Below are 136,173 nucleotides of genomic sequence, written 5' to 3'. Positions count from 1 at the left end.
ATTATTACTAAATGTTAATGTTACATTTTCATTTGTCATTTTTTTTATCATTGTAAGGAGGGAATGGCTGTAGGGAGGGGTTATAATTACAAACCCAGTCTTCCAAGGCTATAAGAATAACATAATTCGTACCTTACATTTGGTTGCATTTGCTTTAAAGCATCCCACATGATAAATCATAAATGCAGCTTCAGCCTCTCTCACAATATGACTGGCTGAGACATAAGAAGGGCATCCCGATAATAAGAAATATCCTCAGTGGAACACCTTTGATGAAATAAAAGATTGTTGTTCATAGTTAACGTCGTCCTCTTCACTTAGCTTAAGCCATTTTGTATTTCAAAGTGATTCTTTGTTATAATCAGAATCAATCCCTCTCATACTGGATCCCCATTAATCCTGAATCTGTCTATAAAATCAAAGAAGAGGCAGTTAGCTGTTACAGAGTATTGGATTGTGATCTGTGTTGGTTATTGATTTACCCAATCCGATGGGTTACGTTCATCGACAGCCCTGTGGGTTATTTAAACAGACTAGCAGAGGGAAAAGTGAGAGGCAGCATGGGGAGGCAGAGAAGGCGACTCTTTGCTCCATGCATGTTCCCTTCTTTGATGGCTTTGTTTACTTAACCCTCAGCGCAACCCTCATTTATAAATGTCAGGAATGACTGATTTCCATGGACCGTGAAGAAACCCAAAGGCTACGCAGGCCTTTCAGTAGTGCTCAGTGTAGGCTGCGTGTGCTGCCTGCATAGCCACATAATCGCTGGTCAGCAACTACCATTTCAAACCCAAAACACTCCATTACAGAATGAGAGATGCATTTCAGCTTTCGTGCCACATCTGTCATCGCTCAACACTCACCGCACGCCTCCTCTCCTCTCCCTCAAGACATGCCAGCAAACAGACAAAGTCTGTCATAACACTTGACTTGTGGTTTAACAGACTGTGGCGATACTGGAAGGTGGTAAATGAGATTGCTTTCTTCATTTGTTTTTCTGTCCTTACAAATAAATCTAAGCTGAAGCATGCACGGTGCACAGCTACACGGTGGTAAAGAGTTGGACAAAATAAAAATATTTGTTGTCATATTGTTATTTTGTAAAAAGATAGCTGGTTAAACTTAGAATTCTGCTGGACATAACACATCTACACTTGCAGTGCCTCAGGCGAACGTATATGGTTTCAAGCGTGCTATAGAAGAAAGCTGAGGAGGATGAGGGCAGTGACATCGTGCTTGTCAGCGGGACCGGATCTGTGCACAGGCATGCCTAGGGCCTAATACATATTTTCATCATACATTCTGGAAGGTTTTAAAAATATAAAATCCAATCTAAAACTTTTTTTTCACCAGAACGGGGTTTTACACAAGTTTCTCTCGGGCCCAGGAGTTTTTGAGGCCCAGAAGCCAGCCTCAGTTACCAACTGCACGACCCGCCCTGCTGGCAGCTGAGAAAGGATTTACCACTCCCTGGATTTTGATGACATCATCAAGGACTTCACCTCATTGTAAGTCAGGAGAAAGCATCTGTAAATGTAAATGTTTGATTTAAATACCTGAATTTGAATAAGTAAGCATTCCAATTACAATTCAGTGTAACTGTATTTAAATGAAAAGTATAATAAGGAGCTATACTTTCCACTACATATAAATGACTGGCAAATTATGTATTGCTATGATGTTGTGTGTGGTTGCTAAGTGGTTGCTATGGTGTTGTGGGTGGTTGCTAAGGTGTTGCTAGGCACTTACCATGGTGTTCTGGATAATTGCTAGGTGGTTGCTATGGTGTTGGGGGTGGTTGCTAGGGTGTTGCTAGGTGGTTGCCATGGCTTCCTAGATGGTTGCTAGGCAGTTGCTGTGGTGTTGTGGATAGTTTTTAGGGTGTTGATAGGTGGCTGCCATGGCTTCCTAGATGGTTGCTAGGCAGTTGCTATGGTGTTGTGGATGGTTTTTAGGGTGTTGATAGGTGGCTGCGGTGGTATGCATATAGAAATATAAATAGATAAGACAAAAGATATATCTAACTAAACTAACGGGCATAATAAACATGTGGCAGTTCAAAGTCATGTTGTTTGTTTACTGAATATCAAAATGTGTGTGTAGGGGGGCCCAAAAAACACAGTCTGCCACGTGTAATCTATCCATTTAATCCGGCTCGGCCTGTCAGTCACAGGGAGGCGGGGAGAGGGCTGTTGTCAGACCACTTGTCAGGCTGTCATGTTGCAAAAGACAGGGAAACTCAATCAAAAGCCAATTATTATGTAAGTAAATCACCACCTGTCAGTCATGTCAATTAAACACATTATCATCACACCTAATATATGTCATGTTTGATATTTGACTCGCCAAATCAATATAATTCATGTTATTTCTGGGCCGTGCTGTAAACCACAGTACATCAGAAAGTTTCGACTGTCATAATCTGAAATGAGGACTATTCAAATTTTGTCTTGCTTTTGTACTTGGTGATTATATTAAATGATGGTAGTGTACATTTTGTGCCAAATTCACAGCAAGATCACATGCAGCCATACTGACAAGATATCTCGGCGTATAACGTTCCCAATTCTAAAATGTAAGGGTCATGAATTCATCCAAGGGTCATGAATAATCCAGCATACCTTCCCTTTAGTTTGTGATGACAAAGTACTCTACTTAGGAAGTTAGATTGAAATGTCTGGGGTCTAATTTATCTCTCCGGGATGAATACATGAATGTGAAGTAGTGCCATAATTCACACTCCCCCGCCCCTCGTGGAATATGATTACCGCTGCCCCAGAAAGTTGTGGAGAAACCGTTTTTCACCTGAACAAGCATTGCGGTGTCATGTTGAACATTATTCACCACGTGCGGAGCGCTCTGACACCTCGTGAAATATTTCCCCGGCTGACCTGAGATTCTGCTGAACTGGGACAGTTTCCCCCCTCGGCTCCAAATATTCAGAGCAACTTGAGAAGGTGCAACGATGTCATGATTTTTTTTTTTTTCGACAAATCATAATTAATCATTAACGGTTTGCACATTACTTTCTTTTGAGCTACAAATTATAGTCGTTTATAATCAATAGTTTTTTTGTTTTTGTTTTTCCTAAGTGTTGGCCTCCTGTTATTTCACTCTCATTTCCTTTGTTACTCATATCTGTAGGTGATGTTGACTCAGTTTTTTCTTTCCACCGTGTGCCAGTGTAACTCAATTCGTTGGCAGCAGCACTGATAAGCCATAACCAGCGCTGCAGAGCCACATCTGCTATAAAGATTATACTGTAGGTGTTATTTAGTGGGTGAAAGTGCAAGATTTCTCTTTAGCTCCTGAGCAGGGCTGCTGTAAATTACTCAAGACATGGGAAGATAAAGGCAGTGTATTTGTCTGTGTACTTTTCTGTGTATAACGTATATATGTGCATGTGTGTGTGTTTGTTAGCTGATGTTGGAGTGGGTTACAAGGGAGTTGTTGCAAGGCTCGAACTAAAAGCAGTTTCCTCTATTGTCATCCGTGATGAATGGGTTTCACAACAACACAGAGCATATATTATATCACCGGTAATGTGTACACATTTCTGGGGCCATAACTCTCCATCTTTAGCAGAAAAAAATGAAATATGGCATTGTATATTTCTACCCTCGACACTTTTACGAGTCCTCCCTGTGGTATAAACTCGGTGATTGCTATTTCAAAGTACCTTGTCAGACCAAGTGCTGAGCGCTGCCAGCTGCCTCGGCTACCTTAAGAGACAGTGGGAGTAGCTGAGAGAGAGAGAGAGAGAGAGAGAGAAAGAATGACAGACACAGAAAAGCAAAGCAAGAGAAAGAGAGAGCGAGAGTTATGGCCCTGGCAAAGTTGAGCGCCTATTAAAAAACTCTCTCTTGCGACTGTAAATTTATAGTGTTTGTGCTTACTGCTATTAAAATCAAAACTGCAGCCTGGCCAGGGCCGATCATTCCACTGAAGCACTTGGGGAGAATTTGTGCCTAATAAACAGCCCCTGTCCCGGAAAACAGTGGTCCGATAGGAAAAAAAAAAAAAAGGATGATATATTAGATTAAGGCAATTATTCTGTGTTAACATGAACATATCAGATTAACCGTGAAGAGAAAATCTTATATATCAGGATTTTATGACATCAACAAAGAGCAGCCACCATCAAACTCGTGTGTTCACTTTTTGACCCGCATGTGGCTCTCCTCTTTCTCTCTCTCTCTCTCTCTCACACACACACACACACTCTGTGTCATGTGTGTGTCACTCTCTCGCTATGTCCCAGTCATTTGCAATAGTACTCTTGCCACCGGCGTACCTTTCACTGACGCATGAGCCAGGGAGAATTTATTGTTGTGCAAATGCTGGCAGTTTGCGAGGAGCACATCAGTGAGACAGTGTAGTCACAGTTTCACAGTTCTTCACACACTGACGTGTGCTCGAGAGGGGAGCGGCAAACACACACACACACACACACACGCTGTCATTCTCAAATGGGTAGAAGAGAGGGAGGGAAGTTGCATCTGTGATTCTAACTCTTTCCACTTCATAACTCCTTGCCTTTGTTCCTTCATGACCTCAGGTTCTGCTTATTATCTATTCCAGTGTAGTTTTTGGGCCGCCTTGCTTATCAAACCACTACAATCTTATCATCTTTTTTGCCATGTTCACCAGACAATATGAACACACAGCGGATAATGTGCATCATACTACAGAAACAGTCACCATTTGTCCTCTGTGAATGTTATCTTGTAGCTGGGTAGATCAGAAGAGGAGGGGATACAAGTCTTCCAGCATAACATGTAAATGGCTGAAATCATCAAATGAAGTTTTTAAATTAGGCTGCCACCCCGAGCACAGAGAGGAATATTATTTTGACACTTTGTCACCCTCAGGGGGGGAATGGACCTTTTTGATGTGTGATCCGCCAAGGCTCGCATTGGCTGGCAGATTTTATCAGTAAACACGACAGGCAAGCGGAGCGCAGACTAAATAAAAAAAGGGGGGGGTGAATGATAAAAATGTCAAGGATTATCTTCACTTTGCGGGGCGCTGTGATGTCGTATCAAAAAGGATTTGGGGGAAATGATTTGGCAGGAGGAGAGACGATGATGGGAGGGGGGTAGTCAAGATACAACAGGGGTGTGCAGTGCGTGTGTGTGTGTTCCATTTGGCTGTTTAGACTGATCCTTGCCTGTGTGGTTGTTTGGTCTTTTTTTTCTTCCATGTGCACTAACCTTCGACCCATGTGCAATAGCTTTGACCTATACTGTTTTTCTTAACATATTTTTTTTTTTTTTATTATGTACATATTTCTCTAGTACTACTTATTTATTGTTTCTAATGTCTTCCCTACCAAGCAGAGTTGCAGACCTCAAATTTCGTTGTGCAACTTGTACAATGACAATAAAGGCTATCTGATTTGATTTGATTTAATTAAAAGAGAAGTGTGAGGCAAAGGGAAAAAAAGAGGAATACAGGTCCTCATTTAGTGGTGAGATGCATCTACTGACACCGGAGCCCTCTTTTAATTTTTTTATTCTTATGAATCTAAATTCCTCGAATCTAATGAGCAGAGGATAAACAGAAGTCCGTTGTTTGGTTATTTCTCTAACAGAGGCACCATTTGTTTTTAGACTGTTGCATCCAGGGATCTAGCCTGCTTTATATCCCCACCAGCACCGGCACCACAGCCATCTTTTTGACAGAGTGACAAATGGGGGTGTTGCCTCTGGCACATCAGTGCATGTAGAGAATACACAAGGTATTAGGGAGCCGTGACTCCCAGCACCAGTACTTACTGGAATCATTAGAGGTTTTATCATTCCCAGTTGGCCTCTGGTTCCAGGAAATGACTCACAGTTGGGTAAGAACAACAGCGATCCCTAAAATAGGCTTCTTGAAGACTGAACTGAAAACAAAGAGTGGCTTATTTTGTGACAATGAGATGATTTATCAATCTGTACATGTATTTTGGGATTCCCGTTCAAAACAGCTGTCCATTTGAAGGGTTTGCATGTGAAAAACCCTCAAGTCCGAGCTCGGTGGACACATAAAGCCATGCACGCAAACACACGCATGAACCGAATTTCTTCAGAGAAAGCACACAAAGGGCACTGAGGCAAAACCAAACCAGCGGATGCGGTGACGGAAGATCATAACATGTCCAGATAAGAAACAACACTGAATTAGGGAGAGATTTCTTTCATTTCGGCGAGTCGGACTCCATTCATACACGAGTGAGATGCTGCCAAACCGAGGAGTGAAGGGCTGAAGGGATTGTGTGATTATTGTTTTGCGTCTGCTGTGTGTTGCCTAAGGACTGTCATTTTGCTGTCACCCTGCCACTTAACACTGAACGCTACTTCCCCCTCCCTCCATCTGTCCATCATGTTGTCACAAAGTCTGACAGGGAGGATTAGAGTTGTAGACAGTCAGATTTGTGTGCATGCGAGTGTGTGCGTTTGTGTGAGTGTAAGTGTGTGTGTGTGTGATTACAGACTTTGTAGTCTTCACCCATGACCCACATTTCTTCACTGCAGGCCTGAGGCAAATGAGCGGGTCTCAGGTAATGTGTGCCAGTCGGTGTCAGTGTGTCACTCCAGCCTTGTCGGCTATGCCTCACCAATCCACACCGCCTGTGGATTATCACTGTCATCACCTGAGAGGAACGCAACACACTCTCATTCTGTCAGGCTCGCTGTTTTAATCTTTGAAGTAAGACCGTAACACCAACAAGGCTGGACTGTTTAAAGCTATTCCTCAACAATTTGGGTAAAATAGACTTTTTCGGACTAAGCCAAGTTGTTTAACATCGGTTTCACCTCTGTACATGCAGCAGTTCGGTTCCTTTTCTCAGCATAAAGACTTGAAGCCGTTGCTATAAGGTTTATTTTTTGACTTTGACAGAGCTAGGCTAATGCCTCCCATAGACCTCAAGCTTTTATGCTAAGCTCATATGAAATTTTATGAACTGAACCAGTGGATGTGCAGAGGTGAAAATGGCATTGAACATCTTGTTTGGGGAGTTTGGAAAAGGGGTATTTTGCCTCAAATTGTTTTTTTTTTGTTGTGAAAGTGGAAGCTGTAATAAAAGGTGACATTTTTACCCCCCTCATTCTGCTTTTCTTTGTTTCACTCTCCTCTGATGACTATCCCTCTTCCTGTCCCTCTTGCTCAATCTCCCATCCTGAGGCAGTGGAGTGACACGGTGCAAGCCCTGACAAAAGAGGGAGAGGCAGGCGCAGCGGACAAGTTCACGAAATGAAAATATTGAGCAAAGAGGAGAACTTGTTGACACATTGAGTGGAGCTGGAACGCACGCCTGTGAGTGATGTCTTTGAAGTGGAGAGGATGAGAGGAAGACGTGTGTGTGTTAAGTCACACCTTTTATTCACTGGGGCAAATGAAACATGCTGGGCTTCCGTTGCTTTTACAAGAAGACACATAAACGTCTCCAGCGCTCTCGTTGTATTTTTTAGGCAACACAAGGAGAGAGAGGAGGACTGACCCTGTTCACACCTGGCGTTAACATACATCTTGGGTGATCCGATCACATGTGCACAGCTGTAAGTACATCAGTCACACCTGGCATTGAAATCAGCCTCCACATGCGTCTCAAGTGACCACTTCTGATCAGATCTCATTTCCCAGCTCCATATGCATATAAGCACGTACATCATTTCCATTTGCAAAGGAGTGTTTCGTTTGTACTCCATCCATGAGAATCCACTTTGCCTCTTGTCATTGCTTGTTGTTGTTGTTTCACACTTTAATGTGATGTCACTGTGCGAATGAGTTCATACTTCTGCTTATGCGGCGGATGTGAAATGAGTAAGTCCTTCAGTACGGCCCAGGACACATTCGCGTACACACTGCCAAAAGCATGTGGCCATATGCAGCCCAGACCCCCTCCGAATGTAGTCTGAGCAACCAGATCTCAATGCGTCCTCTATAGCCCCCTTTCCACCATCGTGCTCAGAAGAAGCACAATGACCACTGAAGAAAGGAATACACTGTTCGAGTTCTATGGCTGCTTAACTTTGTCCCGTTCTTTCTCTTTCTTCTCTCTTCCTGTGGCTTTCTTTTTTTCCTTACATGTTATCAAACTAATTTCTGTCACCATCTCACTCTTCACTCTGCCCCCTATCCTCTCCCATCTCCCTCCCCTGTGCTGCTCTGCCATGCTGTCCAGGCAGTGCTTCAGTAAACAAAGCCCAGGGAGCAAAGTGCTTTTGAATGGGTGCATCCTGCTGGCAGGATCTGAGCAGGCTGTTTATAGAGGGGCTTGTCAGCTGTTACCACTGGGATGCTCCAGAGTGTGGAAACAGTAGGGAGAATTGGCCTTTGATGCCTCCCCCTCTTCGTTCCCCTTCCCTGCTCCTCTGTTCTGCTTTCTTCTCTTTGATGCAGCGCTGTGAAGTGTTCTCCAACAACAGGAGGCCGACATATCAACACCCACAGATCAGAGAAGGGAAGAACACACACGCGCCGTACATTCCTAATCACCCACACACATTGCAGGGAACACCTGTTTAACCCTCATGGTACACCAGAATCTCCTCAAGATATTTTTCCTCTTGATGGGGCGGACATTGCTTTTCAACAGCCTTTAGACAGAGGGGCACCAAAAAAGAAAGTGCTTTAGGAATGACAGTGACTCCAGCCATTCTTCATTTGGATAGTCCAATGTTAGAGGACCATACCAGGGATTTTGCTTGTTAGCGTAATATCTATAAAATGACTATACTTCACAGTTCTGCTAATCTTTGACCATTGTTTTCCATTCATTCCACCATGATACGAAAATGGACTTTCAGAGACTTCAAAATTTCATCACATCAGTACTCCATCACCATAATAAAGTCGTCCACATTAGTTTTCCTAAAAGCAGCAGCAATGTTGTGATTTGATGACCTTAAATTGGGCGGATAATCGAAAAACAGTCACAAGGCAAACATTTGCTTTCCACAGCAAATTATCAGTTCTGTGGTTTATGAATGGAGATGACTTTGTTAGCCGCCGAAGCAGAACATTGTAAGGTGGCTGTTTCAACCAAAAATTCAAATTTGAAATTTGATTTGTATGTTGTGAAATCTTTAGTAGGCTACTGCCACATTATTTGCAAAATGGTTTGTTGCAATCTAAAATTGGAGTAAATGGCCCAAACATTGAAAATCACTAGTCTGGTCCATTAATACTCAACTGGTGATTATAATTAAGAGATTGAAATGTGTCAGTACAAAGTCTACTGACATACAAGTGACACTCACAAGTGCAGAAATTAATCTATGGATGTTCAGTGTCATGGATTATCATTTGGATTATTCCTAGTTTCCGGTTTAGTTATAAAAAACTTAGTTAGGATTAGAGTTATACAGCAGTGATGCGTGAACTGATCCATGACCCACAAGTCCCATAGGTACACATGAGGGTCAGGGTCAGCTATAGGTCAGCAAAACAGAAAGAAAAGGCTGAAAAGATTAGAACAACAATGTAAAACACAATATCTTACATATAGTATATTCTTTACTATACTGACTAATTTCCCACCATACTTCACCCTTCGTGGCACTGTGCAATTTCATGCAAGCAGGGTCATGAGGATGTGGGTTTGTGTTTCGTGTAGGGCGGTAATGGTCGGGTGACTTGCTAATGCAGTTGGATTTCAATGATCTTGCAGCTAACCCACTCAACACTATTACACAGTCTTTCTCGTTTTTTGGTGCCGCTGGGCACTAAAAACGGCATTAAACACTCAAGTGTGGAGATTTCACTTCATAGAAAGCTAAGTGTCAACACTGGACCACCCAAATAAATTGTTATGGTGGCGCCTCTTTCCAGAGTACCACCTTTTCAGCGGTAGATGACACTGTGTGCCAGGGATTTTCAAACCTTTTCATGTTCTGGATCCCCATGTTGACTTTCATTGAGCTGCAGAGGCACATCTGAAATGATTTTGCCTCGGGGACCAATCTTGAACACTGACAAAGATTCAAAGAGGTGAGATTATAACGTCATGTCAAAATAACCACTCACTTACTTAATTACTCACTCACTCACTCACTCACTAAAATTTGACTTAATTTATGACTATAACTTTATTTATAGTAAATATAACAATTTGAAAATGATGTATTTATGGGGCGCCCTGGGTTTGAGTCTGAGCCCTGGGCCCTTGCTACATGCCATCCCGTCTCTCTCCCCCGCCTTTCCTGTTTCACTGAAATGCATCTATCAAATAAAAACAGAAATGAGAAAAAAATCATATATTGAAAGGTCAGATCGGTGATGGTGTATTGACAACAGATTTCTTGTGTTTCATTTAGACTATTCCTCATTTTGCTGAGGACCCCCTGGGAGTCTCTCAAGGACCCCTGGGGCTTCCCGGGCCCCCCTTTGAAAACCACTGCTTTATGCCACCACTATGCAACAGCTATAGAGACCTACAACCAGCAAACAAGTATAATAATGAAATACTGGCCAACCATCAATACTGCCTATGAGAGCAGTTATTTGCTACACATGTTAGTGTAATGATGCAGAGTGCACTTAGCAATCAAACATACATACACATAGTCCAAAATCCACAACCTCACACTGTGGCGGCTGCTGTGATGAACAGCAGATGAGACATGGCAGACGGAGCTGCACCACAAGACAAGGTGCACTGCAGAGCAAACACAAGTGTCAAAATGCTGACGACAGGAAGTCTCATGGACAAAAATTCAGTTACTATTTGGGCCGCCATTCATGAATAACGTCTTTCAGTAAGCCTCTTATTATCAAATCATGAGCTATGGCAATTATGATTATTGATTTAACCAATGAAAAGAAATCAGCATTGATGAAATTGATGCTATAAAGTGCAATAATGGTGTGTTCAGAATTGGCCATTTGCTTTGTGTGTGTGTAGGGAGTTCAGCATCATGAAGAAAAGGAAAGGACGGGGGGAATGCGCACAAAGGAGGACCATTCCCCCCTCCAGTTCCAGGTCAAAATTGCTCTGTCAACAACAATGCTGATTTAATTTACCGTGTTTATTGATGCAAGCTGCCAGTGGCAACAGCCCAGGTCAAACAGAGAGCAGCCTGGGATCCCACCATATGTTCTCAGTTTTGTAGAGTCCATAACTTCAGCTCCTCTCATAAAACATTTAATTGGGCTTCGAAAGGAGTGCTGCTGAGTGTGTTTATGAACGAGTGGACAGTCATGTTTTTTTCCCTCCCTTGTAAACTTGAGTGTGTGAGAGAGACAGCCTTGTTGAGCGGCAGGAGCACACGCGTCTTCATCTACATTCTCATGACTCTTCAGCGATAGAGGACATTTCAGCTGACACCACTCAGATGAATGCTGGGAAAATGCCAAAACACCTCTGTATGTGTAACTGGGAACACAATTTAGTTAAAGAGCGAGCATTTTAAAAACAGTTCACTTAATGTTACGCCGATGACTGGTCGTTATCTGTGTCTCAATTTGCAAACATAAACATGTCTTTACTTGTCTGATTCAAGAAAACTGAGATTCTCTTCAGGACATCCCAGAGAAGATAAATCCTAGAGCGGCTGCTTCGACAATAACGGCAGACCAAGTATGTCAGATGCGGTGGCCAGGGACATTTACATAAATTATGGGTATATTTTCTAGTTCATAACTGTTAGTACATTCGTGAACCAGACACCTCAGGACATCCAAAGTTACTTGGATGCAAAAAAAATGTATGAGTCCATCATCTACAACTCATTGTCATAAAGGATGCTACACAATTTGTCATAATCATAACATCATCATAACTTTTATTTCAACAGGAAAGGCCTTAAGAGCCTTTTCTATATACAAACTATATAAAACAAAAAAGCACATGAAGATCGCAAGACATTTTAAAGTATAAAACATAAATGTAAAAACAAATCTAAAATAAAAAAAAATTCAAAAGATAATAAAAGTACAATAGTTAGAGCAACATCAGTTCAAAAAGGCACCACTTAAACACTGACTGAAAAATCTAATTTCACAAAATAAATCAAGTTCTTAAAAAGTGAGCCCTACTGTTAGAGAATGATTGATAGCAATAAGTACATTAATTAAATAACCTGCTAGTTATTAACTCTTGGGTTAATAGTAGGTGGGTTGCTAGTTTGTTGGTAAGAATACCTGTTATCCACTTGTTAAATACATTTTATACAGCTGGAAACACAGTTTAGGTAAAGAGCAAGCAAGTTCATGTATGTTATGCTGATGATTCTGGACATTATCTGTGCTTCAGTTTGCAAACATAAACACGATTTTCTTGAAGACATCCCGGATAAGATAAACCTTAGAGCTGCTGCTTCAACAATGATGCAAGAATATATTTTTTAGAAATGCTGAAAAGTGGACATGAGGTAATGTTGCCTTCCCAAATGGACTGATAACATTTTGGAAATCAACTTGTTGCTTACAGAGAAGCAGCGAGTGAAGCTCGGCTCCAGGAGCGGCGGTCCAATCTGGCAGATGAACACAGAGCAAGGTCATGGTTTGTGTTGGGAAACCAATGAGTCTGAAAGCACTTAGATCTAAACACTTTGCTGCTGTCATGTTTTTGCAAGGACATAGACGTAAACTGGTGAAAATATAAAAAATTTCCCAAATTATTTATACTAACTGTTAAGCATGTTATTATTTCCACGCCATAAATGTTTTTCTTAAGTGGACAGGCTCAGGATGATTGAACTTCAAACATCCTGACTGAAAAATGAGCGTAATCATCAACTTAGCAAGTGTGTAATCACTGTATTGACAAAGTCTACACAAGGAGAAATCATTAAAGAAAGTTGCCTCGCTCTTTTGTGCTCTCTTCACTGAATCACCTAAACAGGCAGATACCGAGAAAAGGAAGATGAGGAGATAAAGGGAGATACAGAGACAGTCCTGACTAAACCATTAGGACAGCGCTACGCCAGGCAACCCTTGAAGCATTGTGTGATGAGAGCAGAGCTCAACACCTGACAGAGCAAGAGGGAGAGACAGATGATTTACTTCAGATTAAAGAACAACAGACGCATTGTTCTCTCATCTCTCTCCCTCTTTTCTCTCGCCCCGTTTATCCCCCTCAGCGAATCATTGATGCCATTCATGGCCCTGAAATGGTACGCCGTTGTGATTTTCCTCCACTTCTTCTCCTTTGTTTCTTGTTTCTCTTTTTTCCCAACCCCAAGCGTTCCTGGGGCACTCAAGGCCCTCCTTTTAAGATTTTCTTTCCGCTGAGATTAAGTGTGACAGATTGGCAAAAGGAGCACATGACAGGAGTTCAGATGGCAGACAAGAATAAGATCAGACATGTGATGCGATATTAAGAGGTCACAAGGGCTGGCATGTAGACGCACACACACACACACACACATACACACATACACACACAAACCCTTTCTTTCCACACATCAGCAGACATTGATTTTAACCATATGATCCATAGCCACATTATTAAGTAGCACACCCTCCCCATACATAGTCTCATTGAGATGTTATCTCTCTTTTGTCACAATGAAAATATCTGAATGGGAGAGAGAAGGTCCGTGAACCATCACTGGCGAGAGGTTGAAATTTAAAGTGAAGGTTTGACGTACGCTATAACGGCTATAATTTGATTAGACTTGGGTGACATTCTTTCACACAACTCAAAAAGGGAGAGCAGCATCTGCTACTGCCAAATGCATTAACTTCTGTGAACTCCAGAAACAGGAAGAGTGAAGTATTGTTTGATTCCCCTCTCTTTTCCATTTGGTAAAACAACAGGCATTTTAATGCTTTCAAGGCACTCATGACAGCTCTGCCGACGATTTATAATGTTAAAGAATTGTGAACACATGTAACTGTGGATAATATTACCCAGAGGAGACAAATGTGTAACAAGAGCCTTAATAGTGAATATGCAGGGGATTGATGAATGCACTGGCTCATTTATTTGTCTATGACATTTTTGGTAATTTGGCTTTTTAAATTGTGCATTTTGCTGCTACAAGTTGCACACTCTCTCTTTCAAGCAAGCACTGAGAAACAGAAAGGGACATTATTAAAATAAAGTGAACAATCATCATCAGCGAAAGGAATAGGTATGTGAGAAAAATGGAAAGAAAGCAAGAGTGAAAACAGAAAAGCAAGCAAGCAAGAAAGAAAGACGGACAGAAAGGGGAGAAAGAAGGAAAGTAAGACAGAAAGAAAGAAATCCAAAGTGAGTTTAAGAGGGAAAGAATGGTGATAGAGAGGCCTGGAAAAAATAGCCCCAGCAGCAGGGTCCAGCAGGAAATTCAATAAAAATTCTTCAAAAAGGCCGGCCCTGACATTGAAAAATAGTGAAATTATAAAATACAGCGGGGTAACGAAAGAGAGGAGTTATTGTATTTGGCACGGAATAGGGAAGAGAGAGCCCAGGGCTGCCACGTCAAATGAGCCGTCACTGACGGGGAGAGTTAAGCCTTGTGGTGATTAAATATGGGCCTCAAACCTGCTGCCTGCCAGGCAGGCAGACAGCAGAGAGACATGTTTGTGCACAGGCAGCAAAATGAACAGAAAACAAAGAGAGAGAAAGGGAGGGAGGAAAAAGAATCTGAAGAGGTGAAGTTGCTTAAGACCACAGCAAAGGACAACATTTTGACAGAGCGCTAACATTGAGACTAAGACAGAGGAACACTGTACAGTTGTGCTTGACGTATGGAGAAGTATTTATAGATAAGGGTGAGAGGACAAGGGAGACGGTATGGAAGCCAGGACGTCCTGGGTGTAGATGGATGAATGTCAGAGTGAGCAGAGCCTGAGGTGTCCACTCCAGAGAAATAGGAGTGATTCCTCAAAGTTGTTTAGGGATCTGACAGGGAAAGGTCGGGTTTGTGCCTTTTTTTTTTTTTTTTTTTTTACCATTTCATCACATTGTTGCACTTTCTAGTTTCCACATCCTACTTTATTTGCTGAAAGCTTCACCTTTAGCCATAAATGATTTCCAGCACAGGTCATGTATACATTGCAGAAACTGACCAATTCGAATGAAAAACCTGCAACAAACAACCTGAAATCCAAAAACAGAAAACAACAGGCGGTCATATTTAGCAGCTAAACAGTAGACTCCACTGCAATCCTTACATACAGCAATAGGAATTTAGTGTTATGTAAAAAGAAGAAAAAAAAAGAAAGAAAGGCTGACACTACAAGGTTTACAGGCAGCGTTACATACTGTGATGCTGCACAGATATTAATAAAAATCATATATTCCCCACATGTAAAAGTATTTGTTGCCTCCATAACAAATAGCCTGTTACATGACAGCAGCTCCACAGATTATTATCCAGGTATATTGCATATTGCCATGAACAATCCCCTCTCTCCTTTCTCCCTGTCTTTCTGTCTGTCTCGCTCCGTGTTTTTCTTTCTCTCTGTCACTCCAGCTCGAGGATACTGGATACTGTGTCAGAGTCACTTCTCTAAGCCCTACCTGACAAGGCATTGCTCCAAGCCACAGAGCTAATGTTACAGTATTGCTTCAGCGCCAGGCGGTGAGGAGAAAATGAAAATAATGAAAGCTCACACTTGGCGTTTGACATTAAAGATGACATCTTACTTATTTTCTTTCTCCTTCCATCACTCATCACATCTCTTGTGTCCTTGATATTAAAGCACTGGCAGGCTACCTGTTGCTGAAGGTTGGTCTTACAGTCCACAGCCTGTGGCAGACTTCTCAACGGCGAGAAAAAGGGGGGAAAAGATATAAAATGAGACAGGCATGCAGTATTATGCAAGAAATCTGCCTCAACACCAGTTTGGGTTCATAGCTCAAAGCGAAAGTATGACATTGTCAACACAGTACGTGTTTGACAAATCTTTGAGAGACGGGGGGACAGGGAGAGAGAGAGAGAGAGAGAGAGACAGAGAAATGGATGAATGCGGAGAAGCCTATTGTGCTTTGAAAGCCTCTTTCATCACAAGCCTCTCTCATCAAAGCCCTTCAAATCTATTTCATCCTCCTCTCCTCTCTGATTCCTGCCTTGGAATTTCAGTTGATAACCTTTGAAGAGGAGCTCAATGGAGAGGAAAACAAGGAGAAACATCTCCCCGTCAGCACTCTGCCTTGACGTGAAAGGCATTAAGCATACCCGGCGTTTTACAGATGCCTGTAGCGTAATTAATTCTGAGTCTTCTTATCTGCTGGACTATAAAGAGGGATAACGCATATAGTGACTGTCCTTGATCGCATTGTCAGGGCTTGTGCGTGTGTGTGCTCGTGTTTGTGTATCTCTGTCTGTCTGCCAGACCGTCTGTCTCTTCTCCCTGTCTGTAGCATGTCTGGGCCAACGTGTCTATCTGTCTGTCTCTGAGTACTGAACCGTGATTGTGTGCCTGATTTGAGCCAGATGATCATCATTTTCACACTCGATCCTCTATACGAACATGCCCCGGGGTGTGGGAGCAATTTAAAGACTATCGCCTGTCCCTCAACTCGAGTGAGGCTTCACATGACATGCCAAGGCCGCTATCACCGAGTGAGAGGTGAAAATGTTAGCAGCATCACATGTCTAATTTAGCAACTTCAGTCACGTACAAAATGTCAGTCGGAGTTGACACTTTGTACTCTTTATGCCAAGTCAATTTGTTGGTGAAAGGGCTCAGGGTATTGCCAAAAAGCCAGTGAAAAATATTTGAAGTCTGGCTAATTCTAGCTCTGTTCTAGGGAGTCAGTTAGCACATCAGTGTTGCCAACCTGGCGACTTCAGCGAATTTTCAGACCCCCCTGGCGTCTTTATTCCTTAAAAGCGACTAATGACAAATCTATATATACATATATAAATCTATATAATTCTAGGTTAATTCTAACAAACAGATTGGGCTTCCTTTCCAGTGCTCTGCCTTGAGTGCTTTTAGTTTTAATTTAACAATGTCGATAGCTGCATCTCTAACTTTATCATCCATTTTCTCGTGATGACAGCGCATGTTATCTAAGTTGCTATATTCTCTCTTGTGCTGACACAGCTTTCCTGGCATTCGAACCATCCCGGGAGCTGGGAAGTGCCTTGACACCTCCCAGTTCCCACGGGGCGCATTCGAGAGCTCCACTTTTAAGCATAATTTTTAGCATGTTCATTGCTCAGTGTAATGAGCATTCAGTTAAAAAAAAAAAAAAAAAAAAAGTTGGTGGTGCAGAAAATGAAATGGCACAATGAAGTATTAAAACAAAATATTGTGGTCTGGAGCCATGCAGGTGAGGAAAAGACCCCATCATGCTTAAATGCATTCATTTTGGACAAAGCCAAATTCTCAGGAACAATAGACTTGTTTTATTAGCCTAAAAAATAATGTGGAACTACATCAGAGAAGAGTCTCAACTAATTTCTGGTGGTGAGTATGTTGCTGGCAGGAAATGCCCAGTGGCTCAGCTGGAAGAGTTTAAGAGGGAAAGAATGGTGATAGAAAGGTACTTAAGGCTATTCCTTCTAGCAGCGGCCTATAGGTTCAATTCTGGCTTTAGCCCTTTGCTGCATTTCATCCCCCCTCTCTCTCTCTCTGTAAAGTCTTTCCTGTCTCTCTCTACCATCACTGTCCAAAAACACAGAAAGGCCTAATAAAATAACCTTGGGGAAAAAAAAGTGAAATACAAAAATTGCTTTTTTTGCCCTTGGCTCACAAAAAGCTGAACTCGTCAGAGATAGCTGAATGTGAATTAATATGACTTCTTTGTTGTTCTAGTCAAAAGTGGGAGGCAAAGAAATCTCATGAGAAACCAGTCATCAGCTGTCGTAGTAGTGCAAATGAAGCCCTTGTGTGACCTCTGAAATCTTCTGAGTCAGAGCCCCAGGGTGTCTTGGTCTACCACTCCAATATCAAAGGCAGCATCTCTCTCTCTGTGTCTCTGTCTCTCTCTCTCTCTCACTCACTCACTCACTCTCTCGCTCTGATCTGACCGCCTCTCGGTCAAAGGGAGGGACTGCCAAACAAAATGGATACGCTTTGGCATGGCAGCCTGTTGGTGGCAGCTGGGGTGAAGAGTTCACCAGGTAAAAGAGAGCACAGGCATATATATGCAGCGGCACCTCGGCAGCATAATAAAGAAACATCTGCATGTTTGACAGTTTGCAAATCACAGGAGCAGATGTCGAAAGACTTATATAAACTGGTAACTGTGGCACAAGCAGGTCTATTCAAAGCCTTGAAAAATCAAGTGCGGTTATTCAACCAAACTTCTTTTATTTAGAGCCCTAACCCATTGCATTGAACCTACTGTCTCATATTATATATAAGCACACTAAGAGAATGTCTTTTGACAAGGGTGAACAGGACTAAAGCTGGGGATGACCTGGGGCTGGGGTGGCAGCGGAGAGGAGACAGGGTGTTGGGGCCCTGTAGGCATGCGCTGTGGGTCTATGACAGCAGAGGGGCCGGGGGGAAAGAACAGAGTGAAGCTGCAAAGTGCGCGGGTGTGATAATGGATTCCCACATTAGGTCCATCAAGGCCTGATGAAAAAATGGGATATGGCAGCAGCTTGGCACAAGAAGTAGAAAATCTGGTTTGAAGCAAGGCGTGGAGTGGGCTGGTGAATCTATGTCGGGTGGCAGGCGCTCGGGGCTTGTGCTGGGGATTTTGGAGGCTTCCCTTCTTCTATGCAGAGTGGAAACACATGGTTTCAATGTGTCTCTCGTCTCCGATCGTCGCGTGTGGTGGTGTCTGAGATCTTGCATTTATAACTTGGGAATTGCTTGAGGATAGTGAGGAAATAGCAAAAAAAAAAAAAAAAAAAAAAAAAAAAAAGTTGATTTGTGTGTGTGTGTGTGTGTGTGTGTTTGAAACCCCCCAAAATGCTCCCTATGTCTGTGGGAGTGTGTGTTGAATTCCTGCGGAGGGTGAGGTTGGCTGTGTGTCTATAGGTTGGGAAAGACAATAAATTACCTAAGAGGGGCATTACCAGCAATGACACCAACTCGACTAAGCACTTCAGCCCAGCCACACACACACACACACACACACAGACACACACACACCCCAAAGGAAATTCTCATGTTCAGTGATTGTGTGTGTTTTCCAATGTAATGTACCCGGCCTGTAATTGCTTTACATAAAAATAACTGCCACATTTACAACATGACACATGTTTGCAGGCCAATTTGTGCTGAGGCCTAACTTATTTGGCTGATGGCAGGAATTTTTTCAAGCTATTTATTGCCTGATGTTTCTAAAGACTAATTGTTCCTATGGGTTTGCCCCGAGCTTACATTCACCACACATATACGCAAACGCACATAATCGCTCACTCACATATACACATGCTAAAGGGTGCACACACACATGCACACTCCTAGTGTGTGCATGTGTATGTGCTCGCTCAAGCACGTGCACGCAAAGTGGACAATGAGATCCAGGTGTGTTAGCGTTGTTACTCTTTTTTGCTCCCAGCAGGGTGATGTGGGAGTTGGAAAGGTGAAAACGTGGATCAGCGCTCTCCACACACATCACATCTACACACACACACATATACACACACCTTGGGCGTAGATCAGAGAGAGTGGTGACCTGTGTTTTTTGGTGTAGACCCGGGTATGAACCTCAGGGCCCCGGGTGAGCTAGGAATTAAAGCTGGGGACAAAGGTCGCCAAGATCGGCCATGGAGCTACTGAGGGGTTAAAGAGGGGTTTAAAAGGGGTAACAAAGAGGCAGCACTCTTTTAATTGCCCCATAACACCAGTTTTCTCTCACTGCACCACTGTGATATTTAAAACCATCAGCAGTCACTACTGGGCTGACTGAAACATTAAACTAAAGTAAACGCACAAATTGCTTGATGCTTCAGATATATCACATGTATATACGGGCTTCTCTCACACAAACTGAACATTTTTCCATGCACAATGGACACAAACTTATGTGTCTTTGAACACAAATTTTCCTTTTTGTGCATATGCATGTGAATTTAATTCATGTCATGAACATGAAATTTCTTTCACTTCCGGAAGTGGATGAATTCCAGTAGCTTTAGCAAGCAAAACAACTTGGTCATGTTAAGGTCATCTTGACAGGTCATCTTACAGTTAGAGAAAGGTGATGGTTAAAGTTAGAGAATGATAATAGTTAAGGTTAGAAAAAGGGAAAGGCTAGAGAAAGGTAATGGTTAAAGTTAGAGAAAGGTCATGGTTAAGGTCAGAGAAAGGTCATGGTTAAGGTTAGAAAAAGGTCACGGTTAAGCCTAAAAAGGTCATGGTTAAGGTTAGAAAAAGGTCATGGTTAAGCTTCAAAAGGTCATGGTTAAAGTTAGAGAAAGGTCATGGCTAAGGTTAGAAAAAGGTCATGGTTAAGCATCAAAAGGTCCCTGTTAAGTTTAGAAAAGGGTCATGGTTAAGGTTAGAAAAAAGTAATGGTTAGGGTTTGAAAATGTCATGGTTAAGGGTTAAAAAAGGTAATAGTTCATTTTTAAAAAATGTCATGGTTAAGGTTAGGCTTAGGTCATGTTAAAGTTAGAAAAAGGTAATGGTTAAGGTTAGAGAAAGGCAGCAGTTAAGATTGGGAAAAGGTCTTAATTAAGGTTAGAGACAGACACAATTAATAATGTAATGGGAAATGAACAGCGGACTCGTCCTCGTCCTAACATGGACTTTCTAGCTCTCCGTACTACCTCATGGTACGTGGTACAGGCATGAGGCATCCTTCCATTTGAAATACATTACTTTGTAAGTTGTACTGACTGTCTGACTGTATATGTTAGGGTTACAACAGCAGAACACAGTGCAGGAATTCATTGTGTCCTTATGGTTCTGAAGAGATACGTTAAACATATGAAACATGTTAGATTAGAGTACTTAAGTTTTTGAAGGGATAATTGCTCCTGAAAAAACTCTCTCAGATGTGTTGACTACATAGTTTGTTCCAAAACATTTCCACCGTGTTACATTTACTTGAAAAACATACCATCTACTCTGAATGACTTGCCTAAAAGTAAAAATAGCAATGGAATATTTTATTGAAACTTTATTAATTATTAGGCAGTTATTTGCTTAAACAAAAACAATAATCATAAAGAGAATGGGAGCACATGCATTTTAGAAACAGTGAGTCATGCATTTTAAATGTTTTTTTCTCCCTCAAAACGGATAAAAAGTGGTTTGCAATGAGAGCCTTTAAACTGTACGCCCTTCTATATTGAATTCTGCATGCTGTGCATTGATGTGGAAACTGGCTCACTGCATGCCTCATGGAGTCCCACTGAATGAGATGAGTCAATATACGGCCTCAACAAGGTCCTCACATCACACACCCATAATTCTCCTTTATGACAGATTAGGGAGAGAAATGGCTTTTCCAGCTGTTTACCCATAAATATAGCAACACGCTCAGCTGGTTTGTGCCTCAGTCTGTACATGATGGAATGGGTGCACTGATGTTTATAGCTGTCAAGGACCAGCAGTGAATATGTATCCTACTGGCTATAGTCCATGCTTAACTTCAAAGAAATAAGAGAATAGGCCCACTCAGTGTTCTTGGATGGGTGCTGAAAGTAATAGAATAGCAAAACAGCGGCCTGTGATATGATTTAGTTTTGTCCCCTCCTCTGGAAAAAAACAAAAAAAACAAATAAGCATTAGGGAAGTAATGATTCCCACAGTTTTAAAATTTCATATGAAACAAATTTTAAACGAACCATAGTGCGTATGGAAAAAAGTAACAGAGTGTGTAGACAGCGAGTGAGAAAGGCAAGTGCCTGTGTGAGACAGAGAGCAGGTTAGAGAGGGAGCTGGGCGAGCCGTCAGATTTGATGTAGGCGTTTTTTCTGACAGCTGTAATTCCGCAGCCTACAGAATTTCATCAACAGCAGTTGTGTTTAAGCTGGGCTGCAGGGCACCGGCCCTTTCAAGTCTCCCTCCTCTGACAGGTAGATTTACGAGTCCTGAAATTTGTACAGATCACATGCCACTCATGGCAAACTGTCAGAGTGTCACAGGGGCCTTCTGGCTTTCTTAAGGTGGATCTGCCCGGAAGAGGCTGTCCCGTCACCTCTCTCCCTCTTACCCCACCCTCACTTACTCAATCATACTGACTCATTTTAAACACGGGAGAAAAATACTCGCTGAGAGCACAGGAAGGGGCATGGAGAAGACATGAAATCTGTTTCAAAGTGAAGACTAATTTGAACCGAGCAAGTAGGACAGGAAGCCTGTCATTTTGACTGATAACACTAATGGAGGATAGGAAAAAGGGCTGGGCAGTATTACAACATAAGTGAAGGCAAACACACTTAATCATACCAGCAAGCTACCACATCAAAACTACCAGCTGTGTTGATTTGTTATTTTAGGCAATGCAATGTTTACACTGACTTACAACACCCTGTCATATTATCAGCAGAATTATAGTTCAAAGTTGAGAAAAGGAGAAAGAAAGGAAGGGAAATCACAAGCAACAGTTAGAGAAAGAAAGCGCAAAACACGGAGAGGGAGAGGGAGAGGGAGAAAGAGAGACAGAGACAAAGAGAGAGAGAGAGAGCGGGAGAGAGCCCTCTGAGGTCTGTCTTTCAGTTCCACATCTGGCCCTGATATTTCAGAGTTAATTAGTCATGCTGGGGTTGTGTGTAGATAAATCTATCATCCCATGGAGCACAAACCATTTGAGAAATGAAAGGAAGTGAGGAGATATACACAGGCCCAGCTCCTTCATAAATCACTAGCTCAGATTAAAAACAGACTCCGCCATGATGAGAAGGAGGGACCAGGAGGAGGTTGGCCCTGGACTTTCTCTCACACACACATACACTGACACACACACCTAAGCACACACAGGCACATGCACACACACACACACACACACACACAGAGATCTGCCTGCACTGCAACTTCTCTTTACATGACATCTTCTACAGAATTATAAAAATGTTTTTTTTTTTTTTTTATGTCCCTCTCATAAAAGCACCCTGGTTTCTTATCGCGATACATGGTGTTTTTCACCATGTTGTTGCTGTCATTAGTAAGAGGAACTGTTGAATGTTTACACAGTAAAACAAACTTACTCAGCAGTGGAGGAATCATAAACTTACTGCAGCCACACCATCTGCTCCCTGTCTCGAGCTCACTCGGCAGAGGAAGGAGTGGGAGGAGAGGAGTGATAAGAGGGAAGGACAAGGAGCTGAAAGAATGACAATAAGGACATGCAAAAGAAGAAAGAGTGAAAGAAAAGAGAGAGAGAGAGAGAGAGATAAGGGGAGGTCACGAGGAAAGGGAAAAGGAGTTGGAGGGAGAAGAAAAGCAGAAAAGCCACTCTGACAGTGTCTGTGTTACTCTTTGGTAGACAGTTCCAGTCAAGCCTGGGGGGCACACTTTGGTCTCCTCTGATTCTGACAGGGTTTCATTAAGAGCTGTTCACCCAAGGCCCAGAACAAGAGGGGTTTGTGTGTGTGTGTCTGCGTGTGCGTGTGCATGTGTGTGCGTTTGCATTTCTGTACTTATGAGGGCCAAATATCCGCAAAATGACAGAAAGATGGGGAAAATTGTGCAGTGAAATGATTGTACCACACCTTATTTCTTAATATTTGGGTTTAAGGTTAAATAAGAGGTTTTAAGGCCCGGACACACTGATCTGACATCGAAGAACTAGCAACGACAAAGGTGGACCGTTGTGTCACCTCACATTGCCTGTGTAGGGGCTATAAAGTTGCATTTGAACATACCGCAAAAGACTACAGCCAATGACACACTAACACGTACGTTCTGTGCCTGCGTGAGAGGAAATAATTCTCCATACCAGCAGGTGGCGGTAGCAGTGCAATTTATTCAAAAAAGGGAAACTGGAAGACCAAGGAATGCGGATATACACATCGTAAACAAAGCAACGCTTACTTACCATTTTATTCTCACCACAGATGGTTTTGTAATACAGCTCCTCGAGAATACGTCTGATGAGAAACTGCAAATGGCACTGTCGTTGTCAGCCCTCGGTCTTTTGGTTGTGGCACAAGAAAGAAAGAGGCAGAGTGGAAAATAATGCTGTTTCTCTTCTTGTGCAATGATTCGCTAAGCTGAACAACCAATCATAGTGATCTCTCACCGACGACATGCTCAATGGGCTGCTGACAGGGGTCCGACTAGTGCCAACTATACAGGACACACCACAAAAACTAGGCCCATAGACGCTCACTGTTCATCCGTTTAACGTGTCACGGACTTTAGGTTGAGATAATATTTGTGGTTAAGTTCTGGGTTCAAGACTTGAGTTTATACCAATCATCTGGGTTCTTTGTTTCCATTATTCCTGATTACATCTGAACTGATTCAGGGCACAAATTAAGTATGGTGACCTTGCACCAGTCAACTAAGTAATTTTGCCTTTTTCCCCCTTGATATATGAAGGCTCTGCCCGAAATGTTGATCATAAATAAACCTAAGCAAAGGGAAGGGGTCTCTACTGGCAAGGTAAGGTGGAATAGCGTGATGGGCGGAGTCTCCCAAGGTTTAATCCTCAGGCCCCTTTTATTCAATCTCTACAAGGCTCTGTTAGGCCAAATTATACAAAACAGCAAAACTGCATCAAAATGGGAAGGGGAATGGGAAGTGTCAATGCAATTCATGTAGTGCAGTGCATGCTTGTGTATCAAAAATTGTCTTTGTGCCTCTACCTACAAGATCAAGTCTCGTTAGATTGTGTTGACTCAAATTGGCATCCTGTGCTATCTTTGTTGTTTTAGCTGTCATGTAGACCTCCCTCTCCAAAATGACAAAACCTGATTTATGTACATTAAGATTAATGTTACATACACATCAAAAACATAATTTTAATGTGAGAAATGCAATGATGCAAATGAAGCCCTATGTGATGATCTTGATTTTTTATAAACGTCTGTTATTCACAGCTGCTTGTGGGGTGTGTGATGCCTTCCCTTTTGGTTGATTAAATCCTTGCAGCCTTGTCAAGACAGCAGGACTAGTATCGTCCCATCTTCAGCCTTTAATTAGAGGGGTGTGGTAAGCGTTATGCAATAATCTACACGTCATCCAAAGTGGAAACTCTTGCAACAAAGGCACGGGAATTTTTGTGTTTTTGTCCCCACTGGTTGGCTATAACCAAGTTTATACAGTTCAGATGATCAGGACTACAAGAGCAGGAACTGACTACAAGAACAGCACCCTCAGAGAAGTTGGAGACATTAGGGCTGTTCTCCTGTCTTGAGTTAGAAACCGTTTGCTGTCATTCATTGTAACTTGCAGGTCTGAAATTGACCTGAACTTGATAATCCATCACAGAAAACAAGGAGCCTTAATTTGTTTTTGTCAAAGTTTCTGTTTTATTGTTAATTCGCTGTGCCTGACGTCAGTGTTTCCAGTGCATACATTATGTTACTCTCTGCTTACAGTCAATCACCTGACACTCACAGGAAGAAAGGATTGTCCCTACCAGGTGCCTTACAATGTTTATTTTCACATCCTTGTCATCTTATTTAGGGGATTTTGGTTAGCTGAGACAGCACCGTATTTTGTTTTTACTCAGGACGATTTAGCAGACTGACCCCTGATGACCTCAGATGCCTACAGTATTTTTATCCTAAAAGGAAGCCAGGAATGTATTTTAGTCATATCCAATCACTCCCACGCCAAGTCTATGGGAACATCGTCAGTGGGTGAGAGAACGATGTAGATTTGACAGTGATCTGCATAATATGATAAGCAATTTTGTTGCATAATTTGGCCTCACAGGACCATGTAGCAGTTGGATAAAAGAAGCCTCAGGATTGAACCTTGGGTGATTCCACCAGCCATGCTAGTCCACTAGTTCACACGGCAAAGACAAAATAGTCCCTGACTTGTAGACCTGAGCCAGTTTAGGACAGTTCGAAGTTAGTTAGAAGCTAGTCAGAACCAAATGAACGCCACACACTCCAACCCCTTTACTTAGGTTTAATTATTTATTCAATTTTAATCATGTATAGATGCAGTAAGCATATAGTCAGTAAGTTACTTTCATGAGATAAAATGCAGGGTGAATACATTAAAAAAAAAGTTAACTACATAAATAGAAAAGCTCATCATTTATAATTATATCAAGCATGAATCAACAGAAAAAAAAAACAGAAAATAGAAAGGAAGAAAGGAGGAAGAAAATGAAAAAAATTTAAAGACAGCGACAATAAGGAGCTAGAAACTATTACTATTAGGGCCTACTGCCACGATTCCTATAACATCCAATTACATGCGAAGCCTTCAATCCTAATCTCCATCTAGAACAAGAGGACTTTTGAGCCAAAAATCCAATATGCTTCCCTCTTCAAGTCCCCTCCTCCTCTAGAGGGGAACTTTTTCAACACTTGTATACCTGAGTGAGCAAAAACCATTCAGTGATTTGCAAGCAAAGTGATTCAGTGAACCACAGTGGGGGAATTTTCTTTACAGAGAATGCTATTACAATGTTCACAGTTGTGAAGCTGACAATTTGTCTGACTGACATAACCTTTCCCACAACAACAGGTTATTAGATAAATGACCCCTTTTGCACCCTTTTGCCTTTTCCAGAGTATGAGTATTGCAAATATTTACTTTTCATGGGCCTGTTGCACTGTGCACATGAATCACACTTATAGTTGCCATTTTGAACTGTCATATGAGTTTGGAGAAGCTTTGGTGATAAATCAGATCCTATACGCACATCAACCAAATTTCGCCCATATTTAAACACAACCAAGAGGAGTTCTTGAAATAAATGTCCAACATGTTTATCGAACTTCAAAATGAACCCTTAGTTATTCACAAACACTTTTAAAACCTTCAGAGAGTTTTCCTAACTATATCATGCAGATGTAAGTTCTAGCTGTGGCAGTAAATAGGGTTACTTGCGACATGCCATAGCCAAGCATGTTTTATGATTCGTAAAGTTCATGTGAAAATTAAAACCTCAAACACATATAATTTGTGGGGTAACACTTTTCTAAATCATTTCCAGTGAAGCATCTCACATTCAGTTTCTTGATGAGGCCAAAAGTAGAGCCTCCATCTTGGTTTAGCTTGTTAAGAGACTGAGTTCAAAGACCGAGCTGGCTAAAATCAACACCAACATCTGAATTTTATTTTCTGTTTTGATTGACCTTTAATACTCCACTGGGCATATCTGTGTCGTTAAAATGACGTTACTTGTCATGCGGTGAGTCCTGCTGATGGCCTTCAGAGAAGTGGTAAACATGCTGGTACGTGTCTGACTGCTGAGTCCTGCAGGAACAGGGCAGATACGTAAGGCTGCTGATGGCCATCTAACAGGGAAACACTAAATCACAGATGAAACAGCTGTGGGGAAGCTGTAAATCACACATTACAAAGAACGCGGTGAAAGCACAGGAACATTGCACCGCCATGACATCTTCACTCATAGTCTCTCTTCAAAGCCCACTCAGACAGGAAGCACTCATTCCCATTTCCTGTCTGAGCTACCCAGGAGAGACAGTAAAAATGAGGTGTGAGGGAAAATCACATTTTTTTCATGTTTGGATATATTCTTCCTCCCAAGGACATGTGAATCCATTGTGATTGTGCTTATGACTATTTCTCCAAGCTGATGAAAAGAGATTACAAGGGAAAAGAACAGGGAATGCACAGGAATCACATTTATATGAATGTGAACTCTGACCGCGATGAGGCTGTTGTCGTGGAAACTCTGATGATGGGTTTGTTGGTGTCAGGGCTCGTTTGGTTGAAAGTTGAACAAAGGGACACAAAATTCTCTTTTGCACATGGTAGAAGTGCCGCTTTTCATCACTCTATGTGTGTGTGTGCATGCATGTGTGTAAATGTGTATGTGCTTTTATTTGAATCTATGACTGGATGTGCTCATGCGCATAATAGATTGTGTATACGTACATGTGTGCACGTGTGTATTTGCGTGCATATACAGTATGTCTTGGTTTCCGTTGCTCCATCTGTCACTCAGCAGTTACCATGGTGAGCCAGCTGCCACGTTCGAACATAGTCTGACACTGTTGATGCCCATGCTTCTGGGTTCACCCGTCACCCAAAGCGGCCTCTGTGCCTGTCAACCTCTGTCCTCACAGGCCAAAGGAAGAGAGCAGGTTCACAGAGAGCCAGCGTGAATCTGCAAACGCCGAAATGTAGTAAACAGTGTAGCATTATCATTCCATCTATTACGCTCACCTTCTGGGACAGTATAAGCGACTATTGTCGTTCCAGAGAGCCAGCACCCTGCCCAGAACATGATGATGATACTCATTTGGGCGCGTTTGATTTGTCACATTGCTGAGATGCAGTTAGTGAACCCTATTAGCCCTGGATCACCAGACTTGTTAGCAGCAGCACCTTCTGTAATAATTTACAGCCCTTTCATCTCAACAGAACGTGTTTCTTGTAGAGTGTAATGGAAGCAATCCATTCTCCCTGTCAGCACTGGAAAACACTTTATTTTCAGTACAAGTTGTGTTTGGGTGGAAGATGAGGGCTGGTGGTAGTAGTGGTGGGGGTTGTCCCTGTACAATTTGCAATGAGTACATCTCTTAGATCCAGTTTTTTGGAGGAGAGGAATGTTTCTCTCTTTGTGCATGTTGGGTATACAAGCCAAAATATTATGTGTCGTTGAAGTATTCTGCTTCATTTAGAGCTGTGGAAGGGAAATGCTTAATTATCTTTAATGCAATCACTCAAGGATGTTTGTATTTACATACAGGTTAAAATATAATTTCCCTTTAAATGAGCATCTTGCTCAGCAGTGTTGCGTTTTGTCACATTAGTACAGCAGATATGGCTATGTTTATTGATATCTGTCTGAGGCAAGACTGGAAATGTACAGAAAATGATGCATTACTTCAGTTAAGGGTAGAGGGTCTTTCATGTATTAGTATTTTTTGCTATGCCTGTCTTTCTGTTCATTACAAATTATTCATGACATAATAATTTGATGATTACCATCCTTAATCCATTGTCAGCTCAATAATTTCTGGGAGTTTTTGGTTGCATGATTTGGAGAAATAGCGACAGCTGGACCAATAATGTGAACAATCTCTTCCTTTTACAAGAGCTCCATTAAACATTGTATTTATAAATCAGGCTAATAAGAAATCTATATTCTAGATAGATTGAGATTATGGATTGGTGTACGTCCACTGCTATCGTTCATCATTGCACCCCTAAACACTGATCCATCCCTCATCCTCTACTATCTATCTACTTTCCTTCTCATCCTTCCTCTTCTCTTCATCCCTACATCCACCTTTTGCCTCCCTTATTCCTCTTGTACTGTATCTCCCACAGTCCCCACAGTCCCCTCCATAAATCCTGCAACAGCAGTGCTTTAATGGATAATTAATTGATGCTGCTGCAGCACTGTAATAAGACAATAAATTACGACATAGGCCAGTGTGCTGTGTCAGTGTGTGTTGCTAATGGTCCTTCAGGGCTGGGGCAGGAGACTAATAAATGAGACAGGTATTAACTGTTGTGTGCTAAGTAGCCCTCCACTGCTTACTGCTATGAGAGGAAAGAATAAGATGATCACCGATGGAGCAATGCTAATAATGTTTGAAAAAGTGACGAATTTGATACTTAGAATATATAGAGGCAATCAGTGTTATCACTTACACCGTGGGGTATTGCCATCAGAATACATGTATGGGTCATAGAGTCCTTCAGTATTGTAAAATACACTTTGCATGCAGCGATGAGAATAAAGTGTTCCTGCTTTTTTACCAGCAGCAGGCTACCTGATACACGGCACAGTCTCCAGATTTAGATATGTGCTTCATGGGGAAGACACTGGATTTCAGCATGTGGTTTCAATGGTCTGAAGCTCTCATCATGTCAAGTGTAAGGGATTGTGTCGCTTTCTGAAGAGGAAAATCACAGCTTAGTAAACAAGGACAAAATCTCCCACTTGGAAACGTAGAATTTCAGCAGATAGTCTCTAATCCCATTTTAATGGTTGTCTGATTAAGAGGTGAGGATTAGTGTGCATATGTGTGTGTATGTGCATGTGTGTGTGTGTGTGTGTGTGTGTGTGTGTGATGGGGGGGTTAATGTGTGCTGTGTGTTTGTATGTGTAAGTATGTTGTATGTGTGTAAGCAATGTGAAATTTGTTGTATATGTGCATAGTAGAAAGATTGCTGTTGAAAAATCAAAAAGGAAAATTGGGGGGAGAAAAGTTGTGTACATGCAACAAAGAGAAACAAAAAAAATGCAGAGATTAGAAATGAGCAGCAGGAGAAAAATAGCTGCTCAGTTATGTCGTTCCAATTAAAAATGCTGCAAATCTCTCATCTCCTAATGTTACCCTAACGAGCGGGGCTTAGTGGCAGTTATGCAGATAAAAACTCTTCCTGATTGATTCCAATGGCCTGCTGAAATTTGCTTCGCTCCACCTTATTGATTATCCTCTGCTGGTTGAAAAATGCTAATTAATAATGATAACAAAAGTGTCGGAGCTCATTAAAACGGGGCTTAACTCATTCCCTTTTGCCCTCTCCAACGCCTTCTCGGTCTCTCTGTCTGTCTCGCTCTCTCTCTCCCTTTTTCGCTCTTGCCTCGCCTCACACGTCCCATGTCGTCTCTGTCTGCTGTTCTGGCTGTTGGGAGGTTGACTTGTTTTAAATGCATTGGTTAAAAAGCAAAAAAAAATAAAAAATAAAAAATTACATCAGATGGAGTGAAATTTTTTGCACTGGTCTTGGCTATCCCAAATGGCTTATGTAACCAAATAAATATTCATTATATCAGTTAGTGGTTAGGGAATATTAGATTACTGTTATAGACTTATCAGATTAATACACTGATAATATCTCAATTCTAATCTTTTTGCCATTCTGCTGCTGTCACACTCAGCACCAAGGATAATGATGGTGGTTTCTCTACTACTACTACTACTACTACTACTACTACTATTACCACTAGTACTACTGCTACTATTACCATTACTATTGCTATTTGTCTCTTTTGTGTTACTGTGTTACTAATTCACTTTGATGCTGGCACATAAGTGTCCTCCCACACACACTCCTTAATCCATAGTGTGAGAACCCCGACATTGCATGCTATGTTCATAACCATTCCATATGTTTACCATGTTCATTTTTTTTTTTTTTTTTTTTTTTATTAACACATGGGCCTTTTTATGATGAAGGTGCAGGGGGATGAGGAGGTAGGAGCGGTAGCACTGGCAGCGGTGGCAGCGGTGACTGTGGATGAAGATAAAGCTGTTTGGCCGTGTCACCACAGCCTTGCTACCCCGCTCGGGAGAGAAGTGGAGCGCTTAATATATTATCACTGGGCACGACTGACAACACCAAAGACAGAGTGCCCAGTACGGCACTCTCGCAGCCCGGGCCCTGAACATTCCACCATATTTTTTGTTGGCTGTCAGGTCGTCTAATAAAGCGGGGCAAAATGGAGGGATGGGGTAGGGGCTGAGAGCGGGGGTGGTGGGCTGGGGGTGGATGAAGTATCTAGCACTGATGTAATATGGCTCATAAATCTAATTTAATTACCCAGTGTGGGGACAGGCTGTAGAAGCCATGACTGGATTTATTGTGTCTTAACTTGGCATCTTAACGACTTTGTGCTTTTAATATCATTACCCTGTAATTTATTCTTTTTCCTGCACACATATAAGTTTGCTTGCATACATTCACAAACGCACACATTCACACGTACACACAGATGTCTAAGCATGCATACACACACACACACACACACACACACAGTGTCCCATCTTTTTCATAGGGGACTTCTCAGGTCACAGGACTCCTCAGTTGTGGCAGGTATTGATCCTTAAAGTCCATTTTTTCTACTCATTCTGTGCTGTTCCTATATAATTATGGTAGCACGGCTGACATGGCACTCACTTTAGACTTAACATTTACATTTAATCAATGTTAAGCTCAGTGTATCCTGTGTTTAGGGCTGGTTAAACTGAACCTCTTGCCTATTTAATACTGGCCTTAGCTATTAGGAGGCTGTATGCCCACACCCATGTCACAAAAAGGGCCAATACATTCTTACTATAACGTAACTCATTAATTTGCCACATGAATATGCAAGCAGTGCTAAGACATCTATGGAAGTGTTTCACATCACTTCTTCTGCTTCTTCTTGTTCTTGTTCTTGTTCTTCCTCTTCAACACACCCTGCTGCTAGTATTTATCTCATTTTATCTATATTCACCCACCTTTTCCCTCTTTTGCCCTTCCAAGATGTCCTGTTCAGTCTGCTGGCTTAAATAAACAAGACAAAAGGAGGCAAAAGGGATGGAAAGAATGAAGAAGAGAAAGAAAATGAAGGATGGCGGAGTGAGGATGGCTCCACTCCTCTACTCTTTTTTCCCTCCACCTCCTGCCATGTCAGGCAGATAGTTTCCAGAGGCCCCTGTCCCACATTAGCTTAGCCTGCTATTCAGTGGAGCCATCGACTTAATGCAATCTCCCAAATGCCTGCTGCATGGCCCCATTAACAGTGACATATTAGTTTTGCAGCCTTCTGTAATCTGATATCTGCAAGTTTGCTACCATACTAAAAAATTGATTAATGCGTCTCCATTTGAGTCCCATAATTGGCTGCAACTGGGCTGGCAAACAAGTACAGAGTCTTTCCTGTCCACCCCGGCTGGTGCAGTGAGAGCATCCTAATGAGCCAAAGGCTTGATTTATCTGCAGTCACCAAAGGCAACAGTTTGAGATAAGTCCGACAACAAACCATCACTCACCTAAAGGACATTCAGCTCACTTCACACTCTCATACACCTCATAAAACCTACCTTTATACAAAACGAGGGAGAATTAGAGTGGCTGGAGCAGATAAAAAGAAGAGGGTTGAGGAGAGAGGTATGTAGACACAGGTGTTAAAAAGATGCGGTTCGTTTCTCTGGATTTATCCGGGGCAGAGGAAGGTTAGCGAAGTGTACTTGCACAGTTACACACAGTAACACCTTCAGGCCTCTATTGCGTGTCAACTACATTGCTCATGGAAACAATGATGGTGGTTATTGAGGAGCACCATCCAGATTTGAAACACAAAATTCCCCAACCCATTCGGCTACAGTCACTCATGTTGGGACAATTATTTTGCGTTTTGCTACGCCTCTGGGTAGTCACTGTGTGCCCATGCATTACATTTTTCAAAAAATACTCTAAAAACTAGAGATCACAGCATGTATCTTTGCTGCTGTTGTGGTGAAATGCGTGAACACAGATGTGAGGGAGGAGGAGGGTAAGGAAACTCAATTCTATAATGAGATTTGACCTCATGCTCTCCTCCGGCCCCTGACCTGACCCGACCGGTTCACATGTGGTCCAAGACTGTTGGAAGAGACGTCAAGAGGGGAATCCATGACCCACATTATTACAGACAGAGACAAAAACAAAATGATCACCGAGTGCAGAAACAAAACACACATGCCAAAAACACACATTAATCCCCACATAATCACACACGTTGTTTAAGTGCAAATATATTATCACATGCTGCATGGTTTATGAGGTTCTATCTTAAGACCCAAGGGCCCAGAAGACATTTATAATACATTGTGTACAGTTATGCTCTGTTTGTTCTTCGGGCTTTTTGCTACTTTTTAATAGTGGGAAAATAGAGATGTCCTAGTTTTTCAGCCTCTGTGCTCACTTCCATTTTGACTCTCCATTTAAGGCTTTCTTGTGACCATCTCACACGTGCTGTGCGTGCAGGACCACTGACCATGGGCGCAGATTTAATTAGAAAGCCTCCCCTAGGAGAAAACCAAACAATGTAAGACAAAAGTGTGCCATGTGATGTCATGGTGCAAAACTTAAATCAGTACTGTAAAAGTTCAGCTAGTAGCCAAGGCTTCTATTTCCTGTAATCATCAAAAGCAACTGGCCTGTATTTGGGACCAGTATTGATAATTATATTATTGGATCATAAGCTACTATTTGAACTATTTCCGACAGTAAGATATGTTACTAACAGTAGCAGTGGGTTCATGGGTTACTTATTATAAGCTAACTAACTAGTGATATATGAACCATATATATGAATAAGACTGTGATTACATGAGCAAATTAATACTTTTTTCTTTAACCCTATAAAGCCTGAACTATGAAAGAATTGGCAGAAAATTCCAATTTTTTGAAACTGAACCCTTCATTTAGTCCTATAACAAAATGGTAATGGTATGGTCCAGGGTGAACAGGAGAAGTGTTCAAAGGTATACAACAGTGTTTTGGTCAAGTATTGATTAAACTGAAAACGAAAAATGGAATTGAAAATGTGTATCATATATGATACAAATGACTTTATAGGGTTAAATTGATATTTAGCCTTATAGTTTTCTCACCTCCTCAGTCTTCAAGCGTGCAACACACTTCCCTCTCTCCCGTCATTCCCTTCTGTTTGCAATATTCGAGCCTCTGACTAATCCATATTCTGAATAACATGTTAGGACAGCTAATGTGATTGTCTTAAGTTTTACATTCTAGCTTCTGACTCGTCTGTCATTCTGAATGACAGCTAATGGAAATGTATTTTCATGCATCTTTCATTTCTTGATGTTGGTGGAAAAAAAAAATAAAAATGGTCGGCATATTTCATTCTTCCTGAAAACTAATAAGATAAGAGCATACACGTAATGTTGCAGCAGCAGTCACATTCTCATTTTCCCACTGTACAGAGTTGTTGATTCTACATAAGGCCGAGGTTAAGACCCGAGTGCTAGCAATGATTTATGTCCTGTGTTTGCAGTAAACACAACAAGTGAGTGAAACCATACTGGGTGCATACCGGTCGTGTCACATTGTACACCGTTGCAACACCAGCTGTTGTTGCACTGTCTGCTCTCCCTACACATAATAGGACTATTCACTACAGCTCTTAAGAGTTGCAGAGAGAGGGAACTACTGTTTACTGTAGGGTATATGGAGTTTTAGCACAGATGAACAGATATGGTCTTACACATGATTTCACAGTACTAATATATAGAAGAATAATATCAGCATATGTGATATCCACTTTGTAGAACAAGTCCTTTCCTTAATGTACAAAAATACACACCCTAAGGAAATATGAGGAGCGTATGATGTGTGTTTTGGGAGCAGCCTCGGAGTTGCATCTGTGTGTCTGTGTGTGTGTATGTGTGTGTGTGTGTTTGGTGGGTGGCGGGGGTGGCGTGTGGGGGAGCACTCGGGACAACAATAACAAGAACATCCTCCAGTGAAAACACGAGGGCAGCCACTCCCCAACCTGCCCTGCAGCCGTGGTCAGTGTGTGGCCCGCTGTCAAAACAAGGGCCTTCATGGCATGCGTGTCAGCGCCGAGGTCAGGGCTGGGCGAAGAGGAACTGGCACTCTCATCCCTCTCCAGGAGGGGGGAGGAAAGTGGGAGGTTTGTGACTGACAGAGCCCACAGAGAGAGGCCAGGAACCCACAGCCAATCACTCACAGACTGGACGGCCTTGGCCACAGAGAGACAGAGGGAAAGAACACCCTGGCCACAGCGCAGCCAACTAAGTATTACCGTACTATGAGCGGAAAATCCAAAGGTTAGAGGAATATTTGCCTCGCTCCCTTTTTTTCCCCTCAATGTGAGCTCTTTTCAAACGGTGAACAGAAATAGAGATATGACCCAAAGCAAAGGCAAGTGTGGTAAAAACAAAAACTGTAGTGGATTTACTGACTCAAAAAAGTCAGAAAGAAAGAAAGAAAGAAAGAAAGAAAGAAAGAAAGAAAGAAAGAAAGAAAGAAAGAAAAGCTTACTGAAGACAGAGGGTCAGACACCCAGATGGCCATGATAAAAAAGAGAGAGAGAGAGAGAGAGAAATGACAAGAAGAAGAGGGAGTGTGTATCTGAGGCTCATTCGCTGAAATAAGCTGTAGGAGATGTATGTTTTTTCACGTGCTTATTTGTTTCTACACGTGTGTGTGGCCATGGATGTGTGCGTATGCGGCAGTGTGCGAGTGTGTATGCGGGCGTTCGTGCGTGTGTGTGTGTGTGTGTGTGTGTGGCATGTATGTGTGTGCTGCCAAGTGATTTATGGGGCCTGTCTTCCTCTGCCAGCAGTTTGTCTCCTCTAGCATGGAGGATGAATGGCCCACTGTCAGCCCTGCCTGAACCCCCTCTACTGCTCTCTCTCTCTCTTTCTCTCTCTCTCTCTCTCTCTCTCTCTCTCTCTCTCTCTCTCTCTCTCTCCTCCACTTCCTCCTCAAATTACCTTTCTCTTCTCCCTCCTCCCCTCTCTTCACCTCTATGCTATCTTATCTCCCCACATGCTCTTCCTTTGCACCTTGTCATCCCCAGTTCCCTTCATCCCCACCCCCCCTCCTCTCCTCTGTTCACTTACTTGATTCGATACTTATTTCCCCCCCTCCTCTCCTCGCTGCCTTCCTCTGTCTGTCACAGTGGATAGCGGTCTCCTGTGCGGCTGCTGATCTGGGATGTGCTTCAACCGAATCCTGACCTCTAATCTGATCTCTGATTTCAGGGACACTTCATTCAAATCCTGTACATCCGCCGAGTCTGTCCCTCTCTCCTATTGTCCCTCCTCTGTTGTTATTGTGGTTTGGTGTAGACTTTGCTTTGGGCGAGCCTCCTCACAGAGGCTAGAGCAAACAGGCCATTGTTAAAGGATCATTTTGCTTACTGTGTCGTTGCCATTGTGACAATTACTTCATCACTTACTTCACTATGGAGCTTTTGTGTGGCTGTATTTTGCGGCTCTCCGGTGAATGCACGGAAGGTCAACGTAACATCCAGCAGTCTAACCCAAAAAGCAGCTTCAGCATAATAAAACGCACCCTGCCGTTGCACCTCTTTAAATAGCCGTGACTGAACAGTTATCACATGAGATTTCAGTAAATAATCCATCTGATCCGTTTTGGCTTTTCTCACACACTTCCTGCTAGCTGCCAGTCGTCTGCTATGTTCATGTTACATGGAGGAACAAAACTTCACTGTTTCAGCTTGTGCTCGTCCCGCTCATCTCCCTGCTGTTTAACCCCTGGGAACCTAAATGCACAGCTGCAACCTAAAATTCCCGGTAATTCCCTTAAAAGATTCTTTAAAAATTGTTTCTCTCAACTATGAGGATGCCGACTTAAAATACCTTTCCTTACACTGCAGCATCAGTCGTTATGTGTTATGATGTGTTGAAAATGACCTGAATAATACTGGAACAGCAATGTGGCCTGCTGATATACAGGCAAACAAATAATCTCCATGTGGCCTGTCAAAACTCAGACTCGACGATCCCGCTGAGATCTGAGTTTGGATTGTGCAGCAGGTGCAGAAGAGATCAGAGCACGTGAACATAAACTCCGTTCCAAGGAATATTTTAAAGGTTTATGGGTCAGACTGTTAGAGGTAAACACAGTCACTGACGGAGTGATTCATGCTCAGCTCGCTGCCTGTTCCCGCTCCTCAGGCATCAGAGCCAGGAGATCTGGTTTCAGCCCTAATGTATTTGACTAAGACTGGCCAATTTAATTGAGAGAGCATGCAGTTTTGGCAGTTTTTCACTCCGGTTGCCCAAAAAAACTGCTTTTGATTAATCTCAGTTCGATTGTTTTTTTTTCCTAGAAACAGGGCCTGTTTGGAGAACGGTTACAGTTGCAATCTTAATCAACATAATTTCATGTCACAGAGAAAGACAGAAGGGTAAAGGTGGAGCAGGCAGAATAAAATATTAGGTGAGGAGAGGGAGAAGGGTCAACTGAGAACTGACCAATGGTGAAGCGCAGAGGGGAAAACAAAGCTTCAGGGTGTGTTAACACTAAAAAAAAAAAAATTAACTCAGACAGAGAAAATTATAAGGAAAATGTGCAGAGGAGATTAGAAGAAATGAGTAAAGAAAAAGGAGAAGGGGATTGGGGTACAGAGGAGAAGAAAGGCAATGAGCACAGAGTGATGAAGACCACCCAAAAACTGCAAAATACACACATTTCAGTTTGTCACATGACTGTATATCTCCTATGCATTGAGCAGACTGTGCATCAGTGTATAGCACCCCAGATGTAGATAGCCAGCCTTGGTGCTCTGCTCTCTAATTTTGGGAGTAAGCTGTTTATGTTTAAGTACAGATGTGCTCGTCCCGGGAAGAAATAGCACTACAGCTGCACTGCTATGGAGCTAACATACTGCACACCCACTGTTCACGGCTTTTATGTGGTAAAAAACCTATTGAACAATGTCTCACAATGTCATTAACGGTGCCGTCATTAGCATTAATCCAGCACCTTACTCCCATCTCTCCACCTTTATCCCTTCATTTGCCATTAAGTCAGAGCAAGATCAGGTAACCGAAATCCAGCAATGGCCTCTCTATCAATCTCTCTATCAATTTCGAACACATTAGATGGAAAACACTTTTTCTTACACTCTTCTCCTCTTCCTTTTGGCCCTGCCCCCCTCTCTGAGCAAACGGTAGATATACAGTGGCAGCGTAATGATCTGGCCACGGCTGCAGAGCACAGGCCGTATTGATCACCGGCTGATTTATTGCAGGTTACACTTGATTATTGGATCATTAATCAGTCTAGGATTACCCTATCAATAAAACTGCTTGCGTTTGTTTGTAAAGTGCTCGCCAGGGCGCAGGGAAGGGCAGTGCAGGAAACACGAGGAAAGAGAGAGAGAGCGATAGAGGGAAAGAAGGTGGTTGATGTCCAAGCCCCACAAATACAACACTAAAAAAATTAGCCATTCAAATGTTATTATTGCCACGTTTTCCGAATGTTTTCCTGGATTGACTGGGGTGCATGCACCGAATCAGAAATGATTTTGCTTTGGATTAAACTGATTATTTGAAAGAGACCCAGCAAGTTTACACTGAGCTCAGACAATCAGCTTTGTTTGCTTTGTCTCAAATCAACCCCTTTGTTATTATCAACAAATACTAAAAAGGCAATGAATTGAATGCAATTCATAACCTTAATCTCCTTCCTTAAATTAGCAGCCGGATAAAAAGTTATTGCCTCTGTCGCTCTGCCAACAGCTTTATAGCGTGCTATAAAGAGGGAGGGTGGGGTATATTGGGGTGTTGCTCAACCCACCAGAACCCACAACCACTACCTGGAATACAACTTTCACAACCACTAGCAAATTGAGAATACTGATTTTCCTATAAAAGCCCTCAGGAACAGGGGGAGCTGGGGCCTGGAGAGTGTAATGAGAAGGTTTGATATGTACCCTGTCAAACTGAGTGACTTCCCCTGCCAAAAGCTTTGTTTTTTCTTTCTTTTATTTTTTGAGCGTGCTTTAGTAACTGATTAAATATCACAAAACCTCTTGGACGTGCTGCCAGCAGTCCCCTGTCTCCGTGCGCCACGGCTGTAAAACCTGACTTGACAGTGGTCTCGTAAAGTAGACATAATGCTGTCATAAACATGTCACGACACCTGTCATAAACATTAATGAGTGTTTATGAATGAGGATGATGAATTGGGCTGTGCTGGCCGGGGATACTGCTGGGCAGGCCGTGGCTGCAGAAACACTGAGCTGTGTCATGATCTGCTAGGGATTCAGAGCAACGCTGCGTATAACACTGCTCACAGTCTACAGAGAGTCAAAGCAAAGTCATCACACATAGGAACAAGTTAGTATCTGATCTGTGCTCAGGTGTTTATCATGAAATACTGACCTGCATATTTTTATTTCTTAAAAAAAAAAAATAATAATAATATATATATATATATATATATATATATATATATATATATATATAACATTTCTTTTTTGCTTTCTTTATTTCCTTTTTTGTGGTAGTTTTATGGTAATTTTTCTTGTAATATAATATTAAATATATATTTCTAATAATTACATATACAGTTTTATGTTTACTTTTACTAGTTTTTTTTTTAATTGTTTTCTGCTAACTTAATTTAATTTAATTTAATTAATTCTGGAAATTTTTGTAATTATGTTTTTTGTTTTGTTTTTTTTATTATTTGTTTATTTATTTTGCCATTTTTCCATTATGTTTTTCCCGATGTTTTTGAAAGAAATCAATTGAATATAAAATATATAATGTAAAATGATATAAATACACTATAAACAACACAAAACAAGAAGAGGTATGTATGCTATAGTTACATGTACATTGTTTTGTCTGCTTGCCATTGTCTGCTGATTGGGCCTTTTATGTGTTACTGTGTCTCCTGAGTTACTCATGTAGTTCTTTATCTCTGTAACACGTGCAATTACATTTTTGCAATTTTAGGATGCCTTTTAAAGTTCTGGCCAGTGACAGCAGATGAAAACTAGCCTTTCTGGCTAACTCTGCCTCACTTACAATTTAGCTGTTGATTAGTGAGTACTGTCCCTGAAAAATAAAACACTAAGTAAATAAATGAATAAACCTGAATTTAAACATTAGCTCAGTGGTACTGGATCAATGTCGATCTCTTGTGTTTGAATACTTGTGAAACCAAACATTTAAACACAAGTATTTAAAAACTAAAAACCAAACAAAAAAATTCAGATTTTCAGTGGGGGGGCGCTACACTCAGGAAGGCGGAACGCTATAGGCACTGCGTCTGAACCGCCTCGTGGGCCCGACAGCTATCCGGTTACAGGGATTTCAGAATCATCTCTTTATCCAGTCACATGACCAGTTGTTTTGCAAGGTTTGTGGTCTCTGCATAACAAAGTGGAAGACAGCATGTGTGTGTGCGGTTGATGGAAGTGTGTATTTTGGAAAAGACTGCTAAATCACAGCCGTGCTGCATAGCACCCCATAGAGGACCAGATAACTGTAATCCCATTCTCCCACCAGGCGGTCCACCATGCCTGTCTGTGGTACTTAGAGATAAACATCACCGTGCACTTTGTGTGACCCGGCACACACCTGCTGGGACAGACTTTGTTATATATACACACACACACACACACTCACATGCACATGCAGGTGCAAAAATAGCATAGACATAAAGACTGCTTTGTGTGTTTTGTCAGGCTATGTATTATGGCACATGTCCTGACAGTTTGTAGTTAAGTGATGTCAGCACATCCAACAGGACCACGTTGCACAGATGTATGGAAGCTTTCTATACTTTGTGTGCTGTCACACATGCATCTCCCCGGCCCTAAGGGGACAGTCTGAGACAAATGCATTAGTAATTTACAACTGCGCTTAAATACTCATTACTCTTACCTCTCCCTGCTCTCCCAGCATCTACTGGGACTCCATTTATCATCAGAGGCGCACACACACACACACTCTCTCTCTCTCTCTTTCTCTCACACACACATATGCATGCACAAAGCTTACAGAGATGAGGAGTGGTGCCAGATCTGCCGCTGTTTGGAGTGTGTCGGCGCAGAAGCTGCAAACGAAACAGAGCTGCCAGCACCACCTTCACTCCATCCAGTCATCGTTTCTCGCATCGCTTCAATCTTCCAAACTTTTATGTAACACTCACCGCTGCCAAGCGAGCGTCCCCTTGTTGGCTGAGAGTTACAGTGGCATTCAGTGCTGTTCACATTGCTCAGTAGGCAGTGAGCACGATGACATGCATGGTGGCATGACAATGTGGAGGCAAAAGACAGTGACAAAAACACTCGTTGGCACATCAGTCCACGCAGAGTCTATGTAGCAAGGTTGCAGTAAATCATACAGCGACTGCTTGCTCCCTTGGACAGTTTTACAGGAAGAGTGGGAATTCAATTTCCTGACAAAGGTAATGCTAATACAATGCAGAAGACAGACACACTCACACACACACACACACACACGTACGCACCCACATATTCCCACATACACACTGACCGGAGTTTGTTTTTTCTCTGGTCTCACACTCTTCATGCTGTTCAGAGAGATTACATTTCAAAAATACCATAGACAAGACAGACAGGATAATCAATCACGTGGGCAGTGCAAAGCACACGTACACACGCGCATGCTCGTGTGGTGTCTGCTGGCTGTGTCTGTTTGTAGGAATAAGAGTCATAAATCAATGCTGGGTTGTCAGAGGGGCTAACATGAGGGGAGCTGGAGAGAGAAATAGAGCAGGGGCAGTGGCACAGCCTCCACGCTATTCCACGCTCTGCTGCTCCCTCTCTCTCTCTCTCTTTGGGTTTGTATGGATGCCAGGCCCGGTGACAGAGGACAGATAATGCTGGGAGCTCGTGTGTGCATGTGTGTGTGTGTGTGTGTGTGTGTGTGTGTGTGTGAGTCCTTGATCCCTGGACACATCGGCGGACAGCAACCTCATTAATGTAACACAGTGGAATTGGCTCCCTGGTGACCTCATCATTCTCTTTCCCCCCATCTCACAGATAAGAAAGCCTTGTCTGCATTTGCCCTGCATTCAAAATGTGTCCGTGTGTGTGTGTGTAGGGTGGTTTTTCAGTCATGAATCAGTGCTTCCCAGCGTCACTGCTAAAGCTCTGGTGTTATGATAGCGGTGCTCTCCTGTTTAGCTTGGTAATTACAGCGCCCGCTCTCATATTACTTCAGTAAATCTCTCATAAAAATTCCACTGAATGAGCGTCACAGCTCCGGGAAAACACAGGTAAACAAGGAGCGACAGAAGGAAGACTCTTATGATGTAGGAACCGCATGAGAAATGAATATTTACCTACATTTCTCCCTTAATATTTCTCTCTGTATACGTCCCACTTCTTTCCTGCACATATTTAAGAGCACGAAGTGAAAGAGGCAACATATTTTGAGCGTTTTGCATGGAGCTCTCCGGGTAAGTGAATGTTTGGGCTGTCAGGGTTGTGATGTGGACAGCTGAGAGCTGTTGTAAGAGGATCCGCCGCTGATGATGGTGATGATAGTGTGGCTTATTGGCCTGTAACTCTACTGTCTGCTGTAATAGTAGTGTTGACAGCTTCAGACCACCCACTTTCCTCTGGCCAGAACACATTCATCATACTCCCAACTTTTTCCACTCCAGTGTCTGAACTCACGGCACGATGGGCTATATACAGAACATGCATGTTCTGCTTTCTAAGTGCAGGGATGTTATAGATTTGCAGGATGGCCAGAAAAATAAAGCATCGTGATTTGAAGTATCTGGTTCGTATTGAGGGGCCGACCACAGAGCTGCAGTCCAGAATGGTGGTATGAAAGCACGGGCAATGGAGAAGAGTTAGTGTCACGCAAATTCCCCATTTGTCCCCTCCCTTTTGCGCATCTCAATTTGTATCTCTCTGATCTCCCAGTCTGACTTTGATGTTGTTACATCTCCATAGAAAGGCAGGAATCTCATAAGTTCACATATGTACATAATAAGCCGGATTTCCCACTGGGTCGACAATGCATCACAGTCTGCACATTTTGGTAGCCCAGCTGTGTTGTTTGTGTGAGACTTGTGGGGCTTTTGGGATATGAAGACAGTACATATCCCATGTGTTTGTCACTCTGTGTGTGATGTGTTCCCGTCCCCACCCTGTCATCAGGACAGTCCTGCTCAGTGACTCAGAGCCCAGGGCTTCGGCTGAGGAGGATGTGATGTCACAGGCCCATATCAGCAACAAAGAGAAGGCCGTTGAATAGGCTGATTCATCTCATCTCTGGAGAGGGATTCCTGCCATATCTGCTGCTCTCTCTCTCTCTCTCTCTCTCTCTCTCTCTCTCTCTCTTTTCTGACAGTGATTAATGACCCTCAGCTGCCGTGTGCTTCCTCGCTGACACTCCCATCTTTCTATGTCTCCTCTTTGCACTCTTTCTCTCTGGAAGAAGGATTAAAGTGGGAGAATCTGGCCAAAAAAGGATTGATGCCACATGTTCACGGTGAGAAAAGGTGGAGAAACACAAGACCGGTCAACGAAGAGAAATTCAGGTCACTGGCATGCACATGGGTTGGGAGGGAGGAAGAGGCGTCCACAGCCTCCAGCACTGGCACTGCAAGCACAACTAATAGGAGTGTGTGTGCGGTGCTGTGAGCCGACTGGCACTGTGTGGGGAATGTCACTGGGCTATGTCGAGAGTGTGTGAGGATCAACAGGTCACCCCAAGCAATGAATCACCCCTGATACATCAGACAGTGTCACTAAGACAGAGTTACTAAGTTACAAGTTATTTATAGTAATTGGATTAGTTAACTCATCATCAGTAATTTAAGTTGCTTGTACTTTTTGCTTTTGAAACCATTACTTTTGCTAATTTTTCATTTAAAAAGAACATCTTCCGCAATGATGGTAGGTTATATGTTGAGTTGGTATTGAATTGGATTCGATCAATCCTCAGCAGTTTTGCAGAATGCACCTTTAAAAAAATCTAGTTTGAACCTTGTACTCTCCTCCTTTTACAACTGCATGGAAAAGAGTTATTGTTTTGTTTTGAAAAAGTAACTTCTACTCTCAGAACATTTCAAATGAGCTACTTTTCACTTTTGCTTGAGTTGATTTTTACGGCAGTACTTCTACTGAAAATAAAAGTAACAGTGCTTCTACTTGAGCTGAAATTTGTAGTTCTCTTCCCACCAATGATGAATGTTTTCTTGCATGTCATGATTTTTGAGGGTTTCTGTCTCAGCAGCAGTCACAGCAGTCATGGCATCACCAAAATGTTGATTTAAAAAGCACAAGTCTGTAACTTAAAAGTACTCTAATGAGTTACTTTTAATAAAGAGTAACGGTAACACTTTACAATAAGAGTACAACAATTAACGTTAGTTAACGTTAATGCCGTAATGGTTAATTAACAGTTAGTTAATGATTATTATGGCATTTACTAATGTTAGTAATATCTATAATAACCCTTAAATAACATATAAATTAATACCTTAGCATGAACAGCATTAGTAAATGATTCTTAGACACATTAGTTAACGGTTAGTTAACTGTTACTTAATGTTTATTACCTGTTACTTAATGTTTATTACGGCATTAACTAAGGTTAATACTCTTATTGTAAAGTGTTACCAGAATAACTAAGTAAAGTACCTCGTTACTTTTAGAATTGGGAATATAGTAAAAAGTAACTTTCCCCCATCGCTGGTCAGAGGTCATCAGGGGTGGGCCTTGAGGGCAGAGTGACCTCATCTGGGGAGGAATGGGACATTTATTTGGCACTGTGCCCAGCTGGTACAGCGCCAAATAAATGTTAAAACACTGAATGCACATATGTCCGGTCCATGTACAGCTTTGGCCAAAAAGGAAGTTTGTCTAATGCAGTAGATTGGCTTCTCGGGGTTTTACATTTTCCATTTTCCTTGGTAGCTCTCACACAGGAACCATAGTAATACAAGGATGTAAATGGCGAGCATTCAGTGCATAAGAATTTGGGACCGAATGCCAGGTCTTATTTCATATAATGCCAAATTTGACAGGAAAGCTCTGTTGACAGTTAGTAGCAGCCAGTTGCTAAAAGCATTTAGTTACGTCTCATTCGGCTAAAAGAGACAGACCCCATTTGGACAGTCCCCATCCTCCATCTCCAACTTGTTAAGTCTCAAACGAGAGGTTTCTCACAAGCTGAAAGGGTGATGAGGGACAGAGAAACATCACTGTTCCCCTGTGCCACTTCCTATATCTCACTCCCTTTCCCTATTTATCTCCATCTCACCCTCTCAGAGTCATCAGTGACAAGACCTGATCTCCTTCCCTGCACCTGATCCCTGTGTGTCAGACACACCGTCACTCTTCACTCAGCATCCTGTCAGGCTGACAGACAGAGGGGCGGAGGCCAGCAGGGACGGGACAGAATGACAGAGCAAATACATCCCTCCCTCTCCCTCTGTCTCTCTCTATCTCTTTGGAGCTGTTATGTCTCTCTTCTTTCCCCTCTTTCCTCCTGTCTTTCTTCTAAAGTCTCCTCTAACTATCAGTCTGTTTTCCTCTGTCTGTCTTTATTATATGTCACTCATTTGTCTGTCTTCTCTGTCAAGCAGATAAAAGACAGGAACGAGTGGGAGGAGAGAGCAGACGGAGAAAGGGTGAGACGGGGCAACAACGTCAGCAGCAGCCTCTTACCCACTCAAAATCTAATCAGTGGATCACAGCATTCCTGGTGCCTAGAGCATGACACCTGGCAGTTTTCTTGACCCCATAACCTTTCCTCTAGTGCCACCAGCAGGTAATTTTTTTTAAATTTTGCACGCAAAATATTTCCAAATCTGTTCCGTGGATCGCCTTGGAATTTGGTCACAGCGTTCATGTAGCCCACAGGATGAAACCTGGCCATTTTGGTGACTCTATGAGCTTCTCTCTAGCGCCATCAACAGGTCAAATTGAAAATACTGCACACTATTTTCTCAAAAAGTTTTTGCATTGTCATGAAATTTGGTGGCCACCCTCATGTTGGCTAGAGGATGACACCTGGCCATTTTGATGACTCCACGACCTTCCCTCTAGCGCCACCAGAAGGCAAAAACTTTAATATTGCACTCCAGTGTCTCATAAACTAATAAGGTAAGGTAAGGTAAGGTAACTTTATTTATACCCGGAGCCCCCCCCGCCCCCCCACAAAAAAAAAAACACAGCACTACATCAACACATAGAACTACTAGTGCTACTGATTAAAACAATGACAGATAAAAGTGCAGCGCTGTGTGTGATCAAAGGACATGAAATAAATTAATATGTGAGTGTATATTTATCTTATCTTTGTCATACAATTTTGTGATAATATTTATGTTGGCTAGATGATGATGCTTGCTAACTTTGGCGACTCCATGACATTTCCTCTAGTGCCACCAGCAGACCCAGTGGAGCACCAAAAACTAAACATTGCCATGAAATTTGGTTATTCATGGTGGGTAGATGATGGTACATGTCAACCCCCCCACCCCCCATCAAAAAAGTACCACCAACAGCCCCAATTCAAAATTTGCCTGTCCTCTTCTTTTCTCTATCCCTCTTCATGATTCATTCTCTCCTCAGCTGTTGAAACATAGCTCTTAATTTTCTGTGTGTTAGCCTGAGAATATACTTACTCAGATCCAATGAGACAATCTAGCATGAATAAGCGATTCAGCTTGTCAATTTAGCCTGTGCCCATGCTGCACTGCCTGCTAATGCTCGATAACTAAGGTCCTGGCAGGTTTGCCTGCCCAGTTTCATGTTGAGATGTGTTTTCCACATCCTCCTATGCCTCTGGGTTCACGTCACTTTGCATAGCCCAGTGCCCTACTGTGACCAGCAGCCTGACACGGTGCCAGACAGAGCCTATTTCAGCTGAGAGGGACGGTGTGATGAATGTCTGTCTGGGTGGTTCAGTGCCAGAGCATGCTCTAGACTCTGCACATGTGTAGTGATTTGCCTTGGCTGTATGCTGTATTTTTAAACCTGCTATGCAGCCACTATTGTAAACAGCTGTAGCGTGTGCTATGCACCTGCAGCACTATCACAGCCAGTTAACTGCTGCAGCTCCATTGCCACCAACACTAGCAAGGATATCAAAGGGCAATTCATGGTTAGTTGGCCCAACATATTCAGTGTAATTTAATTCGCTGCCAAGAGCCTGTGAAAAAGCTTAACGATGGTATGGAAAGAAAAGAATTAACAATAGCTTAACGAGATCAGAAAGGCATTAGGGTCTGGGAGGCATGGCTGTGGTGCTTAACGACTCCTCTGTTCTGAGCAAATCAGTTTTACTAAGCAGAGCTGTTCTCAGCAGAATTATACCCACTGTTAAACACTCTTATTGTCTTCCTCCATTAACTGGGCTGCACCTGAAGAGGTATAACTGGAATAACACCATTAATTGTGATGGTGGGTGCTGCCTAACAAGTATAGGTCCTGTGAAATGTTCCCCTGCATTAAAAATGAGCCTGCTGGCTTATTTCTTGCTTGTATGTATGTTTGAGGAATCTGTTTTTACCCATGTAGTCTAACAGGAGACAAAAAATTACCCCATAGGCCATTAGTACAGCAGCTTATTAAGACCTATAGATACATTTTAAAGTTAAGCGCCCTCTAGCAGTATAGCTGTAAATACCAACACTGTGGTGTAGATTTATGGAAGTGACAAAACCCTATACTACACTCCCTATAGCTCATGTCAGCTGTTGTCTCGTAACCATAATCATGGCCTTTTCCTAACCTTAGCCACTGCGAGAAACCTTTCCTTGATCTCAACCATAACCTATTCCTAACCTTAACCAAGTATTTTAGCGGCCAGTGAGCTCGTTTGTGGGCTAACTTTTTTTTTTTTTTTTTTTTTAAGTCAATGCAAAAATGTAAGCTGATGCAAATGATGCAAATTTCTCTTTGACATGAAAATGTGAAAATTCACTTTGTGTTTGGGCTAAACAGGTGAGATGCTCCTATGGGCCGTATCAGAGTCAGAACAAATGATTTATGTAGTCCGATGGATCGGAGGATTGTTGAATTTTAAGTAAATATAAAACTGCGGTAACTATCTCCTCCCTCGTTGCTGAAATATAAATGTATTTGAGGCAGATTTCCACACTGTGTGCATTTTTTCACGGGGCATGCACTTTGTCTTGCAGTTAGAATCACATGTTCACGCCACAGAGCATAAATCTATTGGTATTGACCTATTCTGGTCTTGTTCTAGGTTACAGGTGCAGCTGCAGTCACTAAGAGGCTGACAAGTTTGGTTTGCTCACATACGCCCGGGCTGCAAGGAGCCAGAAGTGAAAGAAATACAGTGAAGAGCAGAGGAGGGCGTGAGGATGGAGCGTGGAGAGAGATAGAGCTGAGGGCGAGGGGGAGGCAGAGAGGAAGGGCTTGTATTGATTATCCGCCAGGCGTGATGGATAGCGCAATAAGTGGCAGCGGCCAGCGGAGGAGAGGAGAGAGTGATTTCTGCTTTTCAAAGGCCTGATGAATGAGTGTGTCAGAGGGAGGCCAGTGTCCAGACCCTAGCACATGATGGACTGGTCTGTCAGGGGAAGAGAAATTAAGGGAGTGAGGCAAGGGGATGAAGGGGGAACAAGGGCTTTTACAGAGGACAGGCTGAAAAGGAGAGGGTGAAAACCGGGATGGTGGGAGAAAAAGGACATCAAGCAGAAACGAAAGGAGAAAAGACAGAGAAAAGGGGGTGAGACTGTAAGAAGAGGGTCAATAAAGTGCAAAGGACAAGATGGAGAGAGGGGAGATAAAGAGAGACACAGAGAGAGAGAAAGAGGGATGAGGCCAGGAGGCGACAGTGGAGTGAGTTCATCTTTATTAATGGCCAAAGAGCAGAGAGGGAGTTATTAAAAAAAGAAAAAGATGAATGAAAGAATGAGTGTGAAGGAGGGGAGGGGTAGAGAAGGGAGATGTGAAATATGCCCCCTCCTGGCTTTATGAAATCCAATAATAACACTGAAGAATGGGCCAGCTGGTGGGCCAACGGGAGGAGGGAGGAGAGGAGAAACAGAAAGTTTAAAGGAAGTGCCAAGACCAGACAGGGGCAGTAGTGAGAATCATTATCCGAATTCAGCCATTTTTGGACTGGCCGTCGACCAAGAGCACAGTAAAGCCGAATAATAGAGAATCAACAGCAGTCAGGGACAATAAATGACGAATGAACCCTAAAGGGACAATACATTACAGTCATTTCGCAGACCTGTGTGTCTTCTTGCACCCACGTCATGTTCAGTTACCAAATTATTTAAAAAAAAAAAAAATCAAGACAGCACATTCCCCTTTCTGAAAAAAATTAGTTTGCTCGATAGTTGCCCATTTTTTAAGCCATGGTAAACAAGTGTAATTGCCATGTCAGCTGATACATGTGAGCAGGTCTCAATGTGTTGGTGAGAAAATCTGAGGATGCTAAGAGTGTTTTGATATCAGAATTGTCTCCACAAGACGAAGGTTTCATTACATCTCACTGAATAGTTTGCCACTGTGCTGAGAGTTGAGGGTTTTCATGCCGAGGAGGAAAGACATGAGTGAATCAGTTTGTCTCGCCTCTCTGTGGCGTATTGCCAGAGGCCTCGAGTTGAGGGAGAAGGTGAAGTGTGTGCTTGATGTGCCCATAATTTTCTTTTCTCAGTTGACGATGTGCCCTGTGGTCAGTATGGGGAGTATTTAGGGGAAAGATTACATCTTGAAATCTTTTTTTTACTTCCCAGATTATTCATTTGTCTCTACAAGTTTATTTATTTAAAAAAGGACAGTGCACATTAATGAACATAGCAAAAATGTACATGTGCCAGATCTAGCCATTTGCTTTTATTATCATCTGTAGTCCCTGGGCAGGTTGATGATATACAAGAAAATAAGTCGTAGCATAGCACATGCAAGACAAGGAGCTGATGTTACAGACCCAACTATGACAACGGATCACCATCTTCTTGTTCTGACCTGATTTTGACACAAAGTCAAAGGAATTACAAGATCAACAGATGGACAGACAGACTGTTGACTTTTTAACTGTACAGTGAGGGATCAGTGTGACCACAGCCGTCCCTCCTCACTTTAGGCAGATCAGACCAAAGCACTTGAACGCAAATTAGAGTAGGCCATAGTATAGGCTTAAGACAAAATTAATTAAATACTGAGAAGGGTTGGAAATACTTGAGTGACAAACCCCAAAGACAATGTATTCATTTCTTGAGGAGTACATTTCTCGCTTCTTTCATGGCTGGAGCAAAGACAGATACTGCTTCCTCAGTGGTTTGACCCAGGAGCTGAACGTGGTATCGCTGATGTTTGTGGAGTGCTCTGACCCAGTAAACCAACTGGAGCAGAAAGAAAGCTCACTCTCTGAATGAGAGGGGTCGCCAGAGTAAATGTAAGAGGATCATCTAGCTCAATAGCCACCGGATGATTGCTGACACCTCTGCCTTTAGTGTGGTAAGTGCCTCGTGAGTCGGCTGTGAGGACCCACACTGAAGGAAGGAAACTGAAGGAACCACACATGTGAGGAGCATGAGGAGGTTTGAACTGCTGTCATCTTTTTTTTTAGACATCGTTTTGGATGAAATGTCATTAATGGATGGAGCCACCTTTTGGGTTTCAAATAAGCTTTTTTGGACTATCTTTTCTTAACATTGAAATTTGGACAGGGTTCAAACATGGAGGGTCTTTCTCATTGTGATGTATTTGGTGTAAAACATAAATACCATCATACGCTGAATGTACTTGATCATGTATGTGATCCAACCAAAAATGAAGCATGACAGACGATTTGGTTGGAGCTCTGGAATGAGGTGAACCGTGAACTTTATGTGAAGCCGGTTGAGAGCAGAACTGGGTCTTGGAAACTTGGATCTGCTACACAGCCCCTCCAAGAGACTGTGTAGGGGAGAACCACTTTGCTATCCAAAGATTCACTTTAGTAGCCAGAAGCTCTTCTCCTCGTAGTGTCTGTAATTCCAGTGCAGGTCAGAGAAAACGCAGAGAGACTGGGTCCACAAAAGGCTTCTTGTGGAAGGTGTGGCACTGCTGAAAAAGATAGGGCTGTTTGTGGATGAAGTGCAGTCTATCAGAATCCTCTTTTTTTAGCATTCCCATCTGAGGCAGGGGAAAGAGATGCAGCAACGGTGTGATTTGATATTACTGTTTAGCCTTCAGAAAGCCTTTTCTGTCTTGGAAGGAACATCCACTTGACATTAGAGGCTGAAACTTGAATCATTCCTGATCTTATCTACATACTCTATAGTTTTGTTATTAATTATTTGATTAGTAATATAACAAATACATTACTGTTTTTTCTTACAAACCTTCCATTACAAAATAAAAATGGTCCACATTATAGAGTGTACTACATGAATGAGTCACTGTGCTTTATTTACTATTTAACATACTGTAAAAACAAAATATAATGAAAAGCAGTGGACACAAAAATCCCAGTACTGTAATACAGTAAAACCGATGTAGTTTACAGTTAGTGGAACAAATACTCAAACCAAAAAGAAAGAAAAAAAATAGCAGGTCTTCTTTATCTGGGCGTATGTTCTCATCATTGTCACACTCTTTACATGTCCAGTAATGTCTGAAAACCTTCAGCTGGGATGTCTTACACACACACACACACACAGGCTCATGTGTAGACACACAGTGGCTGATGAGGTGTTACGGTTGGAATCCGAGGGCCAATGCATCACGTCCTATGGGACAAGTAAGACAACCCCTGGCAGCCCAACAAGATGTGACACCACATGTATCCCTTAATGAAGTCTCTCACAGCTTGTTCCTCTCTCACACACTAGCGCGTGCACACACATGCATGCACATGGATACGGAGCCACAACTATCTGCTGTTTGTGCTCTGTAGGTAGATTAGCTACCCAGGCACCATGGCAACAACTCGTCTGCCATTATTACCTAGTCAAGTTTAACTGTCATAGCGTATTTACAATCCCGTGGGACCTGTCCTGGACTATCCCAAGACCATTAGCAGCAGGATCGCCGTATTAATCATCGCCCCCTTTTAAGCACACTACTTACCTGTATCATTACCTAAATAGAGAGGGAGTCAGAGGTGGCTGACAGAGGGACAAGTGGAAAATAGGTTATAAATTCCGGCAAGCCCAGTAGAAAAATAGATTGCAATAGTCAGCTGAACAAGAGATGAGAGGTGAGGAGGAAAAAGGAGAATGAAAAAAGAGGAGGAGCTGAAGCCAGACAAGCTCATTAAAGAGAGGGCAGTGGTGTGACAAATGATGCATTGGGCTGGCAGCATCGATCTCCTCCTTCACAAGAGGATGTCTGGTCAGGGAGATGCATGGGCAAGTGTGTGTGTGTGTGTGTGTGTGTGTGGACTGAGCAATACAGAGGTGCCACTGCTCTAATGGAGAGGCCAGAGCCGCCAGTCTGTTGACAGATGACTTGTCAGGGAAGGAGGAGAGGAGAGAGGGAGGACAGGAGAGAAAGAGGAGAGCTAGTGATTAGATAGCTGTGCTAATGCTTGACCTCCTCTACCCCAGTGCTTGTCCTTCATCCAGACTGAGAGAGGGGTGGACAGGAAGAAAAGATGGGGGGAGGGGGGTGGAAAGGATGGATGGAGTGATATAGAGTGGATGGAGAGGTACACAGATGGGAATGCTTTTTGGAATAATTGACTTCTTTGGTGCGAGATTTTACAAATTCCAAGTCGTGACACAGTGGTGGTGAGCAAATTCACATTTCAGAGGGATGTGTTTGTGTAGCAGGAGTTAGGTTGGCCACTCAGTGGGTTGTCCACTGAGTGCACAGCCCAGTTTAGGATCATTTAGTGTGAGGAGACTCCACTCACCCTAAATCAGTGATTTTCAAACGATAGGAGTCCCGACCTGCTGGTGGTCCCAGCATGGAGACAGGTGGGTAATAGAAAAGCTACATAAATGTATTATTTTCTCAATAGTGGCAGAAGGAAATTTCTAAATGGAATTTAGGCCTGTAATGATAAGTGGCAAAACGTCTACATTCATCAGACCCCACTAAAGCTCCATTGATCGTGATGCCCTGCCGAAGTCACAGTGGCTACAGAGCAGTAGCAGCGTTCTTAGCTAGCTGACAACATTTCTAAAATCCAGAGGAACCGATGTGCTGCCTGAAAACAATAAACATCATATACTCATCAAAAAGACAAATGAATCATTTGTAACAGTTTTGTAGTCTATTTTAAAATATTTTTGATATTTATTTATGTATAAATATATATTTTTTGCTGATGCTTTTCAGCTAAACAAATTTAAATGACATTTAATGTTCAACAAATAATAATGCACTTTTATCAATTTGCCTATATGAAATGTAAGAATGTTGTAGATTTATCTGCAAGAACAGACAATTTCCATTCTTGAAACAAAGAACTTACTTTTTGAACTTACATATATCAACTTTTGTTGAACATGTGAAACATACGTCTGTATTAGTCCTGTCTAGTGTTTGCAAGTACAAACTGGGTATAAGACCTGCTTAAAATTATAGTTCCTGTCTGATATGCAATGTATTTTTGGTGCAGAAATGTCGCCACTTCAACGTATTTGCTTGTTTACAGAAACGTAAAATGCCAACATTTTATTCTTTCGACTGGGTTGAAAATTGAGGCAAACTATGGTTGGGAAGCATGTCTCCTTTTTGACATAATCTGTTGGTCTGTGTCTGAATGAACATACACATTTTTGAGCTCAGGTTTGTTTTCCATCTTATGCACATCTATCCACACATGCATGTCCACATGGAGAAGAAGAAGAAGGGCAAACATTATGTTGGCATCCAAACATCAAGGCAGCATTACAGATCAATAAAGGATTTCAACACTGCCCAACTACATCATGAAGAATACCTACTGCAACCGACCATTCTCACAGCAGACATTTTCACATGAAAAAGCAAGGTTAACACCGGTGTTACTGATGACATTAATTATAATGCCACCCCACTGAAGTTTAGCGGAGCCTTTTCAATGAAACAGTGCACAACAGCACCCTGGCTCTACCCCTACATGGAACAGAACCTTATTTAATATCATCAGAATCAGGTTTTCAAGTCAAAATGCTGCTTAAAAAGGTCTATTGCAAGTGAAGCACCGGCTGTGTTGTAGACTCTTATGTAAGTTTGAACATACTGTCTGTCTGCATGACAATTTGTATCTCAGCAAAATTTACTTTAGTGTTTGCTGCATATTCTGAGAACTACTTTTACTGCATGCATGCTAAATTCAGTCTCTAAATAACTAAAAGAAACTCTGTAGAGCTTAATCTTAATCTTTTAAGTCACTAGTTGAGCCTCAACCCAGGATTGCATAGATATGTACATTACTTCAGCTGCAAGGTAAGGCTTGAACTAGATTGAACAGAACATAGGCATAAAGTGTATGATGCATACCTGTGAATACCGTCACACCAGCACTGTGGACAGGCATGGAAACATGTCTGTGGGTGTTTGGTGTATTGAGGTATGGGCTCAGGCATGTTTACATGTTAAAGTGTTTGTCTGGATTTCTATGGATTTGTCTAAATACATTGAGTCAGATCACACAGCCCTCAGGCGTAGGACCAGGAGGTTTAGGGCGGAGAGTCTTAAGTTATGTTATAAGTTATGATGTCTGTAACTACTGGACATGTTTTGGTGCTTAACTTAGATTGGAAAGAGAGGAAATGAAAGGCCAGGGACAATATGGATTTTTTTTTTTTTTTTTTTTTTTTTTTTTGTCTTAAGTTTTAGTTTTGTTTTGATTTGTCTCATTTTGTACTGTTTTGCAAGGTATTGTGGGAGGGGGAGGAGGGTATATGGGTATGTGTTATGGGTAAAAATTAAGGTCATTTTGTTATTTAGGCTACATGTTGATTAGATGTGTGGTCGTTTTATGGCTGTTTTCTGATGCGTGTTAAAATCTCGTCTGGATACATGAAATATCAAATGCTAAATACAGCTTTTTAAGCAGCAGCTTTTTTATATGTAAGATAGACTTTTTACCAACATTGCAATGGACAACGCTGATTTCATCAGGGTATACAAGTGGCTACCCCTTACATATCATTCACTGATGTTGCTGAGGGTGCAGTTGCCTTCAGTGTCACTTCTGATCTTTGGTACCTGTGGCCAGCACCTCACCTCCAGGTGTGTGTGTGGATGTCTTTAACCAGAATGTGTCAACTTCATTGTACGTCACAGTAACAGCGTTTTCAAGATAAGCAGTTTCATTGTGTGTGTGTGTCTGTCTGTGTGTGTGTGTCTGTGTATGTGTGTGTGTGTGTGTGTGTGTAAGGATGCAAATGTGGACCACTGCAAGAAGGAAGCAAAAAGACAAACTGTACACGTGCATTACACATGCGGGCTGAAAGACCACCGGAGACTGACAGAGAAACAGGTCTGTACGAATGGAAAGTCTCTCCGATGAAGGAAAGGCAGGAAGACAGGAAATGGGATGCGCAAAGGAAAGGCAATGTAGGAGAGGAGGGAGGAATAGAGCGAGGAAGAGGGGAAAAAAGAGAATGGGTTTGTTGCGATTCAGGCAGCCACACCGGGACTATCATTACCATACATCAGGACAATGAATGAGGCTTTCAGCAAGCGGTAATAAGAATTTGATAAATCATGAGCCGAGAATTAACTAGACGTCAAAACAATGAGAGCACTCTGATAGATGAAGAGAGGATGATGGCATAGATTAGTCAGAGCAGAGCAAAGGGAGGGAGGGCGTAACGGGAAGAGGAGAGGAGGAGAAAAGGGGGAGCACTGGGTCCAAACAAGGTCAAAACGAGGTTTGAGGGAGGGCAAAGGAGGGGCGGCTTGCAAAGAAAGCGGTGGAGAAAAACTAATGGTAGAAGGGGAAAGAGTAGGGGAAAAACAGAGTGGATAACAGAGGGAGAGCTGATTGAAGAGTTGATGGAGTGGAAAATGGGTAACTGAGTAAAGGTAAAGGAGCAAGACAGAGCAGACACACTGCGCCAAAGTCCAAACACGTGGGACCGTGCCGACACAAGGCAGCGACTGTCTTCAGCAATAATATTTGTCCAACTCATCCTTGAGAGGTTATAAAATGAGATCTGCATCTTCTAGATCACCATGGAGTGGTGCAGGGGACAGTCATAAAGGACCATACCAGTGATTTTCAATGTTTGCTCCATTTACTACAATTTCCCTACATTTTACATCGCAATAAACCATTTTGTAAATCATGCACTAAAGATTTCACAACCTATCATCAAAATCCCTCCAATTTCAAAGTTGAATTTTTGATTGAAGCACCCACCTTATAATGTTCTGCTTCTGCGGCCAACAAGGTCATCAACATTCATAAATCACAGAGCTGATGGTTGGCTGTGTAAAGCAAACGTTTCCACGGGGACTATTTTCCAGCAGGGGGGGCCGTGTCACTCTGCCCAATTTGAAGTCATCAAATCACAACAGTGAAGCTGCTTTTAGGAAAACTAATGTAATTAATGCGGTGATGGAATACTGGTGTGAAGAGAGTTTAAAGTTTATTTCCATATCATAGTGGAATGAATGGAAATCAGTGGCTGAAATAAAGGTAGGAATAAATGATATGGGAGTTCTAAAAGACAACTGCTTTTTAAATTTTGTAGATATTGCAGTATGCAAAACATGCAAAATCACTTATACTGACCTGTTAAGCACTGATCTCAGTAAGATAGTCTCAGTGTTTGTTAGGTAGTGTAATAACACATTGATCAGAAAGTCATTGCAAACTAAAAATGTCAATCCAAATTTGACTGTGAACCTAACTGATATGAGTTTGATCCAGAAATTTGTTCTCACTCTCTCTCCCTCACACACACACACACACACACACACACACACACACACACACACACACACACACACACACACACGCACACACACAGCCACCTCTCTCCACATCCCTCCATTCCTCCCACCCTCAGTTACTCCTCTTCTCTCAGGGTGAGGGATGTGACAGGGGGATGTTTATTTAATGAGAGCAGTCTGGAGGGGGTAATGAAATCTACCCTAACACCATTAACAACCAGGCTTATCAGCTCCCAGGACACACGTCAGCACGCTGCAGCCTTTTGTTCTCCGCTCCGGGCCACCATGGACCTGAAGGACTGATTGAGGATTAGCTTACCACCTTGGACACCTAGCCTGAGAAATTAAAAACTGACCACAGATCAGTGTTTACGTGCAAAGTGTATCCTTTTTCACTCAGCTCCCTATAAGTTTACATGGAAGGAAGGCATGGCTGAGAGAAGGGGGGTGGGGGGTTAATGCAAGGTGTGCAGGTGTCTGACAGGCACCTGCAGGCTATCTGTGGTGTGTTTGTGTGGAGAGTGAGGCTGGTTGGTTTGTTACCTGACCACACAGACACAATCAGTCTCCCTCCATGTCACCGTAATTGATGCTGATGGACAGACTTGGACTTGTCTTTGTCTGAAACCCATCTGCGCTCAGACTTGCTGCACACCTGCACACAAACACACGTAAGTGCTCACGCAAACACATATAGGCAGTCTATACACTCAAGTCAACCTTGCAAAATTTTTCTGATCCATTTTCCTCTGTTTTCCCGCATGCGTTAGTGGCCGACTGAGCTTGTTTCCCATCTATGTGGCTGTAGCCGTCATATAGGTCATGTGTCCCGCCTGTGATTTATAGAGCCCTGTCCTGGTGCCACCGGTCTAACCCATGAATTGTACAATATTCTGTGAAAGGCTCATTTGCTGAGCATTACATTAGAGTGAAGCAGCTGATGGCCACACAAAGCCATGTAAATGAGCTGTGAGAGGGGCCCATCAGTCATCGTGCCAGATGCTCTCTCCCATTATTATTTATGACCATAATTGGCCCATGTTTCCTCAGGCAATGACTCTGCACTGATGAATCTGGTGATGTCTCCACTTAGCCCAGTGAGCATGAAGCAGTCCAAAAGAAGGTAGAGAGGGAGACAGGAAGAGAGAAATGGCATGTGCACACGTATGCTAAAAGCGGGAGGGTTATATGATGTAATGCATCTACAAAATGGTAGATTATACAGTCAGACGTGTACTGGTTGATTTATACAAAATGCACAGGGCACTGGCAGACTCCTTCCGCAAATTCATCTATCATTCAAGGATGATTTAATCCTCCTAGTGCAAGTCAACGTGGAGCCATTCACAGATAGGTGAAACAAAGGGGGAATTGAGATGTGGATTATCAGGGGATTGACACTGGATTTGGTCGGTTGAGTCAATGATTGGCAGGCAGAGCTCAGAGGTCACTGGGTAAGCGGTCTATTGGCTCCTTGTCGTGGATGTGATGGCTGACCTCTCCTCCTGATCACTTTGTCTGTCTGGTCTTCCCTCAGCTACGAGTTAACGACTTTCTCTCTCTCTCTGTTGGGGCAGGCCGGCTCGCATTTGCTATTGTGGCCGCGGCGGTGTTGCATGTCATGGTTTGTCATCAGTCACCAGGGTCATGTTGACAAGTCCTGTCAGTCCGCCTCCTCCTCTCCCGGTTGGCAGACACGCCGCATGTTGGCAGGTCTGTTTCCCCCCTGCTCTTACACTAGATTAGTGTGTGTTGTGCATTCAGGTGCACTTTGGTGTGTGTGTACTGTCGATTACATGTGATTCCAGCACGCCTGTTAAGATGTTTTGCCCTGTTTTCCTTTGGCCCAGGAAACGCTGACCTCAGTATATGATGATCTGTGTTTCCTTGTTTAATGCTTTCCATTTGCTCAAACACAAAGAGGGGATCTACATATCGTGCGTAGGTTTTCAGCGTCTGGAAGAGTACAGTATGTGATCTACAGTGGATGAAAAGAGCACGGGCATAGACAACAGCTGGGGGCGGTCGTATGGAGACCCATCACAAGGATTCACCTCACAGCAGTGCTGACTGTAATGCAGTTCACTCAGGAGCTCTGCTGGGATTCAGTCCAAGGTTACTAGAGGGGCTCACGTGTTTTTCCATAGGCGAGGGATTTAACCATTCAACTATCTCTGTGGACTTTGCAAGATTGTTTGAGTAATACAAGTTACCAAAGTGAAAATTAACAAAACAAATTCATTCATTGCTGCACTAACCAATACAAACTGCCAGTGCCATATCTAGAAAAATGGAGGTGATGTAATATTTCACTAGATGCCGAGAGGTTGTATTTGTTATCCACCACTGTGGGAAATGAGTAAATTTAATGAATTTATCTTTGGTCGTTTTTGACAGAATTACAAAGTGCAGTTACATTTGAGGGACTCTTTCTAAATGAGACATGATAATGGTAGCCAGTTCCACATGGATGGCCAATTGGTGTATGTGCTCTTAAATAAGTGAGTGAGTCCATGTACATAACGTTTTTTTTTTTTTTTTTCTATATTTTTTATTTTCCATGGGAACACATTTGTGATACAGATGTGCTTTAAGTTAAAGACTAATGTGTCTTTTTTGTCTTTACTGTGTTTCAGACAGGCAGGCCACTACTGTTTCTTTATCTTCATATGCTTTTGTTTTCTGCAAATGAGTCCACATTTCCTTCACCTTCAGAAGCTACTGTTTGCTGTCGGACTGTACAGTCACTGTGGAGCCCAAAGCTTGATTTATTCAAAGAAACAAAACCTCCACCTCTGGGTGTTATTCTGGCTATTTCAGCCGGTCTCCATGTACCAGGATGCTGCAGAATGGCACTGCTCAATAAACGTCTCAAGACACACCTGTCCACCTTTTTCTAAGGTGAAACCTTTGCAAACAAGACATTTCTTCAAGTATTTCCAGCGCTGTGAATGAACCTAAAACCAGCAGATTAAAGGTTGGTGCAAACTAAGAGCAAAGTACATGCAGATTGATGAGTAGAATTCTGATAAATACTGAGAGTGATGTATTTGAATTTTCTCAGCTTTATTTTTTGTTGACAAAAAGTACAGTGGTTTGAGTCAGTCAAAACAAAAGTGTAAATCAAATTCCATTAGGGTTAGGGTTAAATTATTTTGTAATGTCTTACACACAGATATACTTTCATCATTACAGCTTCTTGTATTTTGTATCTAATGTTTGCTTCTTATGCTGCACCTGACATCAAAAGTAAAGTTTGCTTTTCCAAACCAAGGTCAAGAGCTGTGTTTTCATCTGTCTAGCTCTTTTGTCTATTTTGTATTTGTTGTCAAAAACATCTTCATCGTTCATCACAGTTTTTGCGAACCAGCATTCATTTTTGTTTAGTTTTTGCCTTGTTTCCATCCTGGGAAGAGTGTTGTTGGAGATTTTTAGTCACAGTTTTAGTCAATAATATTAACTCTGGTCCTGGGATGCCAGAATTACCGCTGACCCTGTTTCTTTGACAAAATCACAGAAATATGACGGAAGGTGCCCCCTTGGTAACCCCAAAGTGACGTAACCTGCTTTCAGCCCCCCTCCCAGCCTGAGCTATACACTGCTGTACAGGTGCTTATCCTAAACATCATATGGAAGAGTTACATCATATCCTGCGTATTGGTGAATGCCGTTTACAAATGTTTGGAGTGTGAGTGAGCTGATGTCTTGTGTGTATGTAATGTAGAATGACAGAGCTGGGAGAGAGCTGTCAGCTCAGTGTATGTCTCTCGCCCGGTGCTGACAGACACAGAGAGACATGCAGTCATAGTCAGCTGGATCTTGGCATCGGTTCAGTCGTGTATCGAGGGAGAGAGAGAAAGTAGCCTTGACCATGAACTATTTGTTGCATTCTACTTGACATGCGGTTTTGACAACAACAGTTACAGCTGTCAACAGTTGCTCTCTTTATTTTCCAGCCCTCTTTTATCATCGTCCAACTTTTCCCCTGGCTTCACGACAAGATTTTTGCTTTCTCTCCCTTACTCCTCCCCTCCCCTCGTTTACTGTCATCCGTCTGTCTGTAGCGCATCATCCAGGCGACGGAGGAGGACTATCTGTCACAATGTGCATACTATTCCTTCCAGGAGAGGATTGATGCGTCTCCCGTCTCTGTGACTGACAGACTACATAAACAGCTAAATGCGTGGCTGAGAGCTGTCTGGCAGCTTGGCCTCTGTGCTAACAGAGGTTGTGTTCACACTGATGTCCCGGGGGGCCTGAGAGGGAGGAATGAGGCTGGGGGCTGGCAATGTTCTCGCACGCCTACACCCCTGATGAAGACACCCAATGTACAAGCTATTCTTAGGTGTAGATATAATTTGGCGTGATGTTCTTTGCACTGTTAATTAATTCATGAACATTTGGACACATTTTGGAAGCATTTGTGATGTGAGTTTCAAGTGACAGAGTATCTTAGAGCAAGTGTGTAATCGCTGGTTTGTGATGCCCAAAAGGAGGAAAAAAAGATTTAGCCAAATCATGAACCATGTAGTCATGCGCCAAATGTTGTTCCATAGCAGTACATTTTCTGACAGAGAAATAGAGCGCAGTTATGCATTGGTGAGCTTGACAGGGTCAGGTTCACAGGGTCAGACAGCTTCAGTCATCCTCTTTATATGTAGTCCACTTCGTTTATTTGTTTGCTGGTCAGCCTGTAAAGCCGTGCTTGAACAAGCGCCTACAGGTGAAAATAGCAGGCTTATACTGCCATCCAGTGGTGAATATTAAACCCTAGGCAGAGAGTTGCTTAGCTCCATAGATAATAGACAATACAGAAAACTGTCAAACTTCATCCCACAAAAAGTGCAGAGGACAGGTGTGAGACTCAAAAAAAGTGATAGTAGTAACACACAGCTTGTCATCATCCTGCCAATAAGCAATTTTTTTACAAGTTCAAATGAATACCACAATACCCTCATCAAACTTTTCGAAAACATGTTAGTTTTTTTCCCCCATTGAATAAATACTTACAGTGAAAAGAAAAATCAAGGATATAACATTTACACCTATTACGGTTAAGTGTGGTTTTCATTGTATCATAACAGTTAATGCTATTCATCTTTTAAATGTACTTTATTCCCTTTTCTTTATTTTCAAGTTTTAAGAAGCTGAAGAAAAGTTCCTCTAAATTTCAGTCAATATTTTGGTTGGTTCTGGCTTTCAAAAACTGAGTCATGAATTGGTAACATAAAGGAGACACTGAAAGATACTGTGATGAACTGTGGTCATTACAAAGTGCAGTACTTGAGATGATTGTCAAGAGATTTTTATTTCTTTTCCCAGACCCCTGTTCACTTATACATTTTATATGAACATAAACACAGTGATGTTGTACAGGCATTCAAACATCTCAGACGACTAAATCTGAATACAAATTGATTGTATACTGCCATTATATTAGCATGTTTATATTGAAGATTCGCATAGTTTTTAACGTTTTTAGTGGGTGCGCTGCTATTCCGCAACCTAGACCACCACCTGAAGGACTTCAACACCCGGAGTATGTTTGGGTTGTGTGGGGTCTGCTGACTTGTTGCGACCTCTCCTCTCTGTGCCACTATTTCTCTGGCTCTGTCCGTCATAGTATTCGGGCTGACCGCTCTGCTGGTGGCCAAATTCAAAGCAGATCCTGAGCTCTCCGACCCGTGAGCGAGGAAGAATGTCTGGGATCCACTCGATCACAAAAGGACAAGCCTCTTTCTGATCTGCTGTGCAAATTCCTGGTAGAGAACAGTGTCAAAACACGTGTTCACAATTATTTATTGCCGCTAAAATGACAAGTGCACCTCATACAAATAGCAGTGCACACGAGGAACATCACTCTTTCACTCACAAACATGAATCAAACCGTCTCACGCACCAACTTTGAGGAAGGTGCGCAGCTCCATGGGTCGAATGGCCTGGGGCCTGTCCGTCCTGTATCCCTCGGGCGCCTCTGGTTCAGGTGGAGGTTGACAGCGAAAAGGTGAATAGGAGCCGTCGATATTTTTCACAAAACTCTGAGTCAGCTCCAGAGGCAACTGGTGCACAGAGCATGGCATGAAGATAGAAGTGAATAAAGTGTTTCACTTAACATTGAAGGGATACTTCACCCATAATTCATAATTCATATATCAAGCACTCACCGTGTGCTGCCTTCAGCTTGCAAGGCTTCATGGTAAACTCATAGTCCAAAAAGGCTAACCATGTCTGATCCAATGGAAAAAACTTAATTTTAATTTCACGACAGCAAAACGCTGCTCATATACACACTTCATGACCGAGCATGAGAGTCTTTGCAGCAAGATTTGAGCAGAGATTTGTGTGTTTGTTAAGCACTAAGTCTGGATTTATACAGCATGACGAGTGTGAGCTTCTTAAATGGAACTTTTTATAGCAATTTTCTGTTAAATTACAGACCCAGTTTTTTTCAATTGGATCAGAGATAGTGTTTTTGGAAAATAGTTTACCATGGAGGCTTGCCAGTAAAGCTTTCTTTGTCAAGGATTGAAGGCAGCTCACAGTGAGCACTTGATTCAAAAATGATGCATTAATGGTGAAGTACCCCTTTAAGAAACTGGCATGGTGAACGGAGGCAGATTCATAAGAAAGCGGGATGGGGTTAATTACCTCTGGGGTGTCGAAAATGCGTTTGACCTGCATGAGGTTAGTAATGTGCCAGGTGTACTTGGAGAAAGAGCCTAGAGGAAGACCATCATTCCTCACGAATGCTGACATCCATGTACAAAAAGAGGGAGGGGGTTTGCAATTATTAAAAAAAACTGTTTTGTTTGAATGTTCATAAAATATTTGTGGTTTATGGTTCTTCCAAATGCAATTCTATATTCATATTCAGTAGATAATGTTGGGGTGGTGTATCTGACCTGTTGTGGTGTTGGGAAGTCTCCGTTTCTTGGAGCCCAGCGAGAGTCGGTGCTGCAGGGCATTGAAGAACTCCTGCGGGATATGGTACACCAGCGGGTCTGGCTTTCCTAAAATAACCCAGTCACCATCACCACCATGTTTTTACACGGCGCACAAAGCAACCAAAGGCAGTGATCATACACAGACATTTATAGGAGGTGATACAAAGGGAGGAACACGATATACCTGGAACAGAGCATCAGTCTGAATCTAGAAATGGAATGATTTTGTTTATTAAGGATAACACCAATATCTTCCCACCCATAACGTCCAATATGGCATTTTTGTAAGAACCATAACACAAACGCAGGCATAAAAGAGTTTATGTTTTTCAGGGAGGCCTGTCATAGGCTTGTCATGTGTTTTTTTTTTTTTTTTTTTTAAAGACTATTAGTTTTAATCCGTTGCCAATTTTACAGTTACATTAGGTGACACAGTCATAGACAAAAAGTTCACACAAGAGACAATCACAATTAGCCAAACAATGGCAGTAAATATAATATGGCACTGATACACTATTGCTTCTTAAAGTTTAAAGCTGATATTGGCTGATAGCAAAATCTCTCCATTTTCAAATGTGAATTTTTGGCTGAAACACCCACCTTATAATGTTCTGCCTCTGCAGCTAACAGTCATTAACACTGATAAACCACACAACTGACAAATATAGCAGTCAAATTGCAATGACTGCTTGCTTTGGGGAAAAAAATAACAAAAATATGGAGTTTCTACATCTTGGAGATATTATGCTAAATATGGAAAATCACTGGTATGGTTCTTGAAGTGTCTGAGTGCCCAACAGAATCTTCAACATGTAGAATCAGCTTGCCATAGACAAACAAAATTATTTTCTCTTTATTTTAACCTATTTACATTGGACCTGGAAATGATGAGCCAGACCACTGGCTTGTCATTAACTTGCATGTGATGCATTTGTACGGTTTTTAATGTTGTTGTTTGTTTGCATAGATTCATAAACAGTTTGATTGCACAAGAGAAGATGAAGTGTAATCAAGTAAATGTGCCTCAGATTTACCATCAAACTGGTAGTGCATCGTCTGGTGGATCCTCTCTGTGACACTGGCCAGCCACTGATGGAAGCCCATCGTCACTGTATGCTCATCCACAAACTGGGCACTCCCTGAGACACACACACACACACACACACACACACACACACAGGACAGAGGATGTTGTATTGTTGTAAAACCCTTAAGGCAAATTTGTAATTTGTGATACTGGGCTGTGTACTGGGCTTGTAAAAAAAAAAAAAAATCACCATACCAGTGATTTTGAATTTTTGGGCCATTTACTACAATTTACCCACATTTTACTTTGCAACAAACCAATTCAAACCAAATGAATTGAAATGCCCACCTTATAATGTTCTGATTCAGTGGCTAACAAGCATGTCACAATTCATAAACCACAGAACTGATCATAAGCTGTGTAAAGCGAACGCTTCACCAGGGACTATTTTACAGAGGAGATACCGTATCACTCCGCCAAATTTCTTTTCGGAAAACTAATGTGGACAACTTTATTACGGTGATGGAATACAGATGTGAAGACAATGTGAAGTGTGTTAAACTTCATTTTTATATTGCAGTTGAATGAATAGAAACCAATGGCTGGATAAAAGGGAGGAAAAATGAAACTGGAGTTCTAAAATACTACTTTGGAAAAAGATTAGCAAAAATGTTGACTATATATATTTTGCAGATATAAGGCTAAACATGCAAAATCACTGGCATGGTCCTTTAAATGCTGATAAAATATCCTGTGTCCAGAGCTAGCCCATTCCTTTGAATCGTGGATCAGGATTACTACCGTGGAATTAGATAGACAGAATAACAATAAAGACAGAGACAGATGTATAAGACGCTGTAAGGCTCTTTAACAGACAGGCAGATTTACTGCAGAGATAAAAGAGCAGGGGGAGGGGTGAGTAGTGAGACAGGCAGCACCTGGTGTTTTCAGCCCGCTGCCACCTGGGGCTTTCCTCTGACCAGGTTTCCTCAGACTGGAGGGTGACACTCTCTCTCTCCCCACCCCAGAAGGCATAACTACAGAGGGGGCTAAGGACAGAGGCAGCAGATTAAAATACGACAGACTGGAAAAGAGGTACATATATAAATTATAACATACATACAGACAAAGCCTGACCTGGGCATTATAAGGTCCTATCTGATGGTTTGTTGAAATTCAGTCAACTCTGAGTGCCAGTCAACATCTGTACAACATTGCTATTATCATTCTTTTTTAAATTATTATCATTATTATCATAAGGAATGATTCTGAGTGTGGCAATTCTTAAATAAAAGGCCCCATCTCAATTAAATGTATGCTTTGAAGCAAATTACTACAAATCTACTCCGAAGGCAGATAGAACCTCATCATGCTTTGGAGAGTAATTGTGTAATAATTAGTAGTATATGTAGAATGAATAGGGCTGGGCAATATATTGATATTATACTGTTATTGTGATATGAGATTAGATATCCTCTGGGATTTTGGATATTGTAATATCTTGATATGACACAAGTGTCTTTTCCTGGTTTTAAAGGCTGCATTTACAGTAAGAGAATGCAGTTTTTTGAGCTTATTAGTTTGTTGTAGCTGTTGTATTATTTGCCTCAACCTGCTTGGTCATCATATCCACATTACTAATGATTGTATATTCATTTTGTGAAAGCACCATCATCCCTACAATATCGTCACAATATCGATCTTGCGGTATTTGGTCAAAGATGATGTTATATTTGATTCTGTCCATATCACCCAGCCCTAATGCAGATTTTCAGTCAGCATCATCGAGTTACTATCGACCAGTGAAAGCTTCATCCAGGCGAAGTCTTTTCCTCTCTGGGCAGAGTTGACTGGACTGGGCTGCTGCAGGGACTTATCAGGAGCACAAAGTATTCTACAGTCAGACGTTTGCTGCACACCTACAGACACATAAAAAGACACAATATAAGTGATGTGCTGTGCTGGAGTGCATGATTCATCTATTAAGCTGAAAATGAACGAAATGATAAGTTTGGTTACGATACCACTGGAGCTGTAGTTGATGAAAGCAGCAAAGTCTGAAGCCAGTTTGTCATCACTTGCGAAGGCACACACACAGGCGTAGAAGTGAAGGCAGGGGTCTGAAGAGCTGGACCCAGGCTGACCCGTCCCATCAGGTTTAGCTCTTCTGGTGCTAACCTGACATGCACAGTGATAAACAGCCTGCTGTTGCTGATGCCCCTCTCTGCCCCTTCCCTCCATCTTTGAAATCTCACCAGCACCTACAGTGAGATGCAGCAGGCCGAGGGGGTGGTTAGAATCAGTGTGGCACTTCACCACCAGGACGTCTTTAGAGACACGCTGCACAAGGGGCCCCGGGGACTCTGTGGCCAGCCTCCACAGCTCCTCCTTGGCTTCAACAGAGGCCTGCAGACCCTCCAGAACCGAGCTCTTCAATTTCAGAGGAGTCGCATGGCTCTGACACTCCATAGCTTGCTTGATGTGCATGCAGAGGCTGTCTGAGGAGGAGCCCTGTTTGGAAGCGTTTGCCGCCGACTGCGACTGGCCTTGAGTTGACCTTTGATGCTGTCGGCAAGAAGGCAGGAAGCAATGGCCCAGGTTGATCCTGGTTAACAAGGTGGCCCCATCACCTGTGGCTATGGCTGTATCGGTGGGAACAAGCTCCACAAACCCCAACTGTGTGGCTGCATTCCCTCTGCCTCTCTGACACACCGAAAACACCTGCACCCCTCCACCTGAGCCACTGCCTCCACCCTCGTTTTCTTCTCCCCCTGCATCCCCTCGCTCTCCGCTGTCTATTAACACCTTCACCACCTCTACGGCGCCCTTCTTGCTGCTCCTGCCCCCTGCCAAGCTGTCTCTGAGGACAATCCCACAGGCCTTGTTCTTGCAGCTGAGCCCGCGGGTGCCATTGTACAAGCCACACTGCGGGCACTTGCGGATGCCGCGCAGGGTGGCCTTGCCAAGGTTTAAGAGAAACGCAGGAGTTGCTGACGTGGCCTTTCTGCTCTCTCTCTGTTTGGCCGCCAGGTTGGTCTGGGTGGCAGTCACAGTCTGTGGCGTGGAGGTGGAAACCACTCTTGATGAGGGGGCCACTGTTACCTCAGTTTCCATTTTGGCGCCTCTTTTTCACAAATAACTGTTTGCTGCAACTGAGAGGGGAAGAAACCTTAACATAAAGGTAATAAAAAAATGCCTAACATTTAAATTCATATGGGATTAATTGTTGCAGATACCTATCAGTCTATCAGTCTATGTTATTTAACAAATCGTCACCTGCAAATTGCACTTAAACAGTAATTGCATTGCTAATGTTGTTTTAAAAAATATGATCTGATTGTATTGCAGCTGTCCGTGCCCTGCATCAGATGTCTCAGTGCATCAGGTTGACAGTGGTACCTCGTCACTGCAGGACACCGGCGGGCTCTCACACGATCACGCGCTGCACGTTTCAACCACCTGTGATCAGCTCCTGTTTGGTCAAATTCACTTTTTATACTCGGGCGTCCAATTCGTCTCGACCGTCGCCATTCCTCCTTACATCCCCGCAGCCGCAATGCGCCTGTAACAACCCTCTGCATTGGCTGGACGCGATCACGTGGGAGAAAGAGGGCGGGCCTCTCCTGGAGCACTGGATCACGGGAAATGTAGTTTTCATGTATGTGACGGCCACCTGTTTTGCTGCACTGTTGAAAACTCGTTGGCTATATTTAGAGACTGCTTTTCATGACAGAAAAATAAATATTAATGGCATGTTTTATATTCTGGCAGTGAACAATGCAATATGTCAACAGTAGACCAAACAATGATGGTCATAAACATGTCAAAACAAAGCAGTATTTTGCATGTCTAGGTTGAAAAACCTCTGGAAGACATTTATTTTGAAAGGGACCACAGAGACAGGAGAGCCTTTACTGGCCAGACAGGTGTGCAAAAGGTGCTGACCCAGTGGGAAAACACGGGGGAGGAGGCAGATGGAGGAGAGGGTGAGGGTGAGGAAGGTCACACCTGGGAGGAAGACAGACAGAAGGGAGGCGACTAAGAACGAATGAAGCAAAGATAATGAATTAAAAGCCGTGGCTGGGTGAGGTGTAGAGGGAGCAGCACCTGAAGATGGGAGCCACATCCAGGCAGGAAAACACAAACACCAGCCACTCACACAGATAGAGAACAGGGTGATGACAAGCCAAACAACATGAACAAGACTGGATGCAGGGCAGAGGGTGAGAAAGAAAGAAAGAAAGAAAGAAAGAAAGAAAGAAAGAAAGAAAGAAGAGGGACAGAAACATCTAAACTGGCAGAGGGTAAATTAAATAACTCATAGAGTCCAATCATCTCTTGAGTTCGTCCAATGGTTTCCACACACTTCATTTGAATGGGGTATTCTACATTTCGGACAAGGAACAACATTTTTTAATTTAATTGCCCATAATTGGGGTGCCATTGGCAACGCCTTATTTCAGCGTAGCAGAAGCCATCCGATGCCCCCACCCCCCCTTGAGTCAGTATACTGATGACTGATGTAATTGATATCAGATGACGCTTTGTGGTCCCGTAGTTGTAATGGGGTCGTTGTGTTTGTGGGGTTTAAAAGGAGGTGCGCCGCCCGGGAATCGAACCCGGGTCGCAAGAATGGGAATCTTGCATGATACCACTACACCAGCGGCGCCTGGTCGTTTCCAGAGATTCATCCTCATTTTCTCAGCTGATGATGCCTGGGGTCGAAAACCTTCAGAAAATACCACAGTTAGTGCTACTTACATACTACAGTAACCCCGTCCTCCAGAACAATAAAGATTCACATTTGTAGCGCACATAGGCTGTTAGTGAAGAACTGATAATAAAAAAAAAAAAAAAAAAAAAACGTTTTTTATTTGAGGGTTATTTTCACTGTCATTATTGGCGTTCAGGAAAAACATTATATTTCCAAGCTGTGCTTTCACAAAACATTTTGTGCACTACCATTGTGTGAATTGCATTTGTGTATTTTGATAAAAGATTTGGGGACCTGCCTGGTTTAGGCTAATGTTGGTAAAGCATTTGCAAAGGTTTATCAGTCATTCACTTCTCAATAAAACTGCAAAGCTCAGTTTGAAAAAAATACACATTTATACTTTATGAAAAAGCAAATTTGATGTTTTAAGACACCTAAAATGGATATTGTGTCTAATGTTTATAAGATGTTACATTTGGCAAAGACAATCTACTCATCTGCAGTCAGTGCTGTTATGCTGATTATGTTATGATACAACAGCAAGTAGCCCCTAATGTAGCTACAATTTATATATTTTTTTTTTAAAAAGCTGGAGGCATTACTGACAATTTCTGTGCTAGATAACCCAAAAATTAAAGCATGTCTCCACAAACAGCTTTCCTAAACCTGACTCATTAAATGTCACACAAAAACACTTTAAGTATGTTTCATTTGTCATTAATTTATTTAAATATGTGTATAAATGCACATATGACAATAACCAGGTTATTCCACAAAGCAGGATTAGCAAGTTAGCCAGATAACACTGTTACAAAATATCTTTTGAAAATTTGGTTATCAGCAACCATCAGCAAAAAACGCTGAGCCATATTCAAGTTTTGCTGTACAGATTCAAATCAGTTTCAAGTCTCCAGGATATAGCATAATCTGTTTCCAGTAATTTTTTTTTTACTATTGATACATTTGTTTCATGTAGCACTTTTATAAATACTAAAAGATACTTTTCACAGACAATAAATAGAATAACCAGAATAAATATATGCATTGAGGAGGAAGAAAATAAAAGAAAAAAGATAAGACTGAGATTAAAATACCTAAGGTGCCAGGAGTAAGACAGAGACTACACATTAAAAAGCAGGTTTAGGAACGAGTGTCTTGGGAAATTTTTGTGGCCCTACTGGAAAGCGGCAGTCTATATGTCACTGTATCAGCTAGGCTGGCAGTCAGTCAGTAGGTTTGTCCAGAGGGGTGCGTTTGATGGGTCGCCATGAATTTTGGTGACAACATTCATGCTGCCTAGAGCGTGAAATCTGTCGATTTTGGTGAACCTAGTCTTTCAAGTTGATGCGCTGTGAATTTCATTTGATGAAGTGAAGTCTGAAAAAGAAACTATCTTAACCCAGCTGATCAAGGCAGGAAAGGTGTGGTGGTACTGGTTGACAAGGGTGCTGGGGATAGGAGATTCACGAAGAGAGATGAACATTTTCTTGGTGAGGGCAGCTGGGAAAGAGGAGCAGCAATTGAATTTACGGTTACAAGAAATTATTATACATTATACTTTTGGGTGATATCAATGACCACAGAAACTGCTACATGATCAAAGATGGAGAGATTACAGATAGAGATTAGATGTATTATCTGCAGTTATCTGGCTAACTTGATAATCATCTGTTGTAGAGTGTCTTCCAGGGTGAAGTAATCCTTTTAAGATAACACATGGAACAAAAGAAATTAAATTAAAATAATAATAATGATCCCCAAAAGTCCAGCAGTCTCCTTTGCCCTGATATAGCTATAAACGGCCCCTGACTGCGTAGGCCCCTGCCAGCTGCCAATACAATACAGATGGGTACTTACTTACTTTTCTACTTATCACACTTAATTGTGAGTTCGACTGTCTTCCTCCCAGGTGTGCCCCACCCTCCTCCATACCCCCATTCCCCCTGTCCTCTTCATCCTTCCCCTTCATTCCCTTTGTCCACTTCACTCCCCTCCTCCTGGCTGTTGCAGTAGCTCTGTGGCTGGTCGATGTCCTTGTGCTGCTGTGGCTGTGTCGCCTGCATCGGTCGAGGCCTCCTGCTGCCTTCTCATCTTTACTTTGTCTGCTAGTGTGTTTTCTTTTGCATGATGACCGTATTATTTGTAATTTGCACACCAGGTCGGCAGCTATTGCACACCTGTCTGGCAATGAAGGGGTCTTCTCTCTCTGTGGCCCTTCAAGATTTCTTCAATTTTTCACGGTTCCACTTGGGGATTTTTAGGGCAGTTTTTATCTTTCCCGCTATGAAGGTTAAGTCAGAGGGCCTTTATTGTCTGTTGTATACTTGTGGGCCTGAAAAGCCCACAGAGACTGTAAACAGTGATTTGGGGCTCTAAATAATCTTTCACTCAGTCTGAGTCAGTCGCTCATCTCGGGCAAATGTTTCTGTCAGTCACAAGTTTCTCCATCCTCTTTATCTTGCGTTTGTTCTTGGGCATGGGTTTATCATACATGCCGTTCTTCAGTAGATGTTCTTTGCTGTGATGAACCTGAGCACCGTGCTGCAGCTGGAAAGAGCAGAGAGCTCTCAGGGGCCTCAAGAGAACCTGGACAAAGAAACAGCAATGAGTTCAAGAGAGTTCAAGGGAGAGTCAACATGTCAATCATCAACAATCATCAACCAATAAATGCTTCAAAGCAGACGGACACTGCACAATATATAATAGTTAGAATTATTCCCGACAGTCACCTCTTGGATGTCGTCATTCCGCTCCAGGATGGACAAGGCGACAGCAGCACACTCAAGAGTGGACAGACAGATGTTGGAGGGCTGTGTGCGGATCACATACTGACTGGACAGAGCCCTGCTGAGCTGCACCTGGTTAACCAAAGCACATTTAATCACTGTGTTGCCAACATTTAAAGTTTATTATTCTCTCTCTGTATCAAAAGTTAACATATTCAAGACAAGACCTAGGAGACCGGCCTGGGCATGAGAGAAAAAATACACATGACGACTTTTCATTGGCAGCCCCAACTGACAGCAAGAAATCACTGTTGACTGAACTTGAACACCCAGAAATCATATAACTTGATGCCAGTAAACTGCACACAATATGCTCATATTTACCAACCCTTGTGGGACTGAGATTGCTCTGAGGTAAAAAGACAAAAGATGAAGGACAAAAAAGAAAAGTAAAATCAAAGGGAATAAAGCGGTAAACAATTTAATGTTGGTGAGTACATTTTTTTCTAGACAGGATTGAGGAAGAGTTTTGCATTATGCTTCTTAAGTTGTAATTACTCAGTAATGCAAGGAAGTTATCCCACCGGTGGTCACACCCAACACCAAAACTGCATTTGGCCAAGCAGGACAAAGCAGGACAAATATACAGCAATCTCAATCAGTAAACATTGTCTCACTTTGTGATTCAGGCTGTTAAGACAGGACTAATTTACATCAACTCTTGGCTAACAGAGCTTCAGCGGCCAGGGGCTTATAAACTGCCTTCATACCTGTGGCTGAAAGAGGGCCCTGGTGCTGAAAGCCAAGTTGATTTTCAGACAAGGGCCAGAGACAGCAGTTATGAAAAACTTGTTATAATCAAGAATCATATCTCTGTTGGCAAGACTAGCTTTTGTTCCTGCTATGTCACATTGTTAGAGGTAAAGCAGTGCAGCACATGCATGTGCTTTATCCACAAATCACAGGCTGTTCCAAAGCTCTGATGGTCCCAGTGGTGAGGGAAACTGTCTCAAGAACACAGCCGACACTTGTAACTCTCATATAAAGAAATGTATTTCCAATTTTGTGAGCCTCCGGCCACAAACTCTAAGATATGATCTTCATGTGATCACCAAGATCTGTATCTCACAGTTCACATCAGCTGGCCTGATTTTATGCACCAGGTTGAATTGGAAAACAGGGTGAACTGGTTGTAGGTGCTGCAAAATATTTAAGATGTGTTTCAAAAGCATTAACACAATTTCCTCTGCTGTACTGGCCACTGGTCATGATAAATCAGATTTAGCCACTCATTTGACTGATTCTCCATTCCCTCTTCCCACATTTTTGCAGTCAGAATGCCCTAAAATACATCTGCATATGGCGACACATGCAATTTTCAGTGACACTGCTTTTCTGTGATTTCACTAGCGCAAACCTGTGCTGCAGCTTCTCAGCAGATAAGGGACAGTCACTATTTGTCTCATTTGCGCATAAAAAGCCCTGCAAATCCTTGCTCAATCAACCCTGTGATCTTGTAACGTCAGATCACAGTGATACACACCTGTTTCGGCAGGTGGAGGAGACTGTTTCTGAGGAACATGTATTTAGCCTGGCTCCACGTCCCATCTATGATGATGATGTTATGTTTTACAGTGCCAAGTTCCTGGTCTTGCTGACCTCCCTGATTTTGCACCAGCTCCTCCAGGTTCTGGGCATTAGGACCTGGGTACAAGATCAGTGTTCTACTGTCCCGGCACACAGCAGCCAGCTCTGGGTGCCTGAGCAGATCAAAGACAGCAAATGTCAGCATCATAAAAACTAATTCTTAGGTTTTCAGACCCACACAAAACAGAAACCTTCCCCAGAGTGTAGAGAAACACCGCTTACTTTTCTTCACTGAATCTCCTTCCAACTAAGACATTGCACTTTCCTGGGGGCAAACATGCAGCAAGGAGAGGCACTGTGCGAAGTACCCTGCTCTCCTGAAAGCAAAAAAGGGGTTAGTTCAATCGTTTGGGTGTGGTTGCTGCTTTATATACACATTTCCCTTTATGTCTCTCAGTGGCAGACCTTTACAGAACACTGGATTAGAATAAAAAAAGAAAATAGCTGTTTTGAACATACAATCAAATTAAAGGTCATTGTAATTCAGGGCTCACCTCTGCCGGATGCTGCACTATGTAGAGACATGTGGAGACCTCCAAGGGGTGCAGTGGCAGGAAAGGACACAGACACACCTTCTGAGGACGACTACAGAGGAGGAAAAGTTGGATTATCAGAAGCTTTGATGATTTTATTTCCCTACCAAGCCCCTTCTCTGTTTTACACTGTCTTCTCCATCATGTGCATACATTTGCTACCTCGTTTAATGCTTGATTAAGGAGTGGAAAGCGTCTCTCCTCACTTGTCCGAGTCTAACTTGCTAGCTAGCATTAGCTTCTCCTGAACTCCACTCACCGGCATCGTAAACATGTCGGTCTTCTCTCGCAAACCTCGACCGGGAGGGCGGCCAGGTCGCCAAACACGTCGACGAATCCGTCTTCTGAGCAGGGACTGTCGCAAGTTATCGCTTCATTTTCGTCGGAGGTGACTGAGAAACTGGGGACAGTTTCCATCGCCGAGTTAACCCGGAGCCGTGCTTAGCTAATGTTGCTAAGCAGAGGGTGACACGGGGCGCTGAGGAAGAGCCCCGGCATAGAAATACACTGACTAGAAAAGCAAGTTGTGGAAAAAGGTATGTGTACTCTATGTTTGTGGGTTATTCTACATTTTCTTCCTGATGGAGGGTCATTTTCCAATCTCAGCCTCACTGAGTTTGTTTTTGTTGTATATTTCATTTACTTTTAAATTTGTATGTAAAATTTCAGCTCATGCCTGTATTGCTTACTGGCTGTAAAATGCAGCATGCATGAATTTAAATTTGATTGTTTCAAGGTCCAAAGCGGAAAGGTGATTAATTATGCATACATACGGAATAAGCAAACTGTATTTTTCACAAGCTCCAATATACAGCTCGAATTTTTGTTTAGTTCCAGTAGTAGATCCGTTCTCTCTGTTGCAAATCTATGACCGGGAAGGCTGTTTCAGGTAGTCGAAGTCATTGCTGCCACCTGTCGTTGTGGCGGTAGACAAACAGGTGAAAGAAAAGAAAGAAAGAAAGAAAGAAAGAAAGAAAGAAAGAAAGAAAGAAAGAAAGAAAGAAAAAGAAAGAGAGAAAGACTAACGCCTTATGTCACCAAGCTCATAAAAACTAAACAAGTGGACCGATCAAGATAGCCCATACCTTGAAATCACATCTGTTCATTTAAAACACACACACACACACACACTAACATCTCTCTCTCTCTCTCTCTCTGTGTGTGTGTGTGTGTGTGTGTGTGTGTGTGTCTCCATCCACTCTGTAATACTGTTGATTCACAGTACATTGTGATGCTGCGCTGTAGTTCACTGCTCAGCTGCTGGTGGGACCTGAGACTGTCCCGCTGGTGTCAGACCAACTGAAAATAGCATTTGTAATCATAACATTCTGTTTGAACCTTTTTTTGAGTCCTGGATGGTTGGGGAAAATACTTTTGGAGACTGACCTGTGATTTTATAAAGTTCCTGGCATCTGCTGTAGTGTCCTATGCATCTAACCACACACCTCCAGTGTTAAACCCCAAGTCTGACTGCTACTGTATATATTAGTGTTTTTTTTGTGTGTGTGTGTGTGTGTGTGTGTGTGTGTGTGACACTGTGTATTGTGTGTTTTCTTTGGTGTAAATGATGTCTGGGAAGGCACAGGCAGCTAGAGTCTATGGTATGGGCTTTTTTGTTTTAATCTAGGATAGATTACAGTCATGTTTGACTATGTAAAACGTAGTTTGGGAACCATAAAGGATTATATCTTTTCAAGATGTCATGCAGACATTACAGGCAATCCAAAAAGCTAATACTTATTAATAATACATACATACATACATACATACATAATGCACTCATTTGCACATATGACACACATTGTTACAAACTTATTGGGTCTCTTTTCTGATCTTCCTCAGTTTAAAAGATTAAATAAAAAGAGTACGTGCAGTACAAAGACTCCTCGGTGAGAGGGGGTGTCAGGTTAAGGGCCAGAGAGCGTTATTTTTAACTGAAGATCCACCCTAACACACGCATGCGCGCGCACACACACACACACACACACACACGTAACCTTTCTTAGTCACAGACATGACCCAAACCTCTCCCTTCAACCACTCCTAAATAAATTAGGGGATTGCCTGGTACTGTAGATGACTACTGTTTGAGATGAGATCATGATTTTTAACAAATGTACATTTGAAAACACCATGGTAAGGACTGGTAAAAATTAAAAACAAAATGAAACAATTTAGTCATAATTATAATATGCAGTCACTCTGAAATTTTACCACTGTACCTTAGGGTAAAACCATGAATGTTATTCTAATCAGATTCACTTCAAACGCCGGCACAACAGCAGTATCACTTGACATTAGAGCTCCACTAAAGTATAATACACTGTCCACTCCCTTTAGCTGGTTCAGTCACTTCAGCGGGCGGTGCTTGCCCCTCCCTGGTTGATTCATTTAAACTATCACTTTGTCCTTCTGGTTCAACTTCTGTCTTAGCTGGTTCAGATGATTTACTAAGTACCTCTTCAGGTCCAGTTTGTGTTTTAGCTTTTTCAGTCTTACTCCCTGTTACTTCCTCTTTTACTGTTTCAGTGTCCTTCCCTTCACCTGATGATGGTTTTGTGTCTCGGTCAGCTGTTTCATTCTCAGTATCTTTTCCCTTTACAGTTTCAGCCTCTGGTGTCGCACTGGCTTCTGTGATCAAGGCAACAGCAGAAGCGGCCCGTCTTGTCTCCTCTCCATCGCCGTCCCCTTCATCGGCAGTCTCTTCTGGTGATGCTGTTTCCTTCTCCTCCTCCCTCTGTTCCTTTCTGCCAGCTTCTTCTTTTTCTTCAGGAACTTCAACCGGGGTCAGAGGCGTCAGGTCCAGAGATGTCTTAGGAGATGATGCCGCCTTTCTTCTCGGAGGAGCAACAGGCTTTTGCGTTTCCAAGGCTTGCCTCCCGAATTTCGGATCTGTGGACACGCCATCATCCTTCCTGTCGTGGGCTGCAGGATGATCATCAGCACTTCCCCAGTCGGGTTCCTCAAAGAAAATCTCGTCGCTTGAGGCACCGATGGGATCTGTTGGGTTTGTTGCTGTGATTTTAGGTTGGACCACTTTTTCTGCTTTTTGGGGGACACTCTCCTTTGTCTTTGTGTGTTTCTTTGTCTTTAATTGTATGTCGCTCTCTTCTAGTGATGGGGGGAAAGGCTCTGCGTCACATGGAGAAGAATTCGCACTCGACCTGAAAAAGTCTGTGATTTCCTCCTCAGCACGTGGCATCTCACGTTTTTCAGGTTTTGAGAGAAAAGCATCTAAATTATACGAATCTTCGGACAAAACCCGAACTCCCTCCTTCTTGCATTTGTCTTTAACAGTGGGTTGCATTTCCACCACAGGGGTCTCATCGATCAGGACGTACTTCTCCAGATAGCCCCTGGCCTCCTTGTCTGAATGCCTACTATGGAAAGACTTCTCGGAGGTCATACTCTCTGTATCCTCGTCTTTTATCCTACTGCCCATCGCTTCCTCATACAGGTCTGTGTATAGGAAGGCCATAGCTTTGGGCTCCTCCAGCAAAATGGGGTCAATTATTTTGGGAGGTCCTTCGGGCAGGAAGATCGGGGTAAGGATGTCCTCTTGGCTTCCAAACAAAGCTGAACCACTCTTTTTCAAAGGGAACTTAGAGGGCACACCCTTAGCCGCCTCACATCCTTCTGCTTTGTCCACGGGACTTATTGGGACATCGTCCGTGCCGCCATAGAACACTTCATCTAGAAGCTCAGTGGCGATTTCTTCTCCACTGATGGCTTCTGTGGTTCTCTTATCCACGGTTGCTGCCACTGTGGTGGTTTTTCCTTTAGAAAGCACAGTCTCTTTCATGCCATCCCCGCCCCCCTCAGCGTATAGTTCCTCCTGTCCCTCTGTGACTGCAGCAGGACTTCCTGGAGCGTGTGCATCAATCAGGGTGAACTTCTCAAAGTAGTCCACATTACCAGTGGTTCCCCTGCCTGGAGGTCTGGCCACTGGAGCCCCTGGAGGATCCATCACATTTGAAACAATGGCATGTGAGACCATCACCGGTATGCTTCCATCTGCACCTGATCCTGTTAGAGCTTGTGGTTGGATTAGCATCTGATTGTTTACATCCGTATCAATGGATTCTTCACATGGTTTAGTAAGAGGGATTTCCTCCAAATAAGAGAGGTTGTCCACCATTTCTTTGCTCTCCTCCTCATCCACCATAGCCAGTTTAGGAGGAACAACAATGTTGAGAATTTCCGAGCCTTCAGAGACTAAACTGAATAGCCGTTGCTCTTTATCGACCGCAGGGTCTGTGTCTTCTTCTTTCCCTTCCTCTCCCTCGATCTTTACATTTGGCTGGGAGAACCCCACTAATTCTGGCCTGCCTGAGATTTCATCAGTGTCTTCTGAGAGGAGCTCTCTTTGTCTGTCCACCTTGCGCTTCGCATCACCAGGTTTCTCTTTAGTTTTCTTCCTTCTTGAGATCTGTTGCTCGTCCATAACAAAGATAATCTTGCCTGCTGGAAGAGACCCAGGCGTTACAGGACGTACTGTAACAGGAGAGCTAAAATCCACCGTGGGGTTTCCAGCTTCAGAGGTCCATGGCGTGGTGCAGCGGCTAGGGGTAGTCTCCCACTCAATGCCACTGTCCTCACCCTGCATAGTTACCATGGAGAAGGAAGCGTCCATCATCAGGCACTGCATCTTAGGCCGGACAGCCTCATCGTGGACAGCCTCACGTAAACTGAAGGCACAGTAACACAAACAATATGGTGGTGAGGAGTAACAATCACCAAGCTAATCAAGGAGGAGCGACTTTGGTAAGAGCCTGAAATTTAAGTTGATGATTCTCCACATTTAAAAAAAAAAAAAAAAATGTCCATGAAAACTCTTGGTTATTCTCAAGTACATTAAACTTAATAATCATGTGTTAGTATTTGGGCCGTAACCTTTTTAACCCACTTAGTTCAGAGCCATCCTGCACTTTATTGTGCTTTGTTCTCTTCAGTTTTAGTCTTCACTGACTAGATTAGAACATGTTTTGACATTTGAAAAAATCAAAAACAAATAAGGTTACCTTCTGGTGTTTTACATCTAAGTTAATAGAAAAATGTGTTTGTCTTTCCCTTTTCTTTTTTCTCTCTGATACACACACAGACGAACACACACGCACACAAACACACACACACAAAGACACAAACATCCTCATATACATACAGGTCAGTGGAAATAATTGAATTTCCTCCATCAGTTGGACATTGCATATTGGAGTGAGCTGAGTTTATTGCTCTGAAATAGAGCATTGCCATTCAGCTTCTGATGGGTTTGGTGAATTGGTTGATTGAGCTGTTGGGATTGGTTGATAATGGGGGGGAAAAAAAAAAAAAAAACTCTTCCACTCAGCAACTTAGTTTTATAATGTGATGAAAACTATAATGCAATCCTTACTGCCTAGGCAAACCTGACAATGAAGCACTGTGCACCAGGCACTCAATAACACTGATTGATTTGTACCTGTTTCGAAGGGCTTCCACTTCGTCCCTGGTATCACGGTCTTGCTCACCAACGTCTTCATGTGTCAACATTGTCATCTCAGTGTCCGCCTCTGTCCTCACTAAATCTTCCGACAAAGTATCCATTGTTGCGACGCCTTCATCAAAGTTGAGGCAACGTCTGACCACACCTCAGCGTTGCTCTGCTGATCACATTCTAAGTGAGCGCACTTGAGTTGAGATTTCATGCTCAGCGCAATCTTGAAATAGAAAACTCGGCTTCCAGTGTTTCATCTGAAGCATTCACAACACGTAGGGTGGCTAATGTGTCATCTGTTTACACTAACTGACCCCTTGCGTTTGGCCTTTATGATAATTTGGGTTAATCTAAAACTTTCAGCTCTACCATGCCCTCTGAATAACATAAACTTTAAAGGGGAAGAAAACACTTCATAGAAGAAATGCCTGATACCTCTGCTTCATTTTTTCTTGCCAAGGCTAAATATAATTTTGTCAGAAGCCTATGTCCAATGTCATGAGTCTGTCTGCAAGTCTGTCATAGGCAGATAAGAATGTTGAAAGTGGGCAGAGTTTGATCATTTGTTGCATAACTGATAAGGAATCAAACAAATCCAACAGTCAGTTTTACCAGGTGAGAATAAATTGACGAGGAAAGGACGAAAACTTGAAACCCCCTCTTTCTACCCATTCCTCCAAATAACAATTGCAGTATGAGTTAATATGATAACTAACTTCGTAAAATTCCAAGCATTGTAGTTGAAAGTCTGCATTTCTTGATTTTTGCCCCATGTTTATCCTAAAATGTCAACCTTACACCTGTTAATGTCTGTCCTCTTGCAGGGAGATATTACTACACAGACACTACGTGGTAAATCAAAGCCTCTACACCCGTTTAGAGGTGTTTTGGCTCTTGTCAAACAGGTTGTATCTGGGTAAAAGTTGTCTTAGTGGATACACAAGACAAACCGAGGCCAACCGTTTACTAGGGCAGAACATGTGAAGTCATCTTAAAGCCGTAAGGTCTGGTAATGTGAAACTTGGAATGCTTCCCCCAAACTGTGCAGTGAACTGTATTAAATGACATATTGCCCTGCAGCGAGGTGTGGAACACGTCTGACAGCCCTCACGTGGCTTTTGGAGGAGGCTAAAAACAGACAGCCATGCAAAGTTCCATACAAATATGACATTGAACGTGTTTTACATTGCACGGAGGAAATAAGATACGCCGAGTAACCCAAAACATAGTTCATTTCATTTTTTTATTATTATACAGGACATTGCAGATGTTAAAATGTGTTACATTAAAGATGCACTCTATAGAGTTCTCTCAGATATATGAAATTCATCTGAAAATGCGATATTTGAAAATCCTTGCTTTGAACAGAGGCTTAGCACGAGACTGATCAACAAAGCAGTAAAAGCATAAAAACAATGCATCAGTAATAACTGCTGGTCAGCGTGTACACTTGAAGTAAAAACAAAAAGGAAAAAAAGGATGAAGAGATGAATGAAACAAACAACAACAACAACAGAAATAATAGTACCAGTTCCACCACCAGCACTGCTTCTGCTAAAAATATAAATGATAAACAGCTTCATATTGTGCAAAGCACGCCTGTAAAAGAGTATTCTGAAATGCAACTAAAATAATATTATTTAGAATATTCTTTAAAATGAGATATTGCTTGATAATTGCATCAAGATCATGCACGCCTATGGAGGCCGAACAGTTTTGAGTATTTTTGTCAAGTGCTACAACACAGATGTAAAACGCTAAACAACAACAACAACAACAACAACACCCAATAAGAGAATATGATTGAACAACACATAAATGCTGAAAGACCAGGAGTAGTCAATACTCTGTGCAGGATATTAAACAAGGGCATTATAAAACATCTCTCCTCAAAAGAAATGAAACAACACCAAGAGCTATGAAAAGATGAAGACACAAATCCATCAGAATTAGAGTCTGTATGGCAGAGACAGAAAGTTGGACGACAGTAAAACAACAAGCTCCATCAAAACACAGAGGAAATGAAAGTAATTTAAAATGGCCCGAATGGAAGGGGGAAATAAATAAAATAAAAATTCACAGGGGAGGTGAGTGCGGTAATGAGTGGGAGGATGGATGTGTGTGCATGTGTGTGCCGCTGAGAAACAGAGAGAGAGGGAGAGAGAGAGAGAGAGAGAGAGAGAGAGAGAGAGAGAGAGAGAGAGATGGAGGCAGGCGTAGGTTGTTGAGGATATGTTGTCAATTCTTAAACTTCATAGAGAAATATTTTTTTTTATTTCATACTTCCTGCTCCTCCACCTCACAGAATAAATTAGTCACTGTGTGAGGATTACAGCAACATTGCACTACCTCATAAAACATTACCTAATCCCATAATTAATCCACACCCAGAATCAGAATTTGATCATTTAAGATGGGCTCTGATTATGCCAGCTACCAGAAATTTGTCAATTAATTAATTTACCACAAGAGATACAGGCTCTGTGAACATTTTTAAACAATTGTAAATGTATTTATTCAGCTTTGAACTGTCACGCTTCCTTGGTTTTACTCTTTTATTCTGTTCTTTGAGATATTTTATTGTTTTATGTTCTTTTGTTTTGCATTTTTATGTCTTCCTTTGTTTTTTTTTTTATTTTAGTGTTTCTATGTCTTACTTTATCTCCATCTTTTGTACATTTTGACATTTGTTCTTTGCCACCTCTGTTTGTTTTCTATTGATTGCCTGGTTTGATCGTGCAGTATTTGCACTTGCTCGAAACTGCCTGTTTTTATTTTACTCTCTTGTTTTGAGCAGTTTGAGCTACTATTATTAAAAAAGATTGTCATGTATGTACACACATTTTTTTTCCTGCTTGTTCTTTGTTCTTTTCTCCACTCCTGTAGGTGTGTGCACTCAGGTGGGTCCATGGGGGGGTTCTGGTGTGTGTTCTTAAAAAAAAAAAAATGGAAATATTATATTTTAAAAAAAAAAATGTATATAGGCCTAAGCCAATTCTATAATTGTCCACAAGGTGGCAATGAGTATTTTCACATAACCTATAACTGTGTGTTTACATGTGGTGGCTGTGTATGCCATGGTTGCACTTGTTGTTGTTTTGCATTTAATACAAATAAAAACAGAACCTCTGTAAATGTGTTATTATCTGCGATGTACCAATACATCTTGCTTGAATTGAAGTGTTGTATTAAAGGCTTCTGAACATGTCTTTACCACTCTCTCTCTCTCTTTTTTTCTAAAAAAAACATAAATCAAATTCCTAAATTTATTATAGGCATACCGGAAATGACGAAACACTTTATTGCCAATTACGCCAGGTCTCAGAGTGGGTAGCGTGATGACGTCGGCACTTTAATGCTCCCCCTGAGCAGAGAGGATGGAGCCGAGCTAATGAATGGGATGAGGAGCTGATGGACTGATGAAAGGAGGACCGGGTCGATGAAGCATCCAGACCACAACCTGGCGCTCGGATCCCGGTGCAGGCTTACGATGACAACGGGCAGCAGCAGAAGGGATTTGCATATTTAGCGTCAACCGCTCACATTAATTATTATTTAATTTTTTTTACCCATATTATCACCAGTGAGCTTAGCTGCTGTGTTGCAGGAGGACAGACGTGATAATGAAGCTTTGAGTATGCACCAAGCCTCTTGTCTTTTCTTACAAGACAAGTCGGCAGGCTGTGTTTGTTATTCCCAAACGGCAGGGATGGAAAGCCCGGTGTTAATCCAGTAAAATTACACAGAGCCGAGGGCGAGAACCAGCGACAAAAACTGGGATTTATGGACAGTCGGCTTATTCAAATGGAGCTGCTGGGATGAATGTGGAGCAGTTTTTTTTTTTTTTTTTTTTTTTACCCGAGGATATCTCTTCATCTCTGTTTCTTTATCTACAGCTGCTCATATTCACAGTGGTGTCCTTTAAGTTTGGAGAGCACATAGCAGCAGGCAGAGTATCGACAGCTAGCTCATTTTGCGGATCAGTAACGTTACAGACTGAGTCCTTAAGTTATTTCCAAGGCTAGGTAAACGCTACTTTCCAGTTGTAATTCTCAGCCTAGACAGGGAAAAAAGTCGAGGTACATTTTTGAAATAAAACCACGCTCTCCTTGGTGTCAGTCTCGCCCCGAGTTAGTTTGCTAATCCTTATATTTAGATGTTTTTTTCTCCCAGCGAGCATGACTGGAGCTCTGTGTTAGCTAACTGTAAGCTAGCGGCTGGTGTTTTCGGTCATCATGCATGCACCGACACGCTTGTTTGGATGAACCGACAGCCCCACCAAACCCAAGGGCAGGCCAGCAAAGTCATGTCGGACTGAACTGAACCCTGGCTCCGGCGTCACGTCAAGTCAAGTCTTGTCTAGTCAAGTCACAGGCATCAACCAGCTTACTGGGAAGAGGATAAAACAGCCGCGGCTAGCTCCAAGCCTGCTCACACCGCCCTCTGAGACCACTGAGAGGATCATTTCGACTCAACTTAGCCACCAGATCCACCACAATGGGGTATGTGAGTTGTATCGTCAGTGCAATGCAGTGACAACTTGTGATTCTCACCGTCAGAGTCGAGATTTATTTCATTCTTTGTGAATTTTCACCAGTCCAGCAGGAGCTTTCAGCAGGGTACACAAACAGGGTTGTCTGATAGCTGCCAATCTGGCAAACATGGCTAGCTAGCCTCCTATGGTTAGCTGTATGAAGTTGGCACCCACTCTTGCCATATCTCCTGTCACCTTGACAGCACATGGAAATACCAAAGCAAGGCCCTGTCAAACACATTGTGCAAAAACATGCATTGCAATACTGGATTATGTTTATAGTGATGCCAGTGGCTGTACATCATTATGTCCAGCTGTAACCTTCATAGCAGCATCTAATACTGTAGATAACACCAACCACAATGTCAGGCTACAGAGTTGCCCATGATGAAGTAGTCTGCTGATTGTGTACAAACCTGCTCAAACAGTAAACAAAGCAGTGCTTGATTTATTGCAACCCATATGAAAGGGGCTGATGGGGAAGTAAAGCCATATTAACGTCCCTCACTATTCCAGAAAATGCTATAGTTTGCAATAAGGTCATTATTTGCCATATATTGTGGTACCAAGAGATAAGTAAAACCTCAGCAGTTGACTCATTTTATTCATGTAGCTGGTAACCTCAGATGTTGTGGTGATTTGCCTGATCAAGAGTGACCCAGTTCTTCCTCCATGTGAAAGCAGATGTAGCGTGATGTGATTAGTTTATTGTCATATTGTGGTCGGGGGAGGAGGATGGGGGGGGTGAGTTACTTAATACCTTAAGCAATGCACTTCTGCGGTAATTCTGAAGGCCAGTGGTTATAATCCAGTCGAAAATCAATTCCTCAGACGTGAAAGAACTCATGTCTTCACTACACCTCTCACTGAATCAGCCAGTCAGAGCTGGCTGTACTACTACCAAGTGTTGCAGCTACTATTGTGTATAAAAGATTAACGTAAACAAGCTGTCAACTTGAAATTTGCCACCTCTGTTTTCCAGCTGTCTGTCAGATGAATTACATTATCTTGAGACAATAATTGCTCATGAACAGATTATGTGGTATGGTGAGATGCTGCAGCCCTTACAAAAAGCCTTTCATTTGCATCTGTGGCACTTTAACCACATTAAGTAACAACCCACTCCTTCCAGTGTGCTTTTTAATTGCTATTGGCTTGAGGGGATTAAACATGACTCTGGAGTTTTTTGTGAAAAGTGTTAAAAGTCAATTTGTGTATTTTTATATTGTATTCTGTATTCTTACCAAGCATGAAATGCAATAACATACATGCTCATTATGCAGCTCCCTGTTTATTATCCCCATGGAAACAGTCTTGAAATAAATAACTTTGGGTGAGTGCAGAGTCTTTATTGTAGAATCATTACTGTAGAAACAGTATGGCCTGAATCGTATGAAATCAACAAAAGCATAATCAGCATAATCTACACATCTACCCCTCAGTTGAAAAAGCCTGGAGAACACTGGCTAGGTCATTGAAAAGACAGGAGACTTCCACTTTTCTGATGTTTTCCTCTGGCACACTGCCAGCCATGAAGTGAGAGGCAGGGGAGCTGTGAGACAACTCTTAACTCACCTGTTCACCTCTCTGAGCAGATGGAGCATGTATCATCCACACTCTGTGGAAAGTGAGAGACAGAGCGAGGGCTTCAGCCAGTGAGACAGACTCAGGGCTGCTGCTGTCAGTAACCACCTACCCTGACCAACCACGGGGAAAGGAAATTGATAGCGAGATCTCGCAACCCGCATCCCCTTTGCACATGAATGTACAAACAATGTGCAAACACACACACACACTCACACGCCTATCTGTTAGTAAAACCACCCAGACCAGTATATGGCATATGGGCATTTTAAACCGGAGGTTTTTCCTTGCCAAGCCCTGCTGCCTCCCTCTGTGAGTGGGTTAACCAATAGGACACTGGGATCTGATTGGGAGAGAGAGCATGTGGGAAGGAGAGAGAATGAGAGCGGGTGAGTTGGAGGATGTTCACAGCTCATGACCAGCCCTGAGTCACATGGTTGTTGCCATGACGATGGAGCAGCTAAGTTAGTAATGCAGGGTTATTTTTCTGTGCCTAGTAAGCACAGACTGCAGCCGTCAGTGTTCTGACACAGTGGAGTGCTATTGGCCACGGTGGGGTTTTCTCCTCTTTTTTTCAGTCAAAACATGTTTTTCCTCCTGGTGTATATTTTTCCTCCTGGTGTATTGTTCCTGTTGTTATATAGAAGATCAACTTTCACTATTTTATAATAATCTGTGTAGTATTTGACAGCATAGTGCTCACAATGCTCAATAAGGCCTAAAAATGAGTAAAATATTGAATATTAAGGGGAGATGAAAATAGGGAAGACATTCAACAGCCTGGAGTAAACAATAAATGCATAAAATACACAAAACTCAACCTAAGTCTTGACACTGTACTTTTCATAATGAAATTATTATCAGTCTGGTTTGATAACCACAGTGAAGAGCCAAAAAAACGTTTGTCCTTCATATTGGCGACAAATATTTATATTTGTCCAAAAATTCAGTTATTAGTGTGGGTATGTGGATCAGTTTTGGCAAATGTTTGTAACAGACAATTTATGTGTTTGACAGAAATCTAATTATTTGTCATAGCCTGCATTTGCTGTCACTGCCACAGGGTATTATTGCATTATTATGAAGAAACTTTGACTGCACTGAGAACTGAATAGCAGGTGTGGTGAGATCACCAAGGCAGAGGTTAAGTAGCATCCTAAAAGGTAGTGACTTAACTGACTGCTGACCCCCCAAATTCAAGTTCTTGTGAATTTTTTCTTCAAATTAAAGCTACTTGCTGTTGAAAGATCAAGGTCCTCTAGGGGAAAAAAGCCTCTTTTCCAAAGGCATTGGTAAGGCTTTGTTCTTATTAAATAAGAGGCTAAAAAGGCTAGATGACCTGTTTGACTTTTTGTTACTGACTGATACTTGTTACTGATAAAGAACATAATTGTAAGCGACACTTGGACACTTTACCCTTTAACCACAGACAGTACATATCCTTGTCTGCCTGCGACTATGCAAACAGTGGCGTGTGTGTGTGTGTGTCTGTGTGTGTGCGTGTCCTCTGTTTTTGTGAATGTATCTGCTGGTTGTAAATTGAGAACTGCTGATTTGATAATATCTGTCACTGAGATTTGCATACCACAATACTCTTCATTGTGAAAGGGACTATGTGCTAACAATCACCACACACGCGTACAGATACACACCCCACACTGGGTCAGGGGTTACGATAAAGGCCATGCCATGATTGTAATGACCCTCGAGAATATAAGATGACCTGTTGGAATTTGGTCAGGGCTCCCAGCTGCCATCTTTCAAAAGCATGGGTCATGGAAACTTTTATTCTGTTTGCATTCAGCGTTAACAAAACAATAGAACTTTTTTTTTCTTTTTTTGTAACCTCTACTCAAATGAATACAAAATCCATCTTCTGAAGTCTCTGAAACTTTGGTTCATTGTTTCCTCCAAGAAACAATGCTACACCAATGAGAGCTGTGCAAAAAACTGACACAGCTAAGTGCCGTGAGATTTTTTTTTTTTTTGGAGTCCTCTATTGATTCTCTAGCTCTGAATATCTTTATATCAGTTATGCGCTTCATTTTCATATGATGCCATGACATTTACATGTTTTTGCACTGTTAAGCAACTGCATCGTGCTAATCTATTTTTCTTCCTCTTTTTTTAATGGATTTGTTTTGAGTCATCTAATTTATCATGTAATATTCTGTGTAGTTTATCAGTCTACCCACATATTATGCAATAGGATGTATTTTAAGCTGTGTGTATTCATTTTCAGTCAATTCTGTAGTGTGTTGCAGTGTATTGTGATACATCTTGTATCCTGACACATGTATCATGACACATACACTATATTACCAAAAGTATTCGCTCACCCATTCAAATGATCAGAATCAGGTGTCCTAATCACTTGGCCTGGCCACAGGTGTATAAAATCAAGCACTCAGGCATGCAGACTGTGAAACAAGACATTTGTGAAAGAATGGGCCGCTCTCAGGAGCTCAGTGAATTCCAGCGTGGAACTGTCATAGGATGCCACCTGTGCAACAAATCCAGTCGTGAAATTTCCTCGCTCCTAAATATTCCACAGTCAACTGTCAGCTCTATTATAACAAAATGGAAGCGTTTGGGAACAACAGCAACTCAGCCACGAAGTGGTAGGCCACGTAAAGTGACGGAGAGGGGTCAGCGGATGCTGAAGCGCATAGTGCAAAGAGGTCGCCGACTTTCTGCACAGTCAATTGCTACAGAGCTACAAACTTCATGTGACCTTCAGATTAGCCCAAGTACAGTACGCAGAGAGCTTCATGGAATGGGTTTCCATGGCCGAGCAGCTGCAGCCAAGCCACACATCACCAAGTGCAATGCAAAGCGTCGGATGCAATGGTGTAAAGCACGCCGCCACTGGCCTCTAGAGCAGTGCAGACGCGTTCTCTGGAGTGATGAATCACGCTTTTCCATCTGGCAATCTGATGGACGAGTCTGGGTTTGGAGGTTGCCAGGAGAACGGTACATTTCAGACTGCATTGTGCCGACTGTGAAATTTGGTGGAGGAGGAATTATGGTGTGGGGTTGTTTTTCAGGAGCTGGGCTTGGCCCCTTAGTTCCAGTGAAAGGAACTTTGAATGCTTCAGGATACCAAAACATTTTGGACAATTCCATGCTCCCAACCTTGTGGGAACAGTTTGGAGCGGGCCCCTTCCTCTTCCAACATGACTGTGCACCAGTGCACAAAGCAAGGTCCATAAAGACATGGATGACAGAGTCTGGTGTGGATGAACTTGACTGGCCTGCACAGAGTCCTGACCTGAACCCGATAGAACACCTTTGGGATGAATTAGAGCGGAGACTGAGAGCCAGGCCTTCTCGACCAACATCAGTGTGTGACCTCACCAATGCGCTTTTGGAAGAATGGTCAAAAATTCCTATAAACACTCTCCTCAACCTTGTGGACAGTCTTCCCAGAAGAGTTGAAGCTGTAATAGCTGCAAACGGTGGACCGACATCATATTGAACTCTATGGGTTAGGAATGGGATGGCACTTCAGTTCATAGTATGAGTAAAGGCAGGTGAGCGAATACTTTTGGTAATATAGTGTATTATATCACGATTCCCTTGCCAATACCCAGCCGTCAATTTGTTGTCTTTACTAATGACATGAAAGAACACAAAAGTTTCTGAATTAGTCAGTTGTTGGTTGGCTGAGGTCACTTTGTTCTTTGTCTCTGGTTTAGTCTTTGACATCGTAGCCTGAACCTCCCTAGTCTCAGGGTTTCTCAGAAATGCTTTGAATGTAATTTGGATAGATCACACATGCAAGCAAGTGCTTGGTTTAGAAACAAATTAAAATTGTATTAATCTGCCAAATTAACTGCTCATTGCGCTAAGCAATTAATTAGATGCTACATTCAGTGTACTCAACACAAACAGAATATGATTCAGCCATTTTCTTTTGGATCAAGATGAAATCAAGCGAGAGTGTATGAAAGTTGGCTCACTTGTACTGAATTTCCAGTTAGATACTGCCACAGGTAAATAGCAGTCTATCATAACAACAGTTTAAGCTTGGAAAAATACTTAAAGCACCATAATCACATAAAATATGATGATATTTTATATTTGCATTTGAATTTTCTGGACAAACAATTTGGTTGGTGTTAATCTACTTTTTCTTTCCATTTTGTGGTCAAACATCTCTTCTAATGTGATGCATCGCTTTATTGAGTTGGAATTCTTTTAACAGTGATTGATGGCAAATCAAAATGCACTTCATAAGCATTTCAATCAATGTGCCTTTGTTGTGCCTTTTGTAGTTACTAAACTGTAGAAAATCCATTAATTGACAGTAGACTTCAGTAAGTGACAAGTTAATTCATTGTTGAGCCGTCTTTTGATTTCTGTTTTCTGTTGACTGATATCCATTGACCCCTAGAAAAGTAGTAGGGAGCCAACTTGACCCCCATAAATCTATCTGGAATTCTTTTGGCTTCACACACCTGGACACTAAGTGATGGATAACAGGGAACAGTAGCTGTAAGCAAATTATGTCAGAGCACAGGAGGAAGTGAAATGTGTCCGTGATAATGAGACCGGTTTCTCTATGATAACGCTTTTAGGATATCCACCCACTCACCTGCCCATACCAAAGCTTCTTAGCAATGAAAAATGTAAAGTGCACTTTACTGCAAGACCAAGCGAATTACTTACCAATATATTAGCAAGTACTGTCCAGATACAGACACAGTTAGTTTAGTATAGACCAGCCAGGCGTTTTCAAACTTTTTCACATTCTGGACCTGCAAGTTGACTCTCTTTTTGCCCTGGACCCCCACTTGAAGTGATTTTATTCTCGAGACTCTAATATCCAAAGTATTTTCATTTGTGCTGATTTGAATTTGAATTATGGAATTGTCTAGGTGTCTTGTCAAATAAATTCAAAGATGCGAGTTTGTCAAATTAGCAAAAAATGGCAAAAATACCAGGGAATTAGTAAAACACATACCTGTAAATTAGACCAGCCCAAACATAAATACAAACATAAATTTTTGTCACTGACCATTGGCTGGCCAAGTGTTGGAGTTTCCCCATTGGTCGTTGCTCTTATGGACATGTCAGTGATTAAGTACCTTAACTTCCAGGCCTCATGGAATCAGGGTTGTATTCAAGGCTATAGGCAGCTGTAAGAGTACTGATTCAAATCATGGTTTGAAAACTACTATCCAGTACAACTCCTGTTCACAGAACTGAGGTTGAAACAGCTGCTTTGTAAATGCAGTTTAGATTTTGACCAAGTCTTGTTTTTAAATGGCAAGAAAACAAGATTTATAGTGTGTAAAATGATATATTTAATGGTAAAATTAGTGATGCTTAATCAGATTTCTTGTGTTTAAATGCTCATCAAAGGAAGGCTGAATGCAGCTGTTTTCAGACATTGTTTCACAAGTATTTAAATTAAAGTGAAATTAAACTATTGCTTATTTTGCTGAGGACCTCTGGGAGTCTGTGGACCCCACTTTGAAAACCACTGGTATAGGCTTTATGCTTTTATATATATCCTCCCCCCATCTACACTGTTCCACTGTCTGGCTGGTGTAAATCGTGTAAATCATAGGTGCACGCCCTCACATTCCCAACATCTCTCTGATTAACTGAGTCTGTCTTTTAAATAACATCTGCGGAGTCTCCGCTCTGCTGGCTTAATTAACACTTTGAGACATGAGGAGCGGTTCCCAGAGCGAGGAACAATCACGCTGTCCCAGAGAAGACCCTGGATACCAGGAGGAATCTGCTCCCAGCCAAGAAATCAAATCTCCTTTCCCTGAAGCTGGCAGATAGGCATCTTAGGACCAAATCTCCATAAAATGAGCCCAGTTTTAAGATGAACATCTTGCTTTAGCATGGGGATGTTGTTATTAATGTTGAAGAAAATGGATTCAGGGCCTCTGCATTTGTCTTTTGATTGTGGATGGCCAGTTGAGAAATTCAGGAGTTTAACAAGCCCAGTGATAGTTTGCTCGAGGCAAGACAGGGCTGCTCCCAGGAGAGGCTAGGCTCTTTTCTATGGTTCAGCCAACCCAGTCCTACTAAAACAGTTTGTATGTCTAGCCACACACAAATAGTGAGAGCCATACTAAAATCTTTTTGCTTGCTTCAGTGACTTATTGACTGCCTAAATGTAGCATGACGGAAGCTGCCAGCCCTCTGAGAATGAAAAGTGTAGGCCCATGTGTTATTTTTGTCCAGTAGTCCAGAGTGACAAAGTTGTGTGAAAGAGGATCTCAATTCTTCATGGTTCAATGGAGCCAAATACTGAAGTTTTTGCATTCTGAATGCCAGTTTTGCCTTTGGATTCCCGTTTGAAATAATCTTTAACAGTATCAAAAACATTTCATAGACCTCATCACCTCCATTACTTTGTCAGTTTCAAATACGGTCTCTTTGCCTAGTGTAGAAGGATTTGACATGAATCAAATATGAATCAACTTTGTTTTTGTGCTGTTCAGAAGTGGTTAGTGGCCCAATAGTTTCAAAGCTTGGCCACCCGAAATTTGAGGTTTGTCACAAAGCTATTAACATGCAATTTTTTTAAAAAAATTAACACGTATGTTTACCGTCTATGTAAAAGGAAAACCTCCTAGATTTGTTTTTGTTTTTCTGCCAATCCACCAGATTGCAAAATTATGAATAGGAAAATGAGTCAGCAGTTGCTGTAAAAAGGGCGAAAAAGAATAGAAAGATTTCTAACTAATTGCCCAATTACTGCAAGACTTAGCACAGCAGTTGGCTTATTTATTTTTTATTTTTTCTTGGAAATTGTCTGAAATTCCCTGTTGTAAAATATATTGCAACACACGTTAGCATGTACATGTAATATACATTCTTGATTGTATCTACTGACTAGTTTGTGTAACTTTGTGAGATAGACGGTATTTGTGACAAATTAACATCTTGCAGCCTAGTGTGTGCTACATGTCTGAGTTCACAGGAGTCACGTCAGGGCACAGGCTGAGAGACTGTCTGCAGCATCTCTCACCACAAAACCCATAAACAGTTTATTTTCATTAATGTATGCTGTAAAATCCCTCTCCCTCTGTGCCCAAATCATCATCATCCATCCATTTGGCTGTCTGTCCATCAGTGGCACATCAGAGGGAGGGTTGTTATGCATTAAGGATAGAATGCCATATAAATGAAAACATAACTGCTAAATATTTTGTATAATAAGAAAGACTGTCAGCATTTTTTTTTAAAGAGTTTTTCAGAACAGGCTTTCATTACTGTAGGGTTTGTTTTTTGTTATTCTTGTTTTAAAACTGGCATGGCTAAAATGTGATCCACAAAAAGACATGTTTGGCAGGAAGTTGGCACACACACCGCCTTCTGACTTGCCCAGTTATGGGAACAATGCCTGTTTACTTGTCTAGTTTTTGGATTAGGTTTTAGATTAGATTTTTAAGGCGTCATCTTTGAGCACAGTCTCATAAATGAAGCAGTAGCTTGAATGTCATTGTGTATTTATAGTGTAAAACTTATAGTTCCTCCAAAATTCTGTTTTTTCTTTTTTCATTTTGCACCATCGCTCCTTGTTTTGGGCCAGAAAGAATGATGAGAATTTAATCATCAGGCCTACCCTTTGATATTCTGGAGGAAGGACAAATTGGGGCATTTCCAAACAGAAACCGTACATCTCCAGGCAAAAATTGCCAAGGGCATTCTGATCAGTTGTAACCCAAGAGATGCAGCTTGTTTTGCTATGTGTGCTTTTAATCCTAGAGCCCAGGACCTTTTCATCCATAGCAGTGTCTGGAGGCCGTCCAGAGCCTGCTGATCTCTGTATGTTGGCACAGGTGCTTCCGGGTCACCTTTGGCATCATTATGTCACTTCAGTGTTTCTGCTTTAGACAGCGTGCACCCTGATGGTCAGGTTGAGTCAACTCACACACACATACACACATACAAGGTCTCGGCTTTAGCCTCCTGGGTTGTGTTTATAAATAGTCCTAAATGTTTTTCAGATGACACTAACATTATTAACCTAATACACTATTGTTGTGCTTGTTATCTTTGCAATAATGTTTGGCACTAAAATGATAGCCATTGTGTACATGAAAGGACCATACCAGTGTTTTTGCACATTTAGTCTAATATCTACAAAATGTATATACTTAAATACTATACTATACTTAATCTGAATCTAATCCCAAAGCAAGCAGTGGTATTTTAGAACTCTGATATCATTTTCCATTTTCCATTTTCCATTCATTCCACTATGATATGAAAATAAACTTTCATAGATTTCATAGAACTTTCATAGACTTCAAGCTTTCCTCACACCGGGTTTTAATCACTGTAATAAAGTCGTTGACATCAGTTTTCCTAAAAGCTGCAGCACTGTAGTGTTTTGATGATGAAAGATAATGACAGCAAAATGCAGTTGAAATTATAGTTGCTTTAACATTTGAATGCATAACGCAAAATAGTATTTGCATAGCTGTTGCATGATTGTGGTGGCTATTTGTGATTAATTTCATTATTAATGATATTATTTAGGCTTAACTGCACCAGTGACAACATGATGGAATCTTTCCTGTCAGTTCGAGTCTCTCTTGTCTCAGCTTGTCACTCCTTACCTCCTCCATGACAGGTGCTAAGGTTATGAATGTGATGCTCAAAATGGAATGAGTGACATGCTGTAGCATCTGCCAAAATTACCTCCAAACAAGTATGGAAGGGCACCAGGAAAACGAGAGACAGACAGAGAGAGAGACACCACAGCTATTGACTGCTGTGAGACTGAAAAAAATAGTGCAGCACAGTCTTTTGGTCATCAGGAGCAGTGTTGAGCACTTGTACAAGAGTAGAATATATGTCACTCAAAGGAGCTAAATGCTATAGTGACTGTATTACAATGCCTGGACTTTCATTGTAATACAGCCCAAACTTTATAATGAAGACACAGTTACAAGCTGACGGGAAATCTATGTCCTACATGAACTCTACAATAAGTCCAGGGTTCCTTGAGGGGTTTCCAGGGGATCCTCAGAAAAATCAGAATCAGATTTATTCGTAATTTCACTGTTATTTCACTGACTAGAAGTCGACCCAATCTTATCAAATTTGAGTCTGCAGCCTGATGTGTATCAGTTTTGGGGTCCTTGACATCAAAATGGTGTAGAACCACTGGTTTAGAGCTGATTTTCTGGGAAAGTCCCATTGACCGCTATTCACTTTGGTCAGTTCAGCCCTGTTTTAGTGCTCTATGTCGCCCCCTGGAGGTGGGTTCACAGACACTTGTAGGTGGAATATCTCTATATGTACAGACTATTACTTGTACCACAGTACTGATTGGAGCTGAAATGCTCTTGTTAGTGCTGTGCTGTTTTTTGTGAGTATAATCCTCGCTTTGTCATGTGAGTTGCCTAGAGTTGATTAGAGGCATTCTCAGCACAATGCAGGCTTGTTTCCCTCAGACCTAAATTGGCTCAGGGCTGAGTGTCATCATCTCTGACTTGGTACGATAGCTGTGCTCGGAGAAATGATGGCTGTCCATGTTTGTGTGGGCTCTGTAACATTGTTCGACTTTGTTATTTGAAAACTAGAGGCAAATTAGCATATCTGCCCTCGTGTATGATGCTCTCAAAAATGCATGATTCCTGCCTGATTTCATCATTACCACCTACATACAAGCCAGTAAGTTTCAAGAAAGACCTCTCCTCTTTCTCATCCCTCTCTCTCCCTCTTTGTCTTTCCACCTCTCCACCCAGGTTATTCTTCATTTCTTCATTTTCACCTTTATATTTTATAAACCATCTTATCCCCCTTCCCATGTCCAATGGATTTATACACAGAGAGAAACAATTAAGCCATGTATTAGACAACAGTGTGCTTGATGTCAATACTATTTAGGTTTCCTGTATCTTAAGCATTATGAGCATTATTTTGTCAGGCGTTCTTAGGGCTATCTTTTAAGAGGCTTTGCATTGGAGAATAAATAATTTTTTAGGACATTTTTTACATCTTCAATACTCACTGTCTTTGATGGTTAATTCACTAGAAATATTGGACTGATCATGGAATTATGGTTTATTCTTGTGTTTTGTTACGAGCAGCAGGTCAATTTGATGATGCTAATTTTAACATTTGTCCGTTTGTTTATTTTTTATTTGCAGAAGGTATGTTTTGCAATATTTAATTTCTCATATTACTCACAGCTTGGCGCTCCTTGAAGTCTTTTGACCGATACTGTGTGTGTGAACAGAATTAAATATATTGAGTATCTGCCCTCATGTCCCACTTTACAACACAACTTGTGAAGAGGATGATTGCGTGTTTGCGCACGCATGTGTAACACTTGTGTGCATGTGCATCTTTGTGTTTGTACAGAATGCACACTTGTTCTACTGTGTTTGTGTGCACAGTGTGAATGCCTGGTGGGTGTTTTTCCTCTTCCAGTCATTGGTAGTGCAGTACACAGCAGGAGAGAGTGAATTATGGATGTGCTGAGATCTGGGAGACTGTGTCTCTCACCTACCTCCAATTCATCACATTTTTCAATACTTTTGCTTCCACTTCTTGGCCGGTTAGGGTTAGGTGTTTAATGTATAGCTCTCTTCACATATTTGCCTTTTGTTTTGCTTTTTGGCAGCATTTTCTTTTGTGGAATAGTATTGGCATTGGTAACTAAAACTAAATGTTGAACCATGTAACCCAAAGTGACTTTAGCACACAAACACATACAAAGTGGTGTTGCGTGTTGCTGATGTGGCCTGTTTTATCTATTTTGGAATAGGCAAAGCCTGTTTTTGCCCTCATGGGCCAAGCTTCAGTTACACACAGCATATTTTCAGGCGACCTAACCTCAGAGCTGAGGCCTATAAAACCAGATACTGACTGCCCCATCTCTCTTTCTTTCCTTCTCTTATTCGTTCCCTGCAGAGAGCAGCCTATCTTCAGCACACGGGCCCATGTCTTCCAGATTGATCCCAACACGAAGAAGAACTGGGTTCCCACCAGTAAGCATGCTGTCACGGTGTCCTACTTCTTTGACAGCACCCGGAATGTATACCGAATCATCAGCCTGGATGGTTCGAAGGTGCGTTCATGTGCCAATTTTTTTGTTTTTCACAAATGTGTTGATTGTACCCATTATGAAGTACCAGAGATGATTCAGTCCAGCCATTCAGGCCCTTCTCACCCAGAACTGTAGACTCTATAGATCCTGTTTTTGCAATACCTAAATAAAAATCATTCTCATCAGAGGTTCACAGTGTTCAGTCCCGTCTTCTCACTTTTACAGTCATTCTTTCCTTTGCTACCCAGAGCCATGTCTTCATTACAGGGAACTTGTGAGTGTCCTAGCCCACTTACTCACAACTTTTTGTCATTAGTTTGCCTGTCTGTGGCTTCTCCATGGACAACAGCCATGGAGAAGTGGTGAAGGGGCAGCTGGGTCTGTCATATCTACAGTATGTGGCAGTGATTATTTTAGTCTTGAGAGGGGTGCAGGGGTGGAGTTAGCGTGGTTATGTAAGGTCCTCTGCTGCCTGGGTGACTACTGCTGTTGTGGAAGTAGCAAGTAGCTGTATTCTGCTGGAAATAGCAGAGAATGGGTGGGCTGGTGCTTGAGGATATTGTCATCCAGACAACATAAAATCACCTCAGCAGAGGAAGAAAACACACACAGTTGAATGCACATGCATACAGAGGCAGATGCCAGACAGTGACAAATCTTTGGCTATGTTTCATTCCAGCTGTCAAGTGGATTTTAAGCACATTTTTGAAACATCACAAAAATTACAATACAAATTAAGCGTGTTTCCACCAGCTGGGTTCAATCAGTGTAGACATAGAAATATCACAAAATACACTCCATGAGTAGTAACTAACCGCTATGACTATTGGAATGTTTAAGTTCACAATAACATGCTTTGCATTTTTTTAACTGGATGTGCTCCGACTGAATCACCTTTCATTCTTGCAATATGTCCATGACTTTATTTCTGTTCAGACATCCAATCGGGAAGCATCCTGTAAGAAAACCTGCCATGGTTGCCAGGTTTTCTTGTCATTCATTTTGTTATTGGAATTCGCAAGTTTGGTGCTTGCAACATCTGCTGCGTCACGTGTGACATTGCAGGGGGTTAAGGGTGAAAAATGCGTCAACATGTGTCAGTTTTGTTATCAATGTATCAATTTGTTACAGCCCTAAAATGAAATTATTACAAGTTTGACAGATCTACCCTACAGTAACGCTCCTACAATTCTGTCCTCCCCTCCTTTGCTGTTCAGTAACACAGCAGTCAGTTGGTTTCACTTGGACCCTCTATTCATTGACAGCTTCCAGTTTATCAGTCAGTGGAGATGCAACCACATGTCTATACAAGACACACACACACACACACACACACACACACCGCTGTACCCAGCCCAGATAGATAACAGGCATCCATCCTCCCTTATCACGACTATTTATCTATTTTTTGGCAGTTTGTAAAGAAACAATGGGACCATTATAAACCTTTTATGTTTTTTTCATTTCATGTCATCCTCAGATTGACAGTTTTGATACGCGACACATTCGTGTGTGTGTGTGTTTTGTCTTCTGCAGGCAATCATAAACAGCACCATCACCCCCAACATGACGTTCACCAAGACATCTCAGAAGTTTGGCCAGTGGGCCGACAGCCGGGCCAACACTGTCTACGGCCTGGGCTTTTCCTCCGAGAGCCACCTGGCCAAGGTGAGTGACTACTGACGGGGCTGATGCAAATACCCGGTAGATGATCCAGTTGCTCTGTCTGTATGTTCGCCTCAAAATACTTTGGAGGAGAAAACTGAGACCATTTTTTGTGTTTTTTGTGAGAGAGCTGATTTTTAATCGGTTCCATGAGTTTCCATCCAAGTTGTAATCTTACTTTCTCCTGTTGTCTCAGTTTGCAGATAAATTTGCTGAGTTCAAGGAGGCAGCGCGGTTAGCCAAGGAGAAGTCTCAGGAGAAGATGGAGCTCACCAGCACTCCCTCTCAGGTAACTCTGCCTAATGCCATCCTTATCTCGCATACTTGCATACATTGCACTGCAGCTTTCGTTCAGGAGGCTAACCTGCCACCTACTTATATTTTCTTATCAAAGTAAACATAGAGACCTTTGTCTTATACTTAGTAGCTGACATTGTTATGCTTAAATCACACTAATATGAGTGATATGTTACCCACTGGATTGATTTTTGCATTCAGTATCCAGTGTTTCCCATTCTGTGTTGATACCAAGTACATTTTTGTTTTAGATTCCTTTCAGTTGTCATAGCTAATGCATGAAGATGATAGTTCTCAGCAATAGCAATTTTAAACAATTAAAATTAACTGCTGCCGGGGCCCCTGGTGGCTCACTGTGTGGAGCACGTACCACATGCTGATGAGGACCATTCCAGTGATTTTGGATGTTGGCCCATTTACTACAATTTCCCAACATTTTACATTGCAACAAAAAGCATTTTGCAAATGGCTAATAAAGTTGTCAGCACTCATAAACCACTAAACTGATACTTGGCTGTGTAAAGCAAATGTTTCCCCAGGGACCATTTTCCCTGGAGGAGGGGCTGTTTCACTCCACCCAATTTCAGTGCTGCTGCGTTTAGGAAAACAAATGTGGACGACTTTATTGCGGTGATGGAATACTGTTTTGAAGAAAGTTTGAAGCCTTCAAACGTTCATTTTCATATCGTAGTGGAATGAATGGCTGGCGACAAATTATATCTGAAGTTCTGAAGTACGACTGCTTGCTCATGGAACAGATAAGCAGAAATGATAGGTATATACATTTTGCAGATATTATGATAAACATACAAAATTATTGTTATAGTGCCTGAAAAAATGAGTTGTTGAACTTGCTAACTGAAATGTTAATAAACCCTTTTAATGCTGTTGGACTGAACAGACATGCCATGGGAAACACTATAATAAACATGGGAAATTAATGTAAATATGTAATTGTTTCAGCGCATATTACAGGTCCAGTGACACCAAGACACAAGTCTCAAGCTTTTAACCTTTCTCATGGTTGCACTCCCCTCGTACAGCTGTGGCCACCTAGCTAACGACTTTGTGTGGCTTGTTCTGCCCCTTTGCTCTCCCTAACAATTCCTCCTCAGGGTGGTGCTGTAAAAAGGAATGTGTTGTCAGGCAACAAACCCGGTAAAAAGAAGGTAAAAGGAAATCAACAACAACAAAAAAACATCATTGCTATTAACCCAGTGTAATGGCCCTTCTCCCCACCTTAGCTCTAATAAGTAGTAATACATTTCTCCACTAGTCACAAGGGTCTCCCCAGAACAGTATATTTATAAAATTAATACCTTTTATCTCTAATCAGTGTGAGTTCAAGGATGCATTTGATTAATTTTAGCACATCAATAAACAATCTTTGGCCTGTCTCACATTTTCATCATAGGATCATAGGATAAAATAAGCCAGTTGTTTTTCTTTTGGGGAGAACTCTGTCATCAGTCTTTATCTAACAACCTCTTCTTTCATTGTAACGTCAGATTAACCAGAGTAACCTCATCTCTGTGAATTTCCCACACCAACTTCCCACAGACAACCCTCAGGTTTTCTTCTCATGCTCTCAAAAAGGTTACAGTCGGCTCATTAGGAGTGACAATCAGCTGTCATCAGGGATACTCAGCTTGGGTGCCAATCACAAGAGCCAGCAACACATCATCTCAACCCATTTCATGTGTGATTTGGAGTTTGGCTTGCTATGCCAACACATCAGTCAGTGCAGTTCAGTCAGTTTCATTTCATCACAGATTTTTTTTATTAAATCTATAGTACTTATAGTTTTACCTATATAAACTCCTTTAAAAAGATGGAAATGTGATAAAATTCCCTCAGCTCCGATCTACAACTTGTATGTAGATGTATAGCGACATAAATCCATAATGTGTCAGAATCTGCAGATACTATTTACATGAAATCAGATTTGGCCCACAGGTCAAAGCATCCCTAACTGCAGTTAAGCTGCAAAATCTATCTAACTTTTTGAGAGCATAGGATTTTCAACACTTCATTCCAGTAGATTTGTTCTGCGTGAGTGATCAAAGTCTAATGACATACATTTTTTCTTGCCGTAATCTTTATGTGTGTTTGTGTGTGTGATGTGTTAACCCCAGGAGTCAGCGACGGGTGACCTGCAGTCACCTTTGACCCCAGAGAGCATCAACGGTACAGATGATGACAGAGTGACACCAGACACGCCTCAGCACACTGAAGTCAGAGCAGAGCCCTCACAGAACGCACTGCCCTTCTCACACAGGTAAACAAGGTCCTGAGGCGCAAGGCAAGCTTATTTGTATAACACATTTAATACACAACAGCAATCCAAGGTGCTTTACAGAAGGCATAAAAGGACATTTAAAAGCATGGAGAAGAAAAAATGCAACAAATAAAATAAATAAAATAGAAAAATAGAACAATCTACAATCTAAAATTCAGAGATGAACAATTTGCATCAGTTGAAGAGAAAGTGATGGAGAACATACAAGTTTTAAGCCTGTATGTAAAAATAGTTAAGGTTGGTGTGTTTCTTAGATTCTCATTCTTGGCACCAAAAATGATCATCCTCATTTTGTCTTTATTTAGTTGTAGGATGTTTTGGCACATCCAGTTACTTACATGTTCAGTGCACTGTAGCAGTGAATCTACTGGACCATAATCGCTTGGTGAGAGATATATGTCAATTTGGGTATCATCTGCATAATTAACAGTTTGGCCTACAGGGAGCATGAAAAGATTGAGTAGGAGAGGCCCAAGGATTGAACCCTGGGGAACTCCACAAGTCATGGTGTTGTGCGTGGATGTGTTAGTTGACAGTGGAGACAAAGTAGTCTCTTTGTTGAAGATAAGATGTGAAAGAATTTAGCACCGTGCCAGAGAGTCCAATCAGAAGGCTCAGAAACATTGTGAATCTCTGTGCAAACAGTGGTGAGTGACTGGAGATGAAAAAGTCCAAAGGAGGTAGAAACAAAAAGGTGCAAAGTGAGTGCCGTCACCAAATGTTTCACTTTCTTTTATTTTGGTTTAGTTGTGAGATGGTGTGCTTTGCACCAGTTTTCCCTCTGTTAAAATCAAAGATGGACAGTCAGCCCTTCCTGATCTCAGAAGTCTCACATTCAGTGCCGTGAATGAGGGATTTACTTGTACATAAGAGACTCTCTTTGAAGGGCTGATTTAAAATGAAATTGGCACAGAGCAGCAGAGTCCGTGCTGGTTGTGTCCATTCATTCAGTCATTCATAATTAATCTGGTCCCCAAGCCCCTGAACAGCATTAAAGCATTACAATAAAACACTTTGTGTGCTTCCTATTAATTATGAACCACTAAATTAGTGGAGATGCATTTGTTCATCACATCCTCTGTACACACTCTTCAGGGTGTCGACTTTGCCCCGTGGGCTTTTAATGAAATAATTATTTATTGTGTAGTTAAGCAGATATTTGTTGAGAATTTCAGCCAGGCAGTCTTACATTTAGTTTTACTGCTTTTGTATTCATGAATTATAACAGGATTTTATCATCTTTTTTTTTTTTTTTTGTAATGCTGCCAAACAAGTTTACATTAATGTTGTTCGTAGTGCTGGATGTTTCCATTTTTAAAAATAACTCACATATATGAATTACATATTTTGTTCAGTGGTTTTCAACACTGGCAGGTGAAGTTTCTAAAGTCATTGCAGCTTATATTTGAGTATGCATAACCTCTTCACGCCACAGTCCGAATGCTTGTGTTTCAAAGTAAATATAAAGCACTGCCGCATTTACCTTGAGAGACAGGAGCTCACTCCTGTGGCTTAACAGTGTGCTGTATTGTTATCTACAAGATTACACAAATGTCCTTTATCATGTGTTTAACGGATAAGATTTGATAAAATGTGATAAACTGTGTATTGTATGTGTTTCAATGCGAAATATGATGAGAAACAAAGGGCAATGAATGTAGAATCCAAAACCTCTAATGCATTTATTTTAAAATCCAAAGTAAAGTAGCTTGCCTGTGTTGTCAGATGTGCTTCTAGCAGCATATAGTCTTAAAATAAAGGCTCCTCAAGAGGCTTTGGATGTAGTTTAATTGGTAACATACAAACTGCAGTCAGTAAAAATAATAATAATGTAAATATCTCTTTGTTTCCGTAGTGCGCGATCTTAACTGGTGTGGAAACCCAAGAAGGGCAGTTATGGCAAAAATATGTGGACTGGAATTGAAATAAAAATTGTTTTGATCCTATCACACAGATTGACGTAAAAGTGAAGTAAAAAAAAACAAAAAAAAAAAACGCTGTCCATTTATGAGCCCATGTGACTTTTGCTTACAAACCTTGCTCTGGGTGAATCTGTGTGAACTTGGAAAATGGACTCTGTGATTGCACCTTCAGTTTTGGCAGAAATTAGCTTTGGGTGTAGGACATGCTGCTTACCAGCTGATGAGTAGAGTTCAGTCGGTCCCTTCGGTCTGTCACGATGAACTGTGTGTGTTCATCTTTGCTTCACTTCAGTTCATCCAGCATCAACAAGCACTGGGAAGCAGAGCTGGCGGCACTAAAGGGGAACAACGCCAAGCTGACAGCGGCTCTACTGGAGTCCACAGCCAATGTCAAGCAGTGGAAACAACAGCTGGCCGCCTATCAGGAGGAGGCCGAGAGGCTACACAAACGGGTATGAGCCAGTGAACGCACCAGCACACCTCAAATGAGACAAACCAAACAAGAACAGACTCTGTAGGGTCCCATGGTGCATTTAGAGAGACGACATGTACACTGAGGCTGGGTTGCACCAGCAAGGACTAATTTAATTAAAGATTGGCTCTAATCAGAGTTCAGCAAAGCAAAGTGTAAAATTAGTAAATCCAGATTGAAAATGAAGCAGACATCTGTTGCTTAATTAAAAAAGCTAATCCAGGTTTAGTAAATCCAAGTTGTTTTGGGTTTAAACTGAAATCAAATAATTAGAGTTAAACCAAGATGGTGTTGTTGCGTTAAAAAAGCTCTGAGAGCTCGTAGGTTTGTGCGTACAAGGCTCTGCAAACTCACCCAGAAGTTTGTCTCTGAACTCTCCTCAAGGAACGTGATCATTTTGCTCAGCTCATCTCAAAAATTCAGCTAAGCATTTAAAAGCAGTCTGACATTTCTCTGTTTGTTTCTCCTCAAATACATATTTTACAAATTTTCTTGATTGTTCTTTAATTTTTATTATTTATTTATACATTTATTTGTTTTGTATTATTTTTATTGATTGATTGATTGATTGATTTTTTCTTTTTTTTTTTTTTTTTTTTTTTGCTAATTTACTAATTGCTAATTTTCTCATTTCTGAAAAAAAATCACATAAATTTGCTTGGTTTCAAAAGGGTTAGAAGTTAAACCTCCTTTAAAATCATTTGTATTCAAGTGGATGTGCAGGTCGTGAAAACTGCAGCCTTACGTGCGTGCGTGTATCACAGGTGACAGAGTTGGAGTGTGTGAGCGGCCAAACCACAGTGATCAAATCTCAAAAGACAGAGCTCAACCAAACAATAGAGGAGTTGGAGTTGGCATTGAAGACCAAGGAGGAGGTATGTTTTGGATAAGTGTGTATGTGTGTGTGTGTTTATGTGTGTACTCTAATTTCCTGCTCACAAAAATCTTATTTGTTCCTAATAGTAGTCCTTTCTGTCCGTAATGACTTCCAGGAATTGGAAAGACTTAAAGCGGAGGTGGAGAGTGCCAATGAGTTCCAGTCTCAGAAAGACTCCCTCGCACAGAAACTACAGGTGAATAAAGCTCTGGACTCACCTAAACACCAACAGCGGGTTAAATCTTAACTTGTAAACTACATGCCCCCATCATCACTCCACATCATTAATCTTCTTATTCATCACTGAAGCCATTAATACTACACTCAGTTGGACCATCAGCCTAAGTGGCTTCCGCTGGAATGGCAAAAATGTATCTGACGCATTCTGCATCCTGTTAACACACTTAATATTTTCTCACATCATAATCGCACAAGACACATCTGTGTTTCGTTGGATTTAATCTATGATACGTGAGAGGTTGCAAATTAACTGATATATCGCTGAACAGGCATCACATTCAAAATTGGGACGAGGTTTTCCTTCACATCTTGCTGGAAACCCTTTTTCTAAGTCCTTGTCTCAGTCAGACAGGAGTAAATCATTTTAAAAGTAAATCATTGTTTTTGTTATTTAGGCCCACTAGAGCTGGAGTTGGCTTGTGTTACTGGTTCCAAGTTAGTGAAACTGTGTTTGTTTCTCCCCAAACTGAGCAAATCTTCGTGTTAGGTTCCCTGTCTCCATCCATGATGGCACACACCTGCATCTGGAGTCCCTACTGGCTTGTGGCGGATCAACACAAGCATTCAAAAGTGTGGGCACACTTCTCAGAATTACCTGAGAAAACAGTGAAATGCCATATTTGTTGCACGGGCCTGTCAACCACAGGGGGGACGCCCAAGTGTGATGAATAAGTTCAGTATCAGTGCAGCAGCAGGTTAAAGTGTCCTTTTCCCCCTGCAGATGATGCTTAGTGATTCCCTAAAGGGTGATCCTCAGATTCAGTTTAATAAATGTTAAGCCTTAACAGTCATTAGATAGTCTTGGATTTGTATTATGAGGTCTTAATTTCCACATAAACATTTTGTCTCATAAACATTGAGTCTCATGTAGTCAGTAACCAACAGCATTCCTAACATTGACCTCAGCACTGAATACTGAGTACAAAAAGATTAATTTTCAAAAACCTGTCATAAAGTTTGTTTAAATTTTTCTTGAAAAGGTCTTTGAAAGATTGGTCAGGGCTTGGTCATTACAAGTGCACACTGAACTTTGCTCAAATGCCGAACTTAAATTCTGGAGGAGATGCCAAGGTTTTCAAAGATACACACACATCCTGCAGAATTCCAGGAAAATGTGTATAAAATGATGCACAAGACATGTAGATATTTCCTATTTGATGTAATGCTGTGGCCGTAAAACAAAGGCAGCTTGTCTTTAAATATTTAAATTTGAGGGGACGTTAAGAGAAAATTAGAGTTCAAGCGGTTAAAAAGGATTCATATTTAAGGAGATTGGATACTCGTGTCGGATTGAGAATTGAGTAAATGCTTCCAAACTCTATCTCAGATGTCTGAATGCGAGAAAAGGCGGATGCTCTGGAGCAGTTTAAAAATCAGATTTTCTGATCCCCATTTGTGACAGGGACCTCCATCTTCCCCAGGGGGCTTGTGTGCTAACAGTGACTTTGTGTTTGTCCCAGGACACGGAGTCGAGGAACCAGAGCCTGGAGGCCCAGCTGAGCGATCTGGAGCAGCGTCTGGAGAGCAACCAGCTGGAGAGAGAAGCCTTTCGCAAGAGCCTGCGCTCTTTGCTGGAGCTGCTGGACAGCAAGATCTTTGAGCTCACCGAGCTCCGCGACACGCTGGCCAAGCTCCTCGAAGGCAGCTAGAGAGTACACACACACACACACACACACGCTCACATCCCTACACACACCACTGCCCCCCCTCCATCACACTGAAACCACCCACCACGCCATGGCCATGCAGCCGGTGCTCAGAGCCACAGAAATCACCTGCATGTTGGCACTTACATCGACATCAAGTAAAGCGACTTGAATTCTCTTATTTTGACACGAACACGGCACACGTGACACAAAAAGTTTACACACAACTTTTATGCATAATGCCACACACATTTTGCCACATCCACATATTCACATTGAGATCGGTACACGTTTACAACGGCCTCGTGAAGAGGCTTTGCTCGGACCATGCCTTCCCTCCACTCGTCTACCGCCTCTGGAATATTCTTGACGCTGACGGCAGATGTTGTACTCTGAATGATCTATTTTTGTCTCTTTATCTAACTAGCATTCCATTTGAGAGGATATTGTTTTGTTTTTGTTTAAATCATGGAAATTGTGCGGAAGAAGCCCTCGCTCTTTTGAACTTGGCTTTGGTGCACTGTGCAGTCACCTTGGAGTCCCATTTTTTCCCCTTCGCTTTTACTTTTACTTTTTCTTTTGTTTTGGCTACAGTCAGTTGCATTAAATCAACACTGATGTCATTGTCAGCCAAATGAACACTCGAGTCAAACGAGGAAGCCTCAGTTTGACTCAGCCGCTCTTTCTTTCAAGCGTTTTCCCGACTCTCATCCCTTGATTTTGCTGTTTGAATGGTGGAGGGTGACGGGCTGGAATGCCGTGAAGAGGTGACTTCCTGGTGAAAGCGACCGGTGTTCCCCCGTGACTTGGATCCACTGCAGGATCACCGAATGTGGCCGGGGAGGACTTCCTTCTATTCTACAACAAATGAGCAATACAAAAAGGGAGCATCACAAGTAAAACACTTTTCAGTCTCACTTTCAGGTAATTTCCTCTTCTCTCGGATGCGGATGAGACAAGTTCAGACCACCACCAAGGTCGGGTTTTATTCAGCTGTGGCTCCAATAACAGTCTTTCTTTCTATACACTTTTCTAAGAATATAACAAATTCATAGTGCACTTGTAAAAATGGAATTGTATGTATGAGTGAATCAGACTATTTTGTTTCCTTTCTCCTCGTTTTGCAATGACTGAATCCTGTTTTTGTTAATTTATTACCAATGCTAAAATAACTGTTATAGAAGATAATTATCATGAGTTGTATTAAAAATAGTTTTTTTTTTCTTTACATTGCATTTTCACTTTATCTTTTTTAATGTTCGGTATGTGGGTGTCAAGGTACTTTTTTTTCTTTTGTTAAGTTTTGAAAAAACTGGCAATATTTTTGAACTATTTATCAACGGAAATGAAAATAGAGATAGTTGTATAGCAGGTTATAGCAGGTCGGATTTGCAGAGGAACTTTTCCTTTTTGCCAAATATGTTTTCCTGTACAGATACGAATTTTTTGCTGATGTTGCCTTTGGTACAAAGATGCATCAATGGTAGCTAACTGCGGTACTTTTTTTGTGGGATTTACTATTGCCAAAAACTCTGTGATGTTAGAAGAATATATGTATACCTGAAGAACACTATTTAAGGGCTTGTTGTCGGTTCTGGTACTTTGGGAGACTTGAATGGGTTTAGCGGTGACTTTATCACATTTAAATTATGAATCATGATATTACAGCTTGAAAGGGAATAACATTTGAATAAAAATTTTAAATGTTGATTATACCACATGCTTAAACACAATTGTAATTTTGAGTTTCTAGTAAAATAAAAGAAAAACATTATGTTGTGTCCTTATTTCAGCATTATGCTCCAGCCAATGACCAGATTTCCCTTGTGTGGTGCTTCGGCAGGCATGACTGGGTGTTACTGTCGCTCTCGGCCAGATGGGCTCGTGTTGCACATTTGCTCCATTTGCACCAACACAAGTCTGGTGTGATTTGCCCTGGGACATTTCAGCGAACGTCTTCGTGGAACAGAGATCCAAAGAATAAAACAAAAAAAAAATTTGGTTGCTTGGTTTTATTCTGAAGGGAAAATAACTGGAATATAGAAAGCATATAGAAATGTAATGGTAGGAAAAGATGCAAAATGCCAAAAAAAAAAGAAGAAAAAACAACTTATAACGTACATTTGTATGCTTTAAAAATTCTTTTTTCCATCTCTTAAAATATGAAGTTTTTTTTTTTTAAATAAATACTTCAGTACTTTTAAGCATGCTGATATACTTTCATGATTTACATTTCATTACAGTATAATTCATGACATTTTTTTTAAACACGTTATTGCACTTACGTTGTGATGGGTTTGTCTAGAAACCAGTCACACGCATAAGGTCATACAAGTCAAGGGTTATAGGTCCGAACCGGTTAGCTTGAAAGAGTTAAAAGTCAACAGTTAATTCATAATCTGGATTCTACATCAAACAGAGATTGGTTAAAAAAAATAGAAAACAGAAAAATACAAAGGCATAATGAGCCTGACTACAACGGAAATGACAGAGCGGTGGCTGATGGGAGAAACTAATGATGAGTAAACACCAATGTCTGCTGTCAAAAAACAAACAAACAAAAAAAAAAAAAACGCACTGCCAGATGTGTGTGTGAATGAATGAGACCAATTAAATTTTGAACAACTGCAAATCTACAGCTGGGCCATGATGTCACTGCATGCAGAAAGCCTGGTGTTACGAGAACAGAGAGCAAATCAAGACTAAAACACTTCATATCTAGACTGACTAACAGTCTGTCGGGACAGCAGTTTGAAGTCCATTTGTTTTCAACAGTACATTTTCAGTTTAGCCATGGTACTCAGTGCATGATGCAGTACAAAAAAGTAACCTGTATTTTTTAAAGACAGACAATTCATTATAGATCACGTAAAAAAAAAAAAAAAAAAAATCACAAGACAAACCACCTCCAGTTAATCCTCATTAATAACGCCTGCATGGAAAATATCTTTGAAAAAAAGGCAGTGGAAAGACAGATTTTCTCAGGCTAAACTGAGTGTAAGACAGCACAAAACAAAGCAAAGCAAAACAAATCAAATGGTTTGGTAAAAAATAAGCCTCAGATATGTTCCCCAGGTCAGGCGTGGACAGCTGGATGCAGCTCTGCCACCAGCAGAGGGCAATAATGCATCAAACTTTGACATTGGTGCAGGTTCCCAGTCATCCAGGTCACAGTTCTCCAGAGTTGAATTGAGGTCAACTGGACTGTTTATTTATTCATTTACAGTAATTTATTTATCTATTTCTTTATTTAATTTAAAAAAAAAACAAAAAACTGCAAGTTGACCTCGATTTAACTCGATCAAACTTTGACCTCTTCAGTTGTGTGAACACCACAGCAATCGACCCTGCCAATAGCCTTCAGTGTACTGAATTTAAAATATTGTAGGAATAATGTAGAGTAAAACAATATGCTAAAACTGCGGGGATATCATACATTTAATTCCTACATTTAAACAAATATTGGAAATAGGCTGAAGCTGGCCTTCAGCAGTGATAAATCCGCTTTTATAATTGCCCACTTATGGTTAGAGATTTTAAGATGTAAGTAGTAAAGCCTTGATAATGCACTGAGTTACACTAAATATGATGACAATATTTTCACTAAAAGTGTACTTCATCGTGGATTACTCGCTATTTATAAGCATTTACTAGCGTCCTATGTTTTTCCATTCATTATGAACTGATCCCTGGTTGGTAATTTGTAGGAATATTGGATACAAATAGAATATGCTACAAGCACTGAAGGGGGGATGACAGTCACAAGAATGGAGCCCATAATTCATCAAGTGAATCCTATCTAAACATTTCAATACTGACCTCATTACTCCATTTAAAACAGTGTGATGGCAAAATTAGCCAAATCAGAAAGATAATCACAGAAAAGCGTATATGTGTGGATACTATAGATAGTCAATGTCCAGGCAAGTCAACAGATAACATTCAGTTTAACCATGAATAATTATTTTAGACCTCAGGACAGCGGACAGTAGTTAAGGCTGATCTCTGTATAGGAGTCAGTATTTTGGCTGTGCCGGTCCAGCATCGGCCATTTAAGTTTACCGTCATACATCACTGGAAATAGCAGTTCTGTCAGCAGTGGCTTTAATAAGATAGTTCTTACTTGCTTAATGTTAAAATCGATTAATGTTGTGGGTGCGGCCAGCAGCTAGGCTAAATACTAGCTCTCTTCATTGATTCACAAATTCTTCAAAGGCTTTTACATAAGTGCCACCTCGAATCCTTGAAAGCTCTTCAAACAGATTTCTTTCAAACAAAGAGCCGAGGGGCTCCAACTTGATCCCGTGTGGGCTCTCTGATACGCGGGTTGTGCAGGTAAGCAGTGCGTCTGCGCTAATGTCCATGAATTTTTTTCACCTGAATACAACTGAACATCTCATAACTATAACATAGACTATATACTATAACATGAACATAGACATAGTTTCAAATGTCATTGTTTCCACCAAAGAAACTTTTTTTAAAAAAAGTTCCCTATATTCAACAGAATGTCAATTGATACAGAAGCTGTTTATGAACAAGAGATCAGGAGAATGTCAGCCATAAAATAATTCCTCAACAATGTAGTGACATTCTGTGTATGTGTTTGCTGAATTTTAACAAACAGCGAGGCCTAGTTGACATAACTGTTGGATACCCGCTGTGTTCTTAGGAAACCCACAGGAGTTATAAGCAAGATATATCACATAGTTAAGGTTAGAGTTATGGTTAGGTGAGGGATTATGTAAAGCCTGCTGGTGGGCATGTCTTGTTGACATGTAACCTTGACATCAATTGACATTCTGTTTGAATATCTACAGGGGACTATCCTGAAAAAGTTTTACCAATATATCGAACTGTGAACCCTAAAACCAACGTACGTAGCCAAACCGTGAATGTCGTCAAAAGTTCCACCCCTACTTATGTATTAAATTCAGGATATGGCAATTGTCCTGTTGTGCATACATTTCATACATTTCTGTGATCTGAAATGTATGGTATTATATGGTTAAACACTTCAATGTATGCAGCACAAGCAGTCAGAGGCAGCCTGAGTCTTGAGGTTTGGTGTGCTAATGTCAGGGCGGGGAATGTAAAAACAAAATCACTCAGTCCTCTCAAACTAAAAACAAACCCATCACAGCAAGCTACAGTATAACTCTCAGACTTGTAGAGTGACATAATGAGAGGTTAGAGGTGATGGCTGTATCCAAGCCGAGGATGCCACAGTAATAACAGAGTAAAGTCAAACATTAGTGGTCCGTCTTTACAAATGACATATAGAACTATGAAAAATGTACTTCTGGTCTGTTTTCTGATGTTATAAAATCAAGGATTCTTGTTCAAATTGCACCAAGGTATCAAGTTGATTTAATACAAGGTTTTTGTCCATCGGATTGGGCCTTCATTTTCTCTTGGCTTGATAGGTCCATGAAGAGCACGCTACTGAGGTCTGGTGCAAGTGAATCTATGTTTCCCAAACATATTCTTAAATGAGCCAAACTAGTTTTCCCAGTCAGTGCATGGAAGGCCTTCATCCTCAGACTCAGACTCCGGTGAAGCCTCTTTGATTCTCCTCAGGGCCTCGTGGATGCTACGGGTCAGAGCATCAGCAGAGTGCAGGAAACCCTTGGCGTTGCGCTGCTGTTCCGGCCGGGTCCTTACTTTCCTCAGCCGGACGCCTTGCCGGATCTGAGCCAGGATGTTGTTGCTGTCGTCGCCATCTGGGTCGGGGGCCAGAACCCGAAGTTCAGCCTTCCTTAGGTGAAAGCTGCCCCGTTTCAGAGAGGCAAGCACCTCATCCATCGGGGAGCTCGCTGTGAAGACACGGTGCATATAAGGCCATGTCCCTCTGAAAAACTCTGTTATGAAATCAGAATATTAATCAGGAGATTCCTACTCACCTCTTCTCCACTGCGAAGAGTCCAGAGACGCGGTCTTTCGCAGCTTCTTCCTCGCTGACAGCAGTTGGCTGCTGTCGAAGAAGCGAGGAGAAAAGGGGGCCAGGGGTAGCGGAAGAGATTCAGACTCGCATTTATGGTGCCGCACTGGGGAGCCAGGGGGATCTTTCTCCTTTTTCTCATCCTGCAGGTCCTCTGATGGAGGAAGGGGTGGAGGTGGAGGAGGAGGTGGGGGCGGAGGAGGGGGAGGGGCCAATGAGAGAATAGATGGCGAAGCAGAGTGAGGCAAAGTGGAGAAGGGAGGCAAAGAGGTGAGGGGAGGCAAAGCGTCAAGACTTTCAAGAGGAGCTGGTCCAACTGATGGTAAAGACACACTGTCACGGTCACAGGCATCAGATGGCGGTGCAGACAGTTCTGGCATATCTAAGATGTTGTCAGTCTGAACACTGGCTGCCTGGGTGCTGGGCTGCTCTGGTCGCCTGCCTGGTGACAGCAAAGCCCCTGCTCTCCTCCGGCTGTGAGTCTGACTCAGATGCAATCTGCTAGACTTCAGAGTCACCTGGCCTGGATAACGCTGCGTGAGAAACAAACACACGTCACAAAGAGTCAAAAGGAGTGAATCAGCAGTAAAAGAGCTAGACAGGGACTGAATCAAAGGTTTGAGCCGTTAACAGAGCAGAACATGAGTAGACAGTAGATATGCGTGCTCCTACCTGTCTGAGGCTACGGAGTCTGTCCAGAGTTTTCTGTCTCTCCTGACTCACTCTGGCATTTCTCTTCAGCTCCTCATCTTCTTCAGCTTCTCCTCTCTATAAAGAAATGAAAGAAACAGATGCTACCAAGGTATCACATTTTATAATTTGATAGGCACTAGTATAGGTGTGCTTTTTAGCTTTTTGGAGGATACCCATTATTGTAGCAGCACAGAGCAAAAGCAAAATATATACACGTTTACATATTCAATCTCAGCACCACAGTGCCTTGTTTAGGGGTGTGAAACTGAACTGTAAAAAAAACTAACCATTGAATACAGTGCAAAACCAAAAGGCTTTCAGTTATAATAAGCCATGACTCTGGCTTCTGTTTCACGCCTGTTTAGACCTTTACCACAGACATACACATAAACTCCATAAGCACTGAGGAACATACATATACTGGCTCTCACTGAAGCACTCCATATACAAAACCTCATCAAACCGTTGATCATACCTGTTGCAGTGCTTGAAGAGGACTGCTGTCCTCATGGCTACCTTGGCATTGTTGTACCTTCTGATTGTGATTGACAATACAAATCTCCTATTAAAAGAAAAACAAACAAACAAAAAAAATTATTTATTGGACTAAACAGCACTGATATTGTGAATGACAGCTCCATTTATCTTTAAAGGGCCAGCAAAAAAACTAATACCACAACTTTATCTCAAACAAAAATGGGCACTCGTTACTGCTTACCTTCTTATTTTTGAGGTAGGCTTTCTTGGCAGTGATTCGGCCCCTGCGGGCTTCTAGCTGCCGTGTCCTCTGCTGTAGGACACTGAGCTCTTCATCTCTGAGGGGGGCTGGCAGGGTTGCAGGGTCCTCCACACCCTGCATGGCATCGGGGCTCTCGTAGGCATCATAGTACACCACCTCATCCTGTCGCTCTAACAGCATACACACAAACATATCATTATAGTTATAAAGTGTTGTAAAATAACTGATACAAACACACCTATCTACACATTTGATCTTTTACTAGATTCAACTGATCATTTAAATGTTTCTGAGTGGTCTGAAAATCAGCACTCACACCAGTGCTTATATGCTCCTTAGCAACTTGACTTAGGTGCTCTTCAGACTAAATTGTTACGAATGTGAATAATGTTTTAATGTTACTCATTTTTATACTACGTTTAACTAGCATTGTTTAGCTAGCAATGTTTCTTTAACATTTGCCTTCTTTGTTTGTAATGTTTTATATAAGTTAACACTTATGGCTTAAAAATACAGAAAGGGACAGAATTTAAGGTCATCGTCCCCTTGTATTTTCACTCCTCCAATACAGATATCATTGTAACTAGAAACTGAGATATACAAATACACAGCCCTAATTAGAATATAACCTCCTCACCTGTCATCTGCCTTCGCAGACTCTGCAGCTGGGCAGTCAGCAGCAGCTCCTCACAGCGCAGCACCTCTGCCTGAATATCATAAAGCTGCAGCTGCAACTCATAGTACAGCGCCTCCAACTGGTCCAGACGCAGCATGGCATCCTCCCCACCTTGCAGACTCTGCATCTAGGAACACAGCCACATACACACAAACATTGCTGTACATCAGGCCAAATGGCAAATGACACTTTGTGATTTTTTTTCCATATCAGTTTAATCATTATATCCACATTACTCATGATTGTTTATCAAAAATCTCTTGTGTATCTTATGAAAACATCAGCAGTCATCCCTACAGTTTGGTGACTATCTGGATATTGATGTATCAGTCAAACGCCATAAGATCATGTCTGACAGGACTACTGCCTTACTGATTTGCCCTTTTCTTTTTCAACTTCTCTAAATCCTTAGATGACCCTTTCTGTGTAAATCCTTTTCAACAGCCTTTTAAGAAAACACATAAAATGCAGAATCTGAGTCACACACACATCACACCTTGGCATGCGTCAGTGGTTAGTGATCATTTTCTTGTGACTAGCATGAGTGTGTCATAGTATGGGTTACCTCCTCCTTCAAGCTATGTTTCTTCTGTTCTAAGCAGATTTCCTTGGCCCTCATCAGCTGCAGTGTCTCTTTGGAAACGGCATACTGCAGGCGCTCCATGCGTTCAACTGCTGCTGCCCAGGCTGACTTGCCAAACTTCTTCTGGTCAACACGCATTCGCTCATAAACCGCTGAAACACGTACACAAACGCACAGGCATCCAATATAAACACAACCACAAAGAGTGACCTTTGTCATGTGCTGAGACAAAATAGAGTGACACTCACACAGTGTTGAATGCTTGAATCCAAAACATACTTTTTTAATTGGTTAAACAGCAACTAGGCAGCCAATGTGTAAGCAGTAAATGCTTGAAATAGTTTGAGGATGAAAATGTTTTTGATGTTTTTTGGAGTGCTTACATAAAGCAGTGTGGCGTGTGAAAGCTTGGATTAGGGTTTGAGAAAGGAAATATTCATTTTGAATTATCTCTAACTCTCTTTGATTCTTTTCTGATGAATAGTTAACTGCACTTTGTTAATAAATATAAATTCTGACCTACGCTTGAGGGGTCTGCATGACATCATTCCGCATGGGGGGGACATGCAACCTTTCTGTGTTTACCTTTCTGTGCTCGAGTCGTTGTTTCAAAGAACTTGACAGTCAGGTCCTGTATGGACAGCACGGCAGCATGAGCCTTCCTCTGCCACTCCTCATCCTCTTTCCTCAGGCCCTCCACTCGACGAGGACCCAGGCGTTCCGTCTCCAATGAGATCTGAGGGCATCAAAGCACATCGATGTGAGACCATCACCTCAAAGTCAAGGCAAATCAAATTTATTTACTGCCATGTAATTCCAGTAAACTACACTAGGTGGTGCTTGGAGATGAGGTAGCAACCATAGGCATGCCTGTGCATGTTTACACTTAGTGACACTAACCTAGTGTCCTACTGAGAGGGCGGAACAATAACAAAAACAATCTAAGAGAAAGGAAGAAAAACGTAGTGCAGTGAGTAAGGATATATATATATATATATATATATATATATATATATATATATCATCTCTATATACTCTATATCATGTGGCAGAACACTTCCATACATCACACCCGTTTTTTTTTTTTTTCTTTTTGCACTCGTTACAGGCCATGTGAGGGGAGTGAGAAACACTGCCACGTGGAGTTCTGTCCTTTCTGTTGTCTATGAACTACATCCCCCCAGAGAGGAGTAGAAGAACAAAATGTACACACGCAGAGAACGAATTTGCTGACTTCCCTGTGAGGGTCTCTACATAGGCATGCATAATATATCAATATAAAACAAATGTGCGTAGGTACTCAAAAATGAACAGCACTACAGTAATAAATGGAGAAAATCACGAAAGGCCTTGTTGATTTACATCCGTCAGTAAACTTAGTGATTTGCATTGTGTGTGTGTGTCTGCACGTGAGACATGAGAAAGGGGAGGGGTTTTGGGGTGAAATGAACAGAGTGAGTGGGGGAGGAGAAATTGAGTAAAGGCGTCAGAGACTAGAATGAAAAGTCTGAGGGAAAAGATCAGTTTTGAGAGAAGTTCGGAGAGAAAGAAGAATGCATGTTAGCCTCATGCTAGTCATGATCTCACTGCGTAGGTATCCTTAGACAGAGGGGATATTCAACTTCCAAAGTACAGAATTTTGGCTAAAAGGAAGTGAACTGTTATGCATGCTGCTATCAAGAGGCTGACGTCCTGCTCAAAAACAGTGACAATGACTCAGTGGTGATGATGGCCAAATTCAATGTGACATATTTTTAACAGTAAACTTCTCCTGCCTTATGCTCTGTGTTGCCATGACATGTTTTTCTTTGTTCTTACATCAAACAACTATGCCTATGTGAAGAGATGTGAAAAGATATAAAGAGAGTAGCCTGCAGCAGGGTACCAAATTAAAACCTGCCGAGAACCAAATTCCAGTCTTTGTTGGATAAATCAATAAGGGTTACGCACTAAACTGGCTGGCAACTTCTGAGATGATAAAATGTTAAGTACTGAGTTATACAGTACATCTTTCTTTGGTTTTTGCCCGTGCAGACTCTTTATTCCTCCTGTGCATTCACCCTCTCTCTGTGAGCAAGTCAAATCAAAGTCAAATGTTTCGTTACTGAACACTAGCTCTAATGCAAAACTTTAGCATCTAAACTTTGGCAAAGGTTTTATGCCAAATCTAGGAATAAGCACTGGACTTTTGGGTCCACAGAGCAATCATTTGGCTTGAGGACACTTGGATTAAGCCATTTGGAGCAATGTCATGGCCATTTTCTGCTCTTTCTGGAAATCAAAATAGCCAGTGGCCCCAGGGTCCAAAATTCACAACCGGTTTGAGTAAAATTCCCTCCATCATTACTGTTCCCCATCCTAAATGTCAATTTTTATGGATTATTAAAAAAAAAATCTAAATCACTGTATTTCATATGTAGAAAAAAAATCACCCAGTTGGCTTCCTCGTCTAAATATGGAGATCTTGTTGTTCCTTTGACATCAGAAAATCTAACATCATCAAACTAGGGACCAAAGCCACACTCATGAATTATTGTACATTCAGCGTCTGGAAGACCAGAGGACACTACCACTACCACAGTAACCAACGCTCAACCTTGGAGGAGGCAGAAGTTAGCTTCAATTAGATTAGTGTTTATACAAAGTTTATAAGAATGACTTCTTTATTCCTTCCTATGAAATGAGGATATGCTTTATTGTCTTTATGGACTTGGTAAAAACAATGCATATGAGACTGTGTAAAATGCTATGTTACATAGAACTACAACAGAATTATTTTGGTGAGTAAAAAGTATGTCTTGCTTGAAAATATGGTCAAACCTGCCACGTTGGCTGCTACTCCAAAACCTAGGCTAATCTTGGACCCTGCAGTTTCCCACTCCCTGCCCCCTCTCTGTTGTCACTTCCTAGTGTTGGTCTCAGACACTCAATCCACCGTCTAATCCCTGCCTAATGAATAATGTACTATTGCTACTGCAGACAATATAGCACAATTCATTCTTCACTCTACACATTCCTCTGGTGTTCAGCAGAGAGCAAGACAAAGCTCGATTGGTTGAGACAGAGTAATGTTGTACCCCTAAATAATCACTGTGGTGCCCATGCCATGTCAAGTATGACAATCCTGAAATAATAACACACCAAATGTCTGCTGCATTGCTGTCAATGGCAGCAGTCTACTGTGTGATGACAAGTTGCTGTGTGAACAGAAGGAGACAACTTAATCTACTTATAAATAATTAAATATTAAAATGAAGCAAATGGACATAGTATCAGTTTTGGAAAGACAAAAACAAATAACTCCAGTGTAGTATCCCTTCTCAAATCAGGTTGCATCTTGCTTGTTAGTGCCAGTCTTGGGTCTAACACATTCATATAAAGCTGGGGGAGGATGACTCAGTCCTCTTTTTACACCTCTCTGGTCAACAGCTGCTGGTGACAAAACACAGAGGTGTCAGGCTCACCCTGAAATAGAAGTGACACCACTTCCCATGTTTAGGGGCAGGGATTACTACAGATACATCCCACATGATGGCCCTTATCTCACAAGGTTAAAAATAGCCATTCAAGACCTTTGAGAGTGTTGTAGCGGTAGATGGTAGGCATTACTTAGGCACTTCTATTTTTTATTTATTTATTTATTTATTTTAAATCAGGCAGCCTTGCAGTTTTGGACAAATAAAATACAACTTCAAGTGCTTACAAGCTACTTATGAAGACGTTAGGTTGATAATAGCCATACATGATTTTATGACTAATTTCTTTATTAATAGCACTAACACAAACCCTTGAAATTAAAAATGCAGACGATTCCAAGATCTTACTCCCAATTTAGTCACTAGAGAACTGAAATACAAGACATTAAGAAAAAAAATAATAATAAAGCTCATCTGAATCTTTTTTTTCCCCTCATTTCATTAGTCAAATCTTATAAGACTGCAGCCTTTTACACTGGTGTTAACATGCATACATATCTTATAATTTAGGTGTTTGACATTTACACTGTGCATTAAAATATACACTCATCTTCCACTGTGCAAAGCAGATTTCTGCATACTTCAATTCACACTTAAGCAATTACATTCTTCAAAACAGATAATCTTATCTTACAGAGGTTAACCTTTTTCACAGACTGGTCTTTATCTCAGGTTTCAGGCCACAGTTCAGTCTGTATCAGAGTTGAGCCTGAAAAAACTGAACACTTGATTAAATAATGTGTTTTCATGAAAAACAAGTTGTGCTTCATTACTCATATTCAATTGAATGGGGCTTGTGGCAATGTTCAGTAAAGGGTGTACAAGCTGACAACACAAAGTGTTTTTACGCAGATCACAGAGAAATCCATTATTAGGCCTAATTATTATTAGTTGGTTAATTACTGTTAATGGTATCTACTTTTTGGTTTTGTGCGGCCCCTAATCTTACCATCTCAGCCGGTCACTTGTTTGCATTTACACCTTGATATATTTACAGCTTTTTGTTCTGTTTCCATGACACACAATGTGTAAAAGTCAGATCAGATAAAAACAAAAAATACTTTGCTCAATATTAATCAATACTTCCCATTTTTCTCTTGGATTTGTTTTTTCACAATAATAAAGACTACTCTCCTACTCCGCAGTATTTCAACATTTTGTGGAAAATTTACAGTAAAACTGACAATTTGTTGTAAAACTCATGTTAGGGAAACACCATGACAACAGTTGCTGTTTAATGACATCTTATGTGAAACAGTAACTGAAAACCACTATGATACACAATTATCTCAAACAAGTTACAGAAACCACATTTTTTATTCATGGCTGCCCTCTGACCTTCCAGGCAACAGGACACCCACACTGCACTGCCCTGACATCCAATAGGGACACGCCACAATACACCATTCATCAAATACTTAACGCCCTTTGTTGTGGACACTCATTGAGGTGATCATTCATTCACCTATTCATCTGCTGTCCCATTCACCAGTTCACCTGTCAGCTTTAAATGTCTGCCATACAGTAGGTAGATAGGACCAGATGCAAATGCTGTTATGTGAATATTCAACTTAAAAAAAAAAAAAAATAAATAAATAAAAACACTTCCTGTGCAATTGCCAAGTTATTATAACCATGAAATACCACAGCTGTATGATGGATGTAACACACTGCAGAAGCACAAATAGTCCTAACCACACCAACCATCTAGATGTTTTCTGTGTACAATACTTTCCCTGTATGGTCCTGCTGTCTGCTCTCTCAGGTATACTCACATTTCGTAAAATATATAACATTTTGGTGGCAGGTTTGGTACATAAAAAGGTCTCCCCAGTATAATGTGTATTCACACTTGCAGATCAAGACAGAATGGATGTAATTCTAGCAAGCACTCGATAAGTTGCCTTCTGTTGTCTCTTTTCACCTAACCCAACTCACAACATCAACATCAAGCAGGATGCAAACTATATGTAAATACAGTATCCTGCCTCCTCATTCCCTGGTCCCTCTCTTGCACCTTCTTCACAATGTGCTTTACACTACGTACTGCCATGTCCCCTGACTCATCAATTTGGGAGAAACCAACCGCCTCAGCCTGAATCAAGGACTTATTTGCATACAGCTTTGTTTTCGGCTGTTGGATTGCCCTGAGGGAAGCACGTGGTTGAGCTGAAAACATGAGCATCAGGCAAAGTTATGACTTTCACCGGGCTTCGTAAACCATCACAGAAAACAGAAACCAGTTTGAGGTGTAAAGCCCTCAATGATTGGACCTCAAGTCTTAAAGTAAAATAAATTTATTCCAACAGTTTAATTTGGAAAATAAGAAATTCCTTACAAACGATATTTAAAAAGGACCATACCAGTGATTTTGCATTTTTAGCATAATATTTATGCACTTCATGTTTCTGCTAATCTTTTCCCAAAGCAAGCGGTTGTATTTTACAAGTCCTATATTTTTACCAACCTTTTATTCAGCCATTGGTTTACAATCATTCCAATAGGATATGAAAATTGACTTAGAGACTTTTTAGCACCCCTGCATGGTTTGCAAAATGGTATGTTGCAATATACAATGTTACTACATTGTAGTAAATGAGCAAAGCATTCAAAATCACCAGTACGATCCTTCAAGGCTCTGTTTCACATTATGCCAGACAGTAAAAGGAACAACTCAAACATTTTGTTTTCACATACTTGAAGGTTTTTGACAGCTAAAGGTTGTGGAGGCATATCTCTGGGACAGGTCTGACAACACTTTAAAGACATTGTCAAGTGAGTGTAGATATCAATTACACATTACTCTACAACACTGGCAGGATTGCCAATCAAACTCAGATACCAGTGACTCAAAACAGGGAACTGGGTGTAAAATAAAATAAATTCTCATTTAAAACTCAAATTAGACAATGTTTTCTTTTTGACTTAGTTTCCAATCCCATCTCTGTCTGAGGTATTAGATGAGGTTGTTAATGAATAATTAAGTGATAAAATGAGCAGAAATCACAAGTTAAAAACACAATTCAAAAGTGGTTTCAATACTGTAAAAGTGCAGAAGTTCTGACTGCTGTTTTTGACACTCCCGATCATATCATCTTAATCCACTGTAAATTTTGATAATCCAGTCAAAGTTAAAAGAATAAACTCTGGTTTGAGAAGACACTCCTTCACACACACACTCTCAGAAGCACACAGCACAGTCTTCTGTGTAGGTTTCTGGCAACACGCTGGGTAGAAATGCATGCTGGGTAAAGGCAGGGGCAGACTAGAGGAATCTTGCCTGACAAGGGCAGTTCAGAAAAGTTTGGTGTTTGGCCAGGAAGCTGTTCACAATAGCCAATGAGACAAAGACGCGCATCATATATGAAGAGGGATCACACACCACCCTATTATGTCATTAAAAAACATTTATCCATTCTTGCAGAAAAATTCAACCTACATGTTATAAATTTTTTTTGTTCTATCGTACAGAAGATGCAGTTTGCATAGATTACAAATACATATTTAAGTGACATAATTACAAGAATAATACTGGTGAGAAATCTTGTATGAGACTTCTTTCACAGTTTGTAACTGCATACTTTATGTGGACTGATCCAGGCATGTTGGCATTTTACACTATTTTACTTGATTCTTACTCCTCGCTAAACAAGTTTCCCCTATGAATAATGTACAGTAAGTGCAACAAGGGCCAATTACTACTTGAAATTTAGACTGTGAAACGTTTATTTTCTGCTGTTGATATTTCTGTCATTTCGCTCTCCATATGTTTCACAGAATTAATTTCATAGCAATTGCTAAATTTATGAAAAAATACATGAAATATACATGGGACAAGAAGAACTCTGACCTACTGACCCCTAACACTGAACCCTTCACCAGATTGCTTTCCTTTTCAAGCTTCTAATGAAGCAAAAAACCACAAAGATGAAGTGAAGAAACAGTGTGGAAAACAGAGGAGACTGTGCTGATCCTGCAGAATTACTGAGTGGTTTAGTGGCCACTGTAATAATACTTATGTTGATTGTTAAGCTGCTCTGGGCGGGTAAAAGCCTCTCTTGCTGATCCCCTGCACTGTTTGGCCCTCCTGAGCACCCAGATGTAACAGCGTGTAGAGTAACAGCGTGGCATAAACCAGCTACTACACCATCACCACCATCCAGTTAGCCTCAGCAACTAATGCTAATACCATTACTGAGGACTTAAGAATGTAGGCTCCATGAAGGACATCAGAGTGCAGTGGTTTAGGGCTCCTTTCCAGCACTAATCCTTGGTTTTAAAAACAGACAAACCACAGAAAGTACAACCTTACTGTCAAAGTATGGTACAGTAAGAAAGGCAGCCTGACAGAGGTCAAAGTGTGTTCTAGGACAGACCAGTCAGACAACTAGAGCGAGATCTAAAACCTTCTTAAACCAAACCCTACAACAGATGGTAGTTTGCAATTCTGTGTGTGTGTGTGTGTGTGTGTGTGTGTGTGTGTGTTACCTTGATCTGCTGCCTGCGTAACATAGCCAGTTCCCTCATGTCCCTGAAAGGCTGAAGCAGGTAGTGATAAAGTTGTGTGGTGGCCTCAAGCAGCTCTCCGTAGGCCTCGTCCTCCTCAGGGTACACCTGCAGCAGCTCCACCATGCTGTCCATGGCACGGTGTTTCTCCAACACCTGGAATGGTATAAAGATGAAGCTTAAAGTCGGAGGGGCTGCAGGCTGTACGATATTCAAGTTCAAGGTCTAAAACTTCCGAATAGAAAGCAAATTTAGCCACCTAAATAGTCATAACAGAACAACATTCATTTTCAATTTGCAACCAAAAATAGCATCAGACACACATACCTAATTCAGCTAGTTACACAAAAGATTCAGGATATGATGATAGTGTTGCTAATTCACTGGCAAAACTGTATTTCAGTGTGTGGTGGGCCTACGTCTGACTACTTCAAAATTACAATGAAGCCGTAACAAAGAGCTCTTTCAAAGCTTAAGAGAAAAAAATGTAAGCCTAATTTATTAAAAGTAAGGCCAAAATGTGAGGGGGTGTGTGTTTGAGTCAGTGAGTGCACACACAGAGACTCGTGTGTGGTCAGGAATGACACCATAAAATACATGTATTTAATGCTGTACAATGGGAATAAATTGCCCCCAACTGTTGCTGATGCATACCATATGTCCAGCTATCCACAGACTGTGCATTGTTCCTGAGATAAACGCTATCAAAACAGCTATTGTACACACAAACACGATTCATCTACCAGCACTCAGGAACCAGTAGCTCCAATTCATACAGTACAATACGTCTCCTTCAGTTCTGCCTTGGATAATATTGAAATATACCACCACCCAATCTTAGTCCAAAGTGGCGAATAAAGTGCTCGTCTATCTGCAAAGAGAGCTATAGATATGAATAGAGACTCTTATATTAACTCCAGGCTGGTTTTCCATAGCTCTCCAGTTTGGGGACTGGGGTAGACACTGCCTGATTCAACTCTAACACTGCTCCCACTGTTTACCTTGGCCCTGTGTCTCCCTGGTAACCACTGGCCAACCTTGCACTGACTCTCAACGCCTGCAGCTGCTGCTAGCCGTGGAAACCCCAGGGTGAAATGATCTGACTCCTGTGTGGACATATGAGGTACGCTAAACAACAAGATTAGCTGAAAAGTTATTTCAGATCATAGCTAACAAACTTTGATTCAAACACACTTTCCTACAACTTTATTTAACTGATGCTGAAAAATACCTTTCCACATGCTGCACAGTGCAACCCATGGACACTGGACTGACAGTTCCTTTTACTAACCTCTTATAAGTTAGGACTGTATTGCTTTTTTGTCCCACAGTGCACATCAGAGGACCATATCACCACTAAATGAACATGTCTGCCCTTCAAGTAAAACTCAAGGTTATTCCTCAGATGTTTTAATCACTGAAGAGTCTTACTGGCCATCCAAACATACTTAGTGGTAGTTGTCTAATGCCTGACCTTGAACTTTGGATACTGCACATCTTTTAAACTTCTGTGACAAAAAAAAAAAAAAAAAAAAAAAAAAAAAAAAGAATCACAGATAAACCTTTTTGTTAGTATACACAAAAAATAAGATTAATAATATGAATTAATACACAGCATCTGAGATTACTACAAAATAAAAACATATTAGAAAAAAACCTGAAACATAGGACTGCTACTGTGTATGCTATTGTGTCTCAATTCTCCAGTCTCGTGCTATGCTCTCATTAGAGCATAATGATATTCAGCAGTTTACAGGGAGCACTCAAACATGCCATAAGTGAGCAATTGCAGGACGTTCCTGTTGATAAGAGCTACAGCAGCGACCAAATTGGGGCACCTATACAGAATATCCGCTCTAACCCTATCATCAGGACTAACTCTTCCAGTTTGTCACTGCTAAATCTGCCCTGTCTTGCTTGAGCACTTTTCTCTCTGCCCTTTAAATCAACTGTCTAAAAGCAGAAACACACCTACAACTGTGAGTATAAGAGAGCCATTTAGAAGTTGTAACAACAAAGCTGTTGCAAAGCAGCCTGCAGTCTGGGGTAAATCTGAATGAGCAGTAATAAACTGAATTTATAAAGGTTATTTTGAAGTGCCACCCCCTAAACATCAAAAAACCAAAACACACCGCTAGGAATGCATGAGACGATGTACGTTTGTCCCTATTTATATTTCTGAACAATAACAATAAGAATAGACAGAGCGAGAGCGAGCGAGCGAGAGAGAGAGAGAGAGAGAGAGAGAGAGAGAGAGACTGCAGTGATATAAAGCTACTTAAAGGAACATTTATACATTTGCTTGTTAATGTTACAAACAGTCTGAATTATGGGTGTTTGTAGCCAGCAGAAGCCACCTAGACAGGCAACATGTAACGTGCACAAAACATTTTTACTTTTGACTCAACAGTCAGACGACAAACAAACATGACTGGTTGGCCAGTTGTACACATTTGCTGTAAACCAACAACTATTAGTGAGTAACACAAAGTTAAAAAAGTGCATACCTCACCATGAATAATATAATGTGTATGAATAAGTTTAACAGACTAGTACTGGTCTTAATCCAACAGCCTTAATGCTAGGCTAACATGGACACTCACCATGACAAACACACATTACGTACACACACAAAAGAAGCCACATCAATACAAACACACCAAAAACATGCACTGGAAAGTCCAGGAGCCCACCCTTGCATGCAATTCAGATCAATGCAGCAACAGGCCTGCAATTTTTCTGAAAGCTATTCTTGGCAAAAACATGCTTTAACATATACTAACTCTAACTCGGAATAAATCCCAGAAAACTGTGGTCCTAAGAAGTCCTTCCAAGATTTTCTCTCACAAGGGAGTGAGAATGTGTACTTGGGAAATACTGCATGAGTCTGAGCAAGTGAAATGTTAAACTGCATTTTGAAATGCTGAAATGCAACCATTCTGGACCTTTCATGACTTTGACTGTGTTGCACATGTGTGATTTGCACTTTTGACCACTGACAATCAAACATCTTGACTGCAATTTTCGGGGCAGCTTTGCTCTCTCTGCATGTTATTGTGCTGTTCTAGAGAATGAAATCCAGTATGCACCGAAACTTCACATCACACAAAATAAACCTGCATAGGCTTTTCTTACTGTGCACTCTCTTGTGTGCCCCTGAGAGTTTCTCACGCTCTCAGTGCATTCTGCACCATGCCACTGCAGGCTACATCTTCACTGCTGCTGTGAGAGTAATTGACTGCATTTAAATGTGCTCTAAACAGCAACAAATTTCTGGCTGTCGATTACAACAAAATATCTGTTTTCCATTCAACAAAATATGGATAGCTTCTTTAAAAGGGAAACAAGATGCTTGTTTTTGCAACCAATATAATAAAATCAAATGAAGACACCAGAATAACATGCTGGCCATGGCATCATATTAGGAGGTTGGCCATAAACTAGAGGCTAGACTCAAAAGCGCTATCTAAGAACGCTGCATATAGCATCCACAGATAGTTGAATGGTCAAGTCCACTGCCTCTGGAGCCACATGTGCACCCTTACAGGCAAGGATCACATCTTATCCAGTTTCTCTGCTGTACCTCTCCCACTCTGCATCCATCTCTGCTTTCCTGTTGCTTAAGGTGGACGAACTAATCACTTTATTTTTTTCAATTAATGCTGAATGTAAAAGGAGGACAAGGAGCTGATCTGGATCTGTTTGACATATTTTCACATTCCACAAGAAGTACTGCATTAAGCCTGCATTGACTATGTTGTGCTTTTCACTTTACCCCACTAGAATTTGGATGTTTCTTGGCATATTACCTTCATAGTATCACCAGCCACAGACTGACCACACTGACTCGAAAAACAGTTAAAGTGTAACTATTAGCATGTAACATGTAATGTTTAGTGCAACCAAGTTGTTAGCCTAATTTTGTTTAACAACAGGCCACAGATTAGGTCAAACTGTACAAGCAGCTGTGAATGATTAACTGTTACATGTCCTAAATCTGTAGTGTTTGTTTCCCGCAGGTCAATCTTTTTGCATACTTGGCATAATTATCATATGACAGACAGAGTATGAGTTGTAAAATGAACTCACTTTGTGATAAGCACACTAAAACAGGGCCTCTCAGCATCCAGCTGCTCCACAGGCTCCCCCCTACCAGCTCAGGAGTCTGCTTAACATCAGCCATCCCGTCACCAATAGATGAGATCACTGCATATCGTCTGGGATTTTGGATAATACTGTGATATGGTGTAAGTGTATTCCAGGCTTTAAAGGCTGTATTACAGCAAAAGGATGCAAGTTTCTCATTAGGCTGTTGTAGCTGTTCTATTATTTTCAAAACTACATTAATAATGACTGTTTAAAAAAAACTGTGCATAAATACCTCATGAAAGCACCAAGAATCACCCCCACAATACTGTCACAATTTCCATTTCAAGGTATTTGGTCAAACGATAGTTTTTCTCTCTCTGTCCAGCCCTATCCATGATTGATTTCACTCCAGTCTGTACTCTCTCCTTTGCTCTATAATAAAATATCTCTATGTATAGAAACAAAGTTCTGAATAGGATACTCTGAGCATGCAGAAAATCAGAAATGACCATTCTATTTTATATCAGCAGTCAACGTTATCAATCACATTCTCCTGTACCAGGTAAATCATATGTACTATTTTATATCTGGACATGTTACTCTTCTATTTTATGTGTAGTGCGGACCTACAAACTGCCAGCCCGGGACCAATTATGTACATAGTCACATGATGTCAGGGATGGACTTTGTTTCTCACAAGTGACCGATAGACCGTATTGCGGTGGTGGTGGTGGGTGGATCATGGGAATAAAATGCTGTGTATCTGTTCATCCATTCATCACAGTATAACTTCTAAACGGACTGCACCACTGATGGGAGAACATTTTCACTTGTTTCACTTAAGTTGCTAGAGTAACTAGTAATTGTGGGTGGGATGTCTGCAGCAAGACAATGTGTCATCAGCCTGACAAAAACATACCAATTTAGCAAGCCTGAAACAATGCTGGAGTGTGGTCTGTTTATTTGCAGCAGCACATAAATTTGGACTTACAACAAAAAAGACATTTTACAACTATCGGTGGGGTTTACCCCCTAGCTAGTTAGCTAGAAAATGAATATTACATGGTGAGGCATGGTAAAAGTGTATTTGTTTGGTATTTTCTCTGCTTGATGGTGACAGTAAAGTGGGACAGGAAGGGCAGGGGAGAGAAAGAGGACAGCATACAGCAAAAGGTTCGGGATGGAATTAAACCCAGGCCGTGGGGTTGAGGACACAGCCCTGACATATCGTCTACCTGTTGAGACACCAGGGCATCCCAGTGTGAAGTGTTATCAAAACCACCGTATGCTGCAAAAAGTTAAGGTGAAATAAAACTTGTGTTGTGGCTCTATGATGTCTGAGCCCACTGGCGTCGTCACAGTTTTAAGCTATTGAACCTTTTTTGAAAACAACCATTTTAACATGAAATAGCAAATAAACACAGGTGTTACTAATTACATTTAAGTGTACCAGTCTTCCCAGTGTTCCAGCATGAACAACACCAGGCCCTGGCTGTGACCTAATGAAACAGAACCTTAATTAGTTTCATTATTAACATCTGTTTACCTTGCTAGTTCATGTCAAAACAGCTGCTGTGAAAAAAGGCCTATTGCAAAATGGTGTGTGTCACTGCTTTGTTATGCCTGTAATGTCACTTAGTCAGCATATAACAAGCTGTTACTGAATCAGGGTTCACTTGGTGTGCTGCATTTATGCTGCTTGATTAGGAATAAGGTCGTTTTACAATTTGTATAATTTTGTACAATTTTACAATAATTTTACAATCATTTGCCATTTGTTTATTTGTTATTGGGTAAAATAATGAATAGCATCCAATAATATTCATATGTTATTAAAGTACTCATGCTGATTCGTTGAATATGTCTATCATTTGACATAATAAGCATTAAACTAGTCATAAAATATAAAGAAACGTTCAATACTGTTGTCATTTGGCATTGTGGCTTGCCTTCACTTACATTTACATCTTCACTTACATTTCCTGAGCTCTGATGCATTATATACTCTAATGCATTATACTCGTTTTACACGCCTAATCACCAGCAATACAGAAATAGTCACTCCTCATTTTGATCTACACACATGAAGTAAATGCAGTGGAGAGGCAAAGAAACTCACCATGGAAACAGCCACACATGATACGTTTATACACTAGATCGATCTATCTGATAATCTCAATATCTTTTTTGATGAGGGTTAGGGTTAGGGTTAGGGTTAGGGTTAGCAGAGCAGCGGCAGTAGGCCCAAAATGTCTCACTCAGGCTATACTCCAAAAAAGTCTGTGGATGTGCTTGAAGAGACCTGTCACATAGGCTATATGACAAAGAGCATATGCATTTTAAGTAAATAACATATTCCTGTTAAGGCTGAACCCTACACAGCTGTTTGTGGTTTGTGAGTCAGATAGGAGAACAAAACAACAGAAGAGGTTACAGATTATGCCTCAGGCTTTGCCTCCTCTCAAACACAATGTATGATGATGCTGACCATGACTTTCCTGATTTCCAAGCTACGGCAAGTTTTGCACTTGCCATTTGAAAGCCAGGCCTTTTTTCCACACATTTTTTCTTTCCAAAAGCCATTTACACAACACAAGTCTTAGACATGTAGCTTCTCAGAGGAGTGCTGAGCGTACTGTGCCAGCATCAAAGCAAACTCCATTAACTGTGAAGACATACCACTTCTCTAATGTAACTCCACCTCCAATTGTTCTATGCTTCTACATGACTACATGACTCCTTCAACCACTCAGCCAACTGCAGTGTCACCGTGAGCTCAGACCGGATCATATTACAGGCCTGTGAATGTGCAGCAACAGATGGCAGCTCACAGGCTTAGGGGAACAAAGAGAAAGGGGGAGAAAGAAGAGACCATGAGGCTGTCTGCCCCTACATGACATGCACTTTGGACCTCCCCAGCCCATGGTCACAATCTGTTCCTATGAAAAGTCTGTCCTCTATACTTCCTGATCCCCTGACCACCACAGTCCGGTATTTACACATGTATTACAGCATCATGCAATTCAAAAGCTTGATAATCTCTCTTAAGATGATAAACATTGTGGTTCATGTCATATAGATCTGAGCTCCTATTATGAAACTACAGGGATGTACAAAAAAGATTATTTCACCTCTTGGAGACGTGTTTTGGCCCTCTCCAGCGCATCCTCGTAGCCCTTTCGTCTCAGCTCACTCAGGTTCTCATAATACTCGTCCGTGTCGTCGCTCTCGGAGAAAAGCACCTGTGAGAGAATCTTCCATCCGCAGGTGTCAAGGGCATGACCCAGGTACACCTGCAGCTGGTAGCACAAGGCATCCGTCTCCCGCTGCGAGACCTCAGGGGCACCGAAAAGCACCGTCCACATGCCAGACTGCTCCTCGGGGAACGGAGGTAAACACGGCTCCAGGTCGGAGTTGACAGCACAAAGCTGGAGGTGGGCCGCTCTCATATCCTGGAATGAGAACAAGCCGGCCCAGCTGTAGTCCTCACGGCCACTGCTCTCACTTTCCCCCGGGTCTCCATCATCCGGAGAAAGCGGCGTCCCCAGGAGATCCACCGGATCCAAGACCTCGATGTCTGTTACTTTGGGTGTCACAATATCCCACGACCCTAATGTGAGGCTGACGCATTCAGATGTCCTTGAACTACCGGTTGTAAACGTTTTCTTCTCTCCAACGAGACTCTTTGTGGCAGAGTTTGGTCTAACTTTACCGGCTGGGCAGATTTCATCTTTCCTTTTACTCGGAGTTTTCTGTGCGTGTTTTTCTGCCACGGAGGCACCGGAGACAGGAGGTGTAACGTTAGGGTTACAGTCGAAAAGTGAGTCCCGAAAAGTGCTTCGTCTCTGTATGGTCCTGTTGTGGCAGGTTATGGCGAACTTTCCCTCAATCTCGTTCCAGGCCACGATGAATACAAATTTATGCTTTTCTTTTTCGTCGAAAACGTTGGGTCGCACAGACACCCAGCCAGCTTCCAAACTATCCTCCATCGTGAATGACATCTCATGCAGCCAGTAAGAAAGAAAAAAATCAAATCAAATAAACTTAGCTTATCCAGAAAAAAAAAAAAATTTACGCACAGACGTCGAGGCTAAAAGGCAGCTAGCTAACGGTCGGCAGCTCGAGGCAAGCTAGGAAACGGGATTTGGAGAGCTTTGAAGGCGCGAGCGAGCCGGCTGGCTAGCGCGAGGGAACAAAGGCTGCCCAGCGTTGTTTACACGTCGTCAGCTGTGCGCGAGCTGGCGGCACGGTCACTAGCTGGATTTTGTTTTCCGACATGAAGAAGTGAGAGCAGCCGGACACGGTCGGAGGCAGCGATGTAAACCAACGGGGGAGATCGGCTTCATCCGGAGGGTAACGTCGTTTGTCATGACACCTGCTCGGCTCACCTGGCTGAGGCGGCTCGCGCGGAGGGTGCCTCGCTCTTTGTCCGCTTCAAGACAATGCGGTCGCGAGGCTCTCGGCGTCACGTGTGAGCCTCTGTTTACAAGCAGACAAGGTGCGTGCTGTCAAATCCGGGGTGGGATTTACTGCCCCCCTCCTCCCCGACGTGCTGCGTTCAATTCCTATGGGAGATTTGTAAATACCAGTTTCCTTCACTTTAGTGTCCCCAGGTGAGACAGTTAAAACGACTGTGTGTAAAATATTGATATTTCCTCTATGCTTTATACAGCTAAAAAAGCCAGAAAAAACACTTGTGTGTACAAACTGTGTACAGGACATTGAAAACATCATAATGTTAATTTATGTTTACCCATTTGTCCCCTTTAAATGAGGAAAAGCCATAAAATATGAAAAAATGCTAATCATGTATTTACAGACTTTAAACACAGAATGGTGTCAAATTGACCCCAAAGATAATAGGAGGGTTAAATGGGCCACAGTTCAAAATATATTCGAAAATACAGATAACATCCATTAAAACACTCGAACAACATGTAAGCCCAATTAAGAAATTCTAAAACTGAAATTAAATTAAGTAAAATAAAATGAAAAATAAAAAATAAAGCTTACAGTTCATTTAGGCCACATTCATCATGTTGCATAATTAGCATAATGCACCTTTACTTTTCTTTTTAATTTAAAATCTTTAAACAACAAATGTCATCTATTAAAAAAAAAAAAAAGACAGAGGGTTTGTCAGGACCTTAAAAAATACATTCATGGGCATGTGTGTTCACCAGGTGCGTTTTGTTATACATAATGCACATGTTTTACACATACTGTACACACGGTTTTCTTTTCTTCTCTTCTTCTTCTCCTTTTTTTTTTTTTTTTTTTTTTTTTTTTTTTTGCAAATTTCTGGTAATATACTCCTGTCTTGATGCAAACGACCCAATTTTCCCTCGGGGATCAATTAAGTATTTCTGATTCTGATCCTCAACTACCTGCCTATAATACTGACCTTTATTATTATTATTATTATTATTATTATTATGATCTCTTTATCGGGTTATAGTGAAGGACTGTAATCACACATTTGGAAACCATTTAACCAGCAGACCTTTGTCGACTCAGTAGCCAAGGCTGTGATGGGCCTTTAGGGTTGTAAATTTTCCGATGAGAGTCTGGGCTTTGATTCAGACCGATAATATTTCTGATTTACTTCAACAAATAAATTTCATCAGACGAGCCCGGCAGGTTATCTCACCTCTTAAAAAGTCACGTCAGGACACAGCCACTCACTGGATCTGATTAAGCCTGACGATGTAATGCTCAGTGCGCTGCAGGGCATTATCTCACCATGCTCTTTATGCCCGTGTTACATGCTACAAATCTGATGATAATGATCACCAACAGCAGTCAACATGAATTTTCATTTGTGAATTTGTGACTTTGAAAGCTTAATCACCTCCTCGTGAAGCAACACCCCAATGTGCAGTTTCCCATGTGACCTGAAGGCAGCGGGACAGCCTCTCCAATTTTTTTTTTTTTTTTTTTTTTTTTATAAAGCCCTCAACAAGAAACACTGAACTGATTCTGTATTATTCCCTGTTTTCTCATCATAAATGGTCTAGTGGCTGTTTGTCAAAATCGTGCCTCATGTCTTTCTCTAGGTTTGTGCTATGGCATGTTGACGTCTATCTGTGCACGAGGAGCGTAAACATCTGCACGTGGACAAATCCTTGACGTAAGCGCGCACAGAGCGTGTTGACGTAACCCTTCCCCCAACTTTGTAAAATTGGACGCCTTTGCCTGTAGCCTGTATGTTTTCAGTGTCAGCCTGGTGTGTGTCGCCACCTGCTGGACAGCTGTGCATTTGCTAAAAAGAAAGATGAACAACTTTTAATGTTTTAGAGGCAGACTGTGCAGATTCAAACCCCACAGGTTCATACCCAGACTAACAACCCACTGGAGTAATGTAACACTTTTAAATGCCTGTCTTAAAGCTAATGGTTGATGTCAAATACACACCAAAACATAAATAATGCTCATATGTTTTGGGTTATGAGTGGCATTCATCACATCTTCTTTACCTTTACCTCATCTTCCCTTTTGAAACATTGTCTGCCTTTCATTCATCCTTTTTTATCATCTGCTGTCACAAATGGTGCTGCTGTTGATGCACGAAAAATTATAGCCCTGGCTGACAATAAAGTATAAATCAATCAATCAATTAATTGATCAATCAATCCTGCATATATTCCCTATTTTGGAGTAAATTTGTATTTCTGTCTTTCCATTCAACTTATTTTTTCTTTTCTTATATCTGATCCTCTATCCTCTGTCATGCTACATTGCAATTTGCAATATGCCACAGTTGCCTATTAAATGTAGGCCCGGCAGTTTTTGTGCCACGGGTAATGGCATCTGTCTATTATATTAATATGGTTTGGGAAGTGTGTGTGTGTTGTTGTTGTTGTTGTTGTTGTTGCAATACAGAAACAGACAGAGTCAAATAGTCTCAGAAGCTTACATATATATATTAAAGTGTTCTTGAAAAAGCAAATGTTCAGGATCATGTCTAAGAACAAGATTTTCTTTTTTCACTTTCATGATTGTATCATGATGCTCTGTGACACAGCGGATGTTAATGACTTTGCAGTATGTTTGAGTTGCAACACAGTCGAGATCATTTTCCACAAAAACTTAAAACAGCTAATACATGTATGGCCCAGTGGGTCATGAAATATACATGTTGCAAAATTGTCATCTACAGATAATATTTGCTGCTCAGCATGCGGCCTTACAACAAACTTAAAAAAAAAAAAAGTCATGATCCAAATGGAGAAAATGTCTTATTGTTGCCCTGATCCACATGAAAGAAAGTACATAGGTCCCTTTGGCTTGCTATGATTTATTATTTTGCTCAAGGGCACTTCAGCAGGGCAGATGGCTGTTGTTAACCTTTTTTTTTTTTTTTTTTTTTTTTTTGAAGATGTGGAGCCATCCTACAGTACATCAAGCCTCAGGATCATTTACTTTTTTCACTGATTTGTTAACAGTGTTCCTGTTTAGAAGCTCCAACAGATCTGGCAATTGATTAAAAAATTGCAGCTTTGGTTTGTGTGGTTTCAGCATCACTGAACAACAAGCTGCTGTGCTCCATAGAACCACAGTTCAATGAAAGTTTTGCAATGGATATTGCGTAATGACAAGTACATTAGTGCCAGTGGCTTTTCCCATTTATTCATTTATGTTTATATAACTTAAACGGTCATTAGCCATAATTAACTTTGAAATTAAAAAAAAAAAAAAAAAGAAAGAAAGAAAAAAACACTATTTAGTGTTAAGTGGTGGACTTTTTTCAGCTAATAGAACATTAAACATTAATATGAAATATTAAAACACAAAATGGAAAAAAAAAATGATGACAAAAAATTGGCCACCAATAGCAACAATATTTGTTTGAGACTGATTATTCAGTCGGTACAGGAGTACTGAAATAGGCAAATAATTGATCAGTTCTGGGGAAAAAAATATTATTATTATTGTTATTAATGTTGTTGTTGTTATTGGTAGTAGTAGTAACAGTAGTAGTAGTAGTAGTAGTAGTAGTAGTAGTATTACAATCAGTATTATTACAGTATAACAATTACAGATATTTATTTTCTGAAGCCATTTAAATTTAAGACATTGCAGTGGGTTATAAATGTGTTTCATGGGCCCACTGGTGGTAGTGGTTCAGGTCTTGACCTCTGAAACTGAGCAAAAATCCTGAATCCAGCTATAAGTGATTTATTGCATTTCTCCCTCTCTCTTTTTCCTTTTATTTGGCATAACAGAAGTATCTCTTTTATGGCGCTGAGAGCACCGATAACTTCAGAGTCTGTTCAAGACTGTAGATCAAGTTGTTCAGCAGATCAAGCCTTTGATTCTCAGTCCATGCAATGTTCAAACAGACGGCTCTCATTGTGACACTACACCAAGTGGAACTATTCAGCAATGAAATCACCTGGGACAGCCTTTGTCTAGAATGAAAGCCTGCAGACTCTCCACACTTACTAGCACATAGTTGAAACTCACTGCCCCACCATGTTTAAGGTTTCTGTTTTTGGTATGTGTTTTTGTTGTCCACTAGATGGGGATAAAAGCGCTCATCACATCTGCCCTGTTCAGTACATCTAAAGCCACATACACTATATGGACAAAAGTATTGGGCCACACCTTTTAATCACTGAATTCGGTCCCATTGCCACAGGTGTATAAAATTAAGCAGCTAGCCATGCAGTCTGCCTTCACAAACATTTGTGAAGGAATGGCTCGTTCTAAAGAGCTCACTGAATTCCACTGTGGAGCTGTAATAGTAATGTAATAGGATGCCACCATTGCAACAAGTCAGTTCGTGAAATTTCTTCCCTCCTAGATATTTCACGATCAACTGTAAGCATTATTATGGTATTATTGCAAAGTGGAAGTGT

General features: G+C 41.6%; 4 protein-coding genes and 1 non-coding gene across 6 annotated transcripts; 1 reads left to right on the top strand and 4 right to left on the bottom strand.

The window, feature by feature from the left end:
- Positions 1-62,263: 62,263 nt before the first annotated feature.
- Positions 62,264-68,488, bottom strand: c12h2orf42 (chromosome 12 C2orf42 homolog). Its single transcript, XM_030065841.1, has 9 exons — positions 68,345-68,488; positions 66,970-68,097; positions 66,739-66,864; positions 65,884-65,994; positions 64,953-65,057; positions 63,877-63,984; positions 63,623-63,723; positions 62,874-63,033; positions 62,264-62,733 (listed from the first exon to the last, which is right to left on the bottom strand). The coding sequence occupies exons 2-9, from the start codon at positions 68,057-68,059 to the stop codon at positions 62,480-62,482; spliced, it is 2,055 nt and encodes a 684-aa protein (XP_029921701.1). The 5' UTR covers positions 68,060-68,097; positions 68,345-68,488; the 3' UTR covers positions 62,264-62,479.
- A 1,055-nt stretch (positions 68,489-69,543) lies between these two features.
- On the bottom strand, positions 69,544-69,614 carry trnag-ccc (transfer RNA glycine (anticodon CCC)). Its single transcript has one exon. It is a non-coding gene; the product is annotated as a tRNA-Gly (tRNA).
- Positions 69,615-70,360: 746 nt separating this feature from the next.
- dtwd2 (DTW motif tRNA-uridine aminocarboxypropyltransferase 2) lies at positions 70,361-75,349 on the bottom strand. The gene is made up of 6 exons (XM_030066024.1): positions 74,825-75,349; positions 74,527-74,617; positions 74,255-74,349; positions 73,929-74,145; positions 72,389-72,517; positions 70,361-72,245 (listed from the first exon to the last, which is right to left on the bottom strand). The coding sequence occupies exons 1-6, from the start codon at positions 74,980-74,982 to the stop codon at positions 72,066-72,068; spliced, it is 870 nt and encodes a 289-aa protein (XP_029921884.1). The 5' UTR covers positions 74,983-75,349; the 3' UTR covers positions 70,361-72,065.
- Positions 75,350-83,422: 8,073 nt separating this feature from the next.
- homer1 (homer scaffold protein 1) lies at positions 83,423-107,837 on the top strand. Of its 2 annotated transcripts, XM_030064995.1 has the most exons (10): positions 83,423-84,540; positions 97,056-97,212; positions 98,728-98,859; positions 99,053-99,145; positions 100,269-100,322; positions 101,289-101,431; positions 103,667-103,826; positions 104,611-104,721; positions 104,839-104,919; positions 106,424-107,837. In XM_030064995.1, the coding sequence occupies exons 1-10, from the start codon at positions 84,536-84,538 to the stop codon at positions 106,610-106,612; spliced, it is 1,125 nt and encodes a 374-aa protein (XP_029920855.1). In that variant the 5' UTR covers positions 83,423-84,535; the 3' UTR covers positions 106,613-107,837. The 2 variants fall into 2 exon arrangements, with proteins under 2 accessions (XP_029920855.1, XP_029920856.1); XM_030064996.1 differs by lacking the exon at positions 100,269-100,322.
- A 2,041-nt stretch (positions 107,838-109,878) lies between these two features.
- Positions 109,879-131,778, bottom strand: jmy (junction mediating and regulatory protein, p53 cofactor). The gene is made up of 10 exons (XM_030064994.1): positions 130,444-131,778; positions 123,206-123,379; positions 115,827-115,977; positions 115,224-115,393; positions 114,620-114,785; positions 113,962-114,152; positions 113,719-113,805; positions 113,223-113,318; positions 112,513-113,083; positions 109,879-112,425 (listed from the first exon to the last, which is right to left on the bottom strand). The coding sequence occupies exons 1-10, from the start codon at positions 131,311-131,313 to the stop codon at positions 112,112-112,114; spliced, it is 2,790 nt and encodes a 929-aa protein (XP_029920854.1). The 5' UTR covers positions 131,314-131,778; the 3' UTR covers positions 109,879-112,111.
- Between the last annotated feature and the right edge of the window lie 4,395 nt (positions 131,779-136,173).

Source organism: Myripristis murdjan, chromosome 12 (assembly GCF_902150065.1).
Source record: "Myripristis murdjan chromosome 12, fMyrMur1.1, whole genome shotgun sequence".
Classification (NCBI taxonomy): Eukaryota; Metazoa; Chordata; class Actinopteri; order Holocentriformes; family Holocentridae; genus Myripristis; species Myripristis murdjan.
Note: the sequence above shows the minus strand (reverse complement) of the source record. Positions and strands in the feature narration are given on the sequence as shown.

Excerpts from the sequence above, each read along its gene's own strand:
- c12h2orf42 (XM_030065841.1), bottom strand. The coding sequence starts at position 68,059 with ATGGAAACTGAGGTAACAGTGGCCCCCTCATCAAGAGTGGTTTCCACC. Across the intron at positions 66,865-66,969 it reads CATCAACTACAGCTCCAGTG|GTGTGCAGCAAACGTCTGAC; the intron begins GTATCGTAACCA and ends ATGTGTCTGTAG. Across the intron at positions 65,995-66,738 it reads GAAGCTTTCACTGGTCGATA|CCCCCTCTGTAGTTATGCCT; the intron begins GTAACTCGATGA and ends CTCTGTCCTTAG.
- dtwd2 (XM_030066024.1), bottom strand. The coding sequence starts at position 74,982 with ATGGAAACTGTCCCCAGTTTCTCAGTCACCTCCGACGAAAATGAAGCG. Across the intron at positions 74,618-74,824 it reads CCGACATGTTTACGATGCCG|TCGTCCTCAGAAGGTGTGTC; the intron begins GTGAGTGGAGTT and ends CCTCCTCTGTAG. Across the intron at positions 72,518-73,928 it reads TCCTCCACCTGCCGAAACAG|GTGCAGCTCAGCAGGGCTCT; the intron begins GTGTGTATCACT and ends TTGGTTAACCAG.
- homer1 (XM_030064995.1), top strand. Across the intron at positions 97,213-98,727 it reads TCAGCCTGGATGGTTCGAAG|GCAATCATAAACAGCACCAT; the intron begins GTGCGTTCATGT and ends TGTCTTCTGCAG. Across the intron at positions 98,860-99,052 it reads CCGAGAGCCACCTGGCCAAG|TTTGCAGATAAATTTGCTGA; the intron begins GTGAGTGACTAC and ends CTGTTGTCTCAG.
- jmy (XM_030064994.1), bottom strand. The coding sequence starts at position 131,313 with ATGTCATTCACGATGGAGGATAGTTTGGAAGCTGGCTGGGTGTCTGTG. Across the intron at positions 115,394-115,826 it reads AACGACTCGAGCACAGAAAG|CGGTTTATGAGCGAATGCGT; the intron begins GTAAACACAGAA and ends TACGTGTTTCAG. Across the intron at positions 113,084-113,222 it reads GACTCCGTAGCCTCAGACAG|CGTTATCCAGGCCAGGTGAC; the intron begins GTAGGAGCACGC and ends TTTCTCACGCAG.